Here is a 134,683-nt window from a genome sequence, read left to right as displayed (position 1 = left end):
GGCTAATTCCAGACAGAAATGCTTAAAGCTGGTCTGATCAAGCTTAGGTCAGGGGTCTGAGGTCAACTTATGTTAAGTTCCTAATTTGCTCCAGAGTTGTGTTAGCTGCAGAGGGGTTAGGGCAATAAATATCAACGACAGTGAGCTGAATACTCCCCAGAGTAACACAATCAGACTTCAGAGATCACATTTAAGTGAGAACCAGTAACAAATAAATCTTAATCAGGACTTTCAGCAATGAGCCACAACATTTCTTCACATTCTGTTGATTTTCGTTCATTTTTTTGAACATTTTCATATTACAATACTTACATATTGCTCTTTTAATGACACATTTAACCCCAATAGGGTCTTTATGGAAGGTTTTCCTAAATGATGAGGCAGATGGAGAAATCCAGCAAAGGCCCAGGTGTGTGGTGCATTTAAAATCTTGTCACTTATCAGGGGTAAACCCATAAAATGAGTGCATATCAGCTACCACTATACTGTGTAAGCTCATTTGATCCAGAATGTCATGGTATTGCAAACATATATTAGGCACTTCTCCCACTTGACCAACCTACTTGTATTTATTTACAATGATGAGGGTAATAATTCTGTGTGAAGTCATGTTAAAGTCTGTGCCTTTGCTTTCTTTGGTATACTGGGTTTTAACTGAAGTCATATTCATCGTGTAACTCATCACATTTGGACACAATCACCATCCGAGTTCACCGCTTTTTACATCCGCTCCTTTTGGATGTTAACCTTTTTAGCTGAACACGTAACATATAAATTCAGGTTGTTTTTTTATTTTATTTTATGTGGACTATCCAGGGTGGTGTTTTATAAACCCAGACATGCTCGGCGCTGGAGCACAACAGATGAGATACGAAACAAAAGGACAGAGGGGCCGACAGTTTCATAAAAGAATAAATATGCAAAAAAGAACAAAAAGTAGAGGCACTGTACAAAACACACACGGGCGCCCGCACACATACACACACACACACACACACACACACATACAACAGATTTTCTCTTTCTCACTTACTCACTCTCTTTCTCGCTCTCCCTTTTTTCACTCTCTTTGTCATCCAGTTTTTCAGTGCTAGCGAGAGAGCTGGCATCCACTAGGGCTGGGAGATGTTCTAAGACCTCTTCTTACTTTGTGCCAGCTCTGCTATACCCTAGTGGGTGTGCGTTTAAGTTTCCCCATCTGCTTCTGTTCACATTATCTAGCTCCAGGGCAGGCACCTTGTCTGAAATACACACACGCACACACACATGCACTCCGCGCGCAGGCACGCACACACACACACACACACACACATACACACACACACCCGGAGCTTCATATCTTTGTGCTGATGACGCAGTTTTACAGTTGTGTGAAGCCCACACACATGGCATAGCAGGGGTGTTTTTTTTATCTTTACCTTCCTTTTCTTTCTCGACAGAACAGGCGAAATCAAGAGGAAGTGCTGGCCTCTGGAGAGCGGAGGCCGCTAACTTCCTCTGAGCGTTGTGATCACTGGCTGCTCATCCCTGGAGGTTAAATCAGCGGTGGTGCTCAGAGGACTTAGGGGAGCGCACATCACTCGCGGGTTCTGCTGTGAACGAGGGGCCAGATTTGCATGAGAGTTCTCTGGGTTTTTTTTTTTTCAATCAAAACTCCTTCCTCGGCGTGAGGTTGTGACTTTCGAGGTACGTGCAAACAAAACAAAAGCCGCAGACGCTTCAGATTCTTAAATAACACTGATTATGATTCAAGAAACTAAAGGGAGTGAGTAATACGTGAGCGCAGTGTAAATGCCCAAAGTGATTCGCTGTGTCATTCTGTGAATTAAAAACTAACACTGCAGCGAGGAAGGGTTACGATGAGAAAGGGAAAGCTTTCCCCCCCCCCAGAGCCTCATGTGGCCGCGCTCTCTCTTTCTCTGCTGTGACTCCTGCCATAAGAAGCTGATTGAGCTGTCTGCACAAGGGGTCAGAGGTCAAACTCATCCTGTCAGAAGCAGGCTGGTGGCGAGCAACAGGGAGGGGTTAGGGGGCTGTGACCTGTTGATTGTCCGAGATATGATGGACTGAGAAGGAGTGGGGGGAGGCTGCGGCGAGCGGCTCCCGTGAACTATGAAGAAAATCAGTGGCGACAAGAGGTGACTCGGGGTGGCTGGGCAATTTTGTCACCACCTGACGCTCTTCCTCTAAAAAAAAAAAACTGGCGAGGAGGGTTGAAAAGGAGAAAGAGAGAGGAAAAATATGTCCGACAGGGGGGCCGCTCTTCTAAGAATATTTCAGTTCAAAGACATCATTCAGAGTTATTTGAAAATACATCAGTGGAAGTTAAAAATAAAAAAAGCACCATGAGGTACCTGGCACAATCACGCAGCCATTATGTAACCAACTCAAATTCATGAAATGCCTCGGACCATTTCTGGAAGCGCAAAACGCTAGATAAATTTATGCATGCGAGCTGTTTTTTTTTTTTACCACATCTGCCAATAAAACCTCAGGGGCAAGGTCCAACAGGCCCCGCAGACTGTCAGCGATGACACCTTGTTTCCTGTAAATCCGTGTGGAAACTAAGAGACCTTGACAGGCAGGCGGCGCCATCAAACGAACGATTATTTCCCATTTAAGAAAGAAGTGCCTTCGCGTGCTTAGTTTTCATGTTTCTCTCAGTTCCTTGGAAAAACCTTGTCTGGGGCCCTGTGTTTTTTTTTTTCACGGCCAATGAGATGTTGTGTGTACTGCTGTCTGCTTGCCTCCCCTCTCCCTTATTGCTTTATGTTTGCTTATCTGTTTGCCTTTACTTATTCATATCTGCGTTTTGGGCGCTCCTTTCTTGCCTCTTGATATTTGTCAATATGGGCTTGACCTCAGCGGGCCAAGTCTCTCCTCTGAAGTGGGAGCCGGCGATAGCCTTGAAAACAGACCTTTAAATTAAATGAGGGAGAACACAGATTGTTGTATAATTCATCCGGACCCCCCGCCGAGGATCCTCTGTGCCGTCGTGTTACTGTCTAGATTAGAATTTCCTTTTGTTGCTGCCTGTTTGTGTAATACACAATGTGGATCCTGCCAGGGCCCAGTAAATTACCTCTTTAAACATTCATTTGCCTTAACCAAGAGGAAGGGGGCGAGGGAGCGGAGGGGAGGAAAAAGGGAAAAAAACCTCTTGATTTCACATACAATGAATAAGTTAATAAAAAGATTCTTCCCCTCTCCTGCGCACACATTTCTTTTTTTTTCCTTTTTTTTTCCCTCTCCACACTTGAAATCATCCTTACCAAATCAAAAAGTGAAGAGAGAAAGAGGAAAGGAGGCGGGAAGAAAGGAAAAGGGGGAGAACTAGAGTGAGACGGAGAATGTCTGCGTATGCAGAAGTACAACAACAACAAGAAAGAGGAGAGGAGTGAAGCCGATTGGAGAGGAGAGAGGAAGCAAGAGAGAGAGAGAGAGAGAGGGAGAGCCACATGAGCTCTTGGAATGATGTGCCTCACAGTCCCCGCTTGCGTATCCCAAAATACCTGGTGCTGGAAATGTGAAAGCCAGGCGCACGACGGACGCCATTCCCCAGAGAGGCTCCGCTGGTATCATTAGCGAGGGAAACGGCGGGCTCAAGTGGCGTACAAACTTCAGCAAAACGTCAAGCGAGGGGAAATGTGCACGCATTGCGCCTTCTTTCCCCCCCCCCCCCCCCCCCCCACACACACACACACACACACACACACTTTTTTTTCTCACTCTCCCTCTCTCTCTTTTTTCTCCCCTTTGTGTTGTGTTTCGCGTACCGACGCTGCTCTTCTACCAAATTAATATTTCTCAAAATAAAAGCCAGGACAACTTTAAACTAGCGAGTGAAGAAAGAGGAGGGAAGAAAAGAAAAGAGAGACGAGGTAGAGGGGGGGAGAGAGAGGGAGAGAGAGAGAGAGGGGGGAGAATTTGGTTCAGTTTGCGCGCCTCCTGTGAAGTGGAGTCTCTGTCTTCCTTGCTCACCTCATTTTGAGGTCTGTGGTTTTTGTCTTCTCCGTCTTGGAGTCAGCTCCATCAAACTGATGAGGTCGTCACAACTGCTTATGAATGCCAAATGAGGAGGAACACAGCGAGAGTCGGAGGGACATTTACATACAGTTTCTATCACAAGCAGAAAAATCCTCGCCGACCCGGACAAAGTGCTGTGGTGTTGGTGGACTTTTCTGCCATTTTGAGAACAAAAGCACGACAACAGCCTGCAATCACACTTAACTCCCGCTTTAGCCCACCGCTTTCTGCGGCACAAACATTAAATGTTAAGGAATAAAAAAAAGTGCTCTTCTTCTGTCGTGCGAGATATTTGCTCACGCCGACACATCCAGAACAGTTGAGTCACTTGCGATCGCTTTTCCCCAAATGAGATCCCGGCGGCGGCTCGCTTTCTCGCGGAGCCGCCAGGACGGCACGGCTACAGTGCACGACTGTAATCAAGTGGGACAGCGAGCGCCCTTTGACGAGTGGCTGGGCGAGCAGAGCCCAAATATGTCTTTTTCTGCGTGGTGCAGTCTGTCGTGGACGTAATTACAAGTTAGATCTAAATAAACAAACAGCTGCTGCCTGACCGCCCCTTCAGGAGCTGTTTGGTGGCTGCTGCTGGAGATGTCTGCTTGCTTTTTGGTGCAGCGAGCACAATCACAGGAGGATGCACGCAGGCATGTTCTATATAGGGTGCAACAACGCACACAAGCAAGACATCTCACCCTGTTATCATGCAAGACCTCACATGCACTCGCATACTTCCTAATGATAACTCCGACGAGAGGATAAACATACGTAGCGCATACATCCGGACGTGCGACGTGTAATTTTGGCTGTGACAGACCTATAGATGTGAAAAAAAGAGTTGTTTTTTTTCTGAAGAAGATACGAGAAATCATTGAGCAAACTAACAATTAGCCCTTTATTTTAATTGGAGCATTTCAAAGTGAATCAGTGGGCCAGGGAGGCTAACCAAAAGTACCGAGCGGTGCTAAATTTGGAGCGTGAAGGGCCCTTTTTTTTTTTTCCACCGCCGCTATTTTAGAAAAGCGAGGACGGCGAGGGAAATATAGAAGTCAGGAGAGGTGGAGAGAGAGAGCCGTACTTTGTGAGACATAAAGAAATCCAACGGAGAACTCCTCTGCTACCTCGACAAATCATATCTGTGGTGTGCCGCTACAAAACCAGACAGCATACGAAACATCTGCCTCCCTCTAGGGAAAATTACAGGTGGTGGACAATTTAATCTGCGCGCTGTGTGCTCGAACGATTTTGTGGCCGGCAGATGACATGGAGTTAGATGGTCATTAACAGCTGCCACTGTTTAAATTGGCCCACTATGCAAACAGCTGGAGTCTGGGTTAATAAGTCCGGTCAACATGTCACTAGATAAGGCCGTCTCAGAATATGATCTTGTGTGAGACAACGGATGAAAAGTCCACATTTCCGAATAATATTCAGCAAAAACTGGACTGTTTTTGTGCAAAATAACAACAAGATAGATAAATTAATAAAATACAAATTTGCCATTAAAAAAAGGAACCTGGTTGCACATTTATTTATGGAAATGTTTAATCATGTTTTAACATTTTTTTTTGTTTGTTTTAGTGAATTTTTGGTAATAGCGTTGCTTGGTTACAGACATCACATAATGTAATTCTTCATACAGCATACTGACAGATGTCTTTGCAGGGCCGGATTAAATGGACAGATTACTTTTGGCACACAGTATTTCGGGGGGGGGCCCTTATACACACATTTTGATATTCAATAAACAAACAACATTACTACGATGCCATTTGACTTTCATTGCACTCATTAGTTTTGTTTAAGGTATATATATTTTAGCTTAACTATTTGTATTTCGGTACTCAAACCCTATAAGGAGTCGTATAAGAGAAGTTGAGCGAATGTTGCGTACGTAAAAAAAAAATCTAGAGCAGAGATTCTTTTAGATTTTTAGATTTCTACAATTATTTGAATGTTGAATATGTTTGTAAAAGTACTGTATTTAAGGTAGTCAATTCTTTTCTCCTCCGCTCAGGCCCCCTAGTGGCAATAAGCCCTAAGCATGTGCGCCTACGACGCCTATGCCTCAATCCTGCCAAGCATTTTAGTAGCAGCGTAAGAACGTGCCCTTAACTCACATTTCAAAACACTATTATCAGTGTTTTCCTTAATTACAACCCCGTTTTTAAATGGAAGCAATGCGGCTCTTGGTGAGTAATTTCCTTGCAGTCTTGACGCAAATTGATTTGAAATAGCAGCGTAAAATTAGCAAGAAACAAATTAGGATGCGTCAACAAATATTGTTTTGTCTCGTTACGCAACAAAACCCTGCTGCCACACATCCAAAGCAGAGCAAACTTTTAAAGGGAGTCAAATCCTAGGACATTAGAACCACCTGTCAACAGAACCATGCAGGTGGGCAGCTCGCAGGTAAGCTTGAATGTCACTCTAACCAATCCCAGCTGACGAAGGAGAGAGGAGATCGACCGGCCACGAGGACAGCCTCTGCTGCCCTGCTTATCCGGATTCCTTCCCGTAGAAAGTGGCTGGAAGTCGTCTTCAGGGAGATGCAGACGCTGCAGATGTGCATTCTTAAAGCCGCCGTCATCCAAAAAAACGGGCTGCTCAAAAGTTTCTGTGATATAAAATCAGTTGTGTTTGGATCATCTGATCTTTGATTTCAGTACAGCAAGATTTTTTTTGCAGTTTGACCACATTGAGGCTTATTTCGTACCCCTGTCTCGCCCAACAGACAGAGCAAACATACGAAGAGAGCAACCAGCAGCAGCAACACCTGGAATCTTAACATGTTTGATGTGTTATGTGTGTCAAACTGCTGTTATGGGAGTTGTTTTTTCCGCTTGACGTATTGATCCAGCTGTGTTCAGGTGATCGGTATCCTGCAGGTACGGTCAGAGCTTTGTGAAAAACCAGACAAAATGTTCATGTTTGTTCAACAGTTAAAAACAGCCTGCAAGTGATGGAGGAATGGTTTGTTTTAGGCAGAAATACGACAAATAAAATTCCTACAAATCATTGTTAAATGACAGAGTAATTAAGTAAGCAGGTGAGTTTCCAATCAATAACAAGAAATACTCTGCATCACACAAGTCGGACAAACAGAAGAAAAAAAAACAAAAAACGAGTGGTGTGAACCCTCTGAGCGCCGTCTGCAGAGTTCAAAGGTCGCTCCCCTTTTTCTCCAACTGTGCTACATTGTCCCCTGCAGAAAAATTAGCTATTGATAGTGGCTCCAGAGCAGCTAATGCGCTGATAACACATTACATTTGAAGGTTTCCGTGCTTTGAAACACCGGAGGGATGAGGTGTGGGAATCCAATCCATTAGATAAAGCCAACAGTAATAGGTATCCCATATCAAAGGGATATAGTTTAAACTGCAGGGGCTTTGGATGCGCTCATTTCTATTTATTGTTTTAAGTGGAGCTTTATGCACAGGAGGTGATATCAACACACTAACAAAACCCCTTTCAACACCATTGGGCTTTGCGTGACATCAAATGTGTCTATTAACCAACCTCTTGACAAGCCAAGGTGATTCATCTCTACTCTGCTGCTGCTGTGTGTGTGTGTGTGTCTGTGTGTGTGTGTGTGTGTGTGTGTGCATGGTCTTTTTCACTGCAGATAGTCAATAGTCGTGTTTTGAATGTAGCCTAACAACACACCAAGCTGAACGTTAACTATTTTAACTACGCCTTAGAAGTGATTTTCAAAGTGACTCTTTTCTTTCAAACTGTTCCCAAGAAATTCTACTTTTCCCTCCCAAGAGAAAAAATTAAAAAAAACTATCACAACAAAAACAAAAACAAATAAAAACAAATAAAATTTGAACACAAAATCCTAAAAGACAAAACCTAATTTCTTCCCTTCTGAAGGATGGACTTGGTACCGGCTTACTACAATAAACTGTTGGGAGTGGATCTCTTTGTGTGTGGCTTTGAGTGTGTTAAAAAAAAAAAAAAAAAAGAAAGAAAAGTTAACCGTCGTACGCTTGACAGCTCACCAGATTTCCTGAAGCCTGGCGGCTAAACCCAATGCCATTCTGAAAAACAAGGAGAGGCCCCAGAATCAAAGTCCCCCTTCAGCTCAATCACTCTGGCTGCCTCTCCCAAACACTAATAATCACTTTCCTCCCTTTCCTTTTTTCTCCCTTGTGTGAAACATCACATTGCCTTTGATTGGGCTGTTTAAATTATTAGCGCACCACCTCGGCGGAGACGGCTGGCGGTGGCGCCGGGGAGAAGGGGAGTGCGAGCCTCCCGCTGAGAGCGCCCGAGATGCACGGTGTGGAGATGAGGCTTGGACCCCCTGTCACATCACAAGAAAGATGGCGTCCAATAAACACTCACAACGGCCACATCTCTCCCACGCGGTTTGTCTCGCTTACCTACATGCTTTCACTTAGTATTTTGTTCCCTTGAGGCTTGTTTTATGAAGGGGTGCTGGGAGGAGGGAGGTTGTTCTGATTTGGAAGATGTCACCTTAATACGGCTTTTTTTTGTTTTGTCATGCGGCTAGTGGCACGATGCAAATCCGGGTGCAAAGCGCGGCGTTACATCTCCAGACTAAGAATAGCATAGGATTGAATGTCTGTCCAGGAAATAGACCAAAAGAAAAAAAGAAAAAAACAAAGAAGTAGTCGCAGCTATTGTACTGTTTCTCTGTGAGAAACGGGCCCTGTCTGTACATGATCTGACACTGGACCAAAGAGCAACACGAGGACATTTTTAAAGCATCAAATTGAGCGACAATGGCAGGGGAAAAAAAAAGCAGCCTTGATCCTTGGCTACTTGAGAAAGGACGTTTTTATTTTAAAAGGTGGAAATTGTGATGACCGCCAGTCCCTCCAGGCACTCTGGAAAAAATAAAGTCAGTCAGACAATCGGAACAAGCAAAAAATGGAGTCAATGCCAAAGCCAGATAAAAAAAATGTTCTATTCTATTCTGAGGAGGACAAAACTTTGGTGTCGCTGCCCAGAGTCTTAAATGAATAGCATTGAGAGAGAGACTTTGATGTGACAATCATTCCCAAGTTAATTTGTCTTCAGTCACAAGTGCTCAGGGCGTCCAGCATGCAATCAGTAAAAAAAAGAAAAGAAAAAGAAAAAAAAGACAAAGACTCACTACAGACGAAAGAAATCTTTCCCTGAATAATGTTCTGGCTTTGATTCGCCGGGCTGATCGGTGCCCACACCTAAAGGCTAGACTGTAAGTTAAGATCCATAAAGACAATGCATCAGTGAGAGGCTGTTATTATGCAATATCTGCACACTCATCAATCAATTTCTTTTACTTTGCTCGCACTCCTGAACGCGCGCAGACAAAAAATGTTGTCGAGATAAATGACTGCTGAGCAAAGTTACACGCACGATATCTGAAAGGGAACAGACTGCACACTGTCAGAGTATCAGTTGCCAAAGAAAAGAGTGATATCTGAGAGGCCGCTGATCATCAATTCCTGGCTTTTTAGCGGTTGTGTAAACACGTCTGCACTTTTTTAAAATGCCGTTCAAAGTAAAAAAATATTTGAATGAGGACCCATTATTCAGGCGACACATATGTAAGTGTGATTTTAAAAGCAGAAAAAATAGTTTGTCATTATGACTGCATACTGTGCAGTAGACCACCCTGTGTAAAATCCAACATATGCATCCAAACAGTAACTAAAATCAAAAGGGTTAATAGAAACAGCTTCTTTTTTAAAAACAACTTCATGCAAACCCTTTAATCCTTACCTTCTTCTACAGGCCGAAGGTTTCTTACCCACGCATTAATGTATTTATGATTCTCACCTTAAAGGTGCACTATGTAGTTTTGGGGAAGACATTTTAATGAGAAGAGAAAGATCTTTACTGATTGAATAAACAAACTGACCCTTAAAGGACAACACTATTTCATCCTGTTTTACTTTGTTTACATGTGGCAGACCCTGCCACCTGTCTAGCTTCTAAAAGTGATCTGGGGACCTTGTTTTCCTCTGAGAACAGCTTGTTTATTCACTTATGGCGAAGACAAATATTACTACATCATTTATATTGCAAATAAAGAAAATCCGAGTTTGAATGTATTTCTCCAAATCTACGTAGTGGCCCTTTAATGCAATGATTCATATGCAGGCAGGTACACAGCAAAAATCTCTATCAGGATGTGACTGAGTGATGACAAAGGCTTCAGTTATGTGTTTTATCATCTCACTTTGACTTCACTCTGACTGCGTGTTAGGTCCGTAACAGACAAACGAGGGCCTAGCGTATGAAATATCAAATCACCTGCATGTGTACAGTCCCCACCATGTGATCGTGAAGCATTTCTGCATACTCTGCTGCAGGTTTAACATTAATTTCCGAGGCTGTTGGGGTAGTTGTGGTTTTTTTTGTAGTTGGTCGGTTCTCCCCTCACCTTTCGTCTCTGGCAAGTGAAGCCGAGCCGTTTCTAAAGAGCTGCCTGTTCCTTGTGCTCTTCTGCCACCCGGTGGCCACTGGGGAGAACAGGATGAAAAAAATCTCCAAAGACGCTTTTGCCTGGAGAGGTTGATCAGTCCTCATCCTGCATCAAAATATCATGATTGCATCTTAGGAGATTCTTTGCCATCAGCCTGGAAGGCAAAAAGAAAAAAATTATATCTCTCAACTCTCTTCTTCTTCACATCCCTCTGCCTTCCCTTCGCTTTATGTCTTTGACAGTGCCATGACAGCTGATACCTCTTTAATGACTAAGACAATTAACTTTCTTGTGGGTGCAAAATAAGAAATAAGGGGTTTTGCAGGGGGGGGGCTCTTAAAGACAGAAAAAGGAAGCTATGTCTGTTTACCCACGTCATCATTAAAGTGACGGCCAACACTAGCCCAACGGGCTCATCTGCATAATTGAATAGAGTTAAGAGTTGCACCAAAGCCTGTGGTTTTCTGGCTGTGTGTGGACTCTGGAGACTCGGTTTCTTCCTCTTGGTACAAACGTCATCATTAGACCTCCTTAGCCCGGCGCATAACAAAGAGTTAGCTCATTACTGACAAAAATATCTTTGCTAATGTCCCCCTCGCTCTCCCCCGATTCTCTTCTAATCTCCCTTGGCACAAATTACTTCAATTTCATGATGATAACACAAGGGGAAAGAGAGGAGAAGAAGAAGACGAAGAAGAAGAAGAAGAAGAAAAAGGGAAAAACGTGCACAGAGGAACTGGGAGAGAAAAGAAGCAGCTTCGGTGACATGGCCACACTGTGTACAGAGATAGGCATGCCAAAATACAGAGAGAATAAAAAGAAAAAGAGCTTTCTTCCTGGCAACGTTCCTGCCAACATCTGTCACCGGCAGTGCTTGGCGTGTGTGAAGGTGCCTGCGTCGCTATACAGTATGTGCCATCCGCGTGTATGGCTGTGTACTCGCTTCTGAATGTTAAGGGATACATATTCATGTCGTGTGAGAAGAGCGCGTACATCTGTGTACAAATCCAGCGAGTGTGTGTGTCTGAGTATGCATTCACATACACACACACACACACACAGACACACAGACACACACAGAAACAGACACTTGTGTTTTTATATGTACATCCAAAAGCCTCCTCTCCTCATTTCCTGCACATTTTGTAGTGTGCACGTGAAAGAGCGTATTACGCAAAGCGTGCGCGAGGCCATACATACATCCAAAGCTTCCTCATTTACCCCCATACTTGTAGGTGTGTGTAGTCAGGGGTTTGCACGTGTTGATGCACATGTGTGTGTGTGTGTGTGTGTGTGTGTGTGTGTGCTCCAGCATGCCATTAAGATGAGCAATGGCAGCTGTAGCCTCTTCACCCTGCAGCCCTCCTTTCTGCCTCGAGAAATGTGCCTCCCGCTCGTCATAGAGGAGCTCGGCCTCTCACTTACGATCATATATCAAACTGCTGAAGAGAGGTGGAAGGAGTGCAGAAATATTTTACTCAAGTACAATCAGCGCAACTTCAGTAAGTGCCCCTTCCTGAAGGCGTCTCAAAAGCCGAACGAAATGAGAGGAAAAAGTGCTTTTTAACGTGAATCACAGGGAGGTAAAAGGCCCCTCGGAATAAAAAAAAAGGTTGTGTTACTCTCAAAATATCCTCTTAAGCCCAATAACAAGAGATGAAATAACTAGTTAATTTATACCTCTGGTCTTGAGTGCATGTCATAGACAGTGGATGAGAGGGGAAGTGAGTTATGTTACATTTGATGCTCGCTCAAAGGTAAGCAGCCCGAAATAAAGGCTGAAGTGGAGGAGGAGAGGAGAGAAGACGCGTTTCCTGCTAACATTGATGAAGAATTGGAGCAAAGGAAGAAGCATGAACGCGACTGAGCATTGACATGATAATATATATCTGTGATCCATGTAATTAAAGGTAAAAGAATCACACCCTCCCTTAAGCTCTGCTGCTACACCAGCACCTGAAGGAAAGAGAGACATTCAAGGTAAATTAAAAGACATCCTGAAAAGCCATTACTCAAATGAAAAATCAAGCACAAATTCCATCGAGCGGTGACAAGTTGGAAGATGACAATTACAGCAAGGACGACGGAATAACATCGTAAATTTTTTTAGGGGCAGTAAATTTCCAGCCTTAAAAAAAAAAAAAAAAAAGTGTGTTTTCCATATTCAGAAATCAGAAACACAAGTGGTGCAAAGTCTGCCTTGAAAAGTATTATAACAGAGGTTTCTTCAGCCGTGATAATATACAGTAGGGTCCTTGACTGAAGCTGGTGAAGCGATGTTATTACTGATGTCATCAAATACTGCATTAGTCAATATCAAGACTCAAGGAGGTCGAGACGGTGTCACCTGCGAGGAACGGGACGAATGCTGGGGATCGATATTAAATCTTGCTGATCTGCAATTATTATTGATCTCGGGGTCAATGTCAATGAGCCAATCAGCACAACAGGTATTGACATGAAGACCTCTTAAGCAGATGGAGACCAGAACACAGGGTTTAGATTGAAAAAGCCCAAACCTAAAGCCTTTTTTCTGGCCTGTAAAAGCAAACCTCTTCACACCCAACCTGACCCGCACCCGCATCAGCACCACCCAACACCCCCCCGAAGAGCCCCTCAGCTCCAGCCGAGGCCTCCCTCCACTCAGCCGGTTGAGATCCGGCTTCTCCTCGAAAAAAAAAGTCCATCTAAGAAGGAAGGGAGCGGACCCGGCGATGCTCTGGTGTCCTCTCTCCCACACAACTCCCCCACGTTAGAGAAAGCCTGGGTGCTTCTGCTGGGGCTGATTGGGCCCGGCTCAGTGCAAGGGCTGAGATAGGATCTTTCTATTTGCCCGGCGGCGGGGCTGCCTCTCTATCAGCGCTACCTCTGGAGGGGGTTTATCTGGCCTGCTGATAACAATGTTTTCCCCCGGCCTCCCTCCCCTCTCTGACGGTTTGTTACACTGGTAAATGGGAGTCAAGGCTGGGGCCGAGCAGCCGCTGCAGTCAGCTGGTCCTGCGCTACTCCTTGTAAACAAGATTGTCTCCGTTTGCTTTTTTTTTTTTTTTTTTTACGACTCCTCAGTTCTGTGTGTGTGTGTGTGTGTGTGTGTGACGGGGAGAGAGAGAGATAAAGGTGGAGAGAAAAACTGGATAAACAGCCAAAAATTTAGATTTTTGCCTCTTTACAAACAATACTTCCTCTATCGCCAAATAAATTAGTCAGGATATACCAACCCATTTGAGAACTTACTTCAGACGCATTAAACATTATCTTCATACACTCCTGTGCAAGTGCAGCCTGAGCCCTGTTCTTACTGCGCTGCTGCCAGTACATCTGTCGCTGGAGAGTTGCCAGCCGGACAAATCTGTGCCGAAACAATATGCACCGGAGTCCATGGAAGCAGCACTAAATAGCGTCTGTGTCAGATGAAACCTTGGCCCGGCGCAGGAGGCAGTACTTAGCGAAGTGCACCCGAGTATAAGTTGTAGATCACTCTCCGAGCTTGGCTGGGGCGAAACCTTCCAAACATGCTTTTTCATTCATGCCGTGGTGGGAAAAGCCTTGCCTTCTCTCTGCATGGCTGAAACATCTGTAAGCTGTTGCAGAGACAGAGCCCAGAGGAAAACATTTACCTAACAGAATACTAATTCTTTCAGGCCCTTGTGTCAGCACTTCGTAAATAAGCTCGCACATGTGGTTCTGTTTTCTTAAGGTGGGTCTGGGAGAACCATTCCGGCTGTGGTAATCTGCCACATCCACTCATGAGGTTTTTTTCGCTGAGCGTCGCCACGGTTCTTTGCCTCTCTCGCTTTTTCCCCTTCTGCACTCCTGCATCTTGTGCGTCTGTTTGACTCCCCGTGCATTTTCTCCTGCTCGGGACATGTATAGGTGCTGACGTTTGATTTAAAGCAAAATGGCGGAAGCTGTTACAGAACATGAGGAAACAAATTGAAATCATTGCATGCATGAATCCTTCCATCCTGCTGGCCCCCAAAGTCTCTCCTGACACTCTGAATCTGCACGTCCAGAGTAAATATGTTTGGCTCTCTAAAAAAAAAAAAAAAAACGGTGCAACATTTTTCCGCTGAAGTCTTCGCAGGCTTTGAGAACAACATCCAACTAATAGCCTACCATCTCCATCCCCCTCGTAGCACAGTTAAAACTCTGCTTTTATGTCCCTGCAATGAGTGTGTGCATTCCTCTTTGGGATGACTGTCCCAGATTTAAAGGCTTGTCAGACACCACTAGCCCTTTATTTTTCCATAAACTTGTATTTCTTTCTTTCTTTTTTTTTTTAATCTTTAGCTTTTTTTTTTTTTTTTTTTCCCACTGGGGAATTCCTGCTGCAGGAATGGTGTTGCAATGGATTATACGAAAAAATGTCCACAACTGGGAGTTGAAATGGAAGGCTCCTTCATCTTTGCCTCGCAGCATCTTTTTGTTGTGATGCCTGCGTGTTTGCAGCGCCGGAGTGCAAAAAAGTATTCAAATGCACGAGAATTAGAAAAATAGGGGGGTTTAATTTCAGGTACTGTAATGTGAGCAATCTCCTTATTAAAAAGCACCAGCAGCAGGAGGAGGATGATGATGCTACCAGCAGCTAACGACCTCTCTGTAAATGTCACTATAATTGGCATTAGTTGAACATCTGTAGGCATCTGCAGATAATCAATGCTCCTCGGTCGCCAACAAGGTCACGGTTTGTCTGAGACGGGGAAATGGAGATATTCAACGCTGACAGGTCGTTCTGTGATTATGTCAGCCGCTGAGATACATAATTCAGTGCTTTTAAACTGGACCCGTCTGGTGGAGCGAGCGGCGCTTGTGTTGTTTCTTTGGTTACATCTGTCTCCTCGTCACTCCTGGAGGCTGACATCTCTCTCAGCGGCGTGGCACGGCGGAGTGAAAGAGCACTTCCGTGGCGCAGGTAAAAAAAAAAAAAAAAACCCCGCCAAGAGATAGAAGGCCTCCTTCATGAATAAATGATTGTGACACGCAGCAATAATTTGCATCCGTGTAAAAGTGACGCATCAGCGCTTTTGTCTGCCGAGAAGTCTAGAGGTGTGTTTTTATTTTATTATTTAATGGAAAAATGGCTTTCATTAACAGTGGCAAACCAAAAGGTGTTGACAGCGATGCACCGACTTGTCAAGCCGATCACAGCCTGTTTTTCGAGCCGATCACAGCCTCGGCCCTTTTTTTTTCTCTAATTAGGCATATGCTGCGAGCATCATAACAAACGCTGAAACAGGTTTGTCCTTGCCTAATCCGGGGAACTAATTTTTAAGGTTATTATGCAAATCGATACTGTTTACAAACATGAAAGCCGGCGTCCTATTTTTGATCTGCCACATCGGTTTTCGATAGCTTAAAGCCCGGCTCGGCAGGTGTCATGTCAATAACAACCAGCGATCGATCGGCGCCAGTCTGAGGGGAGTTGGGACTGCTGGGCCTTTGCTGTGTAGAGGGCTTTTTTTTTTTTTTTTTTCATCAGCTGAAGTCACAGCACACCATTAAATCTATTGTGCATGCACACAGACGCAGATGACACTGTGGCTAAATTAATGTCCTGCTAAAACTGAACAGATATTTACGGCTTATCACTTCTTATTTCAATGCGATACTTGAAATATAAAACAGTAAGGTACAGTTTTTGGATCATCACACATCTGTGTCTCCTCCTCCTCCTCCTCCTCCTCCTCCCTCTACATTCACTCAGGAGTGATGGACCCCCCACAGGATAAACATCACCACCACAGAAGATCAAATGGGAAATTGACATCAGAATGTATGTAGATACAAAATAAGTAGCCCAAAATACACAATATTAGTGCTACAATTTCAACATTTTCCCAGTGTTTTTAATGTCTTATTTTAAAGGGGCATTATGTAGTTTTGACAAAACACTTGACTTTTCCATATCTGAATACACAAGCTTTTCTCAGACGAAAATAAGGCCCCCAGAACTCTGTTTGAAGCTAGAAAGGTGGCAGGGTCCGCCACGTATAAACAAAGTCAAACAGTATGAAATTGTGTTGTCCTTTGAAGTCAGTTTGTTCTTTCAGCCACAAAAACAAAGAGAATTTGTTTGTGAATTTTGTTTTTTTAAGCATGAAAATCAATCAATCTGATTAAGATTTCTTTCCAAAAAACCACGCAGTGCACCTTTAAGTCTCTGTAAATCACTTTGAATCGCCTTGTGTCTTAACGGTGCTATATAAATGAAATTGCCAACAAACCACTTACAGCAGTGGGGATAAATGTGGAATAATTACCCCCGAAATTAACCGCTGCCACCACTGCTAAAAAAACCACAACTGATGAGGAAGCATTGATCAAGATTTTTTAAACGTTTTCAGATCATTTTGAATGGTACAGTGTCTGCGCACAACATAAACAGGAATAAAAGAAAAGAAAATTCCACGTTGCTCATATATTTAGCTTCAGAGGCTATTGTTTGCACATGTATATAAGTAAGATTAACTGAAGTGCTCCACCCTGAGCACATGAAATCTACTCTATATTTTAAAATCATGTACTTGCGACTACTTGTCCTATATTTGTACCAGGTTGCAAGGAAGATGCTATATTTTGACAAGCTACTTCTGCACATGGGTTCATCTACAATAGCGCTTGAGGAAAAACACGTTGGGGTTTGCTCACAATCTCTCTGCTGCTGCCTCTTTGTACAGCCACACAGGCAAATATTCTAATGTGTGAACTAGCAGTCTTATTTGGCCTACAAACACACTGACTCCAAATTGAATTAACATTAGACACGGCTGTCTATATAAAAACCCTATTTGTTCTAATAATGTAATAAAGTTTCTGTGGGTCTTCTGTGGATTTATCAGATCTAAATTTACCTCAGAGGATGAGAGGCAGGCAGATTGTGATCTGTGTTTTTATACTGGACCTGCCCCGACAAATAGAGGAAACACGGCTGTAAGTGATGCAAAATCGAACACTGCACTTATAAAATTACTGCACATATGGTAATTGCTCGAACCGGCGGAGAGAACCTTGTTGCCATTGGCAGTTTGCCACTACTGTTTGCTCCTTTAAAAAAAAAAAAAAACACTAATCTCTGGCGCCTCATGCATATTATACCAGCTATATGCAACACTATAGTGTGGGTCAAGCGAGAGGTCAGAGATGAGACTTGAGTTGGCAACTTGCACACAAGCTGCACTCATTTTACATATAAATTTTATCGAAACTTCAACTGGGTCTACAACTCGTCTTCCATGGAATCCAGGTTTGACTTTGACTCATTGTTGGTAGTTTCTTAAGCATCTTTCTCTGCCGTGTGCCACGGCACTTTGAGCATTTCCACACGTTTTTTTGATGCATCTGCCAGTCGCGGGTGTAGGACACCAACGAATCAACGACATACATCCATGATCGATGGAAAACCACTAGATCTGTATCATACTTTGACACAATGGTACGACAAAGATCCTGTACATCATGTTGCTGCTACGCTGCGACAGTCATGTTGTCTTGGGAGTGTCTGGCATGTTATCTTGGGGTTATCTGCGGGTTAAAACATTGCCAAACAAGACTTTGTGATTGGACTTGATTTGGACTTGTATTGCATGTATGTTGTGACTTCCACCCATAAGTTAATTCCATCCATTTCCAGCCACTACCCGGTGCTGGTGCTGTGTTGGCGTCACTCTCCCCTGCAACGTTTTCCGTCTCCTCCTGGGGGATCCCGAGGGCATTCCCAAGCCAGATGAGATATATCATCTCTCCAGCTTTTTTTCTGGTGCTACCTCGGGGTCTCCTACCGGTTGGACATGCCCTGAAAAACCTTCAAAGAAAAGGCAACTCCTCGCCAGGAGGCATCCTGATCAGATGCCCGAACCACCTCGACTTGCTCGTTTTGACACAAAGGAGCAGCAGCTCTAACTCCGAGCTCCCTCCGGATGTCTCAGCTACTTACCCTATTTCTACGTGTGCGGTGAGGAGTTGTTTTTGACTCACGGGGTCATGAATGTTCGCCTTGACTTTATTTTCTGCTGCGGTTTCGTGTGTCTACCAAGGCGATTGATTTTCGGTTGATCAAACTGAAACCAGAAAACAATCTCAAGATCTTTTTGCCTTTTCCGCACAGCTACACATTCAGCTTCAATGTGAGACGCTGTCTTGTGATTTCAGTTGCGCTTTTTCATTAATCAATCAAAACTGCCCCTTTTCTGCTGCGAATTTTAAATCTTAAGCTTTCCGAAACTGAGAAAAAGAGAACAGTTTCTGACTTTTTTCTCTCCCTCCTTCTTCTCTAGAACTACTCGATAAAGTTCAAATCTTCGGTTTTCTCCAGTGATTCCAGTCCAGCCGTTCATTTATCAAGTAATTTATTCATACATTTATTTGAAGCATCGCTCAATAGCATCTGACCTCAGTGCCCCATCATCCGACTCTCCCTTCCGAGACAGAGCACAAGCGGTCCCTCAAGAGTGAAGCGATGCGGGTCAGAGGCAGAGTTTACTTGGGGAGGGAGGAGGAGGAGGAGGAAGACGAGGAGGAGGGGGGGGCATGTTTCACAACGCGATAGTGTTAAGCGGGTAATCATAACGTGATAGTGCTCCAGCTGCCGGGGTCATGGTATGCTTATGAATGTTAAGGAGGAGTGTTTTAAAGGCCTTCAAAATTACCCCTGATATCAAACGGTGACCTTTTTGTAGAGACTGCAACATGCTACGACGATTAGAATTACAATGTGCGCCGCTTTTTGCCAGATTTCAAACATGGAACATGCTAACGGCCCCCAAACTGTCCTTCATACACGTTCTGATAAAAGAAAATGTATATATCGTATACAGTAATCTTTATTTTTATTTTCTTTATAAATTGATCTCAAGTTTTAATGTGTTTTTGTTTTATCCGTATTTTGATATTGCCTTGGGTTTTATCATTAAAATGTGTTTCATCACTATTTGTGCTACTGATTTTATCCATAATGTTGTACTGTTCGCTTTAATTTGTACACTTTGGTGAACTCCGGTTGGTTTTAAATGTGCTATATAAATAATAAAAAAAAGTATATATACTTATTACTGTAGGATGAACCAAAATAACTGTACTTTTTTGTGGTAATAATGTGAAATATATGCCCTTATGAAACACCCCTAGACCCACACATTCGCTGTCAACAGGGGTGTTTAACAGAAGTCACTAAATCATCCATCATTTGATACGAGAGTCGATATAGCGAGGATACCAATTAATTCCACCTGTCTTTTTTACGTCTGCTCCACCGATCAAAACATTCTGCTCCTATGTTGCACTTTAAATTAAAATACAAAAAGGTTTTACAGATCTATTTATAATGTTCAGCATCAGCCGGCTTTCTTTTCTTTTTCTTTTTTTTCCCCCCTCCGTGGTAACCCAGCCCTCAAATGCTCCGAAAACTGGCGCCTTGGAAGTTTAGAATACACAAGACTTTGTCACCAATGGAAACTTTCGGTTAACTCGACGCTGCACACATCCAAGGAGTTCAGCTCTTATCAGAGCGCGGGATAATTGTTGAAACAGGTGTAACTGTCGAAGTGTCAGCGCGCCTCCTCTCTGTGTTCTGGTCCCCCGAACCAACCTCCGCCTATGACTCCATCTCATAAGTCTTTCAGACAACCTTGGTGTGATTTCTTGACAAAAGCGCGCTCGCTCTCAAGGTGCACTCGAGCGCGATATAAAAAGGGACAAAGACAGAGCCTGAGAGAAGATAGGAAGAAGAAATGGATTTCGTCTCTAATTATGCAAGAAGAAGCGACTTTGTGAAGATAAAGTTGGGTGACACAAGGGCATATTGAGGGACACGCTCACTTTAGGAAGGTTTTTTCAAAGTGGGAGGCACAAATGGATGTTTGTGCTATGAGCTATGGCTGCTAATTGGTGCAAACTTAATGAATGCGGGGCGCTGTGTGGAGACAGATGCTTTGTGCAATGTGGCAGATTTCAGTGGCTGCGCGTCTCTCTCCATCGCTGGAACATCAAGAAGAGGAGAACATTTGGCAGGTCATAAAATTATGCGAGGAAAAGGGGAAGCCCGAGAAGAAAAAAAAAAAATGTAAACAGTTGTTTGTTTATTTTTTCGTTAATTTATGGGTGGCTGTGTGTATGTGTACGCTTGTGTGTGTGCGAGCGCGCGCGTGTGTGTGAGAGAGTTAGCAGTTCTCGAGCGCTTGTCTATTTGTTTGAGCCATCGCTTTTTTTGTTTTGGCTTTCTTGCCTCGCCAGCTCTGTGGCTCTCAATTAGCGTGCAAGCCTCAGGGACCTAATTAACCAGTTCAATTAATAAATAATTTTCTTTAAAAAATCCCATACAAGCCATTCTGACATTTGTCAGCCACTCAGGAGCTGTTGTGTGCGTCTGTGTGTGTGTGTGTGTGTGTGTGTGTGTGTGAGAGAGAGAAAAAGGGGAGAGAATGATTAGCTTGTTTGCGAGCTCTGCCTATCCCCCAGGTGGCTGATGCAGGGGACAGTGCTGTGTGTGTGTGTGTGTGTGTGTGTGTGTGTGTGTGTGTGTGTGTGGCTGCATGGATGGAGAGGGGCTTACTCGCAGCGCTGGACCCCACAGCAGAGGAGGGCCCCCGTGACCTTTTATCGAGTGTCCAATCAATAATGTGCGAGCGTCCATCTCTTTGAGTTGCAGCCCGAGCCCGGGCTTCTGAAGGCCCGTGGCCAGCAGCAAAGCAGGATGGGAGCGGGCTACACAGTGGGGCAAAAGAGTCCTTGGGGGGCCAGGAGTGGAACAGAACCAAGCCGCCTCATGTCATTTACTCATAATGATGTCTTCCTTTAGTTGAAAAGGGAGGGGTGCAGGGGATGTAGAGTGTGTGTGTGTGTGTGTGTGTGTCGGGGTGGTGGTGGTGGTGCCCCCCTTCCTCCACTATCCTTTGTCTGACGGTGAAAGCATCCTCTTTGGTCTGTCACTGGGCTTCTGTGATTAAGGAGTGGAAACAGACCCTGGCTCTTTTTTCTCCCGCATTAGACTCCCATTTAGTGTTTCTTATCGCAGCCATCTATCTGGTCACATGATGGGATGGAGTTGTATTTCATTGTTTGGCGTAACCCGCAACGTATATTCCCTCGTGGGCACAATGGGACAGATGTGCTTGTTTAATTTGTAGCATTATCTCCAAACATCGACATTACAGGATCTGGTTGTCACCGCCAAAGAGCCGGGCGCTGATGGATCTGACTGTGTACCAGTGTTCATTAAACACACTCCAAACAGCCTTCAAACCGACTCTATTAGTGGCTGCCTCTAGAACAAGAGGCGCCTGAACGCAATTTTTGACCATGAAAATGCTCCTTAAGCAGACGAACGGGACTTGAAAGATGAACGGGACTTGAAGTTTCCTTCCTTTTTTTTTTTTTTTTCTTCTTTTCTTGAAAATGCCAGCGAGGAGTCAATCACTGGATATCAAAGCGGCAGGGACACAGCAGAGAAATCCAGTGATAATACGCGGTGCGGCCCACGCTCGCTGAACACAGCTAAGGCTGCCATCACAAGTATCGGTGCCGACACCGGGAGCAGACACCGGCCCTTTCGGCGAGCAGCTAGCTGTCGCTCCGTATTAGCTGCGGGGCGTGCGACGACACTTTGCATTGAATCGAAGCTCCCGTTCGCCGGGTAGGGGAGTTCAGAGACGACTTCTTCGAGACAGTTGGCTGACCCGCGCTGCCTACGGGAGTCAACGCGCGGCGGCCCGGGTTCGGCCTCATTCTGTACATATGCCGCAAATTATATTTCTGCACCGTTCTACTGAGAATACCCACACAAAACGAAGCCGCTCGACAAAGGAAGGGATGTATTCTGGCAGCAGGATGAGAGGAAGGGCGAGTTAAATATACCAGCAGACAAATAGAACTATTTAAGTCCGCATGTTCATATTAAGCATCATCTGCGGTAGTCTTTCCTCATCACAGCTGGGCTGCAGAGATTTCAGCCCATCGATTGGTAAAGTAAGTGTTTGAAAGAGAGTATGAGTCAAAAGGGGATCTGAAGGTGGGCTGACAGATGGAAGACACATGGAGGACCTAAAGATGGAGAGATCACTTTTGTTCCCTGTCAGGTTTGACCGAGGCCTCCTCTGCTCAGAGGTGACTGTTGCACTCTCTGGCGCCCTCTAACACCCCCCTGAGATCACTCCACTCAACTCCACCGCCTCGGCTTTGATGCAAAAGGGGGGTTATTGTGTAAATATTTTGCTTGAGCATTTGAGCATCTTAATCTTCCATAAGGTGATCTTTGGAGTGGAGCAACGCGGGGTGCTGATGTTCAGAGGAGCTCCCAGTTGTAGAAAGAAAGAGGGAGCGAAAGAGACAGAGGGAGGGAGGGAGAGGAAAAAGAAGAAGGTCTGTGTACTTGCTAGAGTGCTGGGAGCTAGAGTTCACTACGGGGGCGTAAGTGTGTCAAGAAGAGCGCTTTTCCCCCATCCGCAAGCCCCGGGCCCTCTCCACAACATTAAAAAGCATAAACAGTCAATACTGAATGTAACTCAGAGAAAGAGCAAGAGAGAGAGCGTGGAAAAAAAAACACAAAAAAAAAAAAAAACAAGTACGAGGAACGCAAGGGTTTTTCAAGCGTTACACAACATAGTGAGATCAGAGAAATGGAGGCTGGGCTGTAGTGTATGGTTGCAAAGCTTTTTCTGATGGAGGAAGGGAGCCTCTCCAAGTGAATCATTCATTGCGGGCGGCAGGGGTGTAAATATGAAGGGGAGGGTTGAAGGAGAGCGGGATCAAGGAAATGCACACCTGGTGCAAGACAGGGGTCAGATTGGCCCCGCACAAAAGGAAACGAAAAGGGAAAAAGAGAGAATGAGTTGTTTTGGCATACCTCCGTTTAGACAGAAGCAGCAGCGCTTCTATCAGCGCGCAAAAAGCAGGACAGAATGGAGTAGGTAGAGGGTGCATATGGTGGTAGGCTGTCTGCCACGATACACATGCCCGAAACACATGCTTTCCACGCCGATGAGAGGGAGGCTCGTCTTATTTTAAAAATAAATAAATGGGAAAAGGATTTTCAAACGCAACATTTTAGACTCCCAGTTTGAGATGTGAGGGGCTTGTTTATCCGTGGCACATTGTTTCTTGCTCATAATCGCTCAAGAGTCCCAATCAGTCACTCCCTCTTTCCGTCTCTTGCAAGTCTTTTTTCAAACGATATCTCCCAAACACTCGACACCTGGCTGGCTGACTTCAGAGCTGAAATCAGCGTTGAAGTCTGTGTGTCTCTCAGTTTCCCTTCTCTCTCTCTCTCTCTTTTTTTTTTAATCATCCAGTCAGTCACTCCTCAAATGTTCAAACCTATGCATTCTGGGAGATCTCCCTCTATAGACGGAGGATAAAGAGGCGGAGAGGCGCCGGAGAGCAGGTGTGGGACGGCTGGTTTTGAGGACATGAGCGGGTACATGTGAGCGTGTTTGATTAAGCTCATCGCGACGGTTCTTTCATTTACTTGACAAAAATTGCAATTAATTAGTTGTTCAAAAGGACATCTGAAGCCCCCAGGAGGAAAATGATGTATATTATTTGCTTTAAAAAATCCTTGAAACGACGGCAAAGGGAAAATGTCCGGTAAAGATAATTGCAAAAAGAAAAAAAATATATAAACTTCCTTTATTTTCAAGGTTCTTCGATTTAATTCCGAAGTCATGAACCGGAGTTTTCATCAATAAACAACCAAGGGCATTCAGACCACTTACTGTTTCTCTCCTCAAGAAAAAATGTTCTCCTGGTTTATGGCCAAACAAAAGTTACTTCGGTACAAAGTGCTGTTTGAGCCACTTCCCCTACCAGAGCGAGACTCCATATTTTAAACATTCGGAGGAGGGAACAATATCTATGAAAAGTGTGAAATTTGATTTCTACCCTACGGAATAGGCCGTTTCCTTCTGTTGTCAAACAGAATGACTAAACATACTCATTCACATGCTCCCATGGTAGGACGTTATTAATTTATCACTTCAGAGTTATCAGCGCCGTTTCGCGTGCACACACACACACACGTTGCACACACGTTTGCTTTTCGATGATTGACAATGTGATAAATTTTATTTGAATATGGCTGACATGAATTATGTAACCAGAGAGACTGGTGGCTTTGTTGCTTCCCTCCAGCTCTTCGCCTTTTCCCTCCAAGATAACATACAGTTGATAATTTACAGTAGAACACATTCTGAAAACTATAAAGAGAGATATAGCGACAATGCCCCAAAGGGAGAAAACAGAGTGCTTTCAGTGCAGCCGGCACACGAGCCGGATTCTGAGAGCTGCAGAGAAGTGGAAGGGGAGAAGGTTCACACTCTGGCAACTCTGGCAATGAGGTTAGGTGGCTGACACTTTTGACACTGGAAAGTGATTTTTTTCTGGAGTTCAGCTCTGATGGTAGCGATGAGGTCTCAGCAGACTGGGTTAGTCCACAAGAAAAAGAAGAGAGAACGAGAGAGAGAGAGAGAAATAAACACAAATGAAAGAGAGAGAAAAATGAGCACAGCACTCGTGGTATCTGATGTTGATAGCTGTGGTGAAAGACTGCCTTTGAAAGGCTTGAGGAAAGTGACAATGCTGTATGTTTTTTTTCCTTGTTGCTGCGCCTCCAGATGGCCGACGTGAAAAAAAAAATAAAAATAAAAAAATAAAAACTTGTCTGATTGGTCTGAGAAGACTGTCAAATGTCAAGCAGTTATCAAACGGCGGACATGTTTTCTTTTAAAAAGATACCGGCAGAAAGGAAAAGCCTAACCTTTCAGCGAGTGAGCGAAAGTCACTCATCCCATCATGTGCGGTACTCCACACAACCAACAACAACAACAAAAAAACCCTGCTGCTCTTTACAAGGCTTACACTCTCTCCTCTGATTCAAATCTATAGCTGTTGACAAGTTGTCTACGGCTGACTCGGACGGATCAGTCGGAACACCTAATTCCAGGGAATTATTTACTTGACGGGGTGCAACACAGAGGCAAAGAGGACAAACTCCGAACATTCACACGTTACCTTTTAAAAAAAAAGAAGGAGCTTGCAGGAAGATACTGCAACTGAAATATTAAAGGCGCAGTATGTAGTTCTGGGGAAGACATTCGAATCAGAAGAGAAAAAAATGAGTGACTGACTGACGAATAAACCCCATTTTGATTACCTTAAAGGACTACACAATTTGTACAGTTTTTACTTTGTTTATATGTGGCGGACCCTGCCAGTGTTCTGGGGACCTTATTTTCCTCTGAGAACGGCGTGTGTTCAGTTTGTAAAAGATAAATATTTGTATTGTTTGTATTATTACCCCATTCATATCGAAATTCAGTTTCCTTTTACTCAATTCGTGGTCACTTTCAGACCTAAACTGATCCGAGGTCTTTTTTGCGTCTCCTCTGCATCATGCTTACATCTCAACGCGCACACATTTCATGTCATAATCACTGACAGGAACAGCTTGCTCAACACTGGCTGTACAGTCGTACTCCGCTGTTCCAGTTCCTGTGGCTGCTGTTGTTCCGCTCCCCCTTCCCACCGAGCGGTGCTTGTACCAAAAAGGGGAGATGGGACGACAATGTCCTTGATTTTTTTCAAAGCGGCGGGACTTGTTAATGCCCTCATTTTCATGTTACACCACTGAATCAATCATCACTGCTCCGTTGCACCGTTCAAACAAACTTCGGCACAACTTTCACATGAACCTACATTTCTATTCTCATTATTTTTGATTTTTATTCGGAGAGTGTCTCTTTGTGCTCCGCGCTCGCTGCGCAGGCGGGTCAGAGATCAGGCTGGAGCTGGCAAGGATTCAGTGTCTTGCTCAAAGACACTTTAGCAGACTGGGTGCTTGCTACTGTGGGCCTCGAGCCCAGCTACACTGCCCTGCAACCCCGACACTGACAGTTGATATGAATTTCAAAGAGGCCGTGTTTCACTGAATATTTTTATCCTGGACTTTTGTTCTCGGACTGTCTAAAGAGGAAGAGAGTAATCAATGGCTTTTATCTCCAAAAAGGAAATTACAACATCTCTATTGATGCGTAAGGTGACCCGGAAACAACAGCCAGCATAAAGTACTCACACTGGAGTGACTGAGCAAATTATTTAGGAAGCATGCGGTGAAATCTCTAGGAAATCAAATGTAACAATAATCCAGCTTTCTATGTCTCTCGTCGTGAATTTACAGAATAAAATGTTTGCCAGCGATGGAGACCGAGGAGAGACAGAGGGTGGATTTTTGTGTTGTCACACGCTCATCCATCTATGAGTGATTGAATCACACCAGGGGTGGGGATGAGGGGCTCCGAAGAGAGTTTTGACAGCCAGATATCTCTAAAAAACTGGCATTGCTGAGTCTTCGGTACCGATCGAAAACGCCTCATCTATTCTCACAAATGCATTATTTGAATATTCAGGCACGCAAAAACACTCCCCTCCGCGTCCACCTCCAATGCAGGAAGGAAGCTCGAGTTCTATTTTCACAGGCAGCCAGGGTTTTTTTTTGGTGATGCGATTCAAAGTGGTCACCGTTTTTTTTTTTATTTATTTAAAACGCAGCGGCTGACAAGGCCACAAAAACATCACATCTCCACCTTCAAACGAAGGTGAGGCCGGGACAAACTCTGCATTTTGGAATTTCTCTGCATTGAAGCGGGGTGATAATGAACATTAATATGTACAGCCCGCTCTTTATACAACTCTTGCTGTGCCGCCTTTGGTGTCCTGTTGAGAGGGTGTCTAAGCAGTGCACCATCAATGGCGGGGGGAACAAAGCCAGAGGAAAATATCAAGTCTTTTTCCACAACTGCCTGCCTTGCCTTGCTCTGCCTTAAGATTAATCTAATTTGGTCTTTATTGAGAAATGGGTAAGAGCAGTTTTGTTTTATTTATGTGTGTTTTTTCCTCCTCTGCTCCTTTCCTTTGTTGCCTCTCCTCGGCTGCCTCTGACAAAAGACAGCCAGCCTGCCAAGCCCGGTGTTGCTCTGGGACGGACCTGTCAATCACTCCTGACGGCACCCTGACAACATGTACGTTAAAATTTCAAACGGGACTCAAAGGCGGCGCGTGACAGCGGAGCCTTTGAAAGTGGCTGTAGCGCTCGGCGACAGCCAGAGGAGTACGGGTGGAAAACAAACTAGAAAACAACAGTGCGGAGGGAAAAGAGAGGGAGAGAGTCACAGACAGAGAGAAGAAGAAAAAAAACAAAAGTTAAAAGCAAAACAGTGAAGAATGTGGGTCTTGATGACGGGAATTGGCATTAGATTCTCCCTTGGTGTATCATTGTTTTTTAATTTGGTTGAAACTCCCCTGAGTGGAGCTTTTCGGTCTTCCAGGGACTCTGCTGAGGGCCCCGCTCTCGCCGCAGTCCAGGGACGCCGGCGCCTCCTCTCCTGCTCCTCCGAGGCCTCGCTCAGATCAAGTCGAGCCTTCTTTTGCATCTCCCTACCCCATCCTTCGACACAAAACAACTGTGCGCGAATCTTAATAACATTCTTGATTCCACCTCGCATACCTTCGCTGCACGCCTGTGCAATTAATTCCCAGTAGAAATGGGAAAGCCAGCGCTCGCCACCGAGATAAGCCTTTTCTGTAGAATTCATAAATCTAAGATCTGTAGCTTCCGATGCTGACGAGAAAAATGGACAACTCAATTCAGATTCTTTCTCTCCGCACCAGGATTAAACCTTTTTATAAAAAAAAAAAAACCCAAACAAACTGTGCAGCTGGATGCCTGCCTTCAAGCAAACAAATGGCATATGGCGTGCGATGTGCACACACAAGGCTCGAGGATGTACTTTCAAATGATCAACCCGGCGCACAACACATGCGGGCACACAGGCCACCACCACCACCTCTTCAACATGGCTAAATGAACAGTGTAAATGGCGGTACAACAAAAAAGGGCCCGGGCTGTGCCAGACCCTATGGGAGGACTGCCATCTCTGCAGTCCTGCAGTTTTTGCACTGATCCTTCAAGTCAGCAGCCACATCTGCAGTTCAAAAACACACACTGGCTTGAAACTGCTACAAAGCAAACTGCTCATTGTCTGCCTGAGACTTTGTTTGACCATGCTGCGTGCGCGTGTGTACATGAATGCGGGTGTCTAGTCGAAGTTTGTTTGAAACTAACAGTCTAAAATCAACTCTGTTGCGGCTCAGTGTGTGTGTGTGTGTGTGCAGGGAATGTGTGTGGCTCGAAATGGACAAGCATTGCACGTGTGCTGGGACGCAGGTCATGTCAGCCTGTTAGTGAATGTTGTTGTTGTTTTTGTTTTTTTTTAACCTCTCCCTTGGTAAAAACTACTGTACGTCTGAGCACTGATAGGCTCCGGTACAGACGGGGAGCAGTGGCACTGACACAGACACACACGAGTTGTACCACATGAATCCATGCCATTGTGTGACTCGCGTCTACATGCATGTGTGTCCAAGCGCACTCACAAATGTATACATGCAAGCAAAACAAACACGCATACAAGCTGCTCAGGGATATGGCTGTGCTTTAAAGAACTTGAAACAGGCAGCCTGCAGACGGGGCGATGCTTTGGCTTCTAGTGCCCTCTAGTGCTTGGAACCACCTGGTAAATGAACTGGGATGTGTGCTGAAACTGGACAATCTGTGAAGGCAAACTGAGAGTTGTGGGACAACTTAAAAAATCACAATATATAGTATGGTCAACTTTAGTCAAAAATCTATTTAAAGATTAGTTTTATTTGAGCATAAACGCAGTTATTTCTTGCAAATGTTGGAGTGACGCTGGCTGTAAATGAGTAAAATGGCAAAGAGGGGGATGTGAAACTGAGTGCTACTGAGATGTAATAGACATTTTAATAAGAACAACAAGATACTTGACCAACTTTTGTCAACAACTTGTTTATAGATTTGTTTCATTTGAGCATAAAGGTGTTTTTTTTTTTCTTGCAAATGTTGATGTGACATCGACGTTAAGTAAAGAGTAAAAAGGCAGAAACGAATATCTAAGTGGCCCAACTATGACTGTGAACTGAGTGCTAATGAAATTAAGTAGAGCTACACAAAAGAACAACATAGTTATTTTAAATTCAAAACAAACTTTTGCCAAAAAACTTGCCGTAAATTAGTTTTCTTTGAGCATAAAGTTGGTTATTTTCAACAGATGGTGAACCATTGGACCTCGATGAGGCGTGAAAGGGGATGGAACTAATTTCAGAGAACAATAAATATAAAAACTAAATGATAAATAAATAATAAGTCAATCTCCTAAAGGCATTTTAAACAATTAAAAATATTTGAATCATAAAATGATGTCTGCTCTCTGATTGCAAAGTCTGCCACGTGCGGTTCTGCAGCTCAACAGTCTAATTCAACTGATTTCAATACATAAAACAACTGTGTTAGTTTTAAAACTTCAATTATTTCTGTATTTTATCAGACATATTTTGTTTCTAACATTTGACAATTTCAACTGTTATCCCATATGTAACAAGAGAGAATTAACTCTGTAATTTTAAAATTGTTAAAAGTTAACAATTATAACCGAGATGTCCTTATAATAATATTTCAAATAATATTACGCGCCTGTCTCATCTGTGGAGTCCCATCAAATTGCTCCATAATAAGATCAATCAAAGCTCATTTACATAAATACATAGCTTTTTATTCATATTCAGCCCTTCGGAAAAGGGGGTGCTGCTGAGGTGTAGATTATTGCAACATTTTCCACATCTTTACTCCTCAGAAGTTAACAGCTGCAAGACAGAACACAAAACAATCAAAACACATCTTCTCTCTCCTCGTGAGCTTTAGTTTGTTACAGTAATATCTCCTCGTCCGATGAAACCAAATCTCTCGTTGCTGTTATCGAGTTTTAAAAGATTTCGATAAATAAAACTGGTTAATAATTACAGTGGTTTGTTTTAACTGGGTCTTGTGGGAAAGTCATCTAACACTTGCATTATTCTAAACTGTGCGCTTGTAAGCAAACGTGCGTTCAGATAAAAAAAGAAAAAAAGAAAAGAATCCCGTCACTATGCTCTTTCTGTTTTGTATTATTTATGCGGTGCACTGGAAAGGCCTTTGAAACGGGAAATCCAAGTAAGATTATTAAAGGTGCAATGATCTCCAAACAAGTCCTAAAAATGGGACTCATTCCTCGACTGTAGCTGCGCAACATCACACTTTTTGTCCTCCGCGTTTTAATCCCCTCCGATCAATCATATTCACTGTAGGCAATTTTGCACAAGGGGAACACTTTTTGTTTCCGTGCCGCATCGCCCAGCATTTACTGTAACATCGCCTGATGAAACGAGACTTCAGATTGTTATTAGAAACTTCTGTGTTTAATATCGGAGGAGATGTAGAGAAATACATCATAAAATATAACAAGTAAAAAAAACAAATAAAAGAAAACACAACAACTAATATAATCACAATGATATATCATTTAAACATATTTGGAGCAGATGAGGTCATGCCTTTGAGCAACTGGATATACCATGCGAGGACTTTAACGCAGTCTCATCTGCTGCTAGTTAATTCTGTATAATAAGGAAGGGTTTTTGTTTTTTTTTGTAAATCATATGCATGTATTTTTTGCGCATGCATGATGGAGCCAGCAGAGGTGGGATTTGAGAGGCACCTCAAAGCTATGATTATCCTGAGTGTCTCTGCCCAATAATGTTACCTGCTGGGACGGCAGCACTGCTCCTCTAAATAAATTGCAAGTGGCCTTGGGCAATAAGAGGAGCCCTCCTTTGATCTGCCTGACTGCCAATGAGGAGAATGTGCAGGCAGTCAATCAAGCTCTTAAGGCTTCGCAACAATGGAGCCGACCCCGCTTTATTATTTATTTTTTAAATTGATGTATTTCATTATCACAAGGTGTCTACTTGCTGGGGTAGCTGGGGGGGAGGGAGGGAGGAGGAGGAGGAGGGGGGCAACATGATCAATAATTGATATGCGGTGTGAGAAAAGCTGATTTGCTGCCTCTCCTCTGGTGCACTTGTCACTAGCTGTTGTCAGAACACATTTGCTTTGATGACAAATTTGAAGAAGTGAACAACAGCATCACATCTGATTACAAATTTAGCGAGTGGTGAAAGGCAGGGGCCCCTTCCAACGCTCAGGCTCTGTTTGTTCAGGGGCGCTCTGGAGAGAATGACTACCAGGGCTCTGAGGTGAGTTACAGTCTTGTAAGCACGGAGATGAGAAGGGGGTTGAACTTTTTTGTCATGTGTCAGTAAACAGCGTGACTTGTTTGAAAGGCACCTGGATTACAGGGTGAAAAGTTGCTCTTTAAACCTTTAAAGCTTTGGGGCATGGGGAGACACGCCACGTCAAAACAGAGTGTGGAGATGAGGAGTGAGAGCAGCTAAAAGCCAGAACTCCCCCCGGTGTGTCTGCTGAGAGACGAAGGAGTTGTCCTGTTTTTTTTTTTTTCTGCAGAGTTTGGGTCACGCGTGTATGGCGGAGCATCTCAAATCGATTTAGTCAAATAAAGGGGAGATGCTCGAATGATCTGAACAGTCCAGGTTTTCTCCCTTGAAAGACAGCTCGCACTGACGTGAAGAAAATCCGTCATAAACAAGAAAACTGGCTGGCTGCTATTCAAATTCACGATATCTAAAAAAAAAAAAAAAGCGCGATTCAGTTTAAAGTCAGCCGCGTTAAAGCTCAATAAAGTGGAAAGAAAAGTCTCAACAGAGGAGGGTTTTCTTTCATGGTTGCACCCAAATGACCACCTGCAGGTCATCAGAATCCAACTTAAAGAAAATCTTTACGATGATTTCATTGCTAAGAGCAGTTCTTAATTAGCCTAAATGTTGTTTTTAATTACATGTGCGGAGTGGAGATTTACCACAAACTTTAAAAACTCAAATCCTGATGGGGGGGGGGGGGGGGGGGGGGGGGACAGTTCAACGCGGAAAAATCTCAAAGACGAGAAAACAAACAACATATCAACAACTCAACATAATTGACAGCTGCATCCATTTGCTCGGTCCAAGCCCCCTCCTCCTGCTTTTTCCACTCTGTTCTTCCAACACCATTTCCTCTTTTAATTATCCCCCAGCAAAAAAGATGGAGCACATCAGACGCATCGCGGTAAATCCTGGCCCTGGCACGGGCTCATAGTGGCTCCTGCGTCTGGCAATCCCGATAGAGCCTGTGCGCTGGCAGTGACAAGAGAGGGAGGATGCCTGGAGATTTTCTGACAGAAAGAATGGAGAGGATGATCTCTCAGCAAAAGAGAGGTCCTCATTCGACTCCCGGCGTGGGAGGCTTTTTGGCGAGCGCTTTTTCCGATCATACCACATTTTCAGCACCAGATTAGCCAGTTCTCAGGAGCAAAACTCACATAGACCCCTTGTTTACACCTCAGTGCGACAGTGTTTTTGTAATGACTGTTCAGTAAAAGAGCACATTGGAGGCACTGCAAGCGCGCCTGCTCTCCTATCTCTCCCCGCAACATTTTAGGGGTGAGACTTATTGTATATAGCGGGGTCAGAGACACCACGGTTTGGATTAAGGGAATATGATTTGTTTTGAATTGAAAGAAGTCTCCTCTGACCTGAAATGTGTTTTTTTTTTTTTTTTTACTGAGTGAATTGCACATTCGCATTCTAATTAGGTATCAGCTACACGAATGGCTTTTTCTTTTATGGAAGCCGGAGAGATGAAAAAGGTTGCAAGTTAACTAGTGCCGGGGTTTGCTATCTGTCAAAGTTTTCTCCTATCTCCGTGGGGTGCACATCAATCACAGAGGTCCCCGACTGACAGTCATTCTGCGGGCTAATAGTGTCGTCATCTCCCACGCGATTACACAGATTGCACAATGAGATCCTCGGACACAATGGAGCTGCGAATCTAGCCCCCCACTCTGTTCCCCTCTCCTTTCCCTTTTCTTCCATCATTCTGAGATGAAGAGTGGAATGCTCCACAGCGGGTAGCTTTCTTCTCCTCCAGGGGGAACTGAGAAAGCAGGCAAGGGCCTCTGTGATGTTACTTTCCCTTCAGGGTGGGGAGGAGATGTCTTGTAGCACAGCTAAAGATGATCATTTGAGAGCCTGTGAAACAAGGTTCCCCTCTGGAAGCCACAGAGATACGGAGAGCCAAGGTCCCGGCTAATGAATGAGGGGTTAGCTGATGTTCCTCACTGATGAAAACGTGAACAATGACAATGAAAGCGGTGGCATGTTTTTTTTTTCTTTTCCCGTGGTCGAAACATTGCGTTGCACCTCAGTTACGCGCTCCTCTCAACAGGCCGCGAAGGTCGGAGGTCAGGCTGAGCAGCATCGGTTGCGGATGCTTGCTTCCCTATTGCGCGGAGCCTGAGCAACTGTTTTCAGTCACAACAAGAATTCCCTGTCATTCCGCTGCCCTCCTGCATCAACACCAGAGTACAAAGATTTTTTACATTTAATAGGCGTGATGAAAGGAATCATTAATCCATGAATGAACATACGAGCGGAAATCTAAACATTTGTTCCTTATATGTTCTGATAAAACCTTTCCTCCCGGAGTAAATATTTGCTCAAGAAACTCGCAATAAACAAAACAACATCCCATCTGATAATCTGCCACAATTACGCTGCACGCTGTGATGAAAGGATATCAATGATCTACTTATGTCATAGAAAAAGAGTGCAGCTTCAAACATGAAAGCTATTGAAGCCTATGAGAGTTTCAAGTCAATGAATGATCAAAGAAGCAAAAGCTTATCAACGCTGTTCCTTAACACCGAAACAGTGTCATATAGCACCGGGTGTACTACCCCAGTAGCGGTGTTATTGCCCAGGAACATAATGGCTATTGTGCGCTCTGAAAACATTTGCCTTTTTAACACAGTCGAAGCTGCAAAAAGCGCACAAAGTGGAGAGGGGGCACCCGCCCTTTATCCTGATGAAAGGCTAAAGGATGAGACTGACCTTGCTGGCATCAGCTGGGCTTTGGGAACACAATGCATGACGGCAAACTCTTTCTAGCCCTTTCCCCTTCAGCTCTGGGCTACGCTTACAAGCCAAAGACTCAAGTCCAAACATCTATCATTTTATACAAAGAGTAAAACATACATGTGCCCCGAACCCCTCCTTTTATATCACACAAACACACACACATGCACTTAGCAGTCGTGTCTGTTCATGTACAAACAGACCAGTCCCGTCTGGTATCATAGCACAACTGCAGGCTATGGAAGCAAAAAGAGTCAACAGATCACTTTAGATTACATCAACACAAGAGCTTGACTCAGTCCACTTTCCCTTAACAGGAAATGAATAACAATTACATTCTGACCTGCACCACATGGGGAACGCATCAATCCGAACTCAAACTGGGAGTGGGACTGAATGAAAAGTCAGTCAGGCAAGACATGAAATCAAATTCGCAACAAGGATGAATCCTTTTTCAGATAGTTTCCCCCCCCTCCCCATAAAAAAATGATCTAACCCACAGTACACTTTAAAGGCTTTGTTGTTCGGGGGCCACACACCTAAAGGGCCTTTTGTGTGACATTTCAAAAGGCCGCATCACAAGGTCATGGAGTGACAAATGTCACACAAACACAGAATAGCACTTGTGTGGTGTTGGTTTTTGCGATGGGGGGGAGGGGGGTGAATTCTATAGGTAAACTCTAGCAGACAGGAGATAAGTTACCCGCGAGCCTGTCAGACAAAGGGAACACTAGTTGGCATCTCTAAAAGGTAAAGAGTAGTAGTCCCTGACGTGTCAGAGGCCTCATCGTCAGTGGGAGAGTATAAAAGGACCTGCAAGTGTGTCTAGGTCTATGCGCAAAACATCCACAAGCCTGCAACCATGGGAAAGGTATGAGCTCACATGCAGTATGGTAACAGGTTTGACGAAGAGGTGAAGAGAGAAAATGGTTTGGGAACACGTGTCAAATAGTGTAACAGGGAAAGAGAGGCAGCGGGAGAACTCATTCGAGTAAAAGTATGAACTAGAAAAAAGAGAACGGACGGCTAGAGGACGTATTTTTGAGACCGAAAACACACATATAGGTGTTTGAAAGGGAAGCGTCTGCGGAGATCAACGATTACGTGGTATCCAAAGATGACAGATTCACTGTGTTTGTATGACAGCAGCAATTTCTGGCTCCTTAAATTTGAGTAGTTGACGGCGAGCACACGACGAGTTATACTTTAAATAAAAAGTCAGCTGAATACAATTGCTTCAGTTGCCTTGATTTTCACCTGCCAAGAACTGAAAGTAATATACAGAGCAGCGTAGAGGTTTGTGCACTTCAAGGACTCATGAAAAAGTAATTGGGTTTGTTCAAGGGAGAGCAGTGTCCCCTACAGTCCGTCCGAGCATACTGCAACAAGTAACATGAGTGATGAATGCTTCTCTCTCCCCTCTTCAAGATAATCTTCTACGAGGGCCGCAACTTCCAGGGCCGTCACTGGGAGTGCAGCAGTGACTGCATGGACACCTTCAGGCACTTCAACTGTTGTAACTCCATCCGTGTGAGCGGCGGTCACTGGGTGGCCTATGAGAAGCCTCACTACATGGGCTACCAGTACATCCTCGGCCCTGGCGAGTACCCCGACTACCGCAATTGGATGGGCTTCAACAACTGCGTCCGCTCCTGCCAGATGTTCTCCCCTGTAAGTCAATCAAGCAGTTAGGATCGGTAGCGCCCACCCCCCCCTACCCCTACCACACCGCGTCGCTCACCTTGTACATCAAATGCCGCTTTAGAAATGGATGTCAATCAACGGCCTTTTGATGTCATTTATGGATACTCAGGCAGGTCATAGCATGAAAGTCTCTGCTGTGAGGCCCACAAGGAGACCCAGTCAGCCTTTAAAAGGAATATGACACACACCCCATAAGACTTGGTGCCTTCATTCTAATTCTGTTAGACACACTGAGTGTTTCTGGCAGTTTGGGGAGGGGAGAAAAAACAAAGTCTAATGCTGTCGTGCTCCGAAAGAGCTCGTGCTCATCGTCATCTGTAGTTCCTTATTTAGACAAGTACTCATTTGAATTTAAAGTTCAAGAAAACCAGCTCAACCCAAAGTGCTCTATCGGGTTCACAGCTGACCAAAAATTGCATGATAATCATCTTCTGATTTATTTCACACACAGTATAGAGGATCCTACAAGATGAGGATCTACAACAGGCCCGACATGATGGGACACACCATGGAGTTCATGGACGACTGCCCCAACGTGTTCGACCGTTTCCACTTCCGTGACATTTACTCCTGCAATATCATGGAGGGCTTCTGGATCTTCTACGAGCACCCCAACTACAGGGGACGCCAGTATTTCCTGCGCCCCGGAGAGTACAGAGCCTGTGGTGACTGGGGCTGCCACAACCCCATGGTGGGCTCATTCAGGAGGATGAGGACTGTCATGTAAACTGTGCAACCCAAATAAACATTAAAGACTGAATTTCCAAATAACAGTGTCCTTTTGTGAGCTTATTTGAGCGAATCCCTGCATCTGAAGTACAGAAACACAGCAGCACATTTGCTTCTTGCTCAGTGTCCACCTTCAACCCATCAAGGCCTGTTGCTGCTGCTTGATGATCTCTGTTGCCGTAAAATAATACCTATCAGTGCCTCTTCTCTTTGCTTGCTCTCTGCCCTGACTGTCCTCACAGTCCGCATGTAGGTTTCTGGCATTCACGCCTATAAAGGCAGATGTTGCAACTCTTATTGTCACCCTTTGAGAAAGTGCAGTTGGTACGGTATTTTCCGTAGACAGACAGAGCTTTGACAGAGACAAAGAGGGCCGCCGCAGCAGCCCACCAGTCCTATAGTGTTCTGCAGTCTATAGAGCGTACTGTGCTGACACGACAAAGCTTTGTTTCAGATTTGCAAAGCCCTGATCCCAGCAGGGTCTATAAAGAGGTCTGGTACAGCTCGACATCTGGTCTAGTCTGATTTTAACACAGTTACAATGGGCAAGGTAAGTGTGCAATTTCAAATCTATATGGAAAAAGCCATTCAGTCTTCTAATGTGTGGTTTAGTGATATTCTGTGGTAAGTGGTAAATAACTAAAAAATGCTACTAATGATTTCATTTTGTCGGACAAAATGCTCAAGACACTGACTGAGTGATGGGCAGTGGATACAGTAATGGTCTGTTTCAAAATAATATAAAGTTATACTAAATAAATGATGCCTCTGTCTCCTATTGAGGACATTAAATGTAGAGTTTTAAACTGAGCTTTAAGTCTTAATTCCTGAGAAAATAAGACTTCTTTCGCTTCATTAAAACATACCACATGCTACGGTGTACTTTATTCAACTTTGCTTCCGGCACATCATTTGGGACGGTTTTTTTTTTCATTCTCCCTCAAGATGATCTGTCTATCTACAATCCCTCACTTACTATTACTCTTAGCAAGAAGTTTGTTGGATAGAGCTAACTTGCAAACCTGGCTCAGATTACCAAATGGTACGGTTAGCATGGCAAGCATGCAAAATTAAAAGTAAGATGTTATCATTGTTTAAGATGGAGGCGTTACGGAGCAATGGCAATGGCAATAAAAATAGAATCAAAATGTGTTATTTGCTTTTGGTTTTAAAAATAATGGTTAATGAAGCGATTTTTAAAGGTCCAATTTTTAAGAAAGCTGGCTTCTGAGTCTCAGTCCCAACTTGTCAAATAATGACGTTTTGGGATTGTGGGTCTGGTCGGCTGACATTGCAAAACGTCAGTATTTGATGAGTTTAGCATTCTTTGAAATGAGACCTTTGAGGGTTACGAAATTTAAATGATTTTCTATTTTTAAAAACGTAACTTCCGCGTCTGCATGAGCCTGTTCAGTCACTATTCAACACATAGACCGTTGAGTTTGTTTATACTGTTGATACTTACTGTGTTATGTGTGATGACTGGATAAAAAACTACTGAGACTCACAAAGAAAACCTACATATGAAGTGCGTGCTTTTGGTGATTATGTCCATCCGTCCATCCATGGGTTGCAGATAATCTTCTACGAAGACAGAAACTTCCAGGGCCGTCACTATGAGTGCAGTAGTGACTGCCCCGAGATGCAGAACCACTTCAGCCGCTGCAACTCGATAAGAGTGGACAGCGGCTGTTGGGTTGCCTACGAGAAGCCCAACTATGGTGGCTACCAGTACATGCTGCACAAGGGCGAGTACCCCGACTACCAACGCTGGGCGGGCTTCAATGACTGTATCCGCTCCTGCCGTATGGTGCCACCTGTGAGTTTTAATTGATGCACCACCCTGTTTGCAGTAATGTTCTCACTAAAGGTTTTTGTTGCGGTGCCAGTTTAGGATCGTTTGGTTCTCTAGCCTAGTCCTACTGTTTTCTCCACCCAGTGCCAGTACCTGTGGCTAATTTAAAACATCTTTGTATATTGAGTCCATTAATTCATGACAAATTGCTTTACCGTAATTCTACTCTACAGTGGTCGAACAAATGCTTTCTATTAATCTTTCTCATCATTTCTTCCCCAAGTATAATGGGAACTACAGGATGAAGATCTTTGAGCGATCTGACTTCGCTGGCCAGAATATGGAGCTAATGGACGACTGCCCGGATCTGAATGAGCGTTTCCACACTCGTGACATCTCCTCCGTCAATGTCATGGAGGGCTACTGGATCCTGCACGAACACCCCCATTACAGGGGCCGCCAGTACTTCCTGCGTCCCGGAGAGTACAGGAGGCACAGCGAGTGGGGAAGCACCAGCCCCACCTTCGGCTCTCTGAGACGTGTCACCGAGCTCAACTGATTCCCGGCTTCTTTTTTATTTTGCCCATTGAGCCTCACTGTTAAGCTTCCACCCTCTTGTTCCCTTTAACGGCAACACTGTTTCAGTGTGGTCTCAACACTGTGGTGTCCAAACCTGAAATCATGCATTTTAATGATGGGGGGCTTTGGTGCGTTTGATGTTGGGTTCTAGTTTTGTTGGGCTGCTTTGCATTGTTGAGTGAAGTTCCTCTCCAACTCAGTGCTCAAGCAATGCTCACAGTTAATAGCGATGATCTTTTTTGCTTTGGTCGTCCCAAAGCAAAATGGTGTGCCTGGCCGGTCCCAAACCTCCTGTCCTACTGGAATCACAATAAACGAAAACTTGATGAAAGTCAACTAAAGCGAGCCTTTGTTAATTTTCTATTGACTACTACAGCTGTCACTACAAAAAGATCAGGGGGATATGGCTTTTCATAAATCTGAGGAATATTTTTCACTTTAGTATGGTAATTGAACTTTAGATTCATCAGGCCACAGAGTTAGTGTAACCACTGAGGTCCTAGCAAGACCAAGAGTTTCTACAGTTTGCCATGATATTGTCATTCCACATACACAAAGAAAAATTATCAAGGAAACAGAAGCTTATCTTTTGAAGTTCAATATTAAAGACAAAAAAAAAAGGGGGTATCTGAGGATGAGCATGTCGGAGTCTTTATGAGATCACATGGTGCAGAGTAAGCGCGTTGGGTCCATGAAAGATGCCCATATTAGATCCACATCACAGGGCCAGTGCCAACTCAAAGAGTTGGAGTCAAAGTGGCCTGGTATTAGCCCCGAGCATCAAGCTCTCTCAGAACAAAAAACAAAACCCAGTCCACATCCCCGCTCATGCATTTTTCATCAGCCCAAGATACTGAACCCTTTCAGAAATAAATATCAATTATTGAAATTGTTAATTAGACACTGCGTAATTGGCAAAGATACACATGAATAAATAACTTTGACCATTAATTATTGATTCAAAAAAATTTGAAGCCCAGCAGGGAGTGCATTTGAGAGTCTCTTAAGATCAAGCACAACAAGAAATATGAGTTTTGGCCTTGAGTAATGTCCAATTAAAGAACTGTCAGCTTTGCTGTACAAGTCCAGTGATTTGCCCTCATCATCCTTTTTTATATCTGCGGACGACAATACCCAGCAGACAACACAACATCAACAGGGTGCAACATGGGATCTGATCAGCTGGAGTCTGCAGGGCAATGTCAGATAAGAGATGAGAGGAAATCTACAGGCTGGCAGGCCTCAGCTATAACTGGAAGTTAATTTGAGGTCATGAAGGGGCAGCAGCTTCAAATACTATCCGAATTCAGGACGCAAGCGCTTTAGACTTACACAGAACTACGGAAAACAACTCTGTGGTCATTGGTGTTTAAAGTTTATGGCTAAAACCTTGGAAACTTCACATAAAGAGAAAAATAACCTGAAAACTCTGCAAACAGCCTTGCTTAAATATTCAGTACAGTTACACAAAATCTACTGAGTTCGAATGTATCATTTAGTTATGAGCTCTTCTCTTAGTTCACTTAGTTTTCTGGATACCTCAGTGGAGGACAGACCAGGGTGATGAAAAACTGCATGCAATCTTAACTATAGGAATAAAGGTTGCTGGGTTCACAAGCTTAACATTTTTAAGATGAACCTTTATTTGTTTGGATATTCAGGAGAAATGTATGAACGTAGCATCTTCTGTCAGTTCAAACACTGAGCATGAGACAGTAAGGAATGATTTTGCTGAGAATTTTTGTGAATCTTATATAATGGGCTGTAGTTTATTCCAAATGAACCATTATTTACATGCAAAATCGAATTTGACCTGCCAATAGAAACATTCTACAGTGTCTTGTTACTTAAAGGTGCAATATGTTAGAATAAGCCAAAATCATACAAATATCACTTAACAGCATATCACCAGAGAAACCAGTTACCACTTCTAACTGAAGCTGCCGTTTGCTAGTTAGCTCAGTTAGCCCTGCAGCTAGCAGTACAGAGTGGGAGCTTGGAGCAGGTGGAAAGTGTTGTTGTTTATACTGCTAGCACAGGAGCTGGTATAGGAAACGACTAGCTGGTTAGCAGACAGTACTTCCCTCAGTATACATCACTGCAACACAATACATAGAGATCATAACGTCAACAGTGTTATATCTTTATAATCTGTTTATAAATGTCAATTTTTGAATGTTTTTAAATAAAATTCTTAGATATTGTACCTTTAAGTAGAAAACTGGTGTAAAAAACAATATGTCGATTACATGTTTAGTTACTTAGTCGACTGAATGAAAGTTAATTACCCGCTGTATTTAAACTGGAACAAAGATTTGTTGCTTCTTTTTTGTCATTCAAGTAAATGAAGAGTCTTTGGGTTTTGGGCTCCAAGATGTTTTTGTCAGTTTAGAGACTAAACAATGAATCTATTGATCATTAGAATAATCAGCAGATTCAGGTGTAATAAAAATAATATTTAGTTGCGGCCATAAAATACAACAGCTAAGTATAACACACTTGCACCTGTGCAGCTGCAGCAAACAACTTTGATGAACGTGATATTGTAAAATACAATTGTGCGCATCAAACAGGCAATACTCAATGTCCCTGGATTGTTCCGTCTCTACCTCCAGTCATTTAGATGATATTTTTCAATCGCTTCACACATAAAAAGGACAAAAGAGTGGGATCCGAGTTTTGTCTCCCGCTTCATCTCTGAACCCTTTGGACTTGGTGATGGGAAGCTGATTGAAGGGTAAGTAGTGCGTTTTGGAGAACGAATTCTTTAGATGCTGGGAAAGAGAAAGAAACAGAGAAACCAAGAACATAAGCCTGTGATTCCATTATTAGTCTCAGTTCTCCTTCTCCCTCTTTTCATTTCTGATGGCTGGATAATTAAACCTCTATAGTATTGTCTTCCATCTTCCCTGCCCCACTTCCAGCAATGCGAATTCCCCTATGGGCAACTTTAAAAAGGCCCTTTTTAGACATCTGTTTTTCAGATCAGTGCAGATTTTTTTTCTTCCCACTAATTTGTGTTCTTTGTGAAAGTAGAAACACGAGCGCCAGGACAGAGATGAACATACGTGTGAAAAACAAAAAAAGAAGTCCTTAACAATTCATCTGCAATATAAAAAATAATACAAAAAAAATCAAAGAAAGTAAGAAAAATACCCAGAAAAATATTATTTTCAACCTTTTTTTTATTCTACATTCTGCTATTAAACAACCCAAACCACTCCTTAAGTGTGCGTTGCAAGACATCAGATAGGAGCTCAGAGGCTGGAATGTTACAGAGCTTAATTTAAAAGCAGTCGCATTCTCCCCTCCAGCTTGAAGGAGGCAGCTTGTCAATTACTGTTCCTGCTCTGACAGGGGCTCTGGGCGCCACGAGGAACGAGCAGGAAAGCGCAAAGCATGGAAAAATGAGCACAACTGGTAACAATGATCAAATAAATAAAATATAGTAAATAAAAGTGGATGAATACAAGCTGGGAGTGTATGTTGTGTGTGTATTACAACGCTGTAAAACAAAACCGGTGACTTTCTGGGACTGCTGTAGAAATGTTTATCGGGCTACACATTTTTAATCATGTAATTAAGTTTTAATGCTTGGAATGCAAAGATTTGGTTCGACTTGTGGCGGTTGTCTTAGTCTATAGTCCCCATTCAAAATTACCTTCATCAGCACCTTATCTCGTCACACTAACTGTATATTCAGAAACATACAAAAAAGTTAACATGGAGTTACAGCAAGAAAAGAAAAGAAAAAACGTAGCTTACATGAACAATAAAAGCACTTACAGTACAAGTCAGTACGAAACCTTGTTGGAAATCCGTCAATGCAATCAGCCAAGACACAAATTAGGCCTCCAGTTACATAATTTGTAGTTATAACTTGATTTTCTGAGAGAATAGATGATGATACACGTAATCAAATAAATAAAATATGTTCTAGATAAAGATGCAACACTGGGTTTTTAATTGGCCACATTGGGAAACTTTACACAATACAATTAGCAACCTAAGCACAGTTTGGTGCTGATGTCTCATGCACGTTGTACGATGAAATGAAATAATGCCTCTGTGTGAATTAGTGTCAGTCTCAACATTTTATCCTGAAATTGCCTCCTCAAGAGAATAAAAAATATATGCACTTCTGTTTCCTTTGTTATAAAACTGTATTCACTTCATCATAAGAAGTTAATCCTAATTAACTCCCTTCTTGCTCACAGTTCCCCTCAGTTCATGTATTATTGTGGAGGTATTATATGCTGCGATCACCACATCATACAGGAGGAAATACATTGATATATATATGTTTATCTATATATCTTAATCTTAGATTTTGGACATCATTATATCATGCACATAAGGAGAATCTTCTTTGCAGATGACAAAAAAAACAAAAGCGGTTTGGATGACAAAATTGTCGGGAGGAGCGACTTGGGGTTAAATATGTCGATACGGCGACAATTATTTTTTTAAGAAGAATTATATTGTGTTAATATTGTGTGAAAGTACCAATAGTCAACCCGACAACATTGAGGTATTTGGTCATAAATAGTGTAATATTTGATTTTGTATCTGTGACTTGCTTTTAAGGAGATTCCAGAGTTCAAGTTATTGCGATATTATTTTAAGGCCATATCACCCAGTTCTAGGGAGACTTTCCTTACTTATCTGAAAGTATCTTAACCTGAGGTAGAATTTAAAACATTTGTAAACTCTTAATACGAAACAACTTTCCTGTTGTGCTGCTAAAACGGACCTTGGTGTGCTGAGCGTCTCTCTCCATGCCATGTGCTTTTAAAATCAGTGGCATCAGCCATCATCTGCAACAAGATCCCCAGTGACTGTTTCTCCTGGTGGATAATTTAACCATTCTGACCAACGTTAAGGCCAAGCAAGTGTTATGGACGTCTCTGGTCTAGTTGCTGTCCCTCTGCCCAGCAAGAGTCTGCGTGACAGGAAGGTTTTCATGAAGGTACTTCATGGTACCCTGCTCAGAGAAGTCGGCCGCTATGTGCCCATCACCTCTCAGGACCCACTTGGTGGTGAGCAGCCCCTCCAGGCCGACAGGGCCCCGGGCGTGGATGCGAGCCGTGCTTATACCTACCTCTGCTCCTAGAGATAAAGACAGGAGACGAAAGACAGCCAGTAAGAATTTTAAACACGTGTTGAAAGTAAGAATTAGCTCTTCTTTAGTCTTTTCGATTGATTTTTCGATTTAAAATTTAAATCATGGGTCTAGAAAATGATCACGCGGGAAAAGAGGCAACAAAAGACAGATGATCTGGTGAGAAGACCACCACATACCCAGTCCAAAGCGGTAGCCATCAGCAAAACGTGAGCTTGCGTTCCAGAAAACGCAGGCGCTGTCTAGCTGCTGCAGGAACTGCTCCGCTGTGTCCTCTGGAAGAGAAAGACAGCTTATTGGTGCTGCTAGCTCATGACCTTGTATCCTTGTATGGAAGTATGGAAAGGTAACAACTATGTACTGTTGAAATAATGCATGAATGCGCTCAATAAGCTCAAAAGCCTGCAAATCTAAGGATTTCATAACATAATTCCAGGCATTCATTGGTGCCAAGGCAATCCTCTGCAAATGATTTAAAAAACAACCACTACTATAAGCTCTGACTGGACGGGCTGGACAAGTGTACAGTATAGGTCCAAATGTCATCAGGAGAAATCCTTGAGTTGCTATATATCATAAGCATTATTATCATTACTATTATATTACTAAGTCCAGCTCATTTAGATGTAAATTCTTGGCTTATATTATATTAATAGAAAAAAATCAGGTTCACATTTTTTTGCAGCCGTCAGTGCAGGTTTGATGACATCATAGACTAACCTACCAATCGTACTCATAACCACATATTCTATCTATCTATCTATCGAACATTTCTATTCATCATTCGTATATCTCTTCTTTTTCTCTCTCTTTCTCTCTCTCTCTCTCTCTACTCTCTCTACACTAAGAACTCAGTACATTTAAAATGGTTGAGGTACCTTCTGTGGTCACCAGATGGCAGCAGCACATCCCTCCACTGCAGGTGAGACTCATCCTCAGTGAAGACATGAGAGCTTCACACTATCTCTTGCATTTTTCAAAAGGTGCTCCACATTTTGTTCTGATTTCTAACAGGCACATGTGAAATCTTTAATGTATTTGTATTTTAACCTTTTATGAAGGCTGCACCTCAGTCTTGACATGTTTTTATGATGTACAGGATGATTATTTGCTTAGAATGATTGCTTTTGTTGTAGTATCTATTTTACAAATGCCATTTTAATTCCACATTTAATTCCAATCAAGATTCATTGATATTAAATATGAATGTGTTGTAAAAATGGCAATATGGCCACAGCCTTTGAGTCAGGAAGTAATCCGGACACTGGACAGAATGTTTTCAAACATCCCGAGTTAGAGAGACTCAGTGTGATGGCTCGCTTGAAAGACAAAAATGTGTTTAAAGTCGACCTAAAGTCTTTGATACTGTGTTTTAGCATCTGCTCTACATTTTAAATGGGCTCTGTCCCCTGCATTGGAGTCGCACAGGGAGACTGTGCACTCATCCTGACAACAAAGTATCACTGCTCATTAGTCACTGTGGCAGGAGGTGAGATGGACGTGGGAAGGGTGTCAAGAGAGTGAGGAGGAGAGCTTGATACGAATATGGACACTTACATGATGCATGAACTGACCAAGACTGACCCCGGAGAGGTAAGATATGACCAAAGTAATGTGAGACTGCATCTTTTTATGACATGAATCTTTTTGACATTAAAAAAAAGAGGAAAAAAAAGAATAGCAAGTATGCATTTGGCCACGTACCATTTTCTGTGACGATCACGTCCGTGTGGGAGCTGCCATACTTGTGAATATGTTCCACAGCCTCTTCCATGCTGTCCACCACCTCCATGCAGCACTCCAGGTCACCGTACTCTGTCCGCAGGGACTTTGCCTCTGATGGACTGAATGTCAGGTAGGAGGCGAACCGAGGGCCAGCATGAATCTTCACCTAGTGACACCACAGCAAAAAAAGTGTATTTTTTAATGCATGTTTTTCTACAGGGGTTTTATTTAAATATAGTGGAAAGCTTTCACTAGGATCACATCTGTCCACATCATACTGATCACTGTAAGTGGAGGATTATTATGATTGATTTCTTTTTTCTTTTTTGTTATTTCACATGCAGATTACCCACTTTTTACTACATGACAAGTAATAAAACAGACAGCTTCTGTTTTTACACATTTTTTATCGAATGTTTTAAAATTCAGTTCAGCTGTTTCAATTTTCAGCTTAATGAACAAATAAAATTATCATGTGACTGCTCAGTCAGTCTACTTGATGAAGGCAGCTTCAACCACAGATACTTTCCCTACTTCATGACTTTTTTGTCTCTGTCACTAGCAGCAAAGATCGTTTCTCATTGTTAGATTAGTAAGAAATTGCACCCACATTTCTTGATGAGTTATTACATCATTGTAGATATGGAGTAATGTGTATGTTTTTGGTGCAGTACCTTCTCTGTACGCAACATGTCAATGATCTGGTCAAACAATGGGGTCCTGAGGATGTCCCTGTGGATCAGTAGCGTCTCCATGGCATTACATGCAGCTGGGTAGTCACACTTGGAGTCTCTGACTGGAACGGGAAAATATCAGTCAATTAATGACATATTCATATTCGTCATGTTCATTTCTTAAGACTACAATTGGACATCTACAGTCCAAGTAAGAATGTGAGATTTACACATGCTGACCAATTTTGATGACTTTGTCAACGCTGGCTTCTGTATCGACGTAGACGTGGCAGATTCCTTCGCTGTGTCCGAGCACCGGGATGCCCTTAGCCGCCCGCTGAATGTCCCGCACCAGCTGGGATGAACCTCGAGGGATGATCAGGTCGATCATCTTGTCCAGTCGGCACAGATCCTCCACCTCCTCACGAGTGCTCACCTTGTGGGAAAAAAACAGTTTGTCAAACAGAAATACTTACAGATAAATGAGGTTTTCTCAGGTGGAGTTACCCTGTCTATGAAATGTACAATATAAATGGTTTGTATTGCTTTGTAATAAATGTGTAGGAAACTAATCTTACGAGCTGCACTGCCTCTTTGACTCCGTGCATGGAAAGGGCTTCCTGGGTGAGCTGGTGGAGGACACGGTTGGTGTTGGCTGCCTCCTTGCCTCCTTTCAGCAGTAGAGCGTTGCCACTGGCTATGGCCAATGCTGACACCTGGAGGAAAACAAAGTGTTTGTGAAAATTCTGTATTTATTTCAAGAAAGTCTGGAGAATCAAGAGAAATTATTTGGAATATACAAAAGTGTTTGCCATCTTTATAATTTATTTAAGTTCTTTGAATTTGCCAATACCTGTGGCAGGCAGTCAGGTCGAGCCTCAAAGATGACCAGAAGAACTCCGATGGGCACAGTGATCTGCTCCAGCTCCAGGTTGTGAGCCAGCCTGGTCCTTTGCAGCACACGACCCACACTGTCCTGGGCGGCCACAGCGATCTGCCGCAGACCTATTGCCAAGCTGTTGAGTTTGGCCGGTGACAAGCTCAGACGCTTTAACATGGCTGGAGGCAAATGGCCTATAGAGTGGAGGGAGAGCAAGGTTACACCTGGTTATCAGGTGCAATAGGATCAGAACTCTTATTAACTAAGGCAATCCATGGAGAGGGAAAGTGATTGTGTCGCCCTTTGGTGGAGAGATATTAACTAATATTACTGTCTATTTGGTGATTTTTACAAAAAAAAGTAGTTTGTTTATGTTGCAATATTAAGACTGGATTTGATTTTTTTCTGCCAGAGAACAATATATGATGAGAATCTGTTTATGATTATGTGAGATCACATTTCTCTCAAAGGAGCAAAAGCAGCAGAAGATACATGTCCATACTTTCCTCCACCTGGACAAAAGCACACACACTCTCAAACCTTAAAACACTGCTGCAAACTTTGTTCACAGCTTCCTTCTCTCTGAAAAAACTGACTCAATGTGGTGCTCAGTGAGATGGAGAAAAATATGTGAAAGAGGAAGAACTACCTAATCAATCTCCTTGGAGAAATTACCTGCATTCGCAGCCTGGTCCATGTCCATCTTGCTGGCAGCCAGAATCTCCTCCTTCCTCTCAGTCAACAGCTCTGCTAGATGGCAGATGATCTCGCTCCTCTGACAACACAGTCAGCCAAACACAGCAAGGATGAGCACATGCATCATCTACCCACAAGGAGTCAGTATTACTCCGCATCTGACAAAGGAGTGCTTAGGACTTAGCTTTTAAATTCAAGTGTTTATAACATATGTTCATATCATCTTAATGATAAATTGATATCTTTGAAAACAACTAAAGATGTAACTATATGCCACCTGGTCTGGGTGCAAAGATGCCAGCGTTCTTCCAGTGTTACGAGCCATTTCTGTCTGCTGCTCCACAGTGGGGCCTGGTGAAGGGACAAGACAGACTTTTAGACAGTCTACCTTCATGAAGGTTACAAGGTTAAATTTTTGTTAATTTCTTTTTAGAGTGGCATTAACAATGATTTTGGAGGCTGTAGTTTGGGGTGCTGTTGAGATGTTCAACAAACTACAGCCTCCAGAATGACACACAAGTTGATAAACATCTTTTCTAAACAGCTTCAGGTATAACTGAAGATCATAACCAGATTTATTGCAAGACTTTTGTATCACAATGGGTTAATTTTAGCTAAATGTAATCAATTAAATTGGTAACGGCGTGTATAAAGCAACAAAAGCTGCAACAGCACAAATGTCACAAGACGTTGAGAGAGAGGGCATGCGGCTCAGGTGAACTCACCGGCAGGTTTGATCTCAGAGAAGAAGGTTCCCACCTTCTTGCCCTCCACAATGTCAGTGATGACATGACCTGTTACTTTGGGGTGGGTGCCATTTGCAATAACCACAGAGGTGCCACCTTGCAGGGCCCAGAGGGCGGCCTTGACCTGCAGAAAAGAAAGAGACAAAAAACACAATTTCAAAGTATCTACTTGGCATATTTTCAAACGTGAATGAGTTGCAACAAAACAGCCAAAGTACAGGTAACGTTTGCTAGCATGAGAAGTTTTTAACATACTTTAGCCTCCATGCCTCCAATCCCAACTCTGGACTTGGTGCCATAGGTGATGGACTGCTGGTCTCCAGGGTAGAAGATGTCAATGAACTTGGCGTCGTCTGTGCCAGGAGGGCTGTCGTACAGTCCTGAGAAAGAAACATTTTTTACACAACTCACTTGTTCATACGCAGGTCTAAAAAAAAATATGCAACATGACACACAAACCTAAAACATTTGCAGCATATACCGTGACCTAGTACCTGTCAATTAACAGTCAAATAAATAAATAAAATGATAATAAAGTAATTTGAAAAATAAATTATTCTAGGTCAGCCTTTTAAATCTACTCAATTGGACACCGTTTGGTGCACGCAAACGCCTCGTGACGACCTCCTCAGCATCAGTTTCAAACATGGGGGCAGAAGGTCTGTGTTTGTCTCCCTCATATGACTCTGTTGACCCTGAGACGAGTGTTTTTTTTCTCCAGTGAAGAGCTCAGACAGATGGTGTTGTTATCTAACAGCTGACCCAGACTGTTGTTGTGGTAACGCACATACCTTCCACGTCAGACAGTGCGATGAGCAGGTCAGCCTTCATCTCTACAGCTAGCCGCGCCGCCAGACTGTCGTTGTCCTTAATGCTGATCACCTACGGACCAAGCAAATTGCTGAGGTAAGCAAAGAGAAGGACAGCCATCTGCCATTTACTCATCATGGCCTTTTCTTAAAGGCTGGAGGAAAGCAGATAAATAGTAACATATACCTTAACACTTGTGTACTTTAAAACTGTGCACATTTTTTTCCTATTACTTAACTGTACCTCAGGACGCATGACCATCTGGAGAAATCTTAGGGAATCATAACAATTTATCAACTCCATACTTTAGACAAACAACCACCTTATTTTTGTTTCATTTTCAAGATATCTACGTCCAGCTACGTCTGTACTGATACATTCTTTACATTCACTATACATTCAAAGCTTCTATTGAGGTTTATCTGTCAAATGTCTGTCATCATATTTATCACACTAAGAAACATTAAAAAGTAACAAACAAAATCCTCAATTTGAATAAAGGGATTCATTAGATTAACAGAGTGCCAAAAAAATGCACATACAGTACATTAGATTTTTTTTCTGCTGTCAGTACACTACTCAAAATTATAGGAATATTGGGATATTTGGGTGTTTAATTGCTTATTATGCGACATTTGTTTATGTGAAGTGTGACACATTTCATTTGACCTGTATTGCATATCCATGCACATGCATATATGTGTACCTATATCCCAATGTCCATAGCTAATTTTGAGTGGTGTAAGAAGAAAAAGAGGGAGAAGAAGGAAAAAAAGAAAACTTGTTTAAACAGACCGAATAGTGTATTTGGATGTAGAATTTGAAACATTATGAATAAAACACTGTACTATCTGGTACAAAAGTACAGACAACTCATAAGATGAGCATAAGTTGACTCGGCACAAAATAAAATGCTAAAAACATTCAAATGAGTGACAGGAGTGAGTGAAAAGTGAGGTGGAATTATCTTCAGGACAACCATGTTAGTAATTTCTGCAGGAGAACAGGCAGAGGAGGCGTCTACCTACAGATGTTAGTCCAGACCCATTCCGACAGCACCTCCGCCCCAGAGACTGCATGCACATGACTTAATGGTTGAGGGCAGAGCTGATCAGGTCAGGCAAGATGGCAGAGTTGTTTCAGCACGGGTTTGTTTATGGGTGATAGAAAATACTGCAACTAATGACCAGTGAGTGTGGACACTATATAAACAAACTCTCTACCGACTTCTTCAGCACCCCTGCTGCCATCACCACCATCACCACCATCACCACCAGCGTCACCCCCCATGCTTTCTGTACCCACATTTACCCCCTGCAGGTCACTGTTGGGCTCCGGCGGTGGAACCACGGCGTCATTTGTGTTGATGATGGGCACGATGTTCATGCGCAGCAGCTCCTGCAGCGTGCTGTTCAGGTTCTGCCTCTTTTCGTCATCATGGAAATCCAGATTGGTCACCAGGACCTGACAGCAGGAGAGAGCAGAGAGTTAAGAGAGCGCAGTAAGTGAGAGAGTAAGATTTATATGCGTTACTCATGATACATATGCTTGTTTAGCATTTCAAAGTGATTATTTTATTATGAAATTTGTAAGTACCTGTGCAGTGCAAGTGCTGTATTGGGTGAACATGGCCTCGTACAGGGCCATCAGGCCACTCTGTCCAGCCGCAGCACAGGCCCGGGCCTCCAACACCGGCAACGACTGCAACATAAATACAGACAGGGTTCGTACACATTTTTCAAGGTCAAATTCAAGCACTTTTCAAGTACTTTTAAGGGTCAAATTTTTCCAGCACCTTATTGCTGGGGTAAAATACATATCTACAGGAATATATACACTCATTTTTGTACATTGTATTATGCTGCGAACATCTAAAATCATGTTTCATAATAGCAAGAAGTTTAGAAGTTAAAGGAGAACACAAAGTTTTATCCAAAAAAAAGGGAAGCCACTTGGTGTTCTTCAGGAACACTCGCACCGAGACATTGAGAGACTGAGAGCACCCTGTAATTTTCTTTTTTGACATAGATTTTTATGTTTCAGAATGCAGTGTTGGGAGTAACGCGTTACAAAAGTAATGCAATTACTGTAATGCATTACTTTTTGCTGTAACACAGTAATTTAAGGCATTACAAAAACAAAAAAAGGTAATATTTTACTCAGTACAAATCTCAGTAACGCGTGTTATAATGCATATAATGCTAGAGAACTATTGATAAAGGAGAAGATGCCTGGAAGGATGTGAAGAACATTATAGTTAAGTGCATTTTGTGTGCAAAACCAAAAGAACTCTCTACCTCGCAAAATAGTACAACGAAACATCTAGAGCGGTGTCACACTAACATTAAGCTAGTGACCAAAAGAAAGCAAACTGAGGATGAGAGCGGAGAAAAAAACATTCTCCTGTACTGCGATGCTTAAACCTCAAGAAGCGAGGAGACTGGTGGCAGAGTATGTTGTCAAAGACATGCTGCCACTTTCAACAGTGGATTCTCCGTCTTTTATAAAAATTGTGAGCAAGATCCCCTTCCAGGCTAGCAATGACAAGGTAAGCTATTATTGCCTCAACAGGTTAGTGCTGTTGGGCTACTGACTGTAATATAAATATAGCGACATAATGTCAGTCTGTGTTACATTAGTTTGTATCCAGATAAAACATACAAAAACTTCTGTTAAACACAATAAACATTAGCTAAAGGGCCTTACAATGTAGGCTCCCCCCTGTTTTTGAAAGGTCTGCCCAAACTGAATTTGAGTGTTAACATCGACCATTTTGAGATGTACGACCACTTTCTGCCCCATGAACAGATTAAGGCTACACTGGAAATCAGTGTGTGTGTTTCAAAACATTTCAGTACAATGTAGATGCATTCTAAGAATATGTATACTGTCCCTGATATATAGAGGAAGGTGGGACATGTCCATGCATCATGCATGTTTAATCACATCTAGAGGACATAAGCTTTTAGAAAATGCTTTCCCTTACGTTAGTAACGATCAAGGTGTTGACAAACAAAAAGTTATGACACATACTGATTTTTCAATGTAAATATTCTCATGAAACAGGTAGTGCACCCCAAATGTTTCAATTTTAACGCTGCAATTCATGTTCAGTATGGCCAGCCCTTTCAAAAACTGTTGTTTTCAGTGTTAGTGGTTGTATATGTTGGTGAAAGTAACTTAAAAGTAATGCAATAGTAGTGTAATGCCTTACAATTAGAATACAGTAATATCACAATGTAATAAAGTTACTGAAATTACAGTAACAAGTAATAAATAATGCTTTACATGTTTGGGGTAACTTGCCCAACACTGTCAAAATGTGTCACCTATCTGTAAGAAGTCTTGGCTTGCCATCTAATTTACTTTATTAGAAGTAAGTAATGAGAAGTGGAGAAAAGTGAACATTTCACACTTCAAGCTCTGAGTGACGTCAGTGCCTGGTGTGACGTCACAGAGACAAACTGAACAGTCAGTTACTGACTCTGGCACTTTAGCTCTGCTGTTCACCAGTGTGAGTGACTCGTCTGCTGACTGGCTGTCAGCAGAGGAGAGATGCTCTGTGCTGCACAGAGAGCTGTTCGCTTATTCATCAAAGTTTATTAATATTGAACGTGTCATCAGTCCAAATTGCATCAAATTCAACCTTCTCCTCAGCCATCCTTCTATTGCTACCAGGCTGCATGTGTGACGATACACACACACAGGCCATAGACTGCAAACACAGACAGTCAGGCGCTAACTTAACGAGGTCACGTAACGTGATTAATGGTCCGCTAATTATTCCTTAGCTTGTTATGGTTTAGCTAACGTTAGCGGTTAGCATAAACAAAGTGTTAACATGCAGTGTTGGCCTAAGTTACTCAAAAAGTCTTCACTTACATGTCATGTGACTTGAGAGCGCAGACTCTCCCATTGCACACATCTGCACATCTTTTTTGCAGAGTTTGCATGACGCCACTCTTTGATTCGGTCCTCGTCATAACCATTGTTTGTACTTATAATTTTCAAGCCAATGGTCGTTAAAACAGCAGCCTCCCGGCATTTTGTCATCTCCTGCCGTCGCTCTTCTAAGAGGGGCGGGTCACACACAGACCAGCAGGTCGCAGAGAGGAGCAGAGAGGCTCAGCGGAGCCCAGGAGGAAACATCTCCACATACGGTTTTCTTACCGATTTTATTTCTCCTTGTAATAAGCAAACTATCCAGTCCATCTCAATTTTGTGAAAGACATAGAGTTATAATGTCAAGCACTTTCAAGCACTTAAACTAAAATCCAAGCACTTTTTAGGCCTTGAAAATACAACATTGAAATTCAAGCACTTTAACGGATTTCAAGCACCCGTACGAACCCTGTACAGATGATGTCTGGTTATACTGAACCAGAGTATACTGTCTGGCTTATTTCATTTATGACAACTACATCATAGCACTTCCGTTCAATTCTAACAATTACCTAATGAACCCTAACCCTAACCCTCTTACCCCATTACTATAAAAGCTGCAACTATTAGTTGATTTTCTTCAGTCGAAAGAAAAATGCATAGCTGACTATTGTCATGCAAAAAATGTCAACATTTTCTGCTTTTCTTCTTCCTTCATCATTGTAAATAAAGAGGCTTGGGGTTTTGGACTGTTGGTTGAACGAAAGAAGCTATCTGACGACATCACTTTGGGCTCTGGGAAAAAGTAGATGAGCTTTTTTTCACAATTGTTTTTCAATTTATAGACAAATAATTGTCAGATTACGTCTATAATGAAACGATCATAAGTTGCAGCTCTAACTGCTTTCACGTATTTATTTAATGTTTACATTTCTGCTAATTTCCATGTTTTCGTGAGTGAGGGGGACTCCCTTCAAAATGTTTGTTTACTTCACAAGAAATGTGTCCTCAAATTAAATCCGAACAATTGTTACAATCTAAAAGCCGGATTGGTGATATTTTAATAGCAACATGCACATTTGTAGTGAAACTTTCTGTATGCTTAATCAAAATATGTCTGACAAAGATAATAAAACATTTGACCCACAGAGCAATCAATACAATGGCACCATAGCATAAGCATTATTTGTTATTGATCAGCACCAATTTGAGAGAGTATCATCAGCACATTAAGCCTCAGGCAGGCCATATTTATTTATTATTTATGTATCACACTGGACAGTTGTCACAGGTTCGGTCTGTATACTCTGTATCTTCTTGTAAACAAAAAACAATCAGTGTTAAATTTCTTCTCTCTCGGACTCTGTGTTGATTTAAACCTCAGCATTCCTGCACGTTTTCCTTACCATGTCTTTGAGCTGGTTGTGTCCCGAGTGCAGTGCCTGTCGGACACTCTGGGACAGCAGGATCTCATGTCTTAATCTTTGCTTGCCAAACGCCACCGCTCCACTGGTGACAATCATCATCTCCCTGCCCTGGTTCTGCAGCATGGCCACCTGGACAGCAAAACACCCAATTAGGACTCAAACACACAGCTGGACCCACAGATTTTGTTTTTTGTTCAGACAGAAAGGTTGGTTCAGCCATAATTATATATAAAAAAGATATTTTCCTTCATGTCGCCGGTGGTAACTAGCCATAATGTTTTTTTATTTAATTGCCGATGTTTTCGGTTATCACTCCCTGAGATTTTTACTTCTATCCCAATACAGTGGGGTGAATCCAATTACGCTTGTGGTGCTCAAAGCAAGAAACGTTACATTTCAGAATTCAGTGCAACATGTCTTTTTTTCCGATTGACACATGGTTTTCATTAGAGCCATTTTCTACCAAAGAAACCATCCCTGTCCCCAAGCATGTTTGATTTTTAGCACTGAAGCATTATTAAGAAAAACAAGGACATTGTTGTCCGGAGAAAGACGTCGCTGTTGAACATTCCATGATTAAGCTGACAGAACAGAAGTCACTTTACAGACTTTACTGTTGTGGAAAGATATCCAAAATACAAAACAATCTAATTGGCCAGAATGGGGGCAAAGAAAAGTGGCAAAGGTTTCAGAAAAGTAAAACTGAACATGTAAAAACAAATTAAATGAGACAGAATTAGAAAAAGTATTGGACAACAGGGGTAAAAGACTCAGTGATGGGTTTATACATCACAGAATTTGAAGCAGTTATTGTCAAAACTTCTATATCCTGCTGATTGTATTCCCTTTTTTTACTGGACCCAGAAGTTCTTTTATTCTTCATGAAAGTACAGTGTGTGTGCTGGTATTTGGCCTCTCACCTGCTCCACAATGGAGGCCAGCCTCCCCAGAGCCAGACCACACTCATCTCCGCGAGTGACCACAGCACTGCCAAGCTTCACAACGATCCTCTTGGCCTGACGCAGTTCACTGCGGTGTGCAAAGGAGCTGCCATGAGCTCTCCCCTGGGGAGCTGTGTAGAGAAAGAGGATGCTATTTTTACATTGCTGGTGACAAATAAAGCATTTTATCACCTACTTCATCATTACTCATAAGCTCATAAAAAAACAAGGGCAATACATTATTCATACAGAATATCAGGAAAAACTACACTAGTCATTGTAGAGAAATCCAAAGCAGACCACTCTTTTGTGATTAATGAATCAATAGATCTTGTGTGAACTGTGTCAAACCTTATTATAAAAATAAACTTCGCCTTCACCTATTTGAGGCACTAAGATAGGGAGTCAATTTCTAATAAAAACCTTCTGAAAATGAAAGAAGAAAATGAAAAGGGATAGAGAAAAGGTGAGGAAAGAAAAAATCAGGAATGTAATGGTGCAGGTGGCATCTTCAACTGTTTGAAAAACACTAATGAATCAATATACTGGTGTATACATTTCCATGCAGAACACTGCAAACATTGCGTAACTGTGCAAACAGGCATGTTTAGCTGTTGTTTTTTTTTGTCTCACTGATTACATGAGTGAGTAAAGTTCTCCACTGCATCCATCTGTAACCAGGGAAACAAGATAATCACAGCTTTCAAACTGCCACATCAGCAAGGCAAGCAGAAAAGCCTGTGCTGACATAACACATCTCTCTGGAGCAATGAGGCGCATGAGAGCGACGCGCAGAGACAGGCTGACAGAGAAAAGAGAGAGAGAGAGAGGCCCATGATATCCTGTATAGACCAGAGTAGGTCAGAAAGCTCCCTGCAGGCACAACATCCGAGTCAGAGTTTGTACAGTATGTTACAGAAGTAGTTTATCAGGTTTACATTCATAATTACCTGCAGCCACTGTACCGATTATGTTCGTATAATCAGGGACTCTCAAATTTGCAAACGCAAATTAGTTATCAAATTGTTTACATTATTGAATAGTCTTTTCAACTCATCAATCGATCGTGGAGAAAGTCATGAAAATAACATTTTAAATAGCTTGTTTTGTCAGCGTAGTAGTCAAAAGTGCTTTGCTTTACAGTTATAGAAAAAAACTGAAAAACAAATGTTTGGTATTTCTGTTTCCTAAATGGCTTCATAAATGATCAAAAACATTCATTTTAAGGCTATCTTTTCTTGATTAAATCAGTTAATAATTTAGTCTATAAAATGTCAAAAGATTGTGAGCAATGTCAAAAGTGATGTCAATCAACAGCTCAAAACCCCCAAACTCTTAATTTACTATCATCAATTATTAGAAAAGTAGAACATTCTTACATTGAAGACGGTGGAACCAGCAACTGTTGACATTAAACTAATTGTATAACTTGTTATTCAAGCAGAAAAACCTTGATTTACCACGGTTATCAAAATAGTTGGCAAATATTTTTCTATAAATCGCCTCATTTAATTAAATTCAGCTCTGTATGATTAAACAATCTTCTGATTATATTCTTTTATAATGAATTAATTGTTTCGTCTAAAAGATGTCATCATAGATGGATAAAGCCTGAGGTGAAGTCTTGAAATTGCTTATTTGGTGGAACAACACTCTAAAACCCACTAAACATAAAGAAATGCAGAAAAAACTTGAAACTTCTTGCCTGAAACTGTGAACATGTTCAGCATTTCTGCTTGCGAAATGTCTACTAATAGAAAAAATAATAATAATACTAATCACAGATCAATTTATATTCTGCTGGTGGCTCTCGAGGAAATCTGTCAGCTCAGTAATCAATGAACTGTGCAATAGTTTTAGCAACAGTGCCTTTGTATTACACCAGAGTCCTCGCTCTTCATCTGCACATCTGGAGTAACACATTTGTTTGTACTTTTATGTAATCCAGGCTAGTGGGTGACTGTAAACAAACATCTGCACACTGTTTACATGCAATAAAGCGCGTCAGTATGGTATTTGTAAGCACGGCTTGCCTTGTGTTAATGGTCTGGTGAGCGACCGGCATACGTGTCTCTGGAAGTCCAGCGGGCTCCTTGAACACAGGGTCAGCCTTCTCAGCAGCATGGTCTGTTTCTACTGTCTGCCTCTACTGTCACAAAGAGACATACAGAGAGTGATAAACACGCAATATCAACAACAAATACACTTAAATTTCCACAGTAAATACCAACGAGCAGCATGTTTAAGTGACAACATGAAAGGTGATCCCCTCTGCATCCCAGAGCAGTCAAGAAACACTCATGCTTGATGTTAAATAAGATAATTAAGAGCTTTGTTCTTACTTGAGCTGCTGAAGTCTCACTTTAGCTCGTCCTGTGTGAGTACCTGCCCCCTGTAACGTCTCCTATTGAGCCTTATTCATCTTCTTTAACCTCTTTTTCTTTCATTTATCACACAGACACTTGAACAGAGGTGGGCTCTGCATGTGCTCGACTCCTCCCCTGACTGACTGAGAGCTGCTGATGAAACTGTCACAGCAGTTTGCACCGAGAGTAAAGCGGCAGGTTGGAAAACGTTAACGCGTTCAACCGCGTCTGCCAATTAATGTCCTCCAAAGTTCAACGACTGGCGACTAATTTTCAAATTCTCGGCCACGTTGACACAAAAAAAAGTGGATTTTTTTTCACAGAGAAAGCATCGTAAATTGGCGGTGAAGTGGCAGGATGTGACGTAAGGCCGACCCCGGCGAATTGCGGAAACAGAACGGAAGTGTCGTTTAAAGGGTCAAATTTCAAAATAAAACTGGTTGCATCATGTTTTTGTTTTGTTTTGTTTTGTTTTATTTTGCTAGTGATATATTATTAAAAAATACTAAATCAAGTCAAATAAGTAAGTCACACTATCTTTTTTTATCTCCCAGCAATTCATTTATTGATTAGTTTGAAATGAAATTATCATTTCCAAAGCCTGTGTACCATAAACACTGTCAGCATGATCACTGGATTTTTTTTATATCATGTAGCCTGCAAATGGACCAAATTTCACTTTTGTTGGATTTATTTACAGCACATAACAGAAGAACACAGAAAGAAAACTAGAATCTTACTGCAAATTATCATAAATGCAAATAGTATTTGGACCAGATTAACTGGACAGTGATTTGATTTGTATGTTTCAACATTTACCATCTTTCATCTGCAGTCCTAATTGTGCTTTTTTTCAAGCAAAAAAAGGACCTCGACCCTGTAAATACTGGAGGGAGAGAAGACTGAATGATCACACAAAGTCAGAATTAATTTCCACCTTTTGCAAAAGGGAGAACTCCACAGCTCAATACAGATCACGTGACCTGCTCCTGCAGCTGTCCCCAAGAGTTCCGAATTCTCCGCTGTTTGCAGGCTCATTTTATTGAAATCATAGGGGCGTTTACATTTCATAAAGCATAACCATAAATGGATATATTTACACTTTGCTTCACATCTTGTTACTTGGTTGGGGGTGTTTTCCTCCCCACTATCGTACCATCCCTTGTGTTCAAGGACACATATTTGTGTCTACTCCTCTGGTTCACTTCTGCTTTTATATCTCTCCACTTTCTACTAGACAGGGTTCATTCTCTGGTGACAGGGATCACTCTCGGGTGACAGGGTTTGAGCCTTCTGTCTGTACCGTAAACTGTCTGTCATCTGAATATCATAAAGCATAGCGAATATATAATAAAAAATCCACACGGGACATTTTATTTTCACAATGCTTGCAGCATACAAGAGGCGCTGATGTGTTGTGTTTGGCTTGCTGACTCTAGAGAAACAAACAGTATAATGGGGCACACAAAATAACTCATGTTCAATCAATGTATGAAAACTGTGGCTGTGACAGCAAAAATACATTTTCTTTATTGCTGATCACTCATTTTCATTCACAAGTATTTTATGTATTAATCTGAAACTAATTGTAGGACAACAGAGATCAGAATCCAATCGCCTTAATTCCCCTTTTCCTTTGTGCCATGCGATGGAAAAATCAGACAGGTGAGGTCGTGATGAAAGTTTTGTGTACCTGCACTATCCTGCTGTGACTAAATGAAAAAGTAACCCAGAGCAGAGTTGACTGACACCGTCAGACTCCCACTGCCTCCAGGACCACAGCTAACTAAATTGGCTCACTGTGGCTCTGGCTAAATGTGTATTATTCTATTATATCTGTCCTGTTGTTTTCTCTGTCGTCCGCCTTTGCCCTTTATCTGTTCTTCTGTGTTCCTCCTCCTCTTCGCTCTTTTATCTGTCCATCTGACTCAGGGGAAGGAACTGACCCTTACCTTACTTAATCCACTAACTGTGTGTGTTTGTGCGTGTGTGTGTGTGTGTGTGTTTATCTGCGCTACCTTTTAAATTAGGGCAGGTCTATCCAGTTTGAACCCTTTGAGTTAGTTGCAGTACTGATAATTCTTAACGAAACACAAACTGTTTAAAGGTAAAACTGAAGCACATATTAGTTTTGTACCAGAGAAATGTACCTCACTTTTGGTCTTGAACAAAATTTGCACAATATTCACAAAAGATACATAATACCACACCTGATGTAAACATAACCTTTAAAATAAAATGCGTAATAGACATTAACATCTTCAGGATGGAATGGCCTGAAATGTTTGTGCCGACATGCATGGTTCCCTGAGGATGAATCCTACATTCATAAGTGACTCTGCTATCTGCTGACTTCTGCTCCAGCGTCACTATGAGGCTCACATTTGTGGCTTTGAGCAAAATGTTGGATGCAACATGAAATACAGTACAGACATTCATACCCCCCAGAGGATAAATTGTAATAACATTTATGATGACCTATGTTTAGCATCCAGCACCACCATCGGGTAAATACCAATTAAATATCCTCACAGCGAATTCAATTCCCATCATCCTCCCTTGTACTTTGTGTTTGACTCTTGGTCTTGCCGTCATAAATGTTTCAAAACTTGAAAAAATAACGCTCGGAGACTTTATACAGTAATACAGCAGTTGGGTTGTGTTGGCGTTTGCTTCATTTATTGTGTCTCAACTCATTATCTCCGTGGTCAAAGTGACAGCATGTGCATTGCTTCTAATATCGGCATGTCCAGGTGGCGGCAGAGCCACTCTGAAATAGCTATAGATACACAACTGTTTAACCCCCTTATACTCAGCCCCCACAGTCCAGCTGACCAGTGATGCACTGAAGAAAGAAAAGATCAGAGGCGCTTGCACACTGTCTCCACTGAAGATCAAATTTTTAACTGTGGAAAAGTTCTGACGAGGACAAACAGACGGACAGTATACAGAAAAGTTAAGTGTGAGTGGAAAGAAGGTTTGCAAGAAGAAAGGATCAGCCAAAAAAGTAAGTCACATTACCTTTTTATTAACTGTCATAAAGAGCAAGGCATTGGTATGTTAATGGTGCAACATTCACCCTCTTACATCTAAAGTATAATTTCCTGTTCTCAGTTATTTTGAATACAGAAATGCACTAAAATAATATACCGTCAAGATGCTTCAAATGCTGTTTTGTCAATTTAGAAGCAACATACAGTGTGTGAATCCTTCTTTTTTACATTTGATCTCAGATTTTTTTTACATTTCTTATCCACACTGATCTAACCCCGAACAGGACTGCTCTTTGGTTGGTTGGTGTGTTGGTTGGTGGAGGCAGCAGCAGCAAGGATGTGCAGTGTCGATGGATTGCGTCGAGCTGAGCTGGAGTGCAGCGTCCTGGAGGAGGACTGGCAGAGAGGACAGAGCTACACGGCTCAGTGGCACAGCCTCACCCCTGTTCCGGAGCACCAGCACGGGTCAGTGACAGCCGGTGTCCTCCACGTCAACAGACTATTTGATATCTGTAAATCAAGCAACGGTGTTAATGTAGTGATAGCACCAAACTGTGACTAATGGGATGAGACTCAACAATTAACCATCTCAAAGAAGTTACATTTTGTTGCTTGAAACTACCCAACAGAACATAGAGTAGTTAGAGTTAGTACACATGCAGCTTTACTATTAAATCCCAAAGCATGATATATAATAATAAAAACACTGATGACCCTCTTCCAGGCTGACAGTGATGGATCCCGAGCGCTCAGCCCAGCACTGGGAGGCCAGGAGGCTCCTCCAGCGATTCCTCTCAGGAGCCATCAGCAAGAATTGCCCACATCCGAAAACAACCAGACGTGCCCATCAGTCCATCTCCGACCCCTCGGCCACGGTGCCGAAGGTGCAGCGAGGCTCAGTTCATTTCCAGAAAGACGTGGGCAGTGTGAGCATGAGACCGAAGAATAGTGTGGTAGAGACCAGAGAGAGGAAGACCGTGGTGAAGATAGCAAAGATGTCGCGTTTCCTGGGCTGAAACTTTTGTTTGTGGTAAAGATGCTACTCACCATTATATCCCAAGCACATTTGTAGTTTTCTTTGCAGCTTAGTTGATTTTTATTGTTTGTGTTTGCAATAAAACTAAATTCTTGTTCAAAATTAATTTGCCGTCTTGACTGATAGTTCCCGTACAAAAACAATTTTCCTTTTCATTTGCATATGGGAAATTTTCATGGCTTTTAGAATAACATTTGTATCCAAAAACCAGAAACACTGAATGTTTGCAGACTCAGTTTATGCCAAAGAGAATTAAGTATGCTTTGCATTAACACTCTCCTGGAAATGAAAAACTCTCGACCTCATTTACTCAGTCTGACTCTCATTGTAATCTCCAAATACCCTAATTTTAACTTCATCAGCTGGCAGAATTCCATATCCCAAATAACTTGTCTCCCTTGGACACTGTGATGTTTTGGATGTCTGAAGAGGGTCATTGTGTGTGTGTGCGTGTGTGTGTGTGTGTGTGTGTGTGTGTGTGTGTGTGTGTACTTGTTTGGGATTCTGGTTCAGCTGCCAGGGATGAGCGAGGTGTTAAGAGACTCCTGGGGAGAATACGTTTGATTACTACATGGCTGCGGTCCACTTTGGTTCAGCTGCTGCTTTGGGATGCTCTGGGAATAGACTGGGAAATTAATTCAATCAGGGGATGGAGCTCACTGTTTTGTCAGCTGGCCGCTGTAGTGAGTGGTAGAAAGCCACTTTAATGGTGCAAATAAAATGATAAATAAGATCGGTGCCAAAAGATAACACTGATCATCCACAGCAAAGTGAAGTATGTTGATTGAGACATTCTTAGTCTGCTTAGTAAACTTATACACTTACCATTTTTCATCTTTCAACCACTCGGAAAGATGGAAGAATGGCTGGTGGAGTTAGACCTCTGAACGGGGTTGCCTGAGACAAACCTGGCCTTTTGTTTGTGTGTTAAAGGCACTGTAGGATGATTTTGGAGATATGGAGGGCCTCTGAGAGGTTGGTGGAAGACCTGAAAGCCATGCGAGGAGTCCATTAGTGAGTGCAGTGTTGGTGGAAGCCCCCTGATCTGATGGTATCAGTGCCTCGGGGCGGGGAGCGTGAACAGAACAAATGCTATCAGGCAGCAACAAGGGCCCGAAAAAAAACAGGATCGCTATCTCTGCCCATGAAACTCAAGAGTAGCCCAAAGCACGGACACACACATAATGACACGGACGCACCCACATATACAGGTATATAAGGTGGCGGACGGGATAGCAGTGCACCTGAAGGTGAACCACTAAACAGAGGTGTTTGGTAGAGTCACAGAGAAAACAAGAGGATGGAAGAAAAGAAAGAGAATGGAGTAGCGGCCATGGCAGCCTGCTACCAGAGATTTGATCCGGCAGCGTACCTGCAGTATAACTACACTCCACCACGGGCTGATTTTGAAAGAAAGGACAGCATTGTGCCGTGGAAGCTGGCGTGTCTGCATAGAGCCTTCAATGAAGGTAAGATTAGATTTAATTAGAAAACACTCCACACAGATATAAAATCTAGTATGTTAATCTTTAATGTTATTCATGTATTTCAAATTGTTCATTGGTTTAATGTCAAACAAATAGTATGACTTCTATAAGAGGCAAATGTTCCCCGATGCTGAATGTTGCCCACATTAAGAGATAAAAGCTTTGATTTCTTCCTATTAAACTCCCTGGATCCCTTTCTCTATTGCAACAACATATTCTCTAGAGGTAAAACATAATTATTCTGACCTCTATTTCCCTTTGCAATTTGTTTTTCTATAATTTTCCAAGCATTCAAATGTCAGGTGCAATAGTGGACATAAATGCAGCAACTTAAGATCAAATGTTCATAATATTGTCAAGATATTGGATCAGGAGCCACATTTAAATCAAGCCATTTGACCTCTACATTCGCTCCTCCTCAGAGACTCACATCTATTTTCTCTCTTGTTTCCAGGAGATGTGAGCGGTGAGCTGCTGGTGGACATTGGGTCGGGCCCCACCCTGTACCAGGTGCTGAGCGGCTGTGAGATTTTCGACAAGGTGCTGCTCACAGACTTCCTGGAGGTCAACAGGCAGGAGCTGAGGCACTGGCTCCAGGACGAGGGCGGCTGCAACCTGGACTGGACGCCCTACCTGCAGCACGTCTGCAAGCTGGAGGGGAGACGGTACGACCGGGTTGCTTTAAACTCTGTCTGAAGACGAGAGATATCTTGAAATGCAAGTCCCTCAGTTCTCTGCGTCTCTGTAATTACGGTTGGACTAGAATTATCAGGAAATGACTTAAATAGACATTAAAGAGCATTTATACCTTTTTACTTCACATAGATTAAAAGCATTCTGCAGCTCCTTTCTTCCTTTTGTCTTTCCTCGCAGTAACATTTCCTCCTCATAATTGGTTTCACAATCCCAAGAATTAATCAGTCATCTTCTTTAAAGTGTCATAAGTTATTGTTACATTCTCACCGAGCAATGACTCATCCTCGCACTGCGCCTGCTGTGACAATTAGAAAAGTGCCTCGATTTGTAAAGTCAGTCTGATAAGAAGGCGTACAAAGATATAAGACCTAAACTAATGTGTGTGGACGGAGTCATACTATCAGCTTTGTTTTGTGAAGCTAAATGCTAAATGCAGGTTCAAGGAACTTCCGCGTTGGTTTCATGGAAGCTCCGTTCACTGTTTTATACTGTCAATGCACGAAACACAAGAGTACTGTTGAGGCTGATGGAAAATTCCGGCAGCAGATTTATGGCAATCAGTCCAACACGGCTGATATTTGACTCGAACACACAACAAAGTCTGTAGCATACATTACTTAGAAACCATGAGTGCCAATACCTAATTTCATTCCAAGTCATCAGGTACATGTTGAGAAACTTCACTGATTACACGAAAGCTGAACTGCTGATAGCCGTTGATGAAGAGTCAGGGATTGATCCTCGGTGTATGTAAAACAATTCGTGGCAGTTGATCCTGTCGTTGTCATTGCCATTCTAGCTTTGCCCCTAGTACTGCCTATTAACACCTTCATCACTGTCTGATTGCTTCTATGTCATCACACTGTATGAGATGTGTTGAAAATGCTGCAGAACTATTGCAGTTTAATTCTGTGTTAACCATTTGGTGATTGATGGACATCGTCTCTACCAGGACCTCAGACTGGACAAAGAAAGCAGCCAAGCTACGCCAGGTCGTCACGGACATCCTCCCCATCGACGTGCACCGCCCTCAGCCTCTGGCCCGTGACGCCCTTCCTTCAGCAGGGGCCGACTGCCTTGTGTCCTGCTTCTGTCTGGAGAGCGTCAGCCCAGACTTGGCCGCCTTCACCAGGGCCCTGGGCCACATCGGGAGGCTCCTGCGCCCCAGTGGCCACCTCCTGCTCATCGGAGCCCTGGGGGAGAGCTACTATTTTGGGGGACCTGGGGTAAAGATCCCTGTGGTCCCGCTGAATGAAGCGCAGGTTTGTGATAGTTTGAAGGAGAGCGGCTACACACTGATCAGGCTGGAGGTTTACACGCTGCCTCAGGACATGAGGGTGGGGGTGGATGATGTCACTGGGGTGTTTTTTGCAAAGGCAAGAAAGGATTAAGTGGGAGTAAAAGGGGATTAATGTTGAAAGTGAAGAACTATCCATCTAGATAAAGATATTACAGATGAAGCTGAGGTGAATACATGGTTTAGCACACTAACAATTCTTGGTAGAGCTTTTATTATTTCATTTCATCATTACTTATATAATTGGTGATGCTGATTATATTAATACACACACACATTAGGTCGCTAAAATGCTAAGACATAAACCTGTCGATGGAATATTTTTGTTTTCTTCCATCTTTGTGATTGTCTTTCCTGGGGGCGAGTACATTTGTGAGGCCCCCCTCAGTTTCCAGAGACGCTCTCAGTGTTAGAAATGTAATCACACATTGCCTCCTGCAGTTCAAACACAGCAACTACAGCACCAAGAATGTTATGCTTCAATTTCTGTCTGCAGCATATCGTATGATAACCCAACACCTTGCTTTTCAATCTGTTTATAGACAGTATATTTTGATATATACCATATACTTCTGTTCAATTAACTGTTGTTCAATTAAAAAGCTGATGTAGGTTGTGATAATGTGAATAAAGAATCAACTCTAAAAGAATGATTATATCCATTTTTTTTTTATTTCAGACTGACAACATTATGTTGATGTAAACATATTGTTGATATTGTAATAATAAGATGAAGGCGAGGAGGCAACTCAAGTCATTGTTTTAATGACCTGCAACCTGACTGAAAGTAAATGACTTGAGATTAAATCTGAACTTGGAAGTTTAAGACACATGACTTCACTGCACTTAATACATGATGAGGTTAATGATTTGTTTGTGTTCATTTAAGGTTTTAAGTGTTTTAGTCTGGCGTTCAGTTTTAAAGTAATAGGTTGGGAATATTTCTTGCCTGAGAAGGAACTAACCCAAAATAAGCTTTTGTGAAGTTGTTTCTTTTTTTATTGCATTTATTTAACTGAATATAATTTTTTCTAATATAAATTCAGTTCATTGTCATTATTTTTTAAGTTAGGTTAGATAAATTGGCCAATAATATCAAGAGAGGTACAGGTAACACTCCAGTATAAATTAAGTTAAGTTTTGACTATTGGAGCTGTGTGTGGAGCAGTGTGTGTGCCGTTTTTTCAGTTTTATGTTATGTTTGTATTCAACTCAGCACCTGTCCTTTTTTGGCTGAATGTGGGTGTACAGTCTATTTCTGTACAGTTCATGTTAATATTTCCAGTATTATCCATTTTCATGTTGTTTTACATGATCACGTTAGCAACAGTGGCGTGCACAGACTTTTTGAAGGGCAGGGGCGAAAAGAAGGGCACTTTAGCGTGCGTTTTGGCTCCCAAGGGCACTTTAGCGCGTGTTTTGGCTCCCAAGAGGGCACTTTAGCACATGTTTTGGCTCCCAAGAGGGCAGTTTATCATGTTTTAACCAGCCATGGGGGCAGTTTAGTGTGTTTTGCCAACCAAGAGGGCACTTTGGCACGCTTTTTTGGCTCCCAAGAGGGCACTTTAGAGCACATTTTGGCTCCCAGGAGGGCACTTTAGCGCACATTTTGGCTCCCAGGAGGGCACTTTGGCGCGCGTTTGTCAACAACTGGGCCATGAGGGGGGGCGACTGCTTTCTAATCTTGAAGGATACTAAATGTTTAAAAAACTGCCTCCGGGGACATCCAAAAAGCATAAACATAAATCACTGGAGTTTCAAAATGTGTTTAGGTCTTCTTTCATTTGCCGTATTCAAACACATCATCCTACACTTTGTCACACAAGCATTAACACCAACAGCCCGTAATAATTGTTTTATTAGCAACAGACACAAAACATCATTTATATACAAGGCCTAGAATGAACCTTCATGCTCCTCGGGTATATTGTTCTTGTAAAAATAGGTATTATCTCAGTTTCGCACCTATCATCTTGTCAACCCAAACAGACCGTATCTGCTAATAGCTGTGTTACAAAAAAACCCATAATATCATAGCAGAGAAACTGTCCGGCATTATTATGATTAGTTGGATTAGTCTGATATGATTTAATCGGGTCCGCCGTGGCTGCGCCCAAATCATCTGTAATCATCTGTAATAATCTGTAATCCATCCTCGTTTGATTTCCTTGACCTTGCAGGCAAATGTCTACAAGTGTGAGGAAAGCCAACTGAACGTAAAAGCCCTATAACAGTGTACCGTAAATCACCATATGGTTGTATATCGTGTAATGTAGTATATCATATAATAAAACGACCCCTATTAAACTATAAAATTATTTACTTGTACAATGTAGTGTGATGTACATCCATTTTACAAATTGCACGACTATTTACTTCCTGTGAATTCGAACTCAGTAATGTTGCATTCGCCTACAGTATTAGAGATATGTGTTTTTTCATCCTAAAGTTAGTTAACAGTTGTATATTTTACAATTCTTACTGTTGTTGTATTGTTTATACATGCCAGAAAATGCAAAATACCGAAGGAGGGCAGCAGACATGGATTCATCCAGTTTTGTTAAAACGACATGAAATTGTCCAATGTCATGTCGCTGGTTACAAAAAATAAAACTTTATGTGTCATTGCAAGTTAGCCTGCATACGAGATGATGGCCACTGACCCAGATGGTGCACTATCCCTACATCTAGGCGCAGATTAGCCAGTCAACTAGCCTAGCTGGCAACTTAAATGAAAATGGAAATCACCGTCAAGCTGATGAGCTATGAAGTTAATCTTATTAAATGACTCCTTCAACCACCAGTATTTGGGACGTTTGGTCCAATAACATTTAGAAAGTGTGAAAGAGCTGCAAGACTAAATCATATTATCTCTATTCAAGTTAGCCTGCTCAGTCGTTTTTTGTGAGCATGCTTTAGGCCGCAAAAGAAAGATACAGATAATTTTATCGCCCGGAAGTCGAACCATTCTGACTTCATGCGCCACTGAGCAGCTTTCTTAGGAATTAACGGGGCTCCACCTCCAGAGCTGCATCCAGGTTTTTGTGTAACGTCCTTGGTAAAGAGCTATGAAACCTGACTTTAGCTCTAAAAATCAGGCTAACATTGGTTCTACACTGAGCGTCCAGCTAATGCCGCTAATGGTTATCTAAGACACTGAGGTGATTCTCAAAATTATTTAGAAATACTTTATACAGAAACAAACTGTAAATACTGTTAACAATGTACAAAGCTAACTTTCACAGGTAAAGTAGAGTGCTGTAGGGATGATGCATTTTGGTAGGTTAACCCGGAAGTTAGCATCACCCTGGTTCTCTCTTTAAAAAAGCCTGTAGGAATACTTCATTGGATTTTGGACTGCTGCAGAAAATAAAGTCTGTGGCAAACACAAATTTATGATACACGTTTTTTTAAGGTACTTCATATATGAACATCACATTTGTGATTTTCAAAGCGTAAATTAAATCAGTAGAAGTAAAAAGCTAATGTCAGGGTAAAGACAGACTACATTGTGGTTGCATGACTGAAATGTCACCACTGCTAAGCACGTTTCTACACAATTACTTGCAGTGATTTCTCTCAATTGATCAATCTACAAGTTGTAAACTAAAGTTAACTTGTAAAGACGGACTAGAACCTTCTGCAGTCTCATTTAGCCACATGTTAGCAAGACAAGACAAGTCAGTGCTTTTTAATACATATGTGGGACATCTAATGCTGCATTTTATGTTGCTCAAAACATGTAATTATCTTAACCACCATACTATTCTCATTAATTTAACCGAAAACCTCAGTGACTTTGAGATGATGGAACTGGAAGACGAAAAATGCTAAATGAGTTCCAGGTTTTAGCACTCATCACTGTTGGAGGTACAATACCGTAAAGTTGATGGGATGTAAACAGAGGTGTAGTTTGTTACCGATCTACGTCACACTACATGATGAAAGTAGAGATTTTCAACCTCATCAGGTCCGTCGAATATTTTAATTCACTTTGACCATCACACTACAGATAAAATTGAATGTTACATGTTTGTAAAATATGCATTATAAGGTATATAGATGAGCTGTGTGCATCGTCTGCGCTCTTGAGAGGTGTGTTTCAGCACCAGTTTCTCAAAGCAACATGCCCTGTACATCATCTGAGTATAGGTGATTTTAAAATTCTTCACATGTGGATATAGTTTTCAGGAAAAACTACCCAAGGAGCAAGTCTCAGAATTCTGTTGAATCCTGTTGAAAACAAAAAAAAAATCAGATTTAGTTGTTTGAGACAATGCCTCAGTTCATAGCACTTCTCACAGTTCTTGTGCAGTGTCCTTGGCTGATGAGAATTAAAAGCCCTGGTTTCCTCAACCGACCCGAGACGTGATCTCCTTCGTAAGTCTCAGGTTAAACTTTTCCTCACACCCTCTCATTAATATTCCGACCTTCCCCAAACCCATCTGGTTTCCTCTCTCACTTTTTTCCACATTCAAGTCTTTTGCCGCATGCATGCACACACTCACAGACCAAAATAACACACACTCATACCCATGCACGCACACGTATGGTCCGTATGTGTGCTACGCAAGTCTTTTCCTCACAAACGCTCCGTGTCCATCTGAGTCCTCTTCGTTTGTCATTCCCCCTTTCCTTCCTCTCTTTCTTTGGCCTCCTCCCCGCCTCCCTGGTGCCGGCTGATACTGGACCTTCCTGTCAAACTGTCCGATAGAGCACACTGATCCCTGAGTGGTTCACTTTCTTCTCTTGGATCTGACGAGAAAGGGATTTCGAAGGGTTTAATCGATGTGCGGTACAAATACCAGGATAAAATGGAAAAAATGACATAATCTAAAAGACCTGTCTGACCTACCCATAGCTGATTCTGTCTGCCGGCTCTCCACGCGTTCCTCCTCTTCCTCCTCAGAAGAGGGCTCCTCTTTGTCCACAGAAGACATGTCTAGGGAGGCCAGGTGTGCCTGGGCCATCCTCTGGACGGCTGAAAATACATAATTCCAGTCATTTTAAAACATGGGCTCTATTTTAATGCATGTCTCATACCTCGGTGCAACCAAAACAAACAAAGTGCTGGTTCTTGGCTGGTGCTAGCCTTCGTTTAGAGTTGGTTCAAACTTGCAAACCTTTTAAGAACCGGTTTGCTTTTTCCGTGGGTCTGACAGTCACATCATTCATTCACTGTGTACGTCTCCAATTTTCCTAGTATTGCTAGGAACAACTACAGCGGGTTACCTCAACTCTTTCCAATGTTGCTCCTAGCTTTGCAGGACTACATTGGCATCCAATCATGACTGTTCCTGACAACAGTTACTTAAATTTGGCAGCCATACTGAAAATCTTGTTTATTCTCTGTGGATAAATCAGAACTTGCTACACTAGCTCTTGTTTTTAAAAATGGAAGTGATAAGTAGTTTTAGTTGGTCCTTGGTCTCAATGATGCCGCCCCAAGCCCCTGACATTTGTGAATCTTGTTTTCTAGAGCCTGCAATGGCTGCAACGTAACCCTTGGACGCAACTGCGCCCGCAAAGTACACAATTAAATGTCTGTGTGGTAAGTGCTGAACTGTGAAAAGGATCCCTCCAGAGATAGACCTCTTTGATTCTGTGTAGGAACTTTTTTGTTAATGTAACAGAAATGACTGTTGTGTCACTCTCCTCAAGCCACCAGACTCCATTGACAAAAACAGCAATGTTACCTTGCAGATCATCATAGAAAACAGTTCATTCTAATTCGACAGAAACTAAATCTCACCAATAGCGTCCTGGTTAATCAGCAATCTCCAGCTCTGGTTTGGTGGCAATGAACATGTTCTGGCTCAACATTCAGCTGTTCCTCACTGCTGGTTCAGATGCCTGACCTCTCGCTCCTCTTTCACAGTGTTTACTAGCTTGTTGAAAACATTTTGGAATCTCCCGAGATTGGGGATGTGTTGCAGGAAGATGATGGTGGAAACTAGAATTGGGGAGTTGGAGAGAGGAGTTTGGGATTTACCTCGAGGAACCGCCAATGTCACGGCTGACTAACTGATTTTGACAATCTAGATGAGGCAACCGCAACTCACGCTGCGAAGTTCCAGAACAAGACTTCTCCTTGAACAAGAAATGTGTTTCTGGTTACAAAAATGATATTTTTCTTTATCAAAAGGTCTATCTCACCAGGAATAGTTTCCATAATGTTGCCAGACGCTTACAATCTGTATGTCAGCTCGTCAGTGGCAAAAACAAGCACTTTCAGTGGACATCATTTTGGCTTACGAGGATTACGTAGCAGCCGTGTTGTAGCTGCCAGCTGAGCTGATCTACTGGACCAATTTCCAAACTTTTGGTAAGCGTGAATCATTTACACACCGAAACATAAATAGGGACTAGGTTCACAAAAAAAACAGAACTCCCCTTTAAGGACTACACTTGTACATCACTGCTGCAAGGAGGGAAACTGGAATTCTTAATAGTCAGACATTTTTTTCATCTTGTATAGATGGTGTTTATGTAATAAATGTATGAGCACAGGTTTGTAACGTATCACCAATACGTTTACAGAAAAACACTGTCGACATTTGGAGCAGATGTAGAACAGATTGAAGGGTCAAACTCACAATTCTCCCCCCCCCCCCCAAAAAAAGAAGATGAATAAAATGTATTATAAACATATTCATATCAAATATTAATGTTTCTGTGTGTTGATATTTGTGTGTATCTGAGTCTGTGTGTATGTGTGAGACCATGTTGCAGCTGTGTGCCCATCCTATAATCCAGGATGATCCAGAACAGACCCACAGCTGTCTCTGCTCCTAATCTCACATAATACACACACACACACACACACACACACACACACACACACACACACACACATGCAGTGAGACACACATTTCTCACTATGGTTTTTGGATAGGCACGTATTCCAAACAAATATAGACCACAAGCCCGCTGTCTTGTGTTGTGTTGTCTCCTTAAACACAACATACACGTAAAACACGTTGATAACAGCGCTTGTACCTTTAAGTGAGGGCGGCTGATAGGTTGACGCTTGAACCAGTTTGGCTTTCAAGGCTCCATTTTCTCCGAGAACCCACTGCAGAAATAAAAACATCCAAATCCTGGTTTATAGATAACAGTGTCATATACAGGACACATTATGTTTGTGTTACATCAGTGGAGTTCTAAATCATGCATGGTGTATACAACCACCTTATCAGTGCTTTTCCTTCGTCAGTTATTATACTGTCACCTGAACCTGTACCCGCTTCCTTGTTCCTTGTTCCTTGTTCCTGTTATTTGACCTGTTGCCTGTCCCTCTCCTGTCTGCCAGTCGTGCCCCGTATGAACTGTTTGAGTACATTTCCAACTAAAAGCTGTATGCCTTGTTTGTGTGTTTGCCCACATTTGCCTGTTGCATTTGCCTACTAAGTCAGTCAAAGAACTGAGTTTCTGTTGTGCACCCACCCACCTGCACCCGCGGAGTACACTGTTACCTCCTATGCAAATCTGCAACATTTCACAGAAATGCTTTCTACAACCCACAGACCGCTCCACTAAACATACAGTAGAGTTTGATCGCAAAATTAGTCAAGAATACAAGAAATTCACCCCCCTCACTATGTGTGTCTGTATCTACACCTCCTCTAAAATCGTTGATATTTGATGCAAATGTTGAGTGAGTCCAGTCAGATTTTTTTGAATGGAAGTCCAGAACATTGCAAATGAGCTGATCTACCTTTTGAGGGCCAGGTTCTTCCTCTGGTGATGGAGGGTCTGTCAATCTGAAGAGCGTGGCTGGTGTCGGCCTCCGACGTCGAATCTTGGCAAAGACAGAACGACAGAAATGTCTTGTGTCAAACCAACAAGGAACAATATGTGATGCTGATTCTTGGAAAATTGCTTCTGCAGATGATTTTTTATTTTTTTTTCTTGGAAAACAATGCTATGAGAAAATGCATATTGTCAACACTGAAAGGACTGCTGTCCTGGCAAGTCCTGGACGAGGACTACATGTTGTCATAATGGCAGCTGGATGATTTAAGATTTGCTTGCTATTTTACTGCATGTTTCGAACACTTGGCCAAAATCATCTAGGCTTTAACTACTTACGTTCGGGTTTGATTTAAATCCTCTTGCACACACTGCCAATAACCCTCTTGCCTTCACAGATTGGTTGCAGAGGTCATAAACATTTTATAAACCAATCTCCGACAATAACTGCAGCTATTGTTTCGACCGATATGCGATTCTGGTGCTCTTGTTAGACACTCAGGTTGTGAACTCTGGGCTCGGAAACAGATATTCTCCATCTGTATCACTGTTGACGCCTCATGTTTGTGTATTCTGTGCGAAGCACAGTGAGTCATAGCAACCAACAGTTATGCAACTGATATGCAACATACTGAAATGCAACTTTTAAATCCGGAATCTGTTTCAGTCTAATACACGAAGGCTGTTACATAACACCACTTTACAATAACATGGAACATACAATCAAATTATTTAGTTATTCAGTCTAAATTGTTTTCCCTTTCATTGCATTAAAGCACATTTTGAGTTAATGGTGCTTTATATGAGTATTTCCATTTCACACCTCTACACAAGACAGCGCCTCACTCTTGAGGAGGAGGTCCCAGAACACAGATGTTCTGCTCGAGGCGTATCGGACAATGGCAAGCTGCTGAACGTAAACAAAACCTTCGTCACAATCGGAGAAGCATTTATTTGCATTGATTAATCAGAGCGTTCACAATGCACACAAATTCAGTAGGGAGAAGTGTGTCTGCTTCCTTTCATTACCATCATGGACAGCGTCACACCCACACACACACACACACAAACACCGCTAAACTATTTGTTCTAATTTCAACACTTAACAGCGCAAGCGCCCACGTACTTGTTGGGCTGAGATTGATTATATGCCAAAAATATGAAGACACTAAAAATTATCAAACCACATGCCAGCATTGTCAGGAAAGAACCCAGTGACCTGACCGCTCTCTCTCTCTCTCTCTCTCTTTTCATGATTAAACTTTTATGAAACTTAAGCATTTGCCAGTAACTCTAATGGGAAAAAGAAGAAGAACAGAATATCTAACGTTAAATATTGCACAAAATGTATTTACAGATTTAGATAATGACAAGATAGGTGCCAGTCCCAATCTGAGATGAGAATACAATTGAGATCAGCCCTGCTGAGATATTTCAGATAGAAATATTGTACTTTATACTGCACTACATTTATCTCACATCTACAGTTACTTCTAACTGTTTAAAATGAGATCGTCAATACAAAGCAAAATTCAAATAAACTGAAAAAGTCTATACATCAGCTCCACCTCAACTTACTAAGAAGCCCAGCTGCCAGGATAAAATGTCCTGGTTAATTATGTTAATGTCAAACATAAAGTACTCCTCACACCCTGTAGTGGCATATTTTTCTGCACACTGATTACTTTTACTTTTGACACATTTTGTTTCCAAAATGTTTTTCCTGGAAGTATTATTTTTCACCTATTTCCATGGTCCAAGCTTCACCAACCTTCGAATATTCATAGTGAAATAATAAACAATAACAAAACACTTTATCCTGCATCACAATAGCAGAAAGTGTTATGAAATAAACAACAGATTCATCGCTCTTTCTCTCTTTTGTAATGGTGTTATGGCAAAAATACGAGCAGCTGCCAAGCCAATCGCAGCGGAGAGCGTAGGCCTGAAACGTGTGGGCAGCTTCAGCTCTGGAGTAACTCTCACACTGCCCCTCCTTCACTCTGTGTGCCGGGTTCATACATATTCATCATTCAGACTCTACAATCAGACATGGCGGCGTTGTGGGGGAACAAATTTCAATATGAATTACGAGGCGTCCGATTAGAGGTCAGAAATGTGTCAACATGAAAATATGATTGCAACAGACTGGAGAGGCTTTCACGCACACTGACAGACACACACACACACACACACTTCGAGCGGGAGTAACGGCAGTCACACAACAGGTGACGCACCTGTCTGAGAGGCTTTTTCAGACAGCGTGACCTTTTCTGAATGTTTTGTTAACACTGGTGCCGGAAGGTCGAGCGACTACAGGGACAATTCCTCGCATCCTTGTTGTGCACATCTGAAAATGCCTGTAAACACCTGTGGCAGCTCAGTGGAGCTGCACTGCAGGACTGATTTGACTTGTAACTGCTTTGTTTTACATTTCCCAACATTTAGCTCACTGTTAGTTGATTCATTTGCCTGGTTGTTTGTAGAAAATGTGTAATTTTACCACACTAGATTCTTCTTTTTGGATTGGCCAAATAGGACCACATAACTGTATCATGTAAGTGTATGTGAGCAGCATGTAACTTACTGGATTGTAGAATTTGGCTTCTATTGGTGTTGGGTTTCAATGTCTGCTGTATCATTTCTTGCTCGCGGTTGGAGTAAGGGTTGCCAATGGCTCTCTCAGCAAAGCGTTACATTGTTTTTTGTAAATGTTCCAACGTTTATTGAACCAGTCATCCCGATTTGCAAGACATATTTTTCTGATCCTAGCCAATACTGTTTCAATAATACAAGACAGCACACAAGTATTTAATGAGACCTGCCTTTGAGACACATTTTGGAAAAGAAATATATATATATATATATAATGGAGACTGCTTTACAGAATTTGAGGGAGTTTACAATTGGCCTCTACTCTACGGACCAAATCTGTACAGAAGTGTTCAAACTCTCACCACCCAACTGTCACCATGGTGTGTTTTAAAAAACATTTAAACACAGCTGAAGCTCACTGAAAAAACTGCATTATTTATGAATTAATGTTATCGTTATGGGTGCATTATCTGTGCAGATTTGACACCACCGTGTTGTTGTGACTTTTAATTTAATGCAGCGTAAATGAAGTAAGGTGACCATTATAAATGTGTTTTTTTTTTTGATTGAGTGCTCTGAGTCAATAAATATCTAACATATCCTTTGTTTGAACTACTTACAGGAGGTGAGCCTCCAATATAGACTTCGTTGAAACCACAAAAACGTGATTTTATGTGTCTATGTAATACCTCGTAGCGCAAATCACATGTTTTCCACGACTGGGTGGTCACGTCATATGGCAACCAGAACTGCACTTCCACAGAAACTGTTACTACTTCAGTTTAGTGCTCCAGTAGTAAATCTCTAATCCCCCACCTCATTTTGGTTAGGTAGGAGGGACCTTGATGGTTACCTAACGTTCAATGCATTAATCCTGATCTGTATGATGATGGCACTGGGTGGGCACACACTGTCCCAAAGAGCCCTTCAAGCAGAAATCAGCCATCCACTTAACAATTATGAATATGCAGTGGCTGCATCAAATCCCTTACTGTGTTTATGCAGCGCTTTCGATATGTCCTGTCAGTAATCCTGTGTCTGAGCTTGATTTGATGCTCAAGGAAAGATAAATGAAACCCAGTATTGCCGTTTGACCTTTTGTTTTCAAGGGAACGTTTTCTAAAAATAGATTAGAGTTGATTGAAGGGCATCACGTCTGATTTCAATCGTCAACCAGGCAGCTTGACTGCAAGTACAATCTCGCTGTAGCGTCGCAGAGATGGGATGGGACGGTGGAAACTTGCTACTGGAGTAACTGTGTCTTCCTCTTTAACATTCTCGACCGGTCACTGTATTTCAAAGACTGTATTTTCTGTCAACCTTTACTTCATCAGGAAAATGCCACCGAGATTTGTTTGCGTAAAAATCTCCCAATATTCTGACAGAAATCAATAAATCAGATGCTCTGAGAAGAAAACATCCGGTGTCTACTGGCTGCCGCAGACCTCAAATAAGTCCAATAGTTTAACTTTGATTAATGAAATGTTTAGACAGCCTATTGTGTCTGCTTGTCTGACACATGAGGTAGTTTGATATTGTTAGCGATGACTGCTGCTAACTCAGTAGCACGAAGCACCCGCCAAGCTAGAGCAATAAAAAGACTGTGCTTTGTTCGATTTTGCTACTTTTTATACAATTGTGGCATCTTACAGAGTTGTTTACTCATGAGTTTATTAGACTGCACAAGCTGAGAGAGCTTGGTGAATGCAGCAAACCAGTCGAATATTTCTTCCTGCTCGCCCGTGGCAGTGTGTTTGTCATGGGTTTTGGAGGAGTGGTTTTGGAAGGAGGCTTTAAGCTCCTTTGAGGGGGATTTTGGGTGGGGTTTTTTTTTTAAGTTTAGGTTACTGTCAAAATGTGGCTTGCTCTCTTGCCAAAACCAGCTTTCAGGAATCTCTGTTTCAATGGACGAGACGGTCGGGAACATAAAAACACATACAGACAGAAAACACCAAAAACCGAAGAGCAAAGCACATTTTTAAGGAGTGGATCAAAGTCAAAGAAGGAAAGTGAAATTGGAAACATGGGACATCCCATGGAAGCTGCCTCTAATTATTTAAATATCTTATCATAAGATTATTTCTTTGAGTTTCTGTGCCGAGGGTACAGAACACCCAAAAGCCCCTTTTCTAATTTCCTGCCTGGGTATTTGGGACAGAGAGCTTAAAGAACATACAGTAAAGAATACTGTGTGGAACTAATCTGAATGATAGAAGAGTGAAGATTATTTGTACATACATATACACAAGAACAAATGTACCGACCAGAGCAGAGGGATGTTCTCTCCCTGTGCTGACCATGTGGAGTTCAGAGCTCTTGGCTGCCCTGTAGTGAAAATGTGTTTCTTCGCATTAGCTGTCCTTGCCCTCGATTCGGGCCTCAGTCTTCCACAGCTAATCTCTTTGGTTTTTAATCAGTCATCTCCTCGGCTGATGATATTTTTTTTTTTCTCCTGCCTTTTCTTACATGCCCTCTGTCGGTTATCTTCCTCTTTATTTCCCCCCTCTTGTCCTTGTCCACTCGGCACCCGTTCGCTCCCTCCCACACTTTCGTCTTATCTCACTATACCTGTCTCTTTTTCCGTGGCTCCGCTCGCCATTTAAATGCTAATGTTATGTATGTGTTTTGGAAACGCTGTAAACAACGAGCTTGGCCGACCCTCACACAAGGGATGATCGGATGAGGACACACACAGGTTTCTGTCGCCGTGAGTGCGGAAAAAGGGAGAGCAGGGTCAGCCTTTCTCGATAACCTTGACCAAACCTCACAGGGCTTAATGAGGAGGCTACTAAAGTGACAGTGGCCTCGATGAACAGCAACTTTGCACAGTGTCTTGAGCAGCCGTGCTTGGATAAATAATTCATTAGCCAAATCCTCAGATTACAGGACAGGTGGCGGGTGACAAGTGCGCTTGCGAAAGCAAAATCTCCAGTCTGGTTTGGAAAAATCACCTACTGTCAAAGTCCTTTGCATGAGAACCAATTCTCAGAAGGAACTGCAATGTACTAGGCAGGGGCGGTTCTAGGGGGGGCCAACAGGGGCCAGTGCCCCCGTAACTCTGAGTCTGGACCCCCCTGTGGCCCCCCTGACAGGGAGTCTGCATTAATAATACAATGACAGATTTCTTGCAATGATTTTGTTCTGAAGGGAAAAGCAGAAATAAAGTGTCTCAGCACTTAACTACCCAATCAAAATTGCTGAAATTGTATACACTGCGTTGTCTCAATGAGGGATTTATCCTTTTTTCCGGGTTGTTTGTGCCCCAACAAAAAAGCCGGCCCCAACCTGGCCCCCCTATTAAAACTGGTCTAGAACCGCCACTGGTACTAGGGTCAGTTATTGAGGAGGGTTGCAGCAAGTACAGGGAAAATGACACTTCAGTGATCTTCACAATGCCAGTGATTCCTTACTGTGCAAAAAGGGTACTGAGCACATTAAACCTTTGGTCGGGGGCGGGGCACAGGAACTTGCCTGAACCTAACCAAGTAGTTTTCCTGCCTAAACCCAACCAGGTAGTTTTAATTTCTAAGCCTAACCAAACTACAGCTGTACAACAAAAGTCTGGTATGTGTTTCGCAATGACACAATGGCCATGTTGTCTCAAGGAACAGTGATATGTCATTTTGCAAGACACCGACAATCAATCTTTTCCAGTCGTTTAGCTTCCGTTTCAAAGCCTTAAATACCCTCAAATATCCCTATTTTCTACTTGTTTCAGCTGTTATGTTATCATCTGGGTCATGTGAATGCTTCCCATTGGTTGTTTCTACTATACAGGTGAGGTCACACTCACGCTATTGTGTGGGGGACTGATGAAGACCTAGTGGTTGGAACATTTCTAATGAGTTACCTACTTTAATATAGGCCTTCCTCCCTCATCAGAAACATGTTCTTATATTTGGAGTGCAGTCGAGTCTCATTCCACATGACAAGCAGTTTTATTAATCTCCAGGGTGGTAGCCTGCACAGGGATGGTGAGCTGGAAAATAAGAAAGTGTGAGAAAAAAAATAGGGGTAGAGGGGTTCTCATGCAGGCTGCCAAAATTCAGGATTATAAAAAAAAAAACTTATTTTGCAGCTGAATGGCTGTTAATCCCCTCAACTGGATTGCTGGTATGTTCAGCACTTAGGAAATTTCTCAAGCCCTCCAGATGCAACAGGTGATCCTATAAGCATCCCATGGCCAATGCAACACCAGGGTCACTTTTGGTGGCTATAGGAAGACGTATCATAAGGCATATTATGACTTAAGAACCTTGTAAGCTACTGCGTGCTCAACCAGGGAATCCTGCTGCTTTGATTCCATCATTTCCATGAGGGAAGATTTGCAGTAATCTCACTGGGTCCTGAGTGTTTTTATGGAGTGTCTGAGGACAGCCTCAGTTGTGAGTATTTACTGTTTGCGATTTATGTTGGAAAGGGTTTTATTTTTGTTATTATGGAAGTAGTGAGCTGCAGCAGTAATGTGAACCTTTCCCAAATTTGTTTTAGAGAGAATATCTAACTTAACAGATCAGTGAGAGCTGATCTGACCCAAATCGTGCGGAGAAGTGTTTCAGAAGTAATGAGCTGGGATCTGACTTGAAATTAGACACATGGGGGGGGGGGGGGGGGGGTTGCTTCAAAAAGCAAATGATGGGTTAGAAGGGGTAAAGAAAGTAGTGCAAAGCCTTTGAGACTGCAAGCCGGGCTGTAAACAACAGATGTGTGAGAAATATTTGAGCTGGACATTATTGATTTATTCGTGCATTCCAGGCTGAAACAAGCTGTCCGAGCTGATCACCCCATGAAATCCCATAAAATCTTGTGCTGGGAAGAGGATTCTGAATATTGCACCTGCTTTGACAGCAGCCTTCCATTAAGACATAATGTCTTGTTTTTTTTTTTCCATAAAGCAGAAGGTATCGATCAACCTAAGCAGCGTTTTGGCTGGGAGGAGTGCATCTAAAAGTTATCTCAGTGTGACCTCGATGCATCCATACTGCACAGGCAAACAATATTCCTGTTCACACTGCACTATTTCACCAACATAATATCTACACCACCAGGTCAGCATGTTTCACCTGCGTTCGCTTTGGGAAGGGTTCAGCACAAGCTACACACAGCAGAGTGCAAAGCTTAATTTGTTTTTACATAATTCGCTCGCCCACCTTCTTCTAACATATGACTAACGGTGTGACCTTCTATATTTTGATCCACAGATGTGGTAAGGCTATTACTACTCAGGCACATAATCACATGTTTTAATATTACTAACAGTGCTTTATCCCTTACTTCCTCCTCCTCCTCCTCCTCCTCCTCCTGCACTTCACACTTTCTGAAGGGCGGAGAGATGCCTCATCACTTTTTAAGGGCTCCAAAATACTGAAGCTGCACAGCTCAGCTTAATCCCAGGGCTGCTGCGACCGCCCTCAGAGAAATACCCGGTGTCAAAAAAAAAACAAAAAAACAGCAGACTTCTGCAAAATCGTGCTAGACTGGTTATGTAACCGTCTGTCAACCCTCGGCGACAAGGCCACAATGGAGGGCAGGTACATCAAAAGTTAAGAGGAAGGCACGTTTCAGATTTTGTGATTCATGCTCCTTCCCAGTCCTGAGATCATTTATATCAAACCTGACAAAAAGCACTTGGATGTCACAGTCTGAAAAAGTGATGTTCATGAGATCAGATGTTCGATTTTGGACTCCACACATGTTTTGGTACATGACCCAAGTTTGACCTCATTCCTCCACACATGCACCCAGCACCACCACCATCATCCACATCATCATCATCATCATCATCCATATAGGCTACACACTTTCACTCCCTCACCATCTCCACCTGTCGCGGGTCCAGCTGGGTGGGCACGGTGGAAGGCACGGAGAACTGGATCTTCCTCCTCGCCTCCTTCTCTGCCTCCGTGTCGGGGTCCATGGCATCCAGCCCGTCTCCTCCGCGGCCAGAGAGGTGTTAAGTCCAGGTGGGGGGGCCGGCTCCGATCGGACTACCTGACTCAAACTGTATGACTCTGCGATGCAATTCAAGATGATTCAGCTGCTAGTGACCAGCAGCATCCCTCTGTCCCACCAGTCCTCCCGAGTTGCGTTTGACATCTGTGCGCGATCCCTCCTCTCTCACGCCTCTTTCTGCCTCCCTCCCTCCCACCCTCTCTCTCTCTCTCTCTCTCTCTCTCTCACACACACACACACACACACACAGAGACACACTCACACACAAACTGTCCGCTTATGTCTCTCTCTCCCACAGTGACTACACGGACCTGAGCTGTGGTGACGGTGATTAGAGAGAGAGAGAGAGAGAGAGAGAGAGAGAGAGAGAGAGAGAGAGAGAGAGAGAGAGAGGAGCGAAGGTGGGGAGAGCGCGCCGAAGCTTTAAGATGCTTTCACTTGCCGTCGGAAACTCTGCGGTTCAAAAGTGGCTCAGACAGAGTGCCACATTTCCCTCGAGAGGGGCTGAAAATACGACGTGTCTAAAAAAAAACTGTCGAGATGCCTTCAGTGTCACACAGGTTCAAAACCTCTTCCTTTGAATTATGTGAAATATCAATCAGGACAATTGTTGTATTAAAAGATTAAATGATGGCTGAAAATAATACTTAAAGGGCACCTACAACATTTTTACTCACTCAAATGGGTATACAGGTCTTGGGGAGGACTACTGCGTGGCCAATGTGGAGATAAAGTAGTATCAAGCCTTTTTTTGGCAGATGAAGCTGCATGTAATCTGATAAATCACCTCCAGTGATGTCACTCAGTGGCGATGTTGCATTGTGGGTAATGTAGGCGCCACATTCTGACTTCCTGTAACGCTACTGGACTCAAAACAAACAGCTTGATCAACTTTAATACAGAACTAAAGATATCATCCTTTTTTTTATTCAATGCATTCTTCTTCCTTTTAAAAATCTTGGGCCTACATTACCCACAATGCAACTTCGACACTGAATGACATCACTCGACAAAGTTTTTGTCGTAAGCCTTTTAAAAAAAACTGAATACAGACACAGAACAATTGGAGGCAATGTTGAGTCAAACCGTAATCACAACAGCACCTGCATTATCACTTTATTCAGTTAAACCTATAGAAGAGAAGGATTATTACAACTTTATGATGTTCGAGAAATTGCATGAAATATCATCATTATTTCACATTTTGAATTAACCTGTTTTTATTCCTGTAGATGTAAAATGACCAGAAATGCCTCTCCCAGTCCAGCCCAAAGTAAAATCTAAAGAAAAAAAAATGCAACTCCGTGACCTCAGAATACCCCTGCTTGAGAGTAACAGGGGCAAAAACTCATCATAGTTCTGTATTTCCTTATCAACGCTAACTTATCACATAAAATAGTCAAAAATGATTGTTTAGGTAGAAAAAATAGCCTGTTCAAACAGCAAAATACAAATACATAAATGATGATGATGATGATACGTCAATTATCTGGAGACTGGCATGTAAAGTGGCTCAGGAGAGAGGAGTAAGAGGAGAGAGTGGACTCTTATCTGTACAATTACACACTGGTGGTTGCAGGATCTAGGATGGGCATATAAACTCATATCTGCTCAAATGAGCTAAACACTTTTTGGGATAAAATTAATCATATACAGTTGTGTGTAATTTAGATTTGATATTGAACAAATATGTATATGCAGCTAACAATTTTTTGCACTTTGGATTGAGTGTATGTTTACTTTTTTTTGCCTTTTTTGATATTTCATATTTACATTTTTCTTTATGTTTGAACTGTGTTCTACTTTGAACTGCAACTCCTGCACAATGGATCAAATCAAGTTCTATCTCATTTTAGGAGAAATATCAAGAAACATCGTTGGTACCGTTTGCTGCTCTTTGATCATCTCATCAGAAGTTATCTGGATCTGAGTGGCGAGGTTAAAAACAAAACAGCAGTTGCAGCAGCCTCCTCCTGTTCTGCATCCCGGGTCATGAAATCACCTTCAGAACACACTTCAGCTGTCTCCCTTCAAGAGTTCAAAACATTGATTATAAAAAAAAGAAAACTGTGTGACCAAAGAAGAGGGCGTTTGCTATTCCTGAGCTGGACTTTGTATCATCTATCTTTCATCCATTGTCTATTTTTAAATGTGCTCCTTTTTTGACTTCCTTTAACTTTGTAATGGGGTTCTATTTTGGCCGGGTCCCCTTCAACAAAGAGAGTTTAATCTCAAAGGACTTCCTGGTTAAACAATGGTTAAATAAATAAATAAATTAAACTTTCTGGATGGCATTTACAGAAGTTGAGAACATAGCAGACCAAGTTTTCTTCTTGCCAGTGGACCACAGTACTTTCTATCTGTAATCTTCTGTATATGTGTATATATGTATATAACAACACAGTCAGTTAACTTCTCTGCACACCACTCATATGTCCACAATGGTTTGTCATACACACTCTATTCACATTTGTACAATGCATGTCATGTCACGTTCACAATACACAGCACAGTATGTTTTTGACCGGACTTTCATATCAGGAGGTGGTGGATGGGAGTGGACCAGTGACCACAGTGACACCACTGGATACTTTTAAGGCGACTTTGGGACATTGCCAGCTATGGTTGTGGAGACAGAGACTGGATATTTTTCAGGCAATTGGAGACATTGCAAGCCGTGTTTATCAGCACAAATACTAGATATTTTTAAGGTAACTTTGGGACATTGCCAGCCTTGTTTGTTGAGACAGAGACTGGATATTCACAAGACGACTTCAGGACATTGCTGACCATGTTTTGGGGGACAGAAACTAGATATTTTAAAGGTGACTAGAGGGAATTGCCTGTCTTGTTTGTGGAGACAGAGACCCAAAATTCTTAAGGCGACTTTAGGACAATGTCGAGTTGTGATTATGATGATGTAAACTAGATATTTTTAAGGCAACTTTGGAGGATCAGCGGCTGTATTTGTGGAGACAGAAACTGTTTACTATATATGCGACTACAGAACAATGTCAAGTCGTGTTTGTGGAGACAGAAACTACATATTTTTAAGGCAACTTTGGGACATCGCCAGCTGTGTATGTTTAGACAGAGACTGGATATTCATAAGACGACTTCAGGACATCGCCAACTATGTTTTGGGGGACAGAAACTAGATTTTTTTTAGGTGACTAATGGGAATTTCCGAGCCTTGTTTGTGGAGACAGAGACCGGATATTTTTAAGGCGACTTTAGGACAATGTCGAGTCGTGATTATGATGACGGAAACTAGATATTTTTAAGGCGACTTCGGAGGATCGGCAGCCGTATTTGTGGAGACAGAAACTGTTTACTATATATGTGACTAGAGGACAATGTCAAGTCGTGTTTGTGGAGACAGAAACTACATATTTTTAAGGCGACTTTGGGACATCGCATGACAAAAAGTGGGTATTTTTACGGCGACTTCAGGACAATGTTAAGTCGTGTTTGTGGTGACAAAAAACAGATATTTTTAGACTTCTGGAAATCTCCAGCCGAAATTTGTAAATTGAACCTTTAACGTTAGTTGCAACATAAAGAGATGTACATTTTCACCATATCAGTGGTTTGCAGAAGCACATACTGCCAACGTTTATCCTGGAGAGAAGTCATCATGAAACCCCCCCCATCCTCTGTTTTCATGTTTCTGAAGGTAGAAGGACAAATTGCTCTTTGCAGCAGCTACCTAGGCGTTATCATATGTTATGTAAATATATAAGAATAGTCAGTTGGGAAATTCATTACCATGGCAACAGATTCTCTTCACAGTATTGAGTGTTGGCAGTCAGCGAGCGTAGCGTGTGTGCATGTGTCGGTGTGCATGTGTGAGGGCTCGAGAGCAAGTTCGAGGAGAGGACAGACTCATATGCAAATGAACAACAAAAAAAGAGAGAGGTGAAGGCAATGTTTTGCTGCAAGAGATATCCACTATTTTTTAATGGCAGCGTATCAGCTGGCAGTATGATGGAGGCTCCAGATGCAAATGTACACACAGACAACGCCTTACTGTGCATTTAAAGGTTGGAAGGTGAGAAGGGGGGAGACAGGAAGACGAGGTGACACAAGGATAAAGAAAGAGAAACAGGTGTGTGTGATGAGAGAAAGGGCGGCCAATCTTCACACTTTTCTGTCATCAGATTAAATCTTCATTTACCTCATGGCTCGGTGAGGGCCTCCTCTCAGATCTCCCGCCTGTTGGACCGGAGAAATAGCAGGCCACCCTGTGACCCGGGAGTCCCACGAGCCGCCCACAGGTTCGACCTGGACTGTAGTGAACGTGAGAAAGACTCTGGATCTGTGCCAAGTGAACTGAGACCTGCTGTGGGAGGTCTTCAGCTGAAAAATAAAACTCCAACCTTGGAGGTTTAGAAAACAGCCCATCTGTGGCTCAGTTCACTTCCACTTCAACCGTCATCCTGAAAAGATAAGCATGAGAACTGGCGATGTTTAGAAATCCATACTTCATACTGTATTTTCATTGCTTGTATTATCTTTTATTATTTAACTTTAATCATTTTGACTTCACATATTTTAGTGCTGTCTTATTGTCTGAATCCATGTTTGTTATATAATATCCCATTTCAATCACTTGTAAAGCACTTTGAAATGTCTATATATAATAATGTATATAAATAAAGTTTGATTGACTGATTAATTGATTGATTTGCAACACTAAAACAAGGGGCAGTATAAATAGCTTTCATCTAATATTTAATACATAGGAAAAAGAAGAACATCCCATGTTGCAATCAATCACGCAGATAACATTAAAATGCACAGAGCTGCAGGGAAATAATCTACAGGATTATTGTCTCAAAACCAGCAAATATACAATGTAATCCATCAGTGCTCCCATCAATAATGTGGCGAGCGCTACCGTCTGCCACAGTGTATGTTTGCATATCAACACTAGGAGGTGCCAGAATACTTCCATCTCCCCCTCATGACTGCCTTTATTAAAGGATAAGTTCACCCAAAAATGAAAAATACAGTCATTATGTACTCTCCCCCATGCTGACAGAAAGTGGAGTTCATTTTTGTAGTCCATAAAACAACTCTGGAGCTTCACAGCACAATAGCGTTGCAGCATTTTACTCAAATGTTAAACAACAACAAAACAAACCAAAATAATAATTTTAAAAAGTGTCTCCATATAGCTCATCGGCGTGATCCAAGTCACTGGTAGATCCCAAATTAATTCAACTTCTTGGGTGAATCTATCCTTTAAACAGTATTTTAATATAAAGATATAAAGAGGATAAGCAAATCTAATCTTCAGATATCAATCATGAATGAAGTTTCATTCAGGTGATTTAAACCAATCAGGAAATCAATCATTGTGCATTTGATTTGGGAACATTTCAATTATAAAATGAATGAAACAGAGGCATCGTTGGGTTTAACACACAATTTATCATCAGCTAAACATCTACAACACACTAATAAACAATAAAGGCCTCACTCCACTCATAATCTATGTTTTATTATCTGGCTGAAGGAGTGACCTCACTTTGAATATTGTCTTTCCTCGGATGTGCACCAGCTTCCAATAACCAGTAGATGTCACCCACATGTTGCCTGAGAAATCACACACAGCGAGAACCTCCTGTGTGAACTCCACCACACTGATAATGTACAGACACCAGCATTGGTGTTAACACAAGTAATAAGCTATAACTTACATTCAAATTACACATTTTCCCCTTTACCTTAATTGAGTATGACAAGAAAATCTATTTATTCAGACAAGCAGTTCAAAAACATTAAAAAATGTCAGTCGTGGGCACAAATGGGTTAATTCAAATCACTCATATTGACGCCTATAAACCAGACTCCCATTGATGGTTTGCTTTAAAATTCAGTTGTTGTTTTTTGTCAATCATGCATTAATTTGCCACTTTGGTGTGAGAATTAGGCTGAATGTTGGAAGAATTTCATGATTGTTCGTAACAGGAGACATCATGATAAAGAAAACCTTTAGAAGAAAATTACCATAAAATAAAGTCATTCATTTATAACAGTAAACAGATATGAATATTCCACCCGTTGTTAGTCGAATGTCAATTAGTCATGATGTAATGTGACATAGACTCCTCGGATTGGAGCTTAACTTCATTGAAAAACACCCAAGATGAGGATAACTGACCTTTTTGGGGGGACTAAAACACTAAATCTCCTTTACATTTCTGCCCCTCCGGATGATGACACCATGTTAGGGTGTGACCCTGCCCTCACATTGACTCCTCATCAACAGAGGACTGGACCAGAAACACTCTGATCTGCTCATTCAAACATTTTTTTTTGTTTGTTTTTTTTTTTGCTTGTCTTACTAAAAAATTTAGAAAAAGTGTGCCAGTAAACTGAACCCGACCGACATTATGAGGATGATAAGCCGTCCCTTTTCTATTTTCTCATTCTTATTTTTCTCTCTGTGTGTGTCTCTCTTGTCCTGCCCCATCTTCTGGCCCCTTCTCTGCAATCTGTGCCTCTGCCACCTTTGGCACCAGCCCGCCCACTGGCACCTGTGCCAAGCCTGGCAACCCAAACCAAGACGCTCTGCTTGGCTCAGTTCAATTGACTCATTTAGGCAATTGCACCCTGACTCTGATCTTTATGGCGGGTCCCTTATTTATCCCGGGCCCTTTGTGTTTTCCCATCTTATGAATTGAAAACCTGGAATTTTTTGCCTTGTAGCATTTTTCAATGGGGATTTATCTGCTCCTGGTGGGCTTTCCTTTTAAAAAAAAAAATAAAAAATTTAATAAATGATGAGGATTATGTGCAGGATTGTTCATCCAACGAGTACGACCCAATCATATGTGGATGATATCATTGTAAAAACTGATCATTATAGGATTACTTTAATTATTCCTCCTATAAAGAGATTGTTTTCCTAAACCTTCTATATGAGATTAACCCCATTCCTCCCAAAGATGGAGGCTAACAGAAGCCGTTTGAATCCAGTCCGTTTCTTTTCTTTTTTTTTGTGCCATTCACTCCTTATTCCATTTTCTCTTTCAGCTCAGTGACAGATGGCGAGTCCCTCTCCCCCAGGGGGAAGCCAGTCTCTGTGAATGCGGCCGCATGTCAATCACCGGCTCTCATGTGATGGCTCTTGCCAATGACGTGCCAGCCATATGGGCCTGGCATCAGAGCTGGTATGTAACCCACCCAGTCCTGCCTCTGAGGTGCCACACGGCTCCCTCCACGCGTTCGGGCTCGGGATAGCATCAGCATCAGCAGCATCAGCATCAGAGAGAGAGAGATACACAGAGAGAGAGAGAGAGAGGGAGAGAGGGAGACAGAGAGAGAGAGAGAGAGAGAGAGAGAGGTGTGAGAGCAGGAACACAGCGCCTCGCCTGCACAAGCATCCGTGCAGGGCGTGTGGATGTGATGCCCACCCGGAGAGAGATGGTGTAAACAAACCCGCTTTGCCCCGTCACTGAGCTCCACCGCGGAGGTAAGGTGACCGCGTCTCCGATCAATATCACGACTGATCGGGAGATGGATCGATTTATTTTTTTTTTCTTTCCGTCTTTGTGTGAGCGTCTGTTTGTGTGTGCAGAGCGAGGAATCAGAGGCAGGGATAATTGCTTTTAATCGAATCTCGCGCAGCTTTTCTCGCCATCAGATTAATATATCCTCTTTTATCGCCGACATTGATCAACTTGACTTTTTTTGCTTTCATACATCTAAAAAACAAAATGCAAAAAAAATAAATTCTTGCGCTTTCTTTATCCATAGTCTCCTTTGTGTAACCTCAGAAAAAAACGAGCACTGGACTGTGTATTTTATCATATTCTTATTTGTGCGTGTGTTTGTGCGTGTGTGCGTGCGTGTGCGCGCACGACGACGCGCGTCAGAGCACCGTGGGGGTAGAATTCTCCATAGAGATACACGGGCTAATTGACAAGGTATTGGTTGGCATTAATTACATTGTGCTTACAAGATTAGGAAAAAAAAAAAAAAAAGGAAAAAGAAAAACGTCCTTCATGGACTCAGTGCGCACAGCTGAGCTCAGATCAGTGGGAGAGAAAAACTCAGAAGATTTTGGGGGATGTTACAGATTTTACACCGGGTATAAATCCAGCTTTAAAACAGCATTTTTAAATTTGGATTATTAGTCGATTTGTTATCAGGGATTTAAATCTGAAAACGCTCCCGACGAGTAAGTTTTATTTTAAAACAAATGATGATGTTACATTAAATCGTGGCCTAGTGATAGTTCCAAGGCGGCTTCTGTTCAGCTCAAACCTTTAAACCAAATTGAAATTTCAAATAAAAAAAAAAAGATCATTCGGCTCGTCGATCGCGTCATCTTTTTATCTTCATTAAATCTTCTAACGTGTTACTGTCTGTTTCCATCATCAGCCATCATGCCTGCATTCATGGACAATAAAGTTTTTCGCATCTTGAATCAGTTCTTTCCTGACGCAAAAACTGTTGAGTAAAGACGGATTAAAGTTCATTAAAGAACATGTCGGATTAGGTTTTTTGGTTTTTGTTTATTTTCCCTGTGGCCTACCTGGTGTCCGAAGTCTGGTCCTGGGCACGTATTACAAAATCTGTATTCCCTTTTCTCAGATATCTGCGACACAATCATGCAGAATTATGTGCATTTTTTTTCTAATTTCTTCTCCTCTGAAGCGAGACTGAAAACCTGTTAATTGAGAGATTGTTTATAATATAATAAAAAGAAGAAGATCAGCTCTGGATGCTGTGGACCAGTGTGCGGCCTCGCTGTGCTGGAATTCCTCCACGGTGGTAATTTATAGGACGGAGGAGGGACCCGCACCCTTAATGCGTCCCTGGGGGGCCCTTCTGAAGCCGGGCCGGACTGCTGAGGGCAGAGGCCCAGACTGCTGCTTTTTAAGCGATTAATATCATCTGATATTTATTATCATTTTTAAACGGTTGGAGTCTTTCTCACATCCAGAATTCAAACGTGGAGATGTCTTACGTGTTTAAAGGCCCGATTATTTCAGTTCACGTCGGAGTCACGTCAGACTAAATATGAAAAGTGTAGTTTCATGTTTCTTTTTTTCCTAAATCAATATTTCCTGTAAACACATTTCAGACAGTGTGCCTGGAGGTTTATTAAATCAGGCTCAAGGCGAGAGAAACGTGACCTATGCAAATGAGCACGTGTCTACAAGCAGGGCTGCCTAAATGTGTAAGGACGTGACAGACGGTCTGAACTGAGTGATAAGTGCCACACGCGGCTCCAAATGAAGCAGGGTAATAATGGTGGCGTGTGTCCCCCGGGGACGGCCTCGCAGGGACGCACCTCAGCAGAAGCAGCAGGTTGCCAAACAGTCCGGTTAAAGCTTCGGCTGTGTCTCTTTTTTTCAGGTTGCCTGCCACGATGTTGAGCCGTCTGTTCAGCGAGGTGCTGCCGGACGTCCAGAGGCTCGCGGCCGACTGGGTGGAGGACAACGAGAACGACGACTGCAAGGGCAAGGACGACGAGCACGAGCCCTGCCACCTCGGGGACGACGACCTGGACGAGCCGCTGGAAGGCAGCAGCCGGGCCGAGTCCGAGATGGCCGGCGACGACGACGAGGATGACGACGCCGAGGAAGAGGAGTGCGAGGATGAGAACAGCGGGGACAAGCCCAAGAAGCGCGGCCCAAAGAAGCGCAAGATGACGGCGGCGCGCGTGGAGCGCTCCAAGGTGCGTCGGATGAAGGCGAACGCGCGGGAGCGCACGCGCATGCACGACTTGAATTCCGCGCTGGACAATCTGCGCAAAGTGGTGCCGTGCTACTCCAAAACCCAAAAGCTCTCCAAGATAGAGACTCTGAGGCTGGCCAAGAATTACATCTTGGCCCTTGGGGAGATTTTACGCAACGGGAAACGTCCAGATGTGGTGACCTACGTGCAGATGTTGTGCAAAGGCCTGTCCCAGCCCACCACCAACCTGGTGGCAGGCTGTCTGCAGCTGAACACCAGGAACTTCCTGACTGAACAGTGCACAGATGGAGCCCGCTTCCACATGCCCAGCTCCCCCTTCTCCGTCCACCCCTACTCCTACCGGTGTTCCCGCCTCTCCAGCCCGCACTACCAGCCCGGAACCGGTGCGATTAACTTGCGGAGCCATTCCTACGGTTCAGGGTACGAGGGGGGTGTGTACCCGCCGGGCGGGACGTCCCCTGACTATAACAGCCCGGACTACGAGGGCCAACACAGCCCGCCCGTGTGCCTGAACGGCGGCGCTGGCGGCGGTGGCGGCCTGTCCGGGAGACAGCAGGAGCCCTCTGAGACTGACAGGAACTATCACTACTCTATGCATTATTCCGGACTGGCCACGTCTCGACCCAGCCACAGCCTCCCCTTTGGGCCCTCGGGAGCGCGCAGCGGAGGTGCGCACTCGGAAAACATTCCACCTTTCCACGACGTGCACTTGCACCACGACAGGGCGCCTCCGTACGAGGACCTCAATGCTTTTTTTCACAACTGAGCGCCCTTTCATTAAGACGTGTTGATCTTCTAATGACAATCCTATAACGTGTAATATTTTGTTTGGGAACCAAGAGCTTCTGAGAGGATGAGAGACGGAAGTGGCAGAAAAGAGCCCCCTGATTACCTTCTGTATTCTACTGATGTCATCCCTATACTGTTGTACTTCCTATCAAAGTGTGTCCAGTATTATCCTGTATGCAGAATGAGTGCAACTGACCTAAAAGATGTATAGGCCTAAACATGTTATGACACGAACCGCAGAAATAAAAAAAACAACAATGTTTTATAATTGTCTGATATGATTGAACAAATGTTCTGGACATCTGGGGGACGTGTAGGCCTCATTTAAATAATCGGAGATCAGAAGTGTGAGATCAGGTCAAAAAGAGCCCTCACACACACACACACACACACACACACACACACACACACTCACAAAAACATGATCAGGAGGCAATTATGGAATCGGAAAATAAAATCAGATAGAAAATAAATACAGTGGGTTTTTTTTTTTTGGAATGTTAAATACAGTCTATCTATTTTTTTCTGTGTAAAGGAAACATTAAAATTGCTTTTCACTGAGGTTTAGCTCTGGAGACTGTGCAGCCTCCATCCTTTATAGACGAGATGAATTCATTTTGCTTAACTTCTGATGAATTCCAGCAGAAATCATCTGAAAAATCACCCTGTCTGATGTGCATGAATGTGAAATCCTCAATTTAATTCCACAAATTAAGAATGGAAAAAGGCTTGGCTCGAGTGTGGGAAACAAAATGGATGATGGCCGGCAATTAAAACACAACACAATACATTCCCCTTCATTTATTTCCAGTAGATACAAGTGCCTCGGCCCGTCGCATCTAAAATATCTTAATAACACAGCAAAATAAAACCAAAAAAAACCCCACCGAAATGTGAAATGGCGTATAGGCCCGCTTTATAAGCCAATTGGATGAACAGCAGCTTATAATCGATATCAAATTTGACAAAACGTCTGCGCTTAAATTATCAAACAAACACTGCACAGCTAGTCAAACAAACAAGTAAAAGAAATGAACAAAACTCGCAAGAAATCTGTGACATTTCTGTAAAAACAGGAAAGACGATATTTATTAATTCATTCATTTATTTATTTATTTATTTTTACCCAAATCTCACATTCTCACAAAAACATTAATGCAGCTCTGGACTTCCGGTCACAACATCTGTGTTGCGTCGATGTGCAAAAAAGGAATCAGGAGAAAAGAGTTTTCTGTCCACGTCACCTTTGATGAAATGACAGAGTTAATGAGATGTTGCGTATCGTTCAGCTGGGCTGTATGTAAGAAAAGATGAGAATGAAAACAGCTGCATTATGAAAAAAAATCCCACAAATTAAATTGATGTGAAGAAATCCGAATATCCTGACCTGTTCATGTCGGAGCTGCCACTCAGCGACTGAGACATACAATTTTATGTCTTTCAGGAAACATTTCTGGGCGTTTTGTAGCATCGACACACTCACTGATGACTAATGTAACACAAACTCAACAAAACACCGAATGATCTTAAATCAGAACGAGCTCTTGGAAACCAGAGACCGAGCGCACAGATCAGAGTCAAACTGGACACTTAACCTTTTGTTCTGCCTTCTTTGACTCTCGCCCAAAATTGCTTCTGAGGAGCATGTGTGTGTGTGTGTGTGAGAAGGGGTGAATGTGACACGTGTTGTGAAGCGCTTTGAGCATACAGTAGACGGGGAAAAGAGCTACAGAAGTCCATTTACCATCCAGATACATTTAACAATATAGGTGGTTGGTTGAGGATGGAGCAAAAAGGCTTTGGCCACTCAAAGCAATGCGGAGAAAAAAAAGAAAAGAAAAATGCATTTTTTAGACGGAGGTGCTCAGTTTTGTTCTCCAGCACAGTGAAAGTGGATCTGGGCCTGTTCGCAGCAGCACCTTTCACACCTCACAGGTGAGTGTAAATAAAACAATCGCAACGTGCGCACATTAATTCAGTAAAATATCAGCGTGAGCCCAAAACGAGTACATGAATAATCGCCTTAAACTAATATTTTTATTTATCAAAATATCAAACGCAAGAGATACACAGAACAACACCCTTATTTAAGTCAGGGCTCCGTTGACCATTTCTGTTACTGTAGGCTCCATCACACCATCGCTGATTTCTCAAATCAATAGTGGGAGCAGGCTCCATCTTTGGACCGCTGCCCTGGGTCCCATATGTTGTTGCGGACGTCCAGGGGAAATCAGCACCGGGCACGGCAGGGTGGAAACGGTCCCATCCAGCACCGAATGACCCCCGGCAAAACAAAAAAAAGGGGGAAAAAGGGGAGATTTTCGAGTAAAATTCTACGTAAAGCCGCAGAAATACACGCCGGTTACAGAGATAACAATTTTCTTTTTTCTTTTTAAAATATTTTAATTTGATCTCATTGCGGTCTCATCAGCGGAGGAGCCGGTGCAGGTGCAGAATCAGGTGAATCAATGGCCCGTTGGTTCGAAATGAAGAAACCCAGAGATGGCACAATGGACACACACACACACACATGGGCAAACAAATATAGTCACACACACACACACACACACACACACACCTCTCACCACACATTATATTACGCAGCCCAAATGGTTACTACTACCACAATAAATAGATAAATGGATAAACACATTTGAAAGGCGGCTGCAATAATTGGACAGGCTGCAAATTTGGGGATCATCAAGGGCAAAAAGGAAGGAGAGAAAAAAAATCTGCTTTTTATAATTTGATGAGGAAATACCGTTTTTGACATCTTATATTATTTTTTTTTCCCACAAATAGAAAGGGTTGATTTTTCTGTAACATGAACAGTTAGTTTATAAAATATTCATAACTTTTGATTAAAAAAATCAGATTTTTGTTGTGTTTTGCTTTGAAAGGGTCACTTCATAGGTGATTAAAAGTGCGAGTGCTACAAAATAAATAAGTTTATTTTTTCTCACAGAATTTATTTGAATATACTGCAGTCGAAATAAAGGAACAATGATAATTTAAAAGACACTGAGAATCAGAGGAGGTTACAGGTTTACTAGAATGTTCTACAAAGTAACTGACTTTAATCATTTTTGTCATCCGAGCCACAGGTATTATGAATTATGTATACACTTTAGTCACATTTTAGCCTAGAAATGACTTGTTGTTGACATTTTTTTTTCTCAGATGGACAGATTTTTCTTTAAAAAGGGAAAAACATCATCCAAAAAAAAAGCAAAGACACTTGTACGAGTGCGTGAAAGGTCGCTGAGCCATTTAAATATTTAAACGTCTTCCTGGTTTTTTTTTTTTTTTGAGGACAGAATTAGGTCACCATACGAAATCCTCGCAAACTGTCTCTCTGAGATATTTCCAGCATCCCTCTGTGTCCCGATTAGTCCACTTAAGTTCCCGCGTGAAGGGCAGCCGGCCTCGGGAAAGCTCCAAGGTGAGAGGCACGTTTCGGATTTTTTTTTTATTTCTAACCTCTCAGTTACACCATGGAGCTTTTTTTATTATTATTTATTTATTTAGTGAGGAGGGGCGGCGGCTGGCAGAGGATTTGATAGCGGAGCGCGCCCGGTGCCAAGTCGCTAAATGTCTGAGCACCAGTAAAGCCAGAGACCAGTACAGCCCACCACCATCACCAGCCCCGGTGCCAGCTGCGCCACGTGGCAGCCAGGCGGCCCCTGCCAAAGTGGCCCTTGTGGGAGGGACCCAGTATTTCTTTCCTAATTCACTCAGCATCTGTTCATTATTCTCCGAAGTTAAAGGAGGCTGAGTGTCCACACGCGGACAAAAAGAGACCTTTCTTTTTTCCTTTTTCCCCCCCTCTTTTCTGTTGTTAACCCCGGTCACGCACTTTTGCGTGAGGCTGCACAGAGAGAGAGTCACGCGTGGAAGATTGGAAAGATTCGGCCATTTTTTTTGCGCACCTCGATTTTAAAAAACAGTGCGACACTTTGAACCCGTTTAAACTCACCGGTGTGCAGCCTCGTTTACAGAGACGACGTTTTATCCATAAGCGGCGGGATTAAATCAATTAAAGCGCTTATAATTTGTTTATTATCGCTATTGTTATACGAATGAAACGACGCGAAGACGCACGTTAAAGTCAATTAACCCTTATTAAACCTGGCTGGATGTCCGGATTAAACGAATTATCTCACCAATCTCTTAACACAATGTATTTCCGCTCATATTTTCTGATCCTTCGCGCGGATATCATCATAATGTAATGGTCAGCCTGAATATCTAACGGCAATTGGGCTTAAGTGACGCAACTAAAGCCCATAAAATCAATTAATTGGGCTCCTATTCAAGCGTAATTGTCCGAATGAGTGTTTAGAAAATACCACGCAATTACTGTAATTAAATAATCCAGCACACACGCACGCACACACACACGCACAGAGGGAGAAAATGGTCAACTGATCCGCAGAAACGTGACAGAAAGTAGGCCCACGCAGGCCTACTGTGCGCACAGCAAATCTCCATCTGGAGAGTTTTTAAGTCCCATTTGTCAGATTAGGTACACATTTGTCAGATTAATTATTTTTGGGGAGATTAATCCCAAAAATAATTAACTAAATTTGAATATATTCAAGTGTCAAAATCAAACTCGGGAGTGTTGTTGAGCAGCGAGAGAGACAGGAAGCTGGAGATAAACCAACCTCAGAACAGGAATTTAAATATTAAAAAGACAAGCGGCAAGGTCCTTGCAGTGTGTGTGTGTGTGTGTGTGTGTGTGTGTGTGTCTGGTGTGTGTGTGTGAATGATGTATGTGCAACATGTTTTATTTGTCACCCCCCTGGTTTTTACACACACACACCAGTTGAAGAGAGGGCACAGGAACAAAAAATGCCACTTACGCGGGCTAAATTTGGGAGTCACCTCCACCGCTACGGGCATTGGGGTGTCACTGCATCACACTCACCCGCCCTGCACCCTCCTTCCACCACCACCACCACCATCATGATGCCAGCCTGAGTGCCACGCCCCAGCTCTGCGAGGAGAAATGAAGCTGGCATAGGGTGAAATTCCACCGCATCTGTGCAACAATGGCAGTAGTATTGTAGTTTATGAGTGTGTGTGTGTGTGTGTGTGTGTGTGATCGTACACTCCCTGAATGCCCATCCCCGCCTTTTGTGTGTTAAAACGTGCAAGAAGTGTGAGAGCATCATCAGACCTCGCTGTGTTTTTTAAAAAAAATTCGGGCATAAGACCTCGTGACACCAAAAAAACCACGAGTACGAAAAAGCACACAGAGAAAAAGCTCCTGAGTGAGGGTTTGTCATGTTTGATGTGTGTGTTTGCCCCACAGAGTGTGTGTGTGTGTGTGTGTGCAGTGTACAGTCTGTGTTGTGCATGGTAGGGTATAGAGGTTGTTGTCACTCTGCACAGATGGTGGGAGTGTTTTTTATTTATTTTTTTTTTTAGGAGGGGGGGGTGAGGAAATGAGGAGAGGAGGAGGGGGAGGGGGAGGAGGAGGGGAGGGGGGAGGGGGGTGAGGCAGAGGAAAAGGGAAAGGAGGGTTGCGTCTCTGATGCTGCCATGCCACGGTCACGCGGGCAGCAGTAATTGGCCTCCATATTGAGGGGTTTTGCGGTGCTGCGGGGTGGGCAAACTCCCAGCTGGACCTGTCAGATGGTATTCAATCCAGCTCATTGCCCTCGCTCCTCTGCTCCTTTCTCCTCTCTTTTTCCTCTCTTTTTCCTCTCCTTCTCTGGCATGTTTGCTTCTTTTTGTTCACCCCCCCCCCCCCCCACCCATCCCTCCACCCTTTTCCTCCCCTTTCCCATCTTCTCCGCTCCATCCCACACACAAACTTACACTATAACTCCCTTCTTTTTTCCCCTCCTCTTTCTTTTATCTTTAATCGCACACCCATCACTTATTTCTCTTCCATCCCGGCGTATCACTTTTTTTCCTCACCTTTTTTCACTTCTCTTCTCTCCCAGTTTTTTTTTTTTTTTCTCTCACCAGTGGCACATGGTCACTTGTATCTAACACGTTCAACTTCTTAAAGTACATCACACCCTCGCCTAGCTCCCTCCGTCGCCGGTCAACCCACATACACACACACTCACACACACACACACACATACACACACACACGTACGCACGCTTGCTCGCACGTATGCACACTCTTTTTTCACATATAAAACACACCCCGTGCAATCGGTTCTCCCGAGAAGCACAGAGCTGTTCCCACCCATGAAATTGCTTCTCTTTCTCTCTCTCTCTCTCTCTCTCTCTCTCTTTCTCACTGTCTGTCTGTCATCTCAGTATAAGTTTCTGACTGATCATTAACCGAGACACTTGTCCGAAAGGGTTGCCTTCTTTCCTCAAGCATGATGCAGTGGCAGATTCCTTGCCAGATGCTGATGCAGGTCAAGTTAGAGGTCAGTAAAAAAAACAGCTGGATAGCTCCTTCTAAATCAGCCCAGTCACCAGGAAAAAAAAAAAACGTTGGTATTTTATGCCTCTGCAAAACCACGGGTATGTTTAATTTGTACATTTCGTACACGCCATGTAAATATTTCCAGAATGTGAGTCGCCGCACGTGCAGATTACACGCTTACAAACTGGATTTGGTGTCAGGAGGAGGGATCACGGCTCATGTAGCTGCTAGACGTGATGGTCGCCAAGCCACAGACCACCGTTCAAGACAGCGTTTCCATGTTTGAAAAAGCGTGTAACTACTGGATGTTTTCGATGAGGGGTCAGGACATTTTCCAGACGTGTTTGTGGCCACAAAACCCACTATTTTTGTATGTCAAGCTGTGTTTGTGGCGACAGAACCAGGTTAATCAAGACGTGATATTTTCGTAAACTCTAACCACGAGGTTTCTGGGGCCTAAACCTAACCAGACCATAAACACAGTACTGTCACAGCATGAAAATTAAAACTAAACATAAAGGAACATAAAGTTGTTACACATTAGGCCTAAAGTTTCAACATAATTTCACCCACAGATAAAGACAAGATCATTTTAACCACATGGGAAAATCAATAATCTATTACAAATCACATGTCAAGAACTTGGTAATATCACAGAAACAAACAAAGCTTTCTTTTACAATAAGTTTCAGCTTGCTTATATTGTATTTAGTAACTAGGAGGCTGTTAAAAGAAAGGTTATGGAACATGTATTTTGGTGTTTGGGTTGTCCAAATGTATTACATTTAGGTCTTCAGCATTTTCTAACTGATTTTAACTGAGAGGACATTAGGTGAGAGAAAGTCAGATCCGATTACAGAACACCACTTGGATATATCCACATAGTGAGGTTTTTTGTCTCCGTGAGGCTGCCGTCTGATGAAACAGTCAGCAATATTTGTTCAGTTTACTAGCAGATCTTTCGGACTCGCTGCCAAGCTGCAAGCGCGATGCTATCAGGACAGACGGATGATGGCGCGGACAGGTTCATTTTCAAAGAGCCTTAGGTGAAGCACGGAGGTGATTAAAGAGGCGATCTGGCGGCGGTGGGTTCAAATCTCCTTCCAGCTGAGAAAATCTGGGAAGCTGAATGAGGAAAATGTTCTCTGAATCAATCAGAGAGCATCATAGTGCCCTGATTTTAACCTGAGCTGCTCCTGCCTCTCCCACATAGGTGTAAACTGTATGATTATATATGTAGTAGTTTATCTGAAGCTGCGTGAATCATCAAAACCAAAACTATATAGTATTTGAAAGGAAATATCCACAATATTTGCAATGTGACATGCAAATGACTGCTTAACATACACTTCAAGTAACGAAAAATACCTTAATTCATTCATACAATATAAGACCTTTCTTAAAATGGTGTTGTTTAACAGTCTCTTAACAGTGGATGTGGTAGAATCACACATTTGATGATGATGATGATGAGGAGGAGGAGGAATATATATGCTTCACGATATGCTTCTTGCACTGTAAAACACGGTCAGTTAATTTGACTGAAGAGAATCGTTGCAACAGACAACATCGAAAACTTTAGGCCACATTAATTTAATTCTGTACGTTAGAGAAACATTCCCGATTAAGTACTTCCAACTAGCTATTTTGTTTTCATAGTGAAGATAAAAATCAAGTTAAGCTAACTAGAATATTCTTAGCATCTTTAATTTGAAAAATTATTTCTCTGTTACTTACATTTTTTCAAGTCGAATGAAGCTGTACCATCTAAAAACCTTGCTTAAAGGTGCGTTATGTAAGAATTAGCCACCTGTCGAATTCAAACTCAAAACAAACAGGAAGCAGCACTTCACAAGTGTAAGTGCTTTTAGCTATACTTAGCTCGGTTAGCCCACATTTAGCGGTCTGGACTGGCAGCTCAGCGTGTTAGTGCTAGCTGTTGGTCCAGTAGAGGGCTGACTGGTTAGCATGCTAATCTCAGGTGATATCTCTGCTACACAACACACAGACGTCATGACATCAAAATTTCGGTTATTTCCTCGGGTTCCGTTGATCATTTCTAAATGTTTTCAACTGAAATTCTTACACACTGCACCTTTAATTTCAACTCAAAATACGACGTAGGTATGCAAAATGGACGTTCACTTCAAATAACTTTAAAAAGATCATTCATACAATGAAAGGTTCACCTTTAAATGGTGTCGTTTAACAGGTGCTTAGCAGCGGATGTGGTAGAATCACACATTCGTCTGCTGATAATGATGGTGAGGAGGAATGTATAAATGCTTCACTGTCACTGTTAGCAGTCAAGGTGTTTAAATACAGCTATTTACAAATCAAGACAGGAAAATAAAGTGTAAAATGCCTCGTATTCACATGTATTTTATCTTAATAAGTCTGGCTGCCTCTCTATATTTACTTTCTTTAATCATGTCTGTTACGTCAATGCTAATATTCACTCCACACTAACTCTTATAAAAGTGTTTCTTCCTTTATGCAAGCTTTCTGTGTTGAATCTTTACGTTAAACGAGCAGCATATGGAGTAAAATGTGATATACCATAGTTTCCACTAAGCTCAATTTCACTTGTATTCCCTAGTGTATGGTAGGAGGTTCAAATATATGGTAATGTTGAAGTGCAACTATGTGAAAGCTTTAAACCTGTACTGTAAGTATAAGACTGGTATGTGCCAGGTGTGCATATTTCATTTAAAGTTCAGTGAAACAGACCCACGCTGGCCACTGTCCATATGTTTCCATTATGTCCCACTCACACACAACAGACAGCCCCCCAGATGTACACATCGCACAGCAAATAGGACATAACAGCACGAGGAAGAAATGAAGAATAGAAGGGGGATAAAGTCAGAAGTGGCTTCTAGTGAAGGCAGAGCAGACTAATAAGAGCACCACTGACACAAATGTGAAGATAAAATGCAACTGACACCTCCACCTTGACCACACAGGTGGATGCAGCGCCTATTCTTTACAGGAATCAAAGCTGTGCGTTAACGTTTTGCTGCTATATTTGAGTCTCTTTCCAGCACCAAATCCCTCTTTTTATAAATAAAAATTTGCCGTACGAAGACTAATTAAAAAAAAAAAGAAGAAAAAAATCGCTGGCTGTTATTCTGCAGCTATGAAATGCGTCTTGTCCTTCCTGTCGAGTCCGTGCCGTCATCACCGGCGTCTCTTTCTGCTGGTGTCTGCTGCTTCGAAGGAATCAGCAATGTGGGGTTGTAATGGACTAATGAACAGCTGTCACTGAATTTAAACACTCTCTCACACATACAGAGACTACCACAGTGTCCCTCACACATGCAGATGCTCACAACACACACACACGCATCTCTTTAGTCGCTGGCCTTGACTTCGCAGCACACCCACAGATTTTGACTTTGTGCGGGTCTGACCTCTAAGTGTGCATTTGACCATGTGTGTATTTTGTGCGCATGTAATACGTGTTTGTCCAGTCATTAGCCTTTGATCAAAAGTGGGTCAAAGAATGGTTCATATATTTTTTTTTAAATAGTACAAAATGAATAAATCTGTTTTTAGAACGGTTCCTGTACACAATTATATGGTGGCCCTGAGGGTCGAAAAACACACACACATTTTAAGAAGAAAAAAAGACATTTCAGAAAATACTAGACACAACAACATTTCCATCATGTTGTTGTGTACATTTACATGCTTTTGTGGCACATTTAAAGTAATATGCATTATTATGCTATATTTTCATTGGCTGTCCATTATTTTTCTTTAGCATCAATTTCAGTATTTTGAGGTTATTTTAGGAACAAAGTTGTGTTTTAGCGTAATTAGACGATTTTCTATAAGGTTGGTCTAGTCGTTACCATTGTTTTTTTCCCTCAACTTTCCTCACCTCTAAAAACAAGTGGAAAATTCAATGCAAAACTCTTTTAACTCAAAATCAATTACAGTCTAAAAGGAGAAATAAAAACATCACATCATGAGTCGTAAAAAAGCCACTTCTAAATTATAAACAAGAAATGGTTAAAAAATCTAATTTTTGAGAATATTTTGCTTAATGCCCATTACCAAGAGGTTTGTGATCTTACATGTATCAAAGTAAAATTATCCACAGAGAATGGTAAGACTAATTTTGTAATTTCATCTTGAAAAACCACTTACATGCTGATATATCATACGTTACCATGTAGACAAATTTACAGAATGTGTCATATCATGCTCACATTACACGTTTATCCCCTGACTTGCACATCAGGAGGAGGACTGGGGGGTTGGTGGTGCAGTTACAGGTAACACAGTCTCGAACTTTGGTCACTGGCTTGGCAGCATTGAATTGAACTGCACAAGGCTGCCAAGCCACTGACCACAGTTCGAGACTGTGTTTCAACATTTGTAGGTATTACTGCTAGTATTGCCCAATGACCATTTTCATTTTAAGCTTTTAGAATACCTGCTTTGATATTAAATGTTTCTGCAGCTATGAAATGCAAGGAGAAATTAAAATGTTCTTTTTAACGTTGTTTTGATAACATAATCCTGTTTACAGATGAGGGGCATTCTGAAAAAACTGCTGTTATTAATCAAGTTTATCTTGATCACGAGGAGCTCAAGATGTACTTTATTATGTAAAATAGCGACCGGCTAACAACTGGCAATCATGTTCTGGTAATTAGCTGGTATTGTCATTAACATAATCCCAACTCTCTCGTGCTGTTTATCAGAAGTCAAATGTATATGTCACCGCATCTGTCATTGCCGCGACCGTTTCCCGGGGGTCAGCGCTCACTTTCTCCGCCCTTTCGTCTTCTCTCACATCTCCCTCTCGCTCCCTCTTTTTTGTACTGCTGATCCGTCTCCCTCGACCCCTCCTCAGAGGCTGAGAAGAAGTAAACAAAATGGAGTGTGTCTCCCGGTGGCAGCCTTGAGAAGAGGTATTGACATAGCGGCCCACGCCTGCCTTCTCAGATTAGAAGAGATTATCAGGAGAGGAGTGAAGAGAGGAGCTCTCACTTCCTGTCGCCACAGGGGGGGAAGGAGAGGACGGCAGGGGGGGTCATCCACTGAATTAAAGAGAGACTTGAGGGTCGCACAGAGACACGTTGGTATTGAACACATGCTCATGCATATGCACACATGGTTGCCTCGATGTATATGAAAACATAAAGACGGGCAGAGGAATGCACTTCACTTGAGAGTTATGTGTCAAGTCCTCTTGATCCGGTAAAAACATGTTGATGTTGAGTCAGTGGTGATGTCGGGTAAATAAGTTTTGAATGTCTAGTGTAAGTATATGTGATTCAACTATAGGAAAGAACCTCAAAAAAGGCAACAAAACAAAGAATAAACTCATTGCACTCTCGCTGAGCACCAGGGACAAACTCACACACTTGTTAAAATCTTATTTTGAAAAATAATCATCTTGCTCATGTGACTGCTTTTTAAGAAATGGTGAATATTGATGTCTTCAGAGGACATGACAAGTGATATTCTACTTTCTTCCTGTTGTCAAAAAGAACCAACTAATAGACCAAAGCTAACAATGCGTTTAAATCTGTCCTTCGATATTTAAAAAAGATAGATCACAAATATTGACTTGGGAAAAAAAAAGCAACATAAACTGGAGTAAACTGTGTATTTCTAGAGGACTATTTTCAGCTGCGGATTAACACAGATTTGCTGCTCTTAGTGTTTTACGGCAAAAGAGTACCGACAAAGGAGGAAGTCAGGTGACGGCATTACATCGAGACAAAGTGTGTGTACGAGGATGTCGGGGTGGATGGAGGCTTCCACAAAATATCGGACTTTAGCACAGGAAACGACTGGTTGTGTCCCTGTTAGCCTTGTAAGAAGGCCAATGATGGTCCCCAAACTACAGCCTGACTGTTACAGGACCTTTGATTGCTTCAGTTAAAAATCTCAGAAAAGGTGCCGGTGTCGTCACAATAATCTTATATTAGATCAGGCTACAGTAATCAACCATCAAGAATTGCCATGGTAATCAAAAGCAGGTCGTCCGCACACTGCATGTTGCTGGTGAGTGTTGTGTTTTTATTAGCTGTCAGCCCTCTGTTAGCGCAGCGTTAGCTCACGTCAATCAAAACCAAACATGCAGCTGTTTCTGCTCCCAAGTGCACTTCTAGTACCGGGGCCCGGATATCATGTATTGTTTTCTGTTTCTTCACAGTTTTTTGGGGCCATTTGGTTAAGTTAAGGGGACAAAAAAAGCAAAAAATACAAGTTAAAAAACAAATGGTTTGCATTCAAATATACCCTTACATAACATGAAACCCAAGTTGCAAAGTCACAACATTACAAAAACATTATTGGTCAGTTGCAGTTACAATGTTTCCCTTAACCTAACCGAGCCACTGTTGCAATTAACTGACAGGAACCATAACATTGTGACTTCATAAAGCAGATTTTTTTACAGTGATTAGCAACAGCTTTTGTTTTTCCTTGAGGCCACAGACAAATAATGTACCCTGTCATTCGATTTGGACGACTTGATGTTAGGGCAGCAGGGTGGTGTGACCGACTCAGGTTCTTTTCAATGCAGAGACATGTCATTCAGCGTCACTGGTGTCTTTGTCATAGTTTCAGGGTAACAATGAAGCTCCACGCACAACATCTACCTCTGGATCGTCGGTCTTTTCATGAGATTTGAACAAAAAATATAAAATATCACGAGACTTTATCCCTTTATTCATCCCGTGATGAAGACAGAGGAGCGCAGCGGCGGGCCACATTTCGGTGACACGGCTTGAAAAATGAAAACCAGTCAGCGAATGGGCAGCCGTCGCAGTCAGACATCAGAGCGAATGAGGAAGTGCATCAGTATCCAGCAGGATGAATAAATCAACACTTTCCCCTGAATTAATCTCTCTCAAGTTGAAATTTTATTACGGATGAGCTTGGACATCACCATGGTAACAGGAATTCCACCGCCATTCCCAAGTGGATTCACGGCGACCGGCGTGCACGGACTGACAGCATGACATGCTGTACACCTGCGTAGACGTACAAAAGGTACACAAACTCATGTACACACACACACACACACACACACACACACACACACACACACACACATATATATTTCTAACCAGACTGGACATTTTAGCAATTTTTCAGGCTAAAAAGGTAAAATGTCAGACTCTTGCCTCCTCAGTTCTACATAAATAACAGTTTCAGCGACTGACAGCTCAAGTTGTGCACCGTTGTTCCTCTTCAGGTACACACACACACGCACTTCCAGACACACAAAGAAACAGTCCACTTTGAGTCTGCTGCTTTCTTGGTCTTTCCAGTTGGCGGCGGCCAGACGCGGCAGAGTTGGCACAGCCAGAGTCGAAGTGCCAGGGGGAATGGAGCGCCACATGGCACGTTCATGGCAGGGCCAGCTGGGGGGGAGGGAGACAGTGAGGGTTTGTGTGTGTGTGTGCGCGAGTGTGTGTGTGTGTGTGAGTGTGAGTGTGTGTGTTGGATAGGGGTGGTGGTGGAGGGGTGCTTTTGCATCTTAAATTCCACAACATCTGTTCGATAGGCAGCACCATATACACCACTGACGCTGGTGTGTTTACAGGCAGCCACTGTAATTGGGGGTTGGTGTGTGCGTGTATGTGCATGTGTGTGAGCATGTGTGCCGTCTGTGCATGCATAGGTGTTGTAGGAGAGGGGGGGGTGGTTCATCACAACAACTGGGTTACGAGTAATTTCAGCATCGTCTTCACACAGTCCTCGATGAGCTAGCTGTGTACTGGCGCGTGGGGAGTCATCACTCTCTTCTCAAATGCTGGACAGACAGACAGACACTGAGTGGGCACGAAGCACCGGGGCAAAGGCTTCTCACCTCACTCGACGAGAAACTCGAGTCTGAATATGGCTCTTGCTTCACACATGCGAGCACACGCATGGAGGCACGACGGCGCAAACACGCAATCGCACAAACACACACACACACACACACTCGTACAGCTATAGTCCCCCTCCTCGTCATCCCTGCTGGCACTTTGGGGAAAAGTACCCCCTCCCACCCCCCATTTATCTGCCCCCACTCCACCTCCCCCCCACCCGTGGCAGCCGACGTCCCTCGCAGCGTGGCGTACCATCTGTTGCCCCCCCCTCCCAACCACCCACTCCCCCCTATTCCATCCTTCTCCCCCGAACCTCCTCCGCCTTCCTGCACCATCCTACCCATACAGCACCTCTTTACACTCTAGATTTTAAGATACACACTTTTAATAAAATCACGCATACTTCAGTAATACTTCCATACACTATGTTGCACGTGCAAACAGCACCAGAAAGTGCCGCTGAAACACAAGGTGCATGCTACACAAGCGCGCCATTCTGCAACATAAAACAACGCGGGACGTGACGCCACACTCAAACTACAGATGAAGCAGGAGAGAACGCATAGGGTCGGCTGATCGCTCCCATGAATGTTTAATCTGCTCGGCTCTAAAAGGGATGAAGTCTGTAAAACCTCCTCCAACACCTCCAGGCTAAAAGTGAAGCCATGCCAAAAGCCTAATTAAATGTTTTTTAAACCTTCCCCCTTGGAGAGGACACGGAGTAGTTTCACCCCAAAGTGTGTCGGTGCCACTGAGTGGTTGGTTAATGTGGGCTGCACATATCTATATATCTTCATCAGGGCATTTTGGGGTATTCCTGTGTACCTGTTTATGCTAAGTGTCTTTAAGCCATTTAAAACACGGACAAAGGCGCTCCATCTGACCAGCTTTCAATGTTCAAACCAGAGGGGGAAAAAAAATGTATTTCGAATTAAATTTTTTTGCAGGATGCAAAACATTCAGAATCGCATATATTTTCAATTCACACCAACAAAAACAACAACAAAAAACTAAAATGACACTCAGTAAAGCGCATACCTCCGTCAAGGTCCAACAGTCAAAAATCATGGATCCTTCACTTTGTCTTGATCAGGGGCGAAAGTGAATGGGGTCTATTCTGGGCCGAGACCTGTCCTCCATCCAAGTTTCGTGGAAATCTGTTTTCAGTAGTTTTCACCTAATCCTGATCACAAACCAACCAACCAACGAACAAATGGACATGGGTGAAAACAAAACCTTCTTCACGATCTTAAAACACACTGTAACAAAATCAAATTATATATTATAACATATTAATACACAAGCCAGTTATTAATGATGAACTAAAATCAAGCTTCAAATAATTTGTTATATCATAATGTTTACATACTCACTTCATTACAGACACTTGGTAATTGATCACCATGGAGCTATCGATTAAAGGGGCACTTTTCAGTTTTGGAGAATACATTCAAACTCAGATTTTTGATATTTACAATATTAATGAGGTAATAATACAAACTCAGATATATATTTTTTTCCGTTACTGAATAAACAAGCGGTTCTCGGAGGAAAATAAGGTCTTAGCTGAAATACGCAAAATATCAAATGGACAAAAACTTTTCCAAGATCTTAGCAGAAGAACTTAAAAAACTGGAAATTCATGCCTGAATATTGACTCCTGCTTGCAACTTAGCTGTAATCTCCAAAGAGTCATGGCCTGAACAATATGCCAAAAAAAAACTGAAGTCTGCCGGAAAGACTGGCAAACAGGCTCAGGGTCATTCCAGTTGATTCAACTGATTAAAGCAACAAATTAAAATTTATTCGCTGCATTTGCCAAATTAAAAAGTGGAGTGACTCCTAACCTTTGCGACCAATCTTCCCTGTTTGTGGTTTGAAAAGAGTTGGAAATGTGGACTGCTTGCGAGACATTCAAATATCAGTGTTTGGGTGTAAAATCTAGACTGACACACTGATTTGGCACCAAGCTGGTATTGGCCTTTTATCAGATGTACCAGTCAGCCCAATTAACCTACAGGTTCCTCTGTCTTCATGACAATTTGTTCGAATCAATTCTACGTTTGAAGTCCTTATGTGTTTTTTACTCTTCATATCGAATGAGAAGTTGGTTATCGCTCTGCCAACCGAGATCTTTTCCATGGTGTAAATAATGATTTTTTTCTTTTTTTAAATAGATCAACCAAAAATAGAAATCTTGGGGAAACACTGAATCCTTGCCGTGTTGTGTTGTGGCATTAAATGGTGAAATTAAAAAATGCAGTTAATGGCACAAAATATTGGCTACTCGCAGCTTCAGTCTAAAAATAATGGCATTAGTCTTCAAAAAACTCATATCTGATGAGCCCCTTGTGAGTGTGTGTGGGTGGGTGAGCAGTGTGGACAGCAGAATGTATCTAAACAGAGGAAGATAGATAGACAGCGAAAGGGCCACTGCTGTTTGTCCATTCATCTCAGGTGTACGTGGAAGAGCTCAACAGTGACAGCTCATCCATCAGCCAGGGGGGCACTACTGAGCCTCCTGGAACCGGACCAAAAACCATCTCTATCCATCATGCATCACTTCCCCTCTCTTCTCTCCTCCTCGGTCTCATATTTTTGTCTGCGCGTCTTGTAGAACATTCAGTCTTTCTGGGTAGGTTTACATCTTGCAGGTGTTGACAAGTGGCCAAAGCTCGGCTCGCACGAAAAAGACTGAACATGGAAAGACGGCCCAGGAGGACGTAAAAAGTGACAAGTGACTAACTTGACGACACGTGAGCACAAAGACGGTGTGGCACGAGACAAAAGTGAGCGGTGATGGAGTGAAACAAAAAGGAGAATGACTATGAGAGTGTGTGAGGAACATGTGTGTGTATATGACGACGGGAGAGAGCGAGAGCAAGGTAAGCAGCGACACAGCAGCTGTCGACCTAATTCCTTCTTAACGCAGTGCTTGTGCTCTGATTAAGAAAGCGATCTGGCCTTTAATTTCCTCCTGACACCGGCTAATGCTCTGTATCTCAATCGCCTTTCCCTAGCTCTTCCTCTCACGACGGCTTCACGGCAGCCTGCGTCGGCCCGAGTCCAACCCGACCTAAGAAGTGTCAGGGACACATGACACAACAAGAACTTTACAGAAATCAAAACGATTTTACACACGAGTCCAGTATTCTGTGAGCACAGGGAAGACAAATCGTCTGATGACATAACCTGGACCGAAGTCAAAACTGAACACAGATGGCCTTATGCATCAGAGAAGAATGTGTTGTCATGGTGAAGGAAATTATGGGGGGAACATACACGAAATAAAGGGTAATATTTCCTTACGGCAATTATCCCAACATATTTTAGTCTTGATAACAAAAAGTGTCAAGGCAATAGCAGAGTGTTGGCATGACAGATAACAACATCTCATCAACATCATCAGGTTCAGACAACTGAATAAAGACAGACAACCTGATAACAGACCGACCTGACAGATGTAAAATATCAGGAAAAAAAACAGACATTGGGCATCGTTTTTAGAGATAGACGAGTTCACGATTATCTTTACCTCTATCTATTCACCCAACTATTATCTTCTTCCAAGAATGGCAGGACTGACCAAAAGTTGTTAATTTAAAACTGATATTATGGGTCAATCAGAAGTTGCTAAATTTGTTATTCATTAGAAAATGGTTAACATAAAAGCCTAATGTGTCGAACACACTGGCCCTACGCTTCCAAATTATTGTGTAATTACCCTTCTAGCTTCAAGTCTTGTATGGCCCTTCTATTGCAGTCATTGCGAGAACAGTCCAAGTTTTATAAACTTGAATGAAAAAACTTCTTACACAACTTATCGACACATTTTGTTGTAGTCGCTCAACCTCAATCGTTTTGTTTCGTGGAGTCAATCATTGTGGACGACAACCATCGCGACATGCTCCAAGGGTTTTTTTTTTCCCCAGGACAAATCTGAGGCGTTAAAAGAGAAGAGGCAAACAAATTAATGCATTCGGAATAGAAAAGTCAGTAACGCCAGAGAGGGTAGTTGCATGTCCCTTACCCCACAAAGCCAATCGTCTGCTTCATCACAGCCAAACCAGGAAGCATTTCAGCCAATCGTATTGTTGCACTGATGTGATTCACAAACGTATCAACAGATCTGATACAGCTGCAGACAGAAGAGGAGAATAAAGGATCACCGGTTGAGCTGAGGTGATTCAAAGATTTGGTGTCATGAAACTGTACGCACGCACAGAAGAAGTATCACATTTTGGGGAAAACAGCCTTTTAAACTAGATTTTGGGGCAAAGTCATCAAACTTTTTAAGCTGTTTTTATCAGATTTGACTGGTGATTCTATATATGCAGTCTTTGGGTCTTCAAAGTGGAGTTCTGGCTCTCTCCCCTTTCATTGAGATAGGGGCCTGAAATAACTGCCCAGGGACGTTGCCAAGATGGCTGCAGAGTTATAAAACTTGCCTAAAAAGGACTTGGACAAACTCTACGTTGAACAATCGGAGCCCAGAACGCTCTTCTTCGCTTAACCACCATACACGATGAAGCAAAGAAGACATACACTGTTGGTGCTTTGAGAAAAACCTCACTGTCTTATTTTACTTTTTAGGCTTCTCCAAATTCAAGACAGCCGGCACCATGCACACCGCTTCAGATGGAAGTCGGTCCCTATAGCAACTCCTTTCCCAACACGTCATTGGTGTTGTGAAAGATGGTGACTAACGTGTAGTCTGTCATGTCTTTTCGCCAAGTCAGAGCAAGACTTACTTTAATCGCTTAAAAGACAAAAATGTAGTGTGGTCTTGAATGAGGCCTTAACCATCTCATGCAGGGGGGATAGTTTGTGTTTCTAAGTGTGTGAGTAGAATTAAGTAAAACTTTGGCAAGAAATTCACAGTCATCGTCTGGTTATCAGTGTCGAACGATTAGCTAGTGTCCTCTGAATGTGTCTTGCACCAATCACCCACAGCCAGACATAAATCATAGTGTGGGTGGGCACACAGAAAATACTTTAGAAACAAACCCATTCTGGACCTCGAAAGTCTCAAATTCTTGCGAAAAAAGACCACTGAAAAACCAACAGTACTTCACACCACAGTGAGTAAACTCTGCCGCAAGTACGGTACTTCCTATACCACCTCGACCCCAACCACAGCTATAGCCACTCCAACAGCAAGTGTAAAGTGTCAGGTATTAAACCTTTGTTTCTCGCCACTTGATCCCAAGAACATTGTTCATTGCACACACACTCAGAGAGGACACGACTACTCGCAACTCTACTGTGTCAAGCAAATTCAGGGCTAGAAAACACGCTGGTCAGTGGACAACTGACCAGAACTAGGACAACAAATAAGGAAACAGAAAGTTAACAATAAATAGAACAAAATGAGCAAAAAGGGACAGTTCTATCCTTCATCCAGCAGAACAGGGCACTGCTCCGTCACGGACAGGGAGGTCTCGTCCTGTTAATACGGAGGAGGGACTCTGTAGTCCAACAGGTCGATATGGTCTGCTGATACGTCAGACCACCTTCTCAATTTATGTTCCCGCACATTTTTGCATCCTCGAATGAATGCTAAGGATCGGATCATGTCTTGGCCAACAAGAAAAAAAACTGGAAGCTCACAAATTTGCCAGAGAAACTGCTCTTCGTGTCCAAGTCTGTAGCAGGGCTCCTTTGTGGAATATGTCATGTTGTGCTGTATGTTTCTGGTACTACACTAGATATCACAGATTGATTTCTTCATTGTGTTAATATGTGAAATGAGCTGTTTTAGACTGGTTTGGAAATTAAAAAAAAAACTGCAGACTGTGTCTCTGGTGCTTGAAAGCAAGGAGGGATGTGAACACTAAGAAATAGAGGGAAAATGGCATGACATCACACATGGCCCTGGTTAAAAATACAGGGGCTCCTGTCTCCCTTTGGATCACTGGTTGCACTGGTGCACAGTAACACATTTTAATCTAAATGCGCAAATTAGAAAAATGTTTTTCTTAATTTAAAGGAGCACTACATTATTTTGGGGAGGAAATTTTAACCAAAAGAGAAATATCTTCATCGACTGACACTACAGTGTTCTGCTGACCTTATTTTCCTCTGAGAACAGATTCCTTAATCAGTTATTTATTAATACATATTAACAATATTTTGTATATATTTCTTTTATGTGAATATTCTGCTGACTCTGCACCATTGCAACCAATGTTTTGTCGTACCTGCCTGATTATTGGGTGCATGAAGTATCGAACTAAAGGACTCACCGTGTCTCACGCATCCTATAATTTGAGCGAGGATACCCAAATACGCAAAGTAACTGCCTTTGGAGTGACAGTGAGATTAAAAAACAGGAAAACTACATCAAACTAATCCCATTTTGAGAGCTAAAACATAAAGGAATGGTAGAAAATGCACTTGAAATGCACCTGTTCAATGCATAAAGCAATATTCTGAACACTGAAATGCGTTTTTGTGATGAAAGGGATAAAACTGTTGTGATTATGCAGCAATAAAGGGAATGGAGTGTATCATAATCATCTCATTTAACCTATGAGACTGAGTGACAGCAAAACTGAAAAACAGGAAAAATATGACAAATGAATACCATTTTTAGAGGTAAAACATAAAGGAACGGTACAAAACTCTTTTGAAATGCACCTGTTTAACTCATAAAGCAACGCTTAGAACATGTAGAATGCATTTTGTGATGAATAAGGTAAAACTTGTGTGATTTCACAGTAATAAAAGCAATAAAAGCGTCTCGCCTAACCTAGAAAATAATGTTCTGGCTGACACGCGCATGAAACAAAAGTATTGCACTGAGACTCAACTCTTCCAAACTGGAACAGACCGGAGCATCGACAGCATGCAGGTTTGTTGATTTTGACATTTTTTTCCTTTTGTTTTCTTTCAAAGTCGGCAGAATAAACACTCAGCTTATACGCTGTGGACCCAGGATTTATGTTGGAGGCAACACAATTATAAGAGTGGCAACAAAACCCACGGCAAACATGAGGTGTGTGTGCTTGGCGGGCGCGCACGCAGACACGCAGATGCGCGTGGCATTCGGACCGCCATGTGGAGTGTATGTGAGAGAGGTGGCGTTGCTAGGAGCACCAGGTTGTGTGCAGACAGTGGTAACAGAGTAGAGACGGCGGCGGCAGCAGCAGCCTGGCAGTGGAGAAGAAAGGAGTGGAGCAATGCCAAGAAGATTCCCCCTGAGAGAGTGTAGGAAGGGGAGAAAGAGACAGACTGAAAGAGAGGGCACGCTGATATGATCATGTGAATGGTATAGGAACAATTTAGCAAGATAAACATTTGAGGGGGTTGGTATTACTTGGAAATAACTCCAAAAAGGTCATTAAAGAGCCCCCCCCCCCCCAAAAAAAAAATAATGCACTAATTTCAGCTTTTAGGGATGGCATGGATGCAAGAAAATGGTGATGATGGAACAGCAGGAGGGGGGGGAAGACGGGTTTGCAAGGTTGACTGGAGGGATGAGAAGGAGAAAGGAGAGCGATGGAGTCAATCTGTTGGGGCTCATGTTCGCCGTCCCTCCTCGTGTCACCCATCCGTCAGATAAACTGTTAGCCTATTTCCAACCTAGCCCACGTCACTTCCTCACCTCGGCGCGTCGCCCCGCTGCGCCTCTCCCTTGTTTTCTATTTGTTGTCTCCTTTTTTCCAATTTCTCTCCTGTGCTCTTCCTTTCCCTTATTTTGTCTTTAAACGGGGAGTCGTGTGAACAGGCTATGCAAATGAGATGGTTATTACCCCACTGCTCATCAAGCCGCGCAGAGGAGACATTAATAGGCTGATGAATATGCATGTGAATTTGTTAATTAAGTTAATTATTCTGCTGAAAATGCATTCGTCTTCCAAGGACATCTTCCCCAGGATTTCAACCTGCTCCACTCATTAGTCATGCGATATTTCATACACAGAGTGAGAAGGAGAGAGGGGAGGCAGACAGTGGGAGGGAGAACGGAGGGGAGAGGAGGCAACGCTGTTTTTGGGAAAGTGGGTGCCGTGAACAGTTGGGTTCGTAAAAGTATGGGGTAAAAATAATGTATCTTAATGTCATCAGCGCTCGCAATGGGAAGCGCGGTAACTACCCATAATAGCAAACCACATCCTGGTTTCCAGATATGGCACATTATTCCCAAAGAGTCCTAGCTGGAGTTTATACTTTCAGAGTTTTCAGCATCTTTTTTTTTTTTTTTTTTTTTTGTCTGTGCCTTCTTCTACCTCACTGGTTACTTCTCCCTAATTGCTTATTAAAACCCTCTTAAATGAACTTTTTGTGCCAACTTTCCAACACATTAATTAATTGTTGTAGCCAATTAAGTGCCGTTGTGCAAATGAGCCTCATCACAAATGGTCCTATAGGGCCGACCCCTCCTTTCTCTCTCCCTCTCCCTCTGTCACCCGCTCTCGCCTCCCTCTTACCACCCTCCCAGCTAGTCTTCCCAGCTGCCCTTGCACTTCAAGGCACTCGGTGCCAAAGAAGCAGAAACTGTGTCCTGATAATGCTTCACTGTTTTCTGGACCGTTTCCAGCCTCCGGGGCTCACTGATCTCAAACTTGTACGAAAGGTGCAAAGCAAACGGCTCGTGCTATTCCTTTTGTTTGGCACGTTCCTTACAAGGCTCGGCTTAATGGAACCGCAACGAGACAAAACCATATAGCAAACCCGTTATTTGCGTTGTGTCGGTGGATTTTGTCTGGTAGCCACGCAGGCATGTATGCATCAAATAGGCTGTCTTTTTATTCACAGCAGGTAAAATGTGAGTTCACCTAGAGAGACGGTGAAAAAAGGAGGGTAGTCAACTTCAAAGCTCTCAATAAGGTTGCCAAGCTGTTCACACGTCTCCATCCCCTGTGTTAAAACTGGAAACACGCAGAGGAAATGTGGTACGTGTGTTTGCAGAGACGTTACACAGGCATCTCCTCCAACAAGACAAGATTCCGACAATATGAAGAGAACAATCGGTTTGACGTATATTCGAGTATGTATGCATCTATGCCCAGTATGTAGGTGCTTATACATTATCAACAATATCGTCCATATAGTGTTTTTATCTCAGTGCGCATATGAACATTTTGTAAACGACTCTCTTTTCTTTTTTCTTTGAGGGCTAGACAATATATTCATAATATATATCATTACTGTGATATGGGACTATTTATCATCTTGGATTTGTCTTTTCCCGGATTTAAAGGCTGCATCACAGTAAAGTGATGTCATTTTCTGAACTAACCACCGACTGTTCTGCTTGTTCTAGTACTCGTCATTATCCATTAAGTCATGATATCCACATTACTGATGATTAATGATCAGAAATGTCACTGGTGTTGATTTCTTGTGAAAGCATCAATAGTCATCCCATCCCTGGTCCCAGCATTTATGAAGTGATTCGTACTGTATATCTCGTTATAGCCAAAAAAATATATAATTTTAAGGCAATGTCGCTCAGCCCTAATATACTGAGCCTAAACTGCTATGTTGCATATCTAGAGCTCACAAGGTAAACAGATTAATTGGTCACATTATCTCGACATTTGTTATTTTGTGATAAAGACATTAAAATACGATTGTTTTCTCTGAACACCTTCTGAGAAACACAGCCTGTTTTCTTTGGGAAAACAACATTTGTTTATTGACATAAATACCTCACGATCTCGAGGAAATACATTTAACTTGTTATAACGGGAAAACGGAAGCGAAGGAAATCACGTTATTTCCTCGGTTTTCCTGCAATAACATTGTTTTTTTTCCCCTTTTTGTTGTAGAATTGAATCTTGACTCTTAGGGCTTCGGTACTAATAAACACAAATATGAATTCACAGTTTCTTTCTTTCTTTCTTTCTTTATTTCTGTCTTTCTTTTGCAAACTGAGCTCTGTTTGTTTTGGTGTTGGCCATCCACTTCATCTTTACATAAGATAAGGTTCACAGATTTCATACGGCATGTATGGCACAACATTTAGTAGACATATCGGTCTAAATTTTGGTGAAACATTTCCAAAGCCACAGACGAGAGAGCACTAGGAATGTCAAAAGATTGGGCAAGATAGCCTTTCTGGTCAATGTGATAACCTCTAACCCACCTTTTTGAGAGTTTTTTTAGTCTTTAGTTGAACTAATGTTAACATTTATACATCAGGATGTTAACAACATGCAGTGACACCTCTTTCAGAATAGGGGGCTGAACTTTCTTTTCTCCCCCCCCCCCGTGTCTGGCTCCGTCCACTCCGCTGCCATTCGGACGTGGCACTGATACACCCACCAGGAGGATTAGGGAAGGTTTAGCAGCCGTGCCAGCCCCGCTCCCCGTGCCACCCCTTCCCTCGGCACAGAGGGGGGTCCCGCTTGGCATGGCAAGGTGAACTAGCCTCTGATTGATGGGCATGGTTTCAGCCCGCTACTGTGCTCCCCAAGGCCTGTGCCTCCCTTTCCTTTCTCCTACTGCTGTCTTGGCAGCGGTGCCCACCTCCTCTTCCATGCCAGGCAGCCAGCTAAAGCTCCTGGTGGGCACATCAATTACATAGCGGCACCTCCCCTCTTTTCTCATGTCTATCTGCGGGTCTGTCTACTGTCTCAGACGATGCCAATCTGCTCCCTCTCCATCTCCACTGCTGTCTATAGCTATCTCCTGTGTGTTAGTGTGTGCGTGCGTGTGTATGTGTGTGTGTTTTTTTCATGTTCACAAATATATCTTTGCATATGCACAAATGCACATGTATTCATGCACACACTCCTGCTCCCTCTCTCAGGCAGGTCACAATGGTTGGTGGGAAAATCCTCCCCAGAGAGCACTCATTGCCACAGGCTCAGCTGTACAATAGGCTCAGGTGTGTGTGCACGCCTGTGTGTGTGTGTGTGTGGTTGCCTGCTCAGCGCATGGCTGCCTTTTGCTGTTTAAAAATGTCTTTATCTACTGCTTAATTATCTATTGCTTCATGTGACTGCTTTATAAATGAGAGGCGCCTAAAAAAAAAAAAAAGGTAGGTAGGCCTACAAATCGCAGGAAAAAGGAATCACCATGTTAAAACCGCATTATTCTGTCTCTGGAGTCGATTAACATGAATATTTCAATCTTCATTTGGATTTTTGGCTATTAGTTTCTCTTGGCAAATCATGAATCATTTACTTACGGCGATCGGACGCCATCTGGAGTTCTCATCAGACATTGTCTTTTATTTGAAGCTGTCAAGTCAAAGGGAATCGAGTTTCACATGAGAAGGGATGAAGGCACGGGGCATGCTCCTCCTTAAATGATGCTAGCAAAATAATCAGAAATAAAGATGCTAACAAATTTGAAAAAACAGTCTTCACCCTGCTTTTTTATATGAAAAATTGTGTCCGACTAAAATAAATGGACAGCTGAATAACACTACAAAAATACTCGTGTGGAGCTAGAGATGAAGTTAATTATACCTGAGCTCAACTAAAGTGTGAAGTGGAGGCAAATGATGAACGGGAACAGGGTGCCTCGCTCACCTTGGTTACGGGTGTGGTACAGTACGGAAGCCCGGATGGCGAAGCGCGGAAACCGAAGCGGGGAAACTGAAACGGCAACCACCGGGCGACAATGGCGGCGGGGCCTGGTGTTGCTATGCAGAGCGGTAGCCCTGCGAGAGAGCTCTCTCTCTCGGTCCAACAAGCAGGGAGTCAAACTCATGGAGATCGGATTAAACCCGAAGAGGCAACAGGTAAGAACACGACCCGAGCTTTAAGTTTGTTTCGCGTACTGATTTTTTGTTGTTAAAATTATGTGGTTCACGACTGAGGCTAACGGCGGCTAACAGCTAACTTTGCAGACCGACAAGCGTTTTGTACGTTAGCGTAAAGTACTTACTTTAAAGTATGTTAATGACATGCTCGGTGTTTATGCTTATACTTGTTTGGTTGAAATTATGTCACACACACTTGTGAAACGCGAGTTGTTGGCACCGGGCTGGGTGTTGTGTTTGGGAGAGTTACGTTAGCAGCTAGCTCCAAGCTGATAGTTAACGTTAGCAGCTCGCTAACATCAACTTTGTTCATGACCATTCAGAGGTCTCTTAAAAGTAATTTACTGTCACCTTATAATTGTTCTCTATTCTGACAGCAGTGTTGAACAAAAAAACAGTCGACGTCGGCTGAGATGCCCGGAGTAAACTAAGAAGTTGTAGCACTGTGTTCGCTCACAATGACAGATTATGATAACAATACACTAGCCTCCGTTTTGTTGAAACCTTCTGTATTTTTGAGATAGTGTGGTGTGTCCTGATATGCCAGTTTTTTCGGGAAGACGTGTTACTTGCTTTATCGTTTGCAGGCAATTGTCATTGATGTCCCTAGTAATCTTAGTTTTCAGGGATGCTGGTAGGATATTAACATGAACTGGAATATCTGTGCAGACCTGGTGCGTCTGATGTGGTACATTTCACTCAAGACAAATATTGAGTAAACTGTCATGATTTATTGTTTATCTTATCGACCCTAAATATACAGTACTTTGTAAAAAAAACAAAAAAAAAACATGTCTGATGATCTTACTAACTAGGTTATGTGTATTTTTTCTAAAGGTGAATACATCAACAAAAAACAAAAGAAACTTCTTCATATAGAACATACATAAAATATGAACCCATGTCATCAGACTGTTGGTCAGTTCTTTATTTTATCTCAATGTTGGTCAAAATAGCTCATATGGATGATGAATGGGCAGGCACTCAGTTACAGTGTTGTTGGTATGGCGTGATTAGATCATCTATAGAGGTGTTGGGAAGATATTTTAAACCTGTAAACGTCAAAAGTAATGATTAAACGTTTTCAAGTCAGGGTGTTCAGGTTGACATTCTTTTATATGTTTTAAAAGGCAAATTGCTGGAATCTGCATTTAGCCCTGCACACAGATCATAACCCATATTCAAGCAACAATTTGTAAGTTTATGGAGAAAGATAGTTGATTGTTAAGTCTCGTTTTTTCGATGGGGACTTGTGTCTGTCGGCAACCCAAAGCGTCAGTATTTAACAAACTGGGGACGAGACTCAACAATCAAATATCTTTCTTCATGAAGTTACATATTGTTGCTGAAGGACTGAGAATTAGAACATTGGATTTGTATAACTTGTGTTTTTGTTGTTTCCACCTTTTTTCAGAGGCAGAGAAGCAGAATCGTATGGCAGCCCTGCTGGAGAGGCTCCATGCCAAACACAATGCTTCACGGCCATGGCAGGAGACCTGCAAAGTTGTGCGTCAGGCCATGGTGAGGAAGAGTCATCCTTTTCTGAGAGAAAACCCATCTGTTTGAATTATAAAAAGAAGCACCTCTTTAAACCTGTCACAGGTTTCAATATTGTAGATTGCCTGAAGGTCTGTAACAGATGCTGCGGTCAGACCTCAACTGATGAGGCAAAATTTAACAGACAGCAAGCAGGGCAAGATAAAACACATAGGTTTGCAAGAACAAGCTGTTAAAAGAGTTTGCATTATCTCGAGAACCCACAGGAGAGTCTCCCTACCGACCTATTCTTTATAAATTTAAGGCAATTAATCACTTAATTGCACTAACTACTACTTGGAGAACTTACCTGCTGGGCCGGTGAAACTATAGTAGTGACATTTAAATGTCTTACCCAACGTGTTGACTAAGCCAATTAAAAGCCAACCTTAACATCAGATCTTGTAGATAAAGCACTTTTATCTTCCAACTATTATCTAATTTCTCAATTTATCTTCACCACTGTGTCCCAGGAGAAACGCGGTGTGATGAATGCAGCGGGTCACCAGCTTCTGCTCACCTGCTTGGAGACCCTGCAGAGAGCGCTGAAAGGTGAGACTGTCAATTCAAAGGACAGAAACACAGGGGAGAGCAGGGCACATTTTTCCATCAGAATGTGTTACTTTTCGTCACAAGACAGGGGAAACTCAACTGTAATTACACTGAAATGAACTCCTGAACATTCAAAATTTGTCTTGAAGACAAAAAGTGCCAGTGGTACTGACAAGTCTGCTGTAGGGGATACTAATTATATAGAAGAATTTTCTTACAACCAATCGTCAATTGACGTTCCACTTAGATATTAAAGTGATTTTAGATATTAAAGTAAACAATTGTGCAACAATTTTATAGCTTGGTCTTAAAATTTCCCGTTCTCCTCTCCCTTCTTTTTCAGTCTCATCTTTGCCTTCCATGACAGATCGTCTAGAATCCATCGCTCGGCAAAACATGTGAGTTCTTCCTCTTTCGATCATGTTGTCTCACCCTCTTACCTGGTCTCTCCAAACGATGACTGGCTCCAAAGTTCAATTCAAAATACAGGAAATAGAGACTGATGGAGGATGTAACGTGTTCAGGGTGATGATTTTGGGATTATTTTTTTATAACTCACCTAGAAATGAGAGAAAGACACACACTAATGGTTCATACAAAGTCTATAAATGTTGGAAAATTCTGAATTTTAACTGTCAGGTTTTCAAGGTTAGGAATATGCTTATTATTATTATATTACAATATTATCCTTATTCGTCTGTTGTTTTCTGGCATCAAGATTAATAAATTAATTATTTTCTAAATATACAGTTACAGTTAATAAATTGTAAATAGCTGGTAAAATGAACCAAATAACAATTTTGTTGGTATACATGTTTAAAATGACAAGATTAAAACAAATTAATCTTTTTTGTGTTCTTTTTCCTCTTTTTTCCCCCCATGTTTTGAACAGGCTGGGCTCTCACCTCAGCCCATCAGGCACAGAGTGTTACATTACATCAGACATGTTTTATGTTGAGGTGCAGCTGGACACCAACGGCCAGCTAGTGGATGTCAAGGTGGCTCATCAGGGAGAAAATCCCACGGTTAGTTTACTGTCACTTCCATATGGCCCCTTAATTCAAATGGTTCTCCAAAAGATGCTTACTACCCTTCTTATCTGTAATTAATTCCATTCATGTATCTAGGTGAAAACTTCCTCAGAAGTGTTTTTTTTTTTAATTTAGCTTTTCTTTATTTGTTTGTCACAGAGTTGTCCTGAGCTGATTCAGCATCTAAGGTGAGAAGAAAAACACACACTTCACGCTAGGCTCTCATATGATAAGCCATAGTATAGTGTAGGTTTCTTTTGGGTGTTTTGTTGAATAATGCATAATGGTCTAAATCGTGTATCCTCCTACTTCACATCAGGGAGAAGAACTTTGAAGAATTTTCCAAACATCTGAAGGGACTGGTAGAATTGTACAAGCTCCCTGGGGACAAGTAAGTTGACCTGTGAATGACAAAACAATACTTTTCCTCAATTACTTTTGTGTTGTGGATCCAAACTAAAATACATTTACCAATAAGAAGTTTTCATTCATACTTTTAAGTACAATTGACTGCTTCAAATGGGCAAAGACATTGAAGACAGAAATGCCACATGACCCCTATGATTGTTATTGTTGTCATATTGTCTTATTTTTCTTAATTTCTGTGTTCCAGTAAGCTGAAAACCAAGATGTATATTGCCCTACAGTCGTTGGAGCTTGATCTCACCAAGATGATGCACATGTTTAGGTAAATTGACAGAATCTCTGTTTGTACTTTGTAGTTTATACTTAGTAGAATCAGGGTTATTATATTATGCTAATGCTGATGAAGCTTAAAGTTGAGTGGATTTTAGAAATAATGATCTCAATATTCAATTAGTGTAGAGCTAGTGACAGAGGCCTTTCATCTCCTGGTTAGTAGTTTAATCCAGTGTATGAAAAAGATGTAACATAAGCAGGTTTGACATTTTATTATTTAAGCTGCATTGTGATCATTCAGTTTAATTCTGCAACATATCATTGTACCTGGTGTATTTAGTTTGACTTGTTGAATGAATTGATAATTAAGAGTAAAAACCCAGAAGTGTCTGCATCCGTAATGCAATGATTTTTGATTGATTGTGTGTTTTCTAGGTTAGCAACCAATGCTAATACAGTGGAGACTATTCTTCATGGCAGTGTGGGCTTGTTGACTGCCAGGAGTGGTGGCCATCTTGTTACTCTTCAGTGTTATGTGTCTCCTTACGACATATTTGAGGAGGGAACCGGTTCACAGCTCAACTTAACAGACAACAATGGTAAGTGGACAAAAGAAGTGGTTGAATTAACAAATGTACATTTACCACTGGCCATAGGATTTGCGGAAGGACTGTGACTAACATTGTGGACACTTTACAGTTCCACGTTCTCTGGGTGTCAGTGTTTCTGTGACAATTGAGGGAACCTCTGCCGTCTACAAGCTCCCAATCGCTCCACTGATCACTGGATCCCACCCAGTGGACAACAAGGGGTAAGAAAGTGCTTTCCTTTTTTTATCAGGGAACTTGACACAAAATCTCAGTAAAATATATAAGCATGCAAAAAAAAAGACACAAGCACTTTTTGGCATAATTATGCAGTCATCTGTGGTTTATTTTAGTATTCCACTGCAGCGAAAGGAGAGAGATGGCTGATTAATTTATTTTTGTTCTATTCCAGGACGCCTTCCTTTTCCACTGTGACCAACTCCAACTGTGTGGACCTGCCAGCTTGTTTTTTCCTCAAGATGAACTGCCCCATGCCTTTCTCACTGTCCTTTATTCAGAGGCTGGGCAATGCTACTTGTGAGAACATTTCAAGTCTTAAATATCTACTGAAAGGACCGTGCTCATTTGTTTGATAATTTGGGCTTCAACCTCTCTTAATTTATTTTCACAGCGATCCCGGTGTTTGAGAGCTCACCCAGCCTCTCACCTCTCTACCAGTTAATTGTCCAGAGCCAGCTGCAGGTCCTGGAGGAGGGCGTCTCCACGCCACCGCCATCCCACAACATGCACTTTTATTCTGTGAGCAGTAATTTCTTGTCATCAATGACTTCTGATTGTGCTTTGATGTTAATGAAAGGGAAATCATTGACTAACTAAAGAAAAAAAAAAAGTCCACTAACCTATTGATTGTTTTGCCATACCATTGATTGTTTGTAAAAGAAATCCAATGCCTTTATGCTTTCACAGGTATTGCCAGATCAGGCACACTGTTATTTTCTAAATGGTGATGCCCCAGTGCAAGATGGTCATTCTCTTCAAGGAGCACTGGTTTCAAAGATCCCCTTCCGCCACCCAGCACAAGTGCCACTTTTGTTGGATATCATCCGGCACCAGGCAGCCTATAACAACTTGATAGGAAGCTGTGTGAGACGAACCTCTATCAAAGAAGGCAAGTAACTGGCATCTGGCATCTGGCTTGCTGTATTTGTCAATCAACTATATTCACTTTTTTTGTGTCTGATGTATTAAATTACATATGACAAGTTTGGCATCTTTGCTTTTGTGCCCTCAGACAGTGCAGGTCTGCTACAGTTTGAAGTATGTCCTCTTACCGACTCGAGTTTCAGCGTCTCTTTCCAGCATCCAGTGAATGAGTCATTAGTCTGTGGTGAGTGCTCGCTTTTACAAAATCTCAGTAATCCAGCGTGCGTTGATAATACTTAAATCTTTTGCTTATCTGAGTTCCATGTCCTTTCTGAAATCCTTCCTGTAGTTGTCATGGAAGTTATTGACTCCAGACAGGTGTCCTGCAAGCTATATAAAGGACTGTCGGATGCTCTGATCTGCACTGATGAATTCATAACCAAAGTGGTCCAGAGGTAAGATTACCAATTCCTTTTGAATGCATAAATGCCAACAGTATCTTTTTTATGCTGATTGTTTCCTCCTCCTCATAGATGCATGTCCATCCCTGTAACCATGCGGGCGATTCGGAGGAAAGCAGAGACCATCCAGGCAGACACTCCAGCCCTCTCACTAATAGCACAGACAGTGGAGATCATGGTGAAGAATAACCTGCCACCCTCTGGTAGTCCCTCCTACATGACAGGCATGGCAGCAGGCGATGGAACTAACCCTATGGGAATGCCTGGGCTCACAGGGGGCAACACACCTACTGGAGGAGGACCGTCTGGGGGACCTAATTTTGCAGGTCCAATTACTTCTCTGTTTGGGATGTCCCGAACAGAGAGGCAATCCCAAGAAGGAGGGTGTCCAACTCAAGGAGGGCAGGCTGGACAGCAACAGCTTCAGCAGCAACATCAGCAACAACAGCAGGCTGGTCAAGGCCACGCAGATGACTATAACAAAGTCACCCAGAATCCCATACTGACAAGTCTTTTACAGATAACTGGAAGTGTGGGTTCAAGTCCCAGCTCCCAGAATGCACCACAACCCCACCAAACTCCACCCCCAACATCCTCCCCTGCCAGCAACACCAAAAATCACCCTATGTTGATGAACTTGTTGAAGGACAACCCCACACAAGATTTTGCCACACTGTATGGTTCTAGTCCATTAGAGAGGCAGAACTCTTCATCAGGCTCTCCACGGACAGACAGCATGGGTGGAACCTGCCCTGGAGGTAACCCCAAGGGGAAGAAGAAGCGCCCGCGGGTGCCTGAAAAGGGTGCCATGTTGCCCGGTACTACAGCAGGTGGTGGAGGTGGTGGTTTAGGTATGAAATCGCAACAGGGATCTTCGATGCCGCAGCACCACCAGCACCACCAAGTCACACATGAGGATGACTTCCATCGTGAGCTCCTCTCAATGGATGTGGATGCATCTCAAAATTCTATCTTTGATGTTAACCTGACTGGTGATGGCCTAGACACACCTCATAGCATCACTCCAGCACCTAGCCAATGTGGAACACCACCCTCTGGCCCCAGCATGCCTTATCCACAGTCTCATGTCCAGCCTCAGCAACAGCAACCGCCAGGTGCTGTACCACCTCGTATGGTCCGTCTCTCTAGCTCCGATAGTATCGGACCTGATATCACAGAAATCTTGTCCGATTTGCCCGAGCAGACAGGCAAAGGAAGCCATGGGCAGCATCCCATGGGCAGTGGTGGGGATGATGGAGGCCCACTGGGTACCCCAATCCGTGACTCCTCCAGCTCAGGTCAGGGCAGCGCAGTGTTTGACTCGGCAGACATTTTCAATACCAACAGCAATGAGAATCCTTTTACTGATGCTGCTGATCTGATTGCTGAGGCAGCTGCAACAGCGGCCACTCCCACCAGCGACTCTTCTTCCACAAACTTCTTCCCTGATGCTGCTGACTTCAACCCTGACCTTCTGACCTCAGGCGGTGGCTTCTCCCAGAACTACTTTGATGACAGCTCTCCAAGTGCTGATGGAGACCTTGACCTGGTGAAGGGTTTTGGGGGAAGTAGCCAGCAGAATACCCCATCTGGAACACCTCAGAATCCCACTCCACATGGACAGAGCACCCCAGAGCCCACACTGAAGGACCCTTTTGATATGGGGATAGTTTTTGGAGGTAACAGTGGTGGTGGTAAACCACTTCTGGGGCAAGCTCCTGATCTGGGAGACACACATGGGGGAGGGTCCCAGAGCCCCCTTATAATGGGGCTCGGAGGAGCCTGCAGTGACTTTAAAAATACAGAACCCAAAGTTAAACAGCAACAGGGACTTATGCGGCCAAAGGATGAAAATGGGGGTAGCGGAGGAAGCAGTTCTGGGACAGGGATGGGGAGCAGTTCAACAGAGGGTAAACAAGTGAAACGTAGCAGGACCCCATCCAGTGAGGGAAAGTCTAAAGAAAAGCCTCCCAAACGCAAAAAGCTAGACCCAGATGGGAAGTCCCCCTCTCATAGCTCAGGGGGACGACCATATACACCTCCTAGTGGTGGCTCAGGCTCTGGAGGAAGCATAAGTGGAGGAGGTTCCAAGTCTCCTGGTAGTTCAGGACGATCCCAAACACCACCCGGTGGTGCTACACCCCCAATTCCCAAAATTACTATTCAAATTGCAAAAGGGACTATAACTGGCGGAAAAACATCTTCCCATAGTGGCTACACCTCAAGCAGCTCAGCCACAAGCAGCACAGGTGGAGCAGGGGGAACCAGCAGCAGCAAAAGCCATCATTCCCACTCCTCTTCCTCTGGGAAGATCAAGTCTAAGGAGGGCTCCACGACACAAGGCAACAGCTCCAAGCCAGGGAGTGCCGGAATAGGCGGTGGAGGTGGGCCATCCCAGTCTAAAGGCTCCTCCCAAGGAATGGGTGTTGGCAAACCAGGATCCTCCCCAATCACCAAACATGGGCTGTCAGGACCTGGAGGTAGTGGGAGTGGAATAGGAAGTGGTAGTAAAGTAAAGACTCAGGGGGGCAAGCCTTCAGGGTCTCTTATGAATCCCAACATTAAGCCTAATATCTCCCCTTCTCATTCCCGCTCCAGTAGCTCTGGTGACAAATTGTCCTCCCCTATGAAAATGCAGCAGTCCCAGGTTCCAGGAACCCCTCCTTCATCCAAGGCAAAATCGCCAATGGGTTCAGGAGGTGGCAGCTCTGGAGGATCCAAGTCTTCCTCTGGTGGAGGCATGGGCTCCCAGAAGCCAATGGGTGGGGGCTCCTCCTCTGGTTCTTCATCTTCCTCCTCATCTTCAAGCTCTTCCTCCTCCTCTGGTTCAATGAACTTCTCAGGGGGCTCTCAGTCTCAGTATGGGAGTGGTGGAGGTGGAAGTGGAGGAGGAGCAGGGGGAGGAAGCGGAGGTGGAGGCAGTGGTGGAGGGGGAGGAAGTGGGGGTGGCGGAGGGGCTGGTCAGAACAATGCAAATAATCCCAATGCCAAAGGGAAGTCTCCCAGTCGGAACAAGAAACCCTCACTTACAGCAGTCATAGACAAACTTAAGAGTGTAGGTGGAGGAGGAGTGGGTGAGGACGGATGTGAGGTTGGACCTCCCGTAGGGGGAACTGGTTCAGGATCTGCTCCTGGTGGTGGTGGTCCTGGAAATGTTCCCAGCAGTGGGTCTTCAAACATAGGTCCTTCCAAGCATGCCTCGTCCTCCCAAAGCGGGGATTATAAACGTGAGAAGTCGGATAAAGAGGCTAAAGCTAAAGTGTCTGTTTCAGGGGGGAACAGTGGGGATAAAAAGCTGATGGACCCAAAAACAGGAGGGGTGAGTACGACTGGTCTGGCCAAAATTATTATTAGCAAACCTGATGGCGGCTCACCAAGCATCAAAGCAAAAGTTACCCTTCAGAAAGCTGTGGACGGATCTGGTGAGTCTATGCGTCCCCAGATTTCTAGCCTCAAGGCTTCCCCCCTCTTTAGTGGCTCTACTCCCAAGCATGACCGCTCCTCCCCGAGCCACAGCCGCTCACCAGGATACACACCACTCAACCATGACAGTGAGAGCGAGTCGGGCAGCAGCTCAGTGGCCGAGAAGTCCCACCAGAACAGCCCCAGCTCAGACGACGACCAGACCATTCGTCCTCTTCCCCCCCAGGACTACATGAGCTCAATTCCCCTCAGCTCTGGGGAGAAACACAAGAAGCACAAGAAGGAGAAGAAGAAGCAGAAAGAGAGGGAGCGGGAGAGGGACCGAGACCGCGATCGAGACAGGGACAAAGAGAAAAAGAAATCATCTATGTCTATGGGGCCATCCTCCCATCCAATAAAAGCAGACAGTTGGTCGCGGTCACCTATCTCAGCTTCGGATTCATCCTTGTCCATGATGGGTTCAGAGCGTCCACCCCGGCCCAGTCCAATATATATGAGGAATGAGGATGATGACCTTATGGACTCAGCCCTGACTGGCAACCTTTGATTTTAATAAGAGAGCCTCTTCATTTGACTCCATTCTCATTTTCTCACACGTTTTTTAACATATGCCTTTTTACATACAAATAAACCTCTATTTATTTAACTCAAGCCACAAATTGGAACTGGATACAAGAACATTGTCGCACCTTGTGCTGTTAAAGCTGTATTTTACTGTCATATTTTACTGTCTAAGTATCAGCATATGACATCTGGAAATGGAAATGCCAGTTTTAGACAAATGTGGTTGCTTCACTTTCATCCAAATCCACCCCAGACGACAGACTTCCTCAAACTTTATTAAGGAAAGGTCTTTATACAGTATATTTTCAGAGAAATGGACTTTTTTTTTTCTTTGTCATTTCATTTTTCTTTTCGAATTTATTAAATCTGCTGTTCATATGTCATTGTTGTTAAAACAGACAAGACTGGCACTATACTGTATGTTGTCAAAATAAGTATCTGTTTAAAAAAAACAAAGTATTGTAAAGCAAGAAGGGTACAGTGTTGAGTTGCCTTTTTTTCCAGATACAACTGGGGATTTTTAGATTTTGATACATTTTAAACTGTTGATGTGTAAATTAGTGTAGGTAATAAAAAAAAAAAGACTGAAAGTGATGGTGATGCTGAGAGGATGTGAGGATGTGATATGCTGGTACATTTTTAACTGTAAAGGTTTGGAAGCTTGAAATAAAGATTTCACTTCTCGGAGAACTTCACTTGTCACATTTCTGCCTTTTGAGTTTCTGTCAAGCAAGATAAAAAGCACCAGTAGCATCCCTCATAGTAAGATCGATTGTCCACATTAATTAAAGGTAAATGTAAATATCTGTAAGTGGTGCTTATTTATAATCATTTAACATTTAACTTTAAATGTTGAATGAATAGTTGAAGATGTCATGATGAGTTGATAGCTCAGCAGCAAATAAACACTAGATGGCAGCAGTGAATCAGGCTGCCTGTCCTGTGTGTGTGTGTGTGTGTGTGTGTGTGTGTGTGTGTGTGTAATGAGTTACACACTCCCAGGGGCAATGCATAGAGGTTAAATGAAATTTCACAGCTTTATTCACAGATATTACAGAAGAAGATTTGTGAAATCATGACGCAACCAGAGGGACTGAAAAAGCCAACAGCCACAGTTGCACATAACAGATCAGTTAGGATGGTCACCAGGAATGTCAGACTGCATGTCGTATCAATGAAAAGGAGCAAATAAGATACTGTTACAAATGTAGCTCAGCTGTAAAGGAGGTCTGGTCTCAGCACAAACCTGACAACCTGAGAAAAGAAGATAAATTGTTTGGTATGAAATCCTTTTTTATGTTTTTATTTAGATATGTTCAGATAGTTTGTCAATTCAGGGAACTTGGGCCTACAGAAGCCCTGAGAGTCAGGTAAAAACAAATTGAGGAACTGAGATCAAACTTTTTTTCAGGTAGCTGTTAAGTCATAAACACAAAAGAATCAAATAATTTAGAAAATGGATCATCTGAATTTTATTTTTCTGTCACTTGCCTCGCAAGTACCATTTTGCATTTTAACACAATAGGTGTTTGCTTTTGGCCTGTGGGCCACCATTTAGTTTCATTAAAACATGATCAATGAATCAGACTGGTCACAACTCAAGATAAACCAATGAGGGTATGGTGGATGTATTAAGTGACATGTAACCTTATGAGACACAGATATGTAATAATTGGTAATATGACTTCATGTGGCCACTAAAACACCCAGCCTGGCTGGTGAGCACCTGACGCAGGCATTATTAAACATCTCGGCATGGCTTGAGTTATCCCACCTAACTCTTAATGTAAAAAAAACAGTGTCCATTTGCTTCTCCACGCGTAGCAGGCCTGATCATGAAGTATTTCAGGTCAGGATTAAGGAGGAAATCACTAAAGTAGTGAATGAGGTGAAGTACTTAGGTATCATTTTAAATTTGACAGTCAGGTTAAGTACATCTGTAACAAGGTCAAACCAAATCTTAACTGTTTTCGTTTTATCAGAAGGAACCTGTCACACCAAGCTGCAAAACTATACATGCATGCTATGATTCTTTCTCATTTATCATACTGCATCACATCGTGGTCACAGGCTTCCACAACCACTATGAAACCCATAGTCTCCATATATAAGCAAGCAATAAAAATCATGGACCAAAAACCAATGAAATGGCATCACTGCCGCATCTTAAGGAAACACAACCTTCTCACTTTTGAAAATTTTATTAACCTCAGTATTTTAAGATTTGTTTTTAAATGTTTAAATAATCATGTGTGTCAACACTGTTTTCTGAAGTGGCCATCAGGCGTCAGAGCTCTCACAGAGCGACCACACGAGCATCCACTTGTGGTGATTGTCTCATCCCACTACGCAAGACTTCTTTAGGCCAGTCTGCTCTCTCTGTAAAGGGGGCCAAACTCTGGAACTCTCTGCCCACTGAGTTAAAACTAGAGACCAATAGTAAAGCTTTTAACAAAGGAATCAAACAGTGGCTAAAATCTAATCAACAGTGCACACATGAATAGTTCTTAACTGGTTTACTGCTTGCTCATATTGCCTTTGCTCTGTTGCCTTTTATGTCCCTTATTTGAAACTTGCTTGTATTTCTTTGATATCTTTTTTCTCTCGTTTTGTTGCTGTTTTTTTTTTTTTTTTTTTTTCTCCTATCTTTGCCTGTTTTTTTTCTTTTTCCACTCTTATTATTTTAATTGCCCTATTTTCTAACTGCTCTATCTTCTCAAAAGCTGCCTATGGACAAGTGTTGTGAATTAGCACTTGTGCTAAAACACTTAAACAATGCATATGGTTTGTCCAATGTAATTGCTATGTCCATCTCAAATAAACATTTAAAAAAAAACAACTCCTTTTTATCAAATGATTCAAAGACTTATTGTTTCATGTGTACCTTGTAGAGGAATAGAAACAAGACACACAATGCACGCATGGAGCTTGTGAGCCCTTAAAACAAAAAAATGTGTATGTGACCCCTGATTACAGCCTGCAAATGTCTTCTGGTTCTGCAAGAGATTTTATGCCTTTGCATTGTGAGGATCACTTTCACAAATTCACAAGACAATGAGCAAATATTAGGAAAACATTGCAGAAGACGCGCAAATTGATGTAGCACAGGGACATATTTTCTGCTTTCTTGACTGGTTATGCTGTTTCTTTTAAATGTATAGAAAATGCCAACAGAACATTGTAGTAAATCAATAAAATATATTCCTGTGTTCCAAGCTTTCTGTCCCAAGTGACACAATGTGCCACCAAAGGAGACTCCAAGGCTGATCTTTCCTCCAGTGCTGCTGACCGGGCTGTTTTTCTTTTTCCCAAAAGCCCCCTGCTGAAGTGCTTAGCTGACACAAATGTATGCTGTGTCTTTATATTTAAAACAATCTCTTATTATGGAGTCCATTGCTTTGAAGAAACTTGACACTCAGCTCAAATGGCACCAGTGCATCATCCAACGTGTGCACTTTAATGGGCAGCAGCTTGCTCAGGGCGGCTGCTTAGCAGTTGGTTGGCTTTCTTGTTCCTGTCAGTGTCCCAAAGAGCCCAGCTGAAGGGCTCCCAAGGGAGGTCATCTAACCCTTTGTGCTGTATATGTACCGATTCGCCCTAAGGATGGATGCTGGAAAGTGTCATATTCAGCTAAATACCACACAACATCAGTGCAGGGGGTTACTTGAATGTCGTCACTGCCTTTGTAATTTAATCTCTGTCCTTGTGAAAATACACGTCTTCCTGCTATTGAGCTGCAGCAAAACCTGCTCCTCACCTGAGTCAGCTTTTTAAAAATCTTACTCGCTTTCTTCTTATTGACAGCTACTCTACTTCCTTATTTTTTCATTATTGTGAGAAATATTAATTGCTTTTTGTTATTTGTTCCTCTTCTGTTCAAAACACAAAATGTATAGACGAACTGAAGATATAACTCTTCCAGGATGCTTCAAACTGGGCTTGCATATGTGATAAATGTTTTTTTTTTAAATGGTATATAAACCACACAGACAAATAGCTGTTGTTGTTTTTCTTGTTATATTGTCATTATGATCTGACAGTAGAATACGATACAGGTCAGCTGTGTAAAAATCCACTGTCTGTGTGTCCACCCAGTGGCCCTAATCTGATTTGCAAGAATCCACCGCTCCTGGATCAATACAACCGATCAGAGCCAAGGGGTGTGTCTGAGAAGTGTCAATCATGCGCGTACATACCCTGCAGCCCCCCTCCCCCACGCAGGCGTGTCTGCTCTTACCTGGTCAGATACCTTCATGCCCAAACTGTTAAACAATGGCGGAGAACAGACAACAACAACAGAGCTGAAAGATGCCCCTTCATTGCCCACAGCAAAGAGAAGAAATAAGAAGACTGATGAAGAAAATCAGTGTGAAAAACAAGAATTGTACCGAGCCAGAGAGAAAGCGTCATTTCAGAGGTGGAGGGAGCTGCGGGATTTGTAAGGACTTTTCTGCTGGACAAGTAAGGAGCCCTGCTTTGATATATGTTTCACTCTGTGTTTTAACCACAAGGCTATGGTGGCAGAAGTTACAGCAATACTCGCAATAGTGCATATGGCAGTAACATGTTGCAGTCAAGCTACGTAGCTTGTTGGTAAATGTAGCATGTTAGCTTGTATGCCAACTCCGGTGTTTAGCTTTGTCTTTATGGCCACTGGTTAGCAAAAGTGACTTTTAAGTGACCGGGCAGCTAGTTTGTGTTCAGTACGCTCTTAAGTGGTTGAATTGGTTTAGAGAAATAATGTTACTCGTGCTTCAGAAAGGCAGCATGGCAAAAATATTGCACTGGGTAATAATTCCTGGTAACTCCGTCAACTGGGATGTGAGGAATATTGTTTGAATTATGATTTCTACAGTGACTCGGCACTCCTCATTGTAATTTAGGTGTATTGATCAGAAATAGAACAATCAGGGCTTATTTTGTTGTTGTTATTTTGAATGCGACATCTTGGTTATCTTATGTGAAGGCATCATTCATTTATGTTAGATGGGAGATTCCCCATGCATTTGATGGAAAGTTGCCATTTGTTGTTTCCATCAATGCTGATCAGAGTTGGAGCCGATGAATACTGCGGAGTCACTTAACCCAGGAATGAATGCTGATTGTATCTGTTCTCACTGAAGACAAAGCCAGATGATTTTTGTCCAGTGTGTGAGGTGTATTAGGGTAAGAATAGAACCTGACAGGTTGCCAAAAAGGCATATCTTGGATCCATTGGCAAAAAAATGAAATGTTGATCAAGCACCAAAGATCCCCTCCCAGAAACCCTGTAGTTTACCGCCCTGCCAAGAGGAATTTAGGAAAGAGCCCTCGACTTGACTTCATCTGAAACAAAGGAAGAGAGACATTTAATATATATCACGAAAAAGATTCTCATTACACCAAATAAGGTTTATATGTTACATGGGATATGCTCGGTACATTTTATGTCCCTTTCTTTGCGTCCTGTAAAGTTATATTGTTTATCTTTGGGGCTAATTTGACCGTGCTGTGTATAAGGTCCTAACAACACCAATCACAGATATATAGCACATACACATGTACTGTATTACATGTCTCACAGCTTGGGGACCCCACGTTGTGTCATTTCGATTCAGTATAACAGTGATTAAACAATCTTAAAGGTGCACTATGTAGTTTGGGGGCAGAAATCTTCATCAGATGTTCATTGACTGATTTTTAATGTCTGAGCAAACCAAATAAACAAACTCAAACTCCCTTCGCAATTTAATTTCTTATTTTCTGAGCTTGTATCATAACCTCTTTATTATTGTAAATATTAAAATTCTGGGTTTGAATTTATTTTCCTAAAGTATATCGTGCCCCTTTTATTACGTTTTTCTTAAAGAGTGGGTGTCGAAGAGCTCAAACAGAACACTGGGGTTAGTAAGAGAAGCCAGCTTCAGAAGCTCACTTCACCCTCTGCAGTTCATCCTGCTAGTAGACACAAGCCAATTCTCACGATTGTGCATGAGTAGGATGCAGCAGCTCGCATTAAGATCTAAACTCCAAGCTGAATCAATTATTCACATGAAGGTTTGAGTTTGTCAGCTTCATTCAGCCACAC

General features: G+C 42.5%; 7 protein-coding genes and 2 long non-coding RNA genes across 13 annotated transcripts; 6 read left to right on the top strand and 3 right to left on the bottom strand.

The window, feature by feature from the left end:
* Window positions 1-35,179: 35,179 nt before the first annotated feature.
* Window positions 35,180-36,844, top strand: crygmxl2 (crystallin, gamma MX, like 2). Its single transcript, XM_030399518.1, has 3 exons — window positions 35,180-35,240; window positions 35,798-36,040; window positions 36,525-36,844. The coding sequence occupies exons 1-3, from the start codon at window positions 35,232-35,234 to the stop codon at window positions 36,798-36,800; spliced, it is 528 nt and encodes a 175-aa protein (XP_030255378.1). The 5' UTR covers window positions 35,180-35,231; the 3' UTR covers window positions 36,801-36,844.
* Window positions 36,845-37,275: 431 nt separating this feature from the next.
* crygmx (crystallin, gamma MX) lies at window positions 37,276-39,189 on the top strand. Its single transcript, XM_030399454.1, has 3 exons — window positions 37,276-37,352; window positions 38,379-38,621; window positions 38,881-39,189. Exons 1-3 carry the CDS (start codon window positions 37,344-37,346, stop codon window positions 39,154-39,156), a joined length of 528 nt encoding a protein of 175 aa, XP_030255314.1. The 5' UTR covers window positions 37,276-37,343; the 3' UTR covers window positions 39,157-39,189.
* A 1,606-nt stretch (window positions 39,190-40,795) lies between these two features.
* Window positions 40,796-58,562, bottom strand: aldh18a1 (aldehyde dehydrogenase 18 family, member A1). 4 transcript variants are annotated; one of them, XM_030401134.1, is made up of 18 exons: window positions 58,422-58,562; window positions 58,113-58,228; window positions 56,059-56,210; window positions 55,118-55,267; window positions 51,426-51,530; window positions 51,135-51,293; window positions 49,811-49,901; window positions 49,275-49,399; window positions 48,999-49,143; window positions 48,551-48,624; window positions 48,253-48,352; window positions 47,551-47,771; window positions 47,276-47,413; window positions 46,938-47,133; window positions 46,698-46,819; window positions 46,003-46,189; window positions 44,478-44,573; window positions 42,344-44,285 (listed from the first exon to the last, which is right to left on the bottom strand). In XM_030401134.1, the coding sequence occupies exons 2-18, from the start codon at window positions 58,201-58,203 to the stop codon at window positions 44,089-44,091; spliced, it is 2,349 nt and encodes a 782-aa protein (XP_030256994.1). In that variant the 5' UTR covers window positions 58,204-58,228; window positions 58,422-58,562; the 3' UTR covers window positions 42,344-44,088. The 4 variants fall into 4 exon arrangements, with proteins under 4 accessions (XP_030256996.1, XP_030256994.1, XP_030256995.1 ...); XM_030401135.1 differs by having other exon boundaries at window positions 51,141-51,293; XM_030401136.1 differs by lacking the exons at window positions 42,344-44,285; window positions 44,478-44,573 and adding an exon at window positions 40,796-41,950.
* On the top strand, window positions 56,811-58,895 carry LOC115571644 (uncharacterized). 2 transcript variants are annotated; one of them, XR_003981961.1, is made up of 2 exons: window positions 56,811-56,935; window positions 58,538-58,895. It is a non-coding gene; the product is annotated as an uncharacterized LOC115571644 (long non-coding RNA). The 2 variants fall into 2 exon arrangements; XR_003981962.1 differs by having other exon boundaries at window positions 56,811-56,939.
* A 4,851-nt stretch (window positions 58,896-63,746) lies between these two features.
* On the top strand, window positions 63,747-66,489 carry pnmt (phenylethanolamine N-methyltransferase). Its single transcript, XM_030400807.1, has 3 exons — window positions 63,747-63,943; window positions 64,416-64,626; window positions 65,610-66,489. The coding sequence occupies exons 1-3, from the start codon at window positions 63,775-63,777 to the stop codon at window positions 66,046-66,048; spliced, it is 819 nt and encodes a 272-aa protein (XP_030256667.1). The 5' UTR covers window positions 63,747-63,774; the 3' UTR covers window positions 66,049-66,489.
* A 1,305-nt stretch (window positions 66,490-67,794) lies between these two features.
* Window positions 67,795-82,596, bottom strand: LOC115571779 (protein phosphatase 1 regulatory subunit 1B-like). The gene is made up of 5 exons (XM_030401371.1): window positions 82,117-82,596; window positions 73,672-73,755; window positions 72,954-73,029; window positions 70,810-70,935; window positions 67,795-70,709 (listed from the first exon to the last, which is right to left on the bottom strand). Exons 1-5 carry the CDS (start codon window positions 82,216-82,218, stop codon window positions 70,576-70,578), a joined length of 522 nt encoding a protein of 173 aa, XP_030257231.1. The 5' UTR covers window positions 82,219-82,596; the 3' UTR covers window positions 67,795-70,575.
* A 6,825-nt stretch (window positions 82,597-89,421) lies between these two features.
* Window positions 89,422-93,027, top strand: LOC115571015 (neurogenic differentiation factor 2-like). The gene is made up of 2 exons (XM_030399992.1): window positions 89,422-89,736; window positions 91,629-93,027. The coding sequence occupies exon 2, from the start codon at window positions 91,642-91,644 to the stop codon at window positions 92,734-92,736; it is 1,095 nt and encodes a 364-aa protein (XP_030255852.1). The 5' UTR covers window positions 89,422-89,736; window positions 91,629-91,641; the 3' UTR covers window positions 92,737-93,027.
* A 17,556-nt stretch (window positions 93,028-110,583) lies between these two features.
* Window positions 110,584-118,232, bottom strand: LOC115571016 (uncharacterized). Its single transcript, XR_003981860.1, has 3 exons — window positions 118,141-118,232; window positions 111,034-111,141; window positions 110,584-110,942 (listed from the first exon to the last, which is right to left on the bottom strand). It is a non-coding gene; the product is annotated as an uncharacterized LOC115571016 (long non-coding RNA).
* A 168-nt stretch (window positions 118,233-118,400) lies between these two features.
* On the top strand, window positions 118,401-129,306 carry med1 (mediator complex subunit 1). The gene is made up of 16 exons (XM_030399991.1): window positions 118,401-118,698; window positions 120,134-120,240; window positions 120,729-120,807; window positions 121,151-121,205; window positions 121,700-121,832; window positions 121,998-122,026; window positions 122,158-122,229; window positions 122,452-122,526; window positions 122,913-123,076; window positions 123,177-123,288; window positions 123,477-123,601; window positions 123,696-123,823; window positions 123,992-124,193; window positions 124,317-124,412; window positions 124,518-124,623; window positions 124,702-129,306. Exons 1-16 carry the CDS (start codon window positions 118,578-118,580, stop codon window positions 128,597-128,599), a joined length of 5,502 nt encoding a protein of 1,833 aa, XP_030255851.1. The 5' UTR covers window positions 118,401-118,577; the 3' UTR covers window positions 128,600-129,306.
* The last annotated feature ends 5,377 nt before the right edge of the window (window positions 129,307-134,683 follow it).

Source organism: Sparus aurata, chromosome 20, assembly GCF_900880675.1.
Source record: "Sparus aurata chromosome 20, fSpaAur1.1, whole genome shotgun sequence".
Classification (NCBI taxonomy): Eukaryota; Metazoa; Chordata; class Actinopteri; order Spariformes; family Sparidae; genus Sparus; species Sparus aurata.
Note: the sequence above shows the minus strand (reverse complement) of the source record. Positions and strands in the feature narration are given on the sequence as shown.

What these genes read in the sequence shown, in the direction of transcription:
- med1 (XM_030399991.1), top strand. Translation starts at nt 118,578, where the DNA reads ATGGCGGCGGGGCCTGGTGTTGCTATGCAGAGCGGTAGCCCTGCGAGA. An exon ending in TACAAGCTCCCTGGGGACAA is followed by an intron (nt 122,230 to 122,451) that starts GTAAGTTGACCT and finishes TCTGTGTTCCAG; the next exon opens with TAAGCTGAAAACCAAGATGT. An exon ending in ACGAACCTCTATCAAAGAAG is followed by an intron (nt 124,194 to 124,316) that starts GCAAGTAACTGG and finishes TTGTGCCCTCAG; the next exon opens with ACAGTGCAGGTCTGCTACAG.
- aldh18a1 (XM_030401134.1), bottom strand. Translation starts at nt 58,203, where the DNA reads ATGCTGCTGAGAAGGCTGACCCTGTGTTCAAGGAGCCCGCTGGACTTC. An exon ending in GACCTGACTGCCTGCCACAG is followed by an intron (nt 47,414 to 47,550) that starts GTATTGGCAAAT and finishes GTTTTCCTCCAG; the next exon opens with GTGTCAGCATTGGCCATAGC. An exon ending in CGTGATCGTCACAGAAAATG is followed by an intron (nt 44,574 to 46,002) that starts GTACGTGGCCAA and finishes TTTCTCTTCCAG; the next exon opens with AGGACACAGCGGAGCAGTTC.
- pnmt (XM_030400807.1), top strand. Translation starts at nt 63,775, where the DNA reads ATGGAAGAAAAGAAAGAGAATGGAGTAGCGGCCATGGCAGCCTGCTAC. An exon ending in GCATAGAGCCTTCAATGAAG is followed by an intron (nt 63,944 to 64,415) that starts GTAAGATTAGAT and finishes TCTTGTTTCCAG; the next exon opens with GAGATGTGAGCGGTGAGCTG. An exon ending in TGCAAGCTGGAGGGGAGACG is followed by an intron (nt 64,627 to 65,609) that starts GTACGACCGGGT and finishes CGTCTCTACCAG; the next exon opens with GACCTCAGACTGGACAAAGA.
- LOC115571779 (XM_030401371.1), bottom strand. Translation starts at nt 82,218, where the DNA reads ATGGACCCCGACACGGAGGCAGAGAAGGAGGCGAGGAGGAAGATCCAG. An exon ending in ACCCGCGACAGGTGGAGATG is followed by an intron (nt 73,756 to 82,116) that starts GTGAGGGAGTGA and finishes GTCTTTGCCAAG; the next exon opens with ATTCGACGTCGGAGGCCGAC. An exon ending in AAGAACCTGGCCCTCAAAAG is followed by an intron (nt 73,030 to 73,671) that starts GTAGATCAGCTC and finishes TTATTTCTGCAG; the next exon opens with TGGGTTCTCGGAGAAAATGG.
- crygmxl2 (XM_030399518.1), top strand. An exon ending in CCTGCCAGATGTTCTCCCCT is followed by an intron (nt 36,041 to 36,524) that starts GTAAGTCAATCA and finishes TTTCACACACAG; the next exon opens with TATAGAGGATCCTACAAGAT.
- crygmx (XM_030399454.1), top strand. An exon ending in CCTGCCGTATGGTGCCACCT is followed by an intron (nt 38,622 to 38,880) that starts GTGAGTTTTAAT and finishes TTCTTCCCCAAG; the next exon opens with TATAATGGGAACTACAGGAT.
- LOC115571015 (XM_030399992.1), top strand. Translation starts at nt 91,642, where the DNA reads ATGTTGAGCCGTCTGTTCAGCGAGGTGCTGCCGGACGTCCAGAGGCTC.